Below are 121,896 nucleotides of genomic sequence, written 5' to 3' on the forward strand. Positions count from 1 at the left end.
ATATGATGATGTATACATAAGATTTCTCCTCTTTTCCCATGTACACATTCTAGTTGCTGGAGGCATTCTCACCATGAATTTTTGCACACTGATGGGAAAAGTGGCAGAGTAAAGGAGAATCTGACGATCCTTTGGCAGAAAGCTGATGATATCTTCAATCAGGACTAAAAAGTCCTGAGACAGCAACTTGTCTGCCTGAATAAAAGATTATAGAAATACACAGAAAGTGTACAAAAGGGAAACATTTCTGATTAACTTTATAGATGAACACATTAATAAAAGGAAAAGTTATACTAAAAAAGCAAAACCTACTTCATCCATCACCATCATTTGGACCTTATCCACTTTAGCCACACCCTTCTTCATCAGATCAAGTACTCTGCCTGGAGTGGCAATAATCACGTGGACTGATGGAGACACAAACAACATATCAAAAATCCAAATTTGGCAACCAATGTGTCATTTCTGGAAGTGGCTAATCCTTTGGATTGTTAAATACAATTATCTTACAGATAATACAGGTACAGATAATAAAATGTACAAAACTATTACTTGTTTATCTTCAAAATTAAATCATGTTTTGTTTTTCCATTTTATATACAGTTAAAATTTACCTATTTCATCAAGGCGCAAAATGTCATCTCTTAAGTTGGTTCCACCTGTAGTAGCCATGACCTTGACCCCTCCCAGGTGTTTGCTGAGCTGAATGCTGATCTGGCTCACCTGCAGGGCCAGTTCTCTCGTTGGTATTACCACCATTGCTGGATGGAGACATAAATGGAAGGGGCTGATGAAATGTGAGGGTTGATGAGATGCATGGAAAAAAGTTGTGAATTATATATACACAACTCACAAAAAGTTAGGAAGACAAAAAGTGTTGTTGAATGATGTCAGAATGAACCTAAAATGACCTGTAATCTTTACAGGTGAATTTAATAGACTTTCTCTAAAATTGTCAATGCAAGTGTACAATTGTTCAATGTTTCAGCACTTATTGTACAGCATACCGTTCTATGACAAGGTGATTAATCACAAAAAAAAACCAAACCTCAAATAGAAGTTTCTGAACAATGACTTGACCACTAAATGTTCTGATTCAATTACAGCTTGTACCTAAAGTCCTCTTCATCATCCTCTTCACATTTAGACATCATCAGATGAAGATGACACCAAACACAACGAGTTATTAAGACTTTAACATTTTTATACTGCGGTATACTCACCATTGTTATTTGTTTTTGTTAATAAATTGCTTGAAATGAAGTAATTACCATTACATGATTCTACTTAAATATACTACATTCGTTACATGTCAGTGTAATGTAGCATCAACTTATTACATTTTCTGTCTGTTCCACCTGAAAGAGCGCCAATGTACCAGTCATGCTTCAGAAAATACAGATCAACAAAACAAATGTTCTGTAATTTTTGTACATCACGCAGGTTGCTCCTTCATAGATCTAAATACACCACAGTGCAACAGAAACTCACCCTGTATGTGATCCTTCTTCAGATCTATCCTCTCAAGGAGAGGGATGAGGTAGGCTCCACTTTTTCCTGTACCATTCTTAGCTCGAGCCAAAATATCTCTACCTGACAGAGCAATAGGGATGCTTTCCTCCTTTTGACAGAGATTAATTCCAGTCAGTCTAACAGAAATATTTCATTGGATAAGGCAAGATTATTTGCACAAAGGTCTTACAATCCCAACGACCAAAATGTAACAGAACAGAGCTTTTATGACCCTTTTATAATTACACTAAAAGCTTACAAATCAGGTATGGAAATTCCTCCTATTATTTAAAATTGTCTCCAACAACTACAATCCCTAATGGATGAAGTTTGCTCCTTGACCACAACTTTTCTGTTCCCTTAAAAAGCTATTTTCATATGGAACAAATGTTTCAGGCTGAGACTTTCCTTGTTATATTTACATTTTGATTGAAATAGATTCCACATACAAAATATCAAAGGGTATTTAGTGTGCAGGCAAAATTACTGCAGGAATATTTTATTTTCACAAGAATTTTATTTCTGTTCTGTTCTAACAATTTAAATTTCCTCCTCTATCCACCAAAGAAAGGCTTACGCTTAATTCTTAATGCAGGTGTTTTGACTTTAACTCAAACCATAAACAAACTCAATATTATTACAATATAAATGGCTGAATAGACTGAACATTGTTGTCTAAGCTGCACCACTTCTATCCCAACATTCCTGATATTTGCATTAAATTTGAAGTTCAACGAGGAGTTTTATTCCAATACAAGTGGGAAAGCTAAACATACTGTTATTCTGGAAGAACGTGTTGGAAATTATTAGTTAAATAATTGGTGAAAAAGCAACCCTTAACCCAAACTATGTTTAATCAGTATTTATCCAGAAAATTCAGCTACATCCAAAAATGTGAACTCTTTACTTAACATCTGCATTTGTACAACACTTGTTGGAAAACAGAGGTGACCTGTGCCACAGCACAGTGAAGGGAAAGAAGGATCTGTATTACTGTCTTTAAATTTATTGAATATTTTCATCTAAACTCAACTGAAGAAGAGATGATTTGACTGATTGATCACTTGAATGAGTTGACCTTTTGTCACTGTCACTGATGTTTCTAATAAGTTGTGATGCGTGTTGTAGAATGGATGATCTATCTATATGCCATTGGTGGTTGCATTAACCTTGTAGCTACAGATTCAAACCTTAAAAGGGTCATAACTGCAGATACTACTGTTTTTCAACATACATGCCTTGAGGTTTTCCTTTTTTTTTTTAATCTTTTATTTTGTTTGTTTACATAAAATAAATGGCAAAAGAAGCTATATTAAAAAGTTTTTGTTGTGTTGATCACAGCCAATACAGCTAAATTTTGTTTTCAGTTAGCTGTCTTAACCAGTAGAGTTAAATTACCAGCATGTGGTTATGAAATATTAGAATGGAGGATTGTGAGATTGTGCAGCATGGCTGAGAGAAAAGTATAGAGGGAAGGTAAAGGTGGCCCACACGTTCCCCAACGTAAGGCTAATTTTAGATATTTTCACTAATTTTCTACTAAAATTCACATAGTTTTCTTCATTGGCAGTGGCACATTGTCCACATTTGGAACACAAATAATATTTGACTGTGTTACGTTTTAATGGAGTTTAACAGCTGCAACCATTTTTCCAAACCATGTGATGGTGTTAAGTTTTTTTTTTTTTTTTTAAGAACATTACAGCAGCTTCTCCAAATTCTAACAGCCCAAAGCAAATTCTCTTCACATCACAAATACCTATTTTCTGACCATATTCTGACCATGTTCTAACTTTATTTACCTGAATAGGAGAGGGTTTCTCCCATCCCATTTCAAAGATCCCCATCAGAAGTTCTCGCTTTAGGCAGTAGTCTTCAAATTCATTACCCTTTGTTGATGTAACATCCTTGGAAACATTGTTAATAAGACAAAAATGAATCAATTAAAAAAGCAGTATGAGTAATACACATTTCACAAAGTTACATTACAAATCTGATAAATAATATCTATCATTACCAATAATCATCTTACCGTAGTTTTCATTCTGTTGTCTTTTGGAGGAAGTTCCAGGCTTTTCTTCCAGTCATCACCAAATCTAATATAAAGAGCTTGAATTAACTTTACAGGATCAATAAAATTGCATTATTGAACTTAATTTTTAACCAAGCAGCATTTTTTTAAATTTCCCCACTTAAAAATGATGTTGACACTCATCATTTTCCATTTGATGATTTCATTCCCAATTCTTCCCAATCCCTCAATACCACAGAATTGAAGGAAAAACACAACACAGCCCTTCATAGGCCTTCCATCAGCTTTACTTGCAATTACACCTGTTTTGTCATTTCTTACTGGTAACAGTAAATCACAACAAAACAGTACCCCTGTTAATGTTATGATTTTTACCTTTATCGACGTACACATTGGGAAGTGTATATGTATGTATGTATATATATGTATGTATATATGTATGTATATATATATATATATATATATATATATATATATATATATATATATATATACATATACACACATCTTAATGACTGATAAAGGTAAAAAAAACAAAAAAAAAAAACAATCATAACATTAACAGTGGTATTTTTTGATCAAGATTCTTTGTCAGGATTTTTTTTAAGTATATATATATTAAGATAAAAGATAATATAGAGATAAAAGGTAAGAGACAACACCTAAAATTCCAAGATAAATGGAACATATATCTTACCTGATGCCTCCACTGATCTGTGGAATGCTGGTCCTTTTCTGGGGGTCACCTGGCTGTTGGATAGTTGGCTTGACTTGTCCCCTGAGCTGCCCATTTGCTGGTTTGTTCAGTGCAACCATTGGTGATGGGTTTGCAGTTCTTGCAGTAGCCATGGGTTACAATCTTTACAGAGTGTAATATTTATATTTGGCAGTTTCACTGTTAATTTTAGTTTAATTGCAAGACAACTTATAATTAAGGAATCCTGAGCAAAAATCAAGACATTCAAACTTCTTCAAATTAAGTCTGAGTATGAATTTAATCTATTTACAAGATAACTCTCTGAAAAAAGGAGAGATAAAAGTTCATATAAATATAAAAAGAACTGAATAAATGTTTCTTCCAAAATGTCTGTTTATATATGTGTCCTATTATAATAACCTCTTTTTTATTGTTTACTTTTTAAGATTGAGTCTATCTCTTTATACATTCAAATGGGTAGTGACAAAATATGACCTCCGTTGATGTAAAAGGCCTATACGATTTTTACTTTGACATTGCACTCTAAAGGGTCATCGTTAGAGCTTAATTCTGGCTTGAAAATAAACAGTGGGAAAAAATATGCACACCATATATACCATATATATCCCACCAAGGGTTCACTGGCATAGGAAGCCTAAATTTTTAATTGAGTCCAAGTCCTCAACTGCACGTCTTATCTTGTTCTGCTCCAGCCGGATATGTGCCTTAGGAATTCTTCATAAATAAAAAAAAAAAACCTGTTACCTGCCAAGACAAGAACAATTGTGGGTGGTTAATTATCTATATGCCAAAAAAGGAGAAAAAAAAAAAGCCCATCAGCACATTAAACATATCAACCTAGCATGCAAAGCTTCACGTAAAAACGCTCTACAATAATTTTAATAAAAACTATTAGGAAAAATACCAATTGTGGTCATCATTAATCTTATTCCATTTTAAAACTATTTTTATATAATTTTAATAAGCATAAATATTAAAATAGTGTATTTTCTTCTAACACATGATCAAATCTAAATGATAACATTTTAATAGACTAAATTCAGTGCCGCTCTGCCTTCTCTTTATTTCATTCATTTATATATTTTATTTGGGGAACTTCAGATTCATGTTTTCCTTGATTTATTCTTTTTTTTTTTTTTTTTTTTTTAGAATATAGAAAAAAAACATTGTAATCATCCCCCTTCCAAAAAAGAGATATGTCTACCGTGTCTAGAATTCAATGGTATTTTATTAATAAGCTAACAACGAAAAGAATCACTATTGTTAACTTGAGCTAACATACCAGTAGTTGCAATCACCCGTAACCTCCTCTTAAAAGGGACAAACCCAGGAACGTTAGAAATTCGCTGGTAACAGGAACATTGTCCCTCTTTGAAGCACAAATCGATTAAACAGTTCTAATATTGACAAATGTGTTTATAGGACATTTGGTGGTCATTTGCGTCGCCAAATCTTTTAACAATACGATGAGCGCAACAGATGTGTGGGACGTTAAAACTTCTGGTCTAACAACGTGGCTTTCACCATCCAGCTAGAAGGGGCTTATAACCATCTCTTAAGAAAACTTTTTATCAATCAACTATGCAAACAACGTCATTGAGTGTATGTATAAGTTAGTGTCGACTCACGCTGTATATTATATTTTAGCAAATGATTGAGTTAGCATGCTACAGTGTTTAGCTTGTACTGCTAGTGTTTTGCTCTTTTGGGCTGACATTCATAGCAGCCTAATGTTAAACCTAAGCTTAACAAATGTCTTTTTACTCATTCCACAATTTATATAATGCTTCCTCCACGCAAACACTTACCCGTTGCGTCAAAGCTTAGTCCCCAATCGACAGTTCAGTCAAGTTTTGGGATTTTTTATTTTCGAGAAAAGCACTAACTTGTTTCTTTTGTCTCCTCTTTCAGAATATTGACAATTCAACATGGCCGCGCGCTCGTTTTTTTGATTGGTTCTTTGCTTCTAGGGGATCTCCGGGTGACCAATCGCAGCCCTGCTTTTACATTCTTGAAATTACGAAGCAACAAGACCAGAGGTGAGGTTTCAGACACATTTTATATATAAACTAGTTACAACTTTTCATTGTTATGGAAAAACATAAACATACATGATTATATACACGCTTACAAATCTGAAAGGCACCTTGGACATATTTAAATTATCAAAGAGTGGAAGAAAGGATATCTGTGCAGTCTTTCAAATACAATATTTACAAGAATATTTGAACATTTAATTAGACTTCCACTGTCCACAACTCAAGTGATAAAGACTCTGGCAATGTAAATATCTACATTTTAGGAAAGGCAAGATTTTTTTCTCTCCCTTTTCTCTCCCTTTATCTCTTTCCCTTTTCTTATGAGGTGTTTCTTCTCCTTTCTCTTTCTGTCTTTTGTCTGTCCTCTCTGGTCCAGCAGTACAAACTCTACAATTCAAACAACAATACAAAATAAACATAGAAATAAAATAAAAATTCAGAAAGTCAAGGGGATCATTATATCTATAAAGCTTCCCTTGGCAGAGAAAATTTGCTCAGCAGAACACAGCATCCAGACCATCATTCTGCTTGCCTAAATGCTGGACAAGACAAAAAAAAAAAAAAAAAAGGAAAGGCAAGATGTTTTATTGCATAGTTCCTGTTCTTGTCATTAAGTTTTGATTTGTATGTGCAGGCAATTTCACAAACATGTTTTATTTTTTAGCTTTGTTTTCAAGCAGTTGCACATGCAACTGTTCACACTGATAAACACAAGAAGAAACCCAGTTGATCACTTTTGCTCACAAAATGTTTTCCGGTCAGAAGTGTCCTAAATGCCAGGTATATCAAAGGAGCAGCTGTAGGACTGCTAAGCCATCAAACCCCAAGGAAGGCCACCATCATGACCTTGTTCTGTAATGGAGTTCAGTCATGTCCTGACATCAAAAAGGGCAAACCCTTCCCTGAATGCCCTGGGCATTGATGTTTGATTGGTTCTTCGCTGTGTGGAGGTAGTTGCAAGTTCCACTGATCAGTAACACTGAACTAGTAAGGTTGATAAAAGGCAGGTTGAGTCTTAGGAGACTGGCAAACACTGTGATGAAAGGTGTTTGGCATTGTAGACGGTGAAGATCCAGGACTACGACTAGGAGATGGCGAACCTAAGGAGAAAGCAAAGGGTATGCTAAGTAAGTACTTTTGGTCTTTTTTGGAAGTGTGTGTGGGTTGTATGTTTTATGTATGCTTTGTGATACTGTCTACTTTTGGTCTTGTTTGCATGTTCTCACCATTCTGAGTTGCTCCCATGTGGCGAAACTGACAAAGAGTGTTGATCTTGAACTCTGATCTGTTTGGCGCCTCTCCCTCGTAACACATCTGCTATCTGAAGAATATTTGAAATCCATAAACAATTTCTGAATGACCTAAAGTCAGTTTCATAGCAGCGTATTACAACAAACTTTCAATGAATTATACAGTAAGGTGTAAAAAATCCTGCATCATGAAGATTTGGCCACTAGAGGGAGCATTACACATTATGAATCAAATTCTTGCTCCAACCAATTCATCCTACTGCCATAATCTAAACAAAGGCTGCTAGATTTTGGAAGTCTTTGCAGTTTTTCTTTTGTAACTTAAGTAAAGAGATGGGATTTTTCCTTCATCCATTACAGTGATAGACTGAAAGTTTGGACAATAATAAGTAAATATTCTCTCCTTAAAGTTTATTGCTTTCTTGCACTGAATTTTTCTAGAAGCTACCATATAATACAATATAAAGTGGATGAGACAATAATGCCAGAGAGGGATTTCAGAAAGTTCTATCACATTTTTTTGTCATTTCTGTGACCTCCTCACTCACTTTCTTGTTTTTGGCCACCATCACAGGGGTATCATTGTGGTAGTTTTTGAGACTACTGTCAGCTCCACTCTTTAGCAGCAGTCGCACAGTTTCCACTTGGCCTCGGCCACAGGCAATGTGAAGGGCTGTGTTCCCACTGTATGATTGGCTGTTCACATCACACCTATTCTGTAAGAGAGAAATGGGAGATTGTGATTCACAGAGGAAAACTAAAAAGAGAGAAGATGCAGTTGAGCATTAAAAGCGAAGCCAAAGATATGCGTCATGATGGTGAGTTAATATTAGAAATAGAGGATGAGAGAATGCTGTTAAAGAAGAGGTGATGGAAAGAAGAAAGATGATTCTCCCCATGTGGAGCAAAGCTGCAAATTTCTGATAACTAAAGCACAGTTTCTGTTTTACACCAGTTCTTGAGGGTTTTATCTATAAGCCCGAAAAGGATGATTACTGTGAATTGTAAAGAAAAAAACCAAATAAAGCTGAGTCACACCCTATCTGTGTCCTCTTTACTCCCTGCTACGCAATCTCATTACCTCAATGAGGAAGTGGACCATGTCTGTATTATTGCTCTCCACAGCAAGCATGAGAGGACTCTGGCCGCTCTTGATGTCCTGATTTAAAAAAAGAAAAAAAACAATATGAGAAAAGAATGCAGAGACTAATATTATAAAATTAGTTATGTTTGGAAATATTAAGTACTGAGTGTGCCCAGCATGCACTTACCATGGCATTGATGTTAGCTCCTGCATCTAGCAGCATCTTAGCCAAAGTCTGATGCCCTTGCAGTACAGCCAAATGAAGGGGACTTAAACCTGAGGAAAAACACCGAAATAACACTTTAAAAAGGTTTTTCTAAACATCTTATTCATATATTTAAAAAGTTGGGCAAGATTCTACAATCATCAATCACTTTAAAGTATTTAATTAATTATTTGCTTTAAATCTCAATGTGAGATGAAAAATAACACTGCTCTTTTAAAATCAGGAATGCTGCATTACATGGAGAAAAGATTCAGGAAATCTGGGATAATCTTAGCTTGTATAGACTGGATCTGGAGACCCTATATGGAGACATTATAATAAATGCAACTTTTATCTGTAAAGCGGCATGAGTTTGTATCTAAAATATAATCTCAAACTCTCCATCTATCAGGGCAAAGATGAACAACTTTGCTTAAAATGTTCTTGGAGCACAAGCTCATCTCAGAGGGACAGAATGAGAGTGGACACCTGATTTGTGGTCAGATAAGTTTGAGTATCAACTGTTTTGGGAAAAAAAGCTAAAGTTAGCAAATTTTTTTTTTTAAAGGTATGTATGAATTATTTTCAAATTGTTTTTTGATGTGTTAAGGAACTATTAAGGCAGAGGAATGTATTAGAATATTATATTATCATTTTGCTTGCTTAAATGCTGGACAAGACAAAAAAAAAAAAGAATAGTAGAGAGACTGCTGCCAGCAAGTTGACTAAACTTCTGGTAAGGTCTGTGGTTATTTCAGCAAGAGCCAGGCCTTAGTTTAGAAAAATGATAACGGCAAACCTTCAGTGCAGATGTGTCTCAGAATGAAAAGTTATTATACATCATGAAGGGGTGAATCAGACTAAAGCAATCCACGACTCAAGCAAGGGAAATCTTGTGTTAGGCAAGAGTAGACACAAATTCCTCTCACAAAATTGCAATAAAGTTTAAGGTCAAAGTCAACATTATTATGCCATCTGAGGAAATTCATTTGGTCATTGCACATCTCACAACACAATAACACATACACTATAAAAATAATAAACAATATTTAAAAATAGAATAAATAACCTCTAATATACTTAAAGGAGAAGAAGTAAAAATGTGGTAGGAATTGATCACGGTGTAACATTTATTTCAGGTCTGCTGTTGAATAAGCCAATCGCTGCAGGCACAAAGCCCTTAGAATACCTTACTGCTGAATTCTGCTATTCATCTATCATGAATTTTAGGAAAAGAGTAGGAATTGGGCCACTGAGGACCTGGTCAGTCCTCAGAAGAAAAAATCTGCGCATTCTATAGCTAAGCAGCAGTTTCCCGTTCAACTCTATCATGCCAATATAGTGGTCATGTGTTGCACTTTTTTCTGATCTTGAACATTAACGTTACCAAAAGTACTGATAGACTAAAAGACAGAATACTTTCCAGGAGATCTGCAAAAAACATTTGAAAAAGCAGCTCTGTAATCTTGATTTATACAATTTCCTTAGAAAAACATTGTTTACTGTAGTTTCTTAGTCTTATTTGGTTCACATAACTCAGCCAGTCTGTTGTCAATATTAACCCCAAATATTTCAAAAGTTGAGATCCGCTCTACTACCTTACCATTAATCCCAAAACTTTTGCAGAAATTTCCCGGCTGTTCTGGAAATTATGTTTCTAGTAAAACAGTACAGATGCTCAACTGGGCCCCCTGCAACCCAGACCCATCAATAAATGCATTATTGAACATTATGAAACACCCCGATAAGGGGAACAACTGTTATCTAGCAAGAATATGAAAATATTCTGCTATCAAAACTTCAGAAAAAATACTTTTTGCTTCCCACACATTTAAAAGAACAGATGATTCGGCACATATAACATTCCCATTTAATCTTTTTAAAAACATGCTAATCTAATTCAATTCAATCCAATTCAAAACTGACAGAATTTTTAAATGATCTTTTGGTGCTTTGTGTTTGTGGCTCTGATTGCATTTTTATTTACTGTTAATAAACTAATCACAGTAAAATCACAACAGAGGAAACATTTCTAAATAATTGGCAGGCTTCATTAGTGTCCAGTAAACCAGAACTCACCCTCAAAATTTCTGATCTCCAGGCATGCAGAGGAAGAGGAGAGAAGAGAAGAAAGTACAACAGACAGGCAGTCGCGTTGGTTGTATTCACAGCAGAGATGGAGTGCCGTCTGGCCATGACGGTCTAAGGCAGTGGGGTCAGCTCCGGCTTTCAACAAAACTTCCACTATGTTTGCCTGCTTGGTTATCACGGCCAGATGAAGGGGAGTCTGATGGAGAAAAACAGTGAGAAGAAAAATTTAGACAAGTGTATTTAGGGCCATGAAATAAAGCTGAAGCTGTAAAAACTGAAAAGAACATTGCTTTGGTAAATTAAATTAAATTAAATTAAATTAAATTAAATTATATTATATTAAAAAAATATTTATTAATCCAAGAAGAAAATTGCATGCATGACCTTTTTGCACATAAAGTTGTCATTGTTTTTAAATAACAATATGTGGAGTTATTTTCCTAACTACTAATGGTCATCTCATTGTGGAACCCAGCTAATCCAATTCTGGCACAAGGAAATGCCTTGCTTTGTCTGTAACCTGTTCTACAGGTTAAAGGTCAGCCACACAGTAAAAACAATGAATGCACTGTAAGAACATGACAATGCCTAAAGTAAGCAAACTATGAGCCAAGCCTTAAGAGGTCATAATTTTTAGGCCTATAAGTAGAAAAACAACAACCTGCAGGAAGTCATATTAATTTACAAGTGTATTCTTAAATATACACAAACACACCTAATCTGTAGATGCAATTTGTGGTTGTCAGCAGTCTTTCAAATGAGACCTTTGCACCACATTTCACAGAAGTAAACTCTGCAACAACAGCCCGTACACTGGAGCATGTGATAAATTCAGAATGAGAAGAATTGGATGTGTTTGTAGCACCAGAAAACTTGTTCACAATTTCCCTTGGATTAAATCTACTAATTGTCTCTTTAAGATTGTAGGGTGTTATTCTGGACAAGGTTAGCATTAATCTTCCTGTTGATAATTATATCAAACTTGGTCAAAGATGGTGCAAGAAAAAAAATGAAGCAATTTTCAGTTTATAATTAGGTCACAAAGGGAAGTATTTAATCTGGGCCTTTTAGTTGCTATTCAAGTCACACAAACTGAAGCAATCAGGAACAGATTGGTGTTCCAAGTTTCACTTTTGATGCATAACTGTGTGTGTGTGTGTATGTGTGTGTCTTTACTTGTTCCAGTAAAGACTCTATGAAAAATTTAATTGTCCAGTAAGGGGGAGTGGGGGGGGGGGGGGGGGGGGGGTTGGGGGGTTGGGGGTGGGGGGCATCTTTGTGGAATTCCTCCATTGTGTCAATGAAAGTGTTTAGCTCTTGTTTCTCTGAATCCTGAGTCACCCACACAGGATCATAAATGCACATGCACACACACAATTATACAGTTCCTGGCCAAAAGCAGATAAGTCACCACCTGGATGTAACTAAGCAAACAGTTAAGAACCTCCCACTGGAAAAGTACAGCAATGACAAATGTACCTCAGCTGACAAGTTATTTATTCCTTGCTGCTGTGAGTATCTACTCACTTCTAAAAACACTGATGTCATAAGACAAATGCTGTGGTCATGGAAGCTTTGTTACTTTTTCTTTTCTTTTCATGAAATGTCTAAAACATTTGATTGCGTGAAAGGAAAACCACAACTAAAGACACTGGTGAAATTGTTAAAGCATCACAGAAACCTGGAAGAAGAGCGAACCATCAAGTTCAGAAAAGAAATGTGGTCTGAAGACGGAATCAAATGGTTGTAATCAGAGATCACTTAAAGATTTGGCGAAATCAAATCAAATGAAATCAACAGAATAAATGATGGCATGTTTAATGATGAAAGAACAATTCCACATGCAGAATGCAACAATAACTCCAGGTACTGAGACTAAACAGCTGTGTGCTTCGGGATGGGAATTGACCTGATTGATACCAATGCCATTATCAATTTTGGCTATTGATCCAGGTCTTTCCTGATTATCTTATCAATTCCTGGTCCAATTTTCTAAGAAGAAACAAATATACAACACAGGTTCACAAGGTTAAAAAGATTTCTCTGGCTATCTAAATATCTAAAAACCTGTTAGAACTTAAAAGCCATTAGCAAACGCGTAGGTTACATGAGCAAGATAACTAGCGGTTGGCTTGTAACGCTTGTGAATTCTTTATGAGTTTCTGGCGCAGATTGGGATGTTTTACTGTCCACTAGTGGCCTGGCATGTGTGCTACCGTAATTGTTGGGTTACAAGCTGCTAGGCTAGTTTTTTCACTATTTGAATCTTGCAGCTAAAGCAAGGATGCAGTTAATATTCGGGTTTTACTGGCTAATGAGCCATTTTGCACTTCATGAACACACCATCATCATGGAAAACACAAAAAGAAATCCATATGATGCAGCCTTCAAGTTAAAGGTGATTGATGTGGCTGTTGAAGAAGGAAATACAGCTGCTGCATGCTCGGTGAAGGTGCGGCTTACATTTAGGTGCGGTCTATAACTTGAAAACGATAGTTTCTGGTCTTATTTGTGTTTTCCCCTGCACAGTGGTTGCAGTCATTCTGCTGTTGTGTAACTTTGCACTGGGAACTGATAAAAGACTAGATTCGGATGACTTGAGGAGTCTGGTAGGTTTTTACTGGGTCAAGTGATCCCTGAGCATTATAGACCAGCAACAAAACCCTAAAAACTCTCCTTTGATGGAGTGTAAAGATAATGTAAAGACCTAAGAGCTGGACTGCTTCATTTGTTTGGTCTTAGTGAGGAGACGAGCAGCAGAGTTGTGAATGAACTGCATTTATTTAATTAATTTTTTAGGTACAACTGTAATAACACTGTTACAATAAACAAGCCAACTAAAGATGGAAGCACGGATAAGTTCCTTTACCAATAATAAGGTGATAGTGGCTGACTTTGTGATTCTCTTAATGAGATTTTCATTTAAAACAGAGTCTACTACTACAACCAGTGTTTAGAGTCATTGTCAACTCGGCACAAACATTTTAAAGAAAATTATTCAGTTGAATATTTTCAAACTGATAAGCCAAAACTACAGATCTGGTCAGAAAAGGAAAAAATTATGTAATTAATTATAAAAAACTATTGATGTTCACATGAAGTAAAGCAGAGGTGTCCAGCTCCGGTCCTCGAGGGCCAGAATCCTGCAGGTTTTCTATGTATCCCTGCTCAGACACACCTGATTCAAATTAATTAGTAGTAGAGCTTAATCAGTTGTGCACGTCATTGGCTGTTTGATCCATTTAGTGGAAGCTAGATGTGTTGGAACAGGAATACATGGGAAACCTGCAGGACAGCGGCCCTCGAGGACCGACTTTGGACACCCCTGAAGTAAAGCAAGAACACAGTAAACACAGCATTTTCAACCTCATCCTCTACCATATTTATTTTAATAAATCACCTCACTAAATGACCTATTGTTTTCCTCAGCCTTTAAAAAAGGCTTTAAGCACCTCATTAAGAAAGTCACTTTTACGTCACCTTCTGTTCAAATCTGTAGTGATAAATACATCTAAATGCTGAATCTGTATTTTGTATATTTAGATGTATTTAATACAAAAATTCAGAAAATGGTCATTCTGAGTGTTTTAAAATGTGCACATCCAATAACTTTGTCATATGAAATGAAGCCTTCCTGATCCCTGACTCTACCTAAAACTATGTGAATATAATCAAAACAAGTTTTAATATTAAGTAGGCTATGTAAAGAACAAAGGTTCTGTTTTGGACACACAGTCATTTTGACCACACAGGATTTTGTTTAGATTTCCAACATTGTAGACTACATCACATAGAAAGGCAGTATTCAGACAAGTATCCATGTGTATTGTTCATCATGCTTGACCTTGTAAGAATAAATGTTCACATTATTAAGAAGTGCACCGTGACTCAAACAACTAAACTAGGTTTCTGCAGAGTAATGTCTAGCAGAGTTTATGAAGGGAATCTTCTCAATGCACCATGTCAACCACATGTATGCTGCAACGTGTCATGTGTGACAAGGGACGTGCATCTGGAGAGAAGGCAAGAGTAAATGCCAATCTACACTACTGTGAGGCTAAAAGAACCATTTAGAAGTCCCAGTCGGTGCACATCAGCCCTGCCACACAACTTTCACACACTGCAGGTGTGGGAGGGTTTTTTTCTCAGCTTTGTGCTGCAGCCTACTTCTAGACTTTGTAGACAAAAACAAGACAGTTTAAAACTCATTGGAGTTTTTTTATCGACTGAAACTCTTTTATATCAGCAAAAGGCAACTTTTGTGTCTGTTTTATCTGCTGCTGATCAGTCTGATTGATCAGCTACTGAGTGAAATCTTTATGATTACAGTATTATAGTTAAAAACGAATATAATTTCCTTCAGTGCAAACCTAATAAAAACCTACAACGGAGACCTAAAAGTTCATGGTTCTTCCAGGAAAGCGAGGATGCTGTTGATGATTTGTCAATAACCCTCTGAATGCTCCTCACATAGCGCTGTTTTCCCTAATTATACCAGGACAACGTCACACTTGCCTTTAGACCTTTCTTTTAACAAAGATTTATCTTTATCCTTTATTGAACATCTAAACAGTATGATGTTATTTGTCTTATTTAGTCACGCAACTGCATGTCATGTCTTCTCTGCTTGTGCATGACCCGATGCAAACACAGAAAGCAAGATTGTGTAAGGCAACATACGTCCCTGCCACTGTAGGAGTTTCAACACTTCTCTCAGAATGGAATTTATTTACAATGTGCTTGACTGTATCATACTGAAGTCATTTTCAATTCCCATCCCTATCTGTACCCTTCAAATCAATTGTTATTAGTGAGGTTAGTCACACAAAAAGGCTTCATATCATAGTAAACTGGACTATGGATAATGAACAAAGGTCATTTAGTCTGATAAGTTCAGCATTACTTTGTTACACTGTGGTGAGTTCACTGATGTAGGAAAAGTAGGAAATGAAATGCTATACCCATCATGTACTGTTTAAGCCTGTGGGCACAAGGTTGTAATCTCTGATTGCATCTACTGATTAGACATTATTTGCCAAAAACTGAGGTCATCTGACTAGCTAAATATACTAAGAAAGCTGGTTTCTTAGTATATCTATAGCTTTATTGACATTTTTCCCATCCTTGATTGCACATGTATATCCCAACACGGTTATATGTAAGGAAAATATTGATCATCATAATTTTCTTAACTTTTTAGTCCTTTCAAGGGTCACAAGGAAGCTGGAGCCTATCCCAGCAATCATTGGGCAAGAGGCAGGATACATCCTGGACAGGTTGCCAGTCCATCGCAGGGAGGAAAGGATGCATCAGTTCAAATAGTCTAAGACCAGTTCAAAGACTATGATACACCAATTTCACACATACACTGGCCTCCACAGATTCAAGACCTCAACCGCTTCAGAATAAAAAGACTTTCCACAGTGGTCTTACCCATGATCAATACAAGATCATGGAGAAAATTAATTTAAAATGTGGATATGAACAAATGTTGTAACAGTTTTTACTCAAACAATACCTGATAAAAGCTACAGTCAAAAATTTTTCTTCATTGGAATTTTCCATAATCACCACCAACTGTTGCACAGCATGGTACAAAGCAAGAAAACGATTACTTTGGATTCGTAATGCACAACTGAATCCAAATCAGAACTGACTTAGTGTCTCTGAAGAGCAGATGATAGGAATGTGGAGAAACAGATTTTCCAAAAGGGAAATGTTTCAGTCGTTGTTTAATGCATGTTCTTGCATGAAACTAAAAGATTTGAGTGCTTACACACCTTCTGATGACTAACTGTGCTTGTCTGATTAGGTGTTTTGCAAAAGATACAAAGGATGTGGTAAACTTTTTTTTTTTTTTTTTTTTTACATTTCAATTGAAAAAACTTTTTTTTTTATCTGTCGCAGGTTATGCAGGAAACAAAGTTTCTTAGGAAATCTCTACAGGGAAGGGAGGTGTAGTCACATCTACATGCATCAATTTGATTTCAGTCTGCACATATTTCATATACAGAACACTTGCTACTTTTCTTTCTCCTTTGTTATTTGGCCTTTTTTTTAATTTCTTTATTTTTTGTAAACAACATCCCCTAAGTTTTCTCTGGAGATTTTACTCATGCCTTTCATGGCAATATTAAAGTTATCTGTGTTCGGTCACTCCCAAAACAACATCACTGTTCACGCCTTTTATGGCTTTTAAGATAGACGTCTCAGAATTGTCAAACTTGGGAAAAAGGATTTCAGAGTGAGTACACAAAAATCCAGCACAGATAAGATGAAGGGTGGGAAAGAGAGAAAAGGGGGAATTAGGGTGGGGAAACAGAGGAATGAGGAAAAACGGAAGTAGCAGAGGGTAGGCTGGGGAAAAGACAGGATAACAAGGGAAAATCCCTTCGCTTTCCCCTGAGTCTGTCCTCCATACACTTGCATTCCTGCAAAATTATCTGCTCAACATAAATGAGGTGAAACACTGTGCAGAGAGGTGGTTTATGGGCATGAAAAACAGCCTCTGGCTGTAGGCAGTGCCAAGCATCAAGGAAGGTGGAATGCAACACCAAGAGTCAAAAATCTTTTCTTCTGCAGAGAATACAGGATGGTGACGTCAGTCCTACTTCACAAAACAACATCACACATTCTTACATCAGAGTTACTGGCAGTTATTAAGATAAAAGTCAGTTCATCAGCTTTGCTTAGAACTACAGTTTAAAAAAAAAAAAGTATAGAGAGATTTTAAAAAAAAGAAAGAGAGAGACAATGGGGAGAGAGTTAGACTGACAGTGAAGCACGCGCAGGAAGGGAAAGTCCCTGTAAACTACCCTCTGAACCTCAGCAAAAGGTATGTTGAGAAACAGCTCAGCTCAAGGCAGGGAGGGGAGGGGGTGTCATGTGACTTCTCGGAACGAGGATACTAAAGCACACACAAACACACACAGATATCTTGATTATGCGCGCACACACACACATGTACACACACACACCCACACAGACACACACACACACACTAAAAAATAAATTAACAAAACAGCATACCACCAACATGCCATACACAGCCTGCAAGCAAATAGTATTACATTACTATCTGGATCATAGTTATAGCATGTATACATAGCTGTGTATAATCTAATGCACATGATCATTAGAGCATATTTTAGTGTAGGCGACCCTCAGGGATTATGGTCTTCAAACCCAACTAATGTAAATGCCACATATGACACTGTCAGCAGGCACAGCAGGGACAGAAAGTTGACAGATTTTGTGTGTGCTTTTGTAGCCTCACTGATAGCATGACCAGCGTGGGAGTATCAAACAGCTGTCTTCAAACCATCATAGTGGAAGGCAAATTATGCTCTACATACACTAGCATTGTTATTTAATGACGGTACTGATAGTAACACTCTGTCAAAAAGTTCCACATGCAAAACCACAGAAACTCAGGATTTGTCATCAACATTGGGACAAAAAAACCTGTTTTAATTTCTACGTTCAGGAAGTTGACCGCTGTGACTGTTGCTGGCAAATCATGGCCAGGTTTGTCTGGTAAACCAAAAAATAGAAGTTCCCTGGCTTCATTTAGACAAGTGTTTTGTTTTTTTTATTATTATTATTGCTATTCAGTCAAAACCACACAATCTGGTAGGCAAATGACAGTGATGGGAGCTATGCCTGTAAATCTCCCCACTAGTCAAAATTGCATATTAATTCAAATATACGTGTGTGTGTGTGTGTGTGTGTGCTTGTGTGTGAGAGAGAGGGAGAGAAAAATACAGCTTGTGTGCATCTGTGTGTGTTGCATACATGCAATTTCATACACAGGGCAGACAGGATATAACAAAACCAACGGTGTCAAGCCTCAGCGATAAGGAAACAGAACAACCGATGATAGCACCAGCATTATTTCTGGTAAGCATGGCGGCTGCGTCCTGTGTTGTGTGAAACCCCAGCTATGAGAACTTCGGCTCTACGCAGCTCAGGTGCTTTCTCTGTTAAAATGATGAAAAAGACACAGCTGGCAACATGCAGATAAGGAGGGCACCGAGGTTGAGACAACAAAGGGAGAGGGAGAGAACGTGGAAGTGACGGCTTAAAGCCCATGGTTGGGACAGCCCTGGATTGGGAAACACTCAAAGGCAATTTCTGCTCCACATTCCAGTAAATATACTGTGGCTGGTGTCTCATGTTGAAGCCACTAAACAGGCAGCTTAGTAATAGCATAACTTTTTGTAATTTACTTTTTTTCTCAAGATATTGCGTCAATTCAGATCTAATTGTTGATTTTTATCAGTGCGCAGAGCCAAAACCCCCCTCCATGGAGCCAGGCTCTATATTCAAGATGAAAAGTGGAAAACGTCTGCTCTAATACAAGTTAACCACTTATATCATGGGATTTTTCAACCTCTTCATATTTATCCACTTAAAGGCAAGACATAACTTAAGAGCATAGTGTTCATGAACCACAACAGGAGTCATTCTTAACAGCGCTTAGAAGTCCTCTCTCTCCTCTGAATTGCACAATATGGTAAATCCTGAATACAAACCCTGAAAAATCCCTTGTCATAAGGAAGATGACTACTACAAAACCATACACAAAATAAAACAGAACACTGGAAAGCACACATAACCCTTCCCAGAATGTGCATTGCTTGCTGGCTTGTTGCAAGCACAGGTACAGAAAGCAGCAAAGGTAAATTCCACCAAATGAGCCTCAGGCACCATGACTGTAAGAGTGTGCGATAACATGGTTTACAGCAAGGAGGAAACCAAGGCACTTCCTGTTTCTTTCCCTTCCATGTTACTGTTATCAGGTTTGAAGTAGGAGAATGTGTTGAATGTTGCAGACACTGGAGAAGAAGTCTTCCAATAAATGTTTAATTCACCTTAATAATGCGCTAAAAAACATTTTTTAAAAAAAAACATCTCAGAGAATCAGGAACTGCCAAATCAAAAGGAAGATGTGTTTTAAATAAAATCAGAATGATATACCATATTTGCAAACAACAATCTAAAGATCAGACTTATGACCAGACAAGTCATGTGTTTATCTCACCTGACGGAGATTGTTGTAGATGTCCAGGCCTTTGTGAGCCCACAGCAACATCTGAATGAGTTTGTAGATAATAGTCAGTTCCCCCTGCACCACGGCTATATGAAGAGCTCTGCAATGAACACAAACAAATACACAAAAGTTGTGGTTAAGAAGTGCAAGCTAAATTTTAAAAAAAAGCATCGTAATAAGTGTATAAGCTGTGATCCACTGGTTTTAGTACAAGCCACTGACATCACTGAGTGGTGAGGATTGAAAGAAGTAACTCGGAAAGTAAGGTGACTTTTTAACATGAAACAGTTTTGGGTAGCAGGAATCTCGTAGTCCACATGTCTAAAAGAAGTCTTCGGTCTTTTTGTGTACACGTCTATGAACAATTCTCTGTGTTAGCCTTTAACTCATAAAGTACTCGTAATCGGCTGGTTGTTGCATTAATTTCACATTCCTATCTGCAGTAAGCATATGATGGGGGAAAAAAAGCCTTTGGAAGTATGTCATCCTTTGGGAAACTTCCCAGTACCTATAACCATCAGAGTCTCTACTCCAGATGCCCCAAATGTTCCCACTGAAGGCGATGCACCAAGGTCAGGGATGAAAATGTAACCTGAATCCTGGAAACAGAGTTGTAAAACCTGGTAATGAAGACGTTGTCTATTCCATATCATTTAGTTGCCGGCAGGCGCTGGTGTCGACTTAAAGACCTTTTTAAATTTAAACAGAAATGAATGAATACTAGTTGGTAACAGAGGCAGTCAATTTTATTTGATCTGTCCTACTGGCAGTTGTACGGTGGATGTACAAGCATGACTCACAATGTTCTTATCACACACCCTTATCATGACTAAAGGGGAAACCACTATCTGTGGTCTATACTTGTGGCAAAAGAACAAACACGGGCCAGAGTTCAGGACAGGGAAAGACAGGAAACAGAGCAGGGTGAGGGCATGCTGTAGAAAGCATTTTAGCAGTTCTTTTTTTTCTTTTCTTCACTTTTTTTTTTAAACGTTTTTCTTTCTCATACTATCAAAAGAAGCTACTTCCAGTAAGAACCAGATTTGTTTTATGTCACTTCCTGTTGTTGCTGAAAAAGACAGCATTCTTTCTCCTCTGTCTTGGTGTGTTCTGAAATCTACATTTAAAGCTGCTTGGTTTCTGACAGGGGCTTTCTGCAGGTTTGTGGAGAGGTCATAAACACAGATACAGTGTAATTAAACAACAGGAAACAGAGACACTTCTTGAGAATTAGTTATAAGTCCTCTCATAGAAAATATGAGGTCAGAAAAACAGTTCAAGCACTGACAAATACACATGCAAGACTTCCCTGCAAAGAAGGACTCTATCTATCTATCTATCTATCTATCTATCTATCTAACAATGAAAGCAATTGAGACAATGACAACGACAGTTGTGTACAGTGTAAATAAAGAATAAACGTGTCTAACCTCACTTGGTGATTGAAAGTAATGAACATTTGATATAATGTACAATACTAAAGCCATCAATCACCAGCTTTAGACCTCTTGAAGCAATGTCCTGCAGTTTTTTTTTATGTTTCCCTGCTACATCACACCTTGCTTCCAAAAGCTTGTTGTAAGGTTCTGCACAAGCCTTTTCCCAGCTCGTTCATGTGCTTCAGGTGGGTTGAGAAACATCTAAAACCTGCAGGAGACTGGCTCAAGAGGTCTGGAGTTGGTGATCCCTGTTATACACTGTTGATATACAATCTCTTTACTTCAGACAAATAAAAAAGACTTAACATGTGCATATAAGTTGTGTGTGCATTTCTGTGCAAATGCATCATGATTGTACAAGCTTGAGGACAGACATCAGCTGTGCTGTGCAGCATGAGTATAAAATTAATGTTGCCGTGTCAGTGCAAATTGGAAGTGCAACTGAAAAAAAATGGGAGGATTGGCTTCTGACATCAGACTGAAAAGCAGAACTCTGTCCACTGAGTGAGAATGACGGTTCTTTACTCAGAGGATCCCAGTTTCAGTAACTGAGCTCAGCACTGAAAAAAAAAAATCTGCAAGATTGAAGGCCCAGTTATGTTTACTGTACACGCAAATAATAAACCACATCAAAAAAAAGGAAAAAAAAAATAAGGCAACCTTGTTGGTAGTCTCTCAATACGTGACTGGAGTGACTAGTAATGCCATGAGCTTATCGACACTAAAGTATGGTGACAGGCTGCTCAGGTTTCAGTTGAACGTGGTTTTGTCATCATGAGCCTGGATGGAAATGCTGTGAAAAGATGAACACAAAAACAAAAGCCAACAACAGTTTGCCAAAATAACTATATCTATATCTGCTAATGCACCTTTTTATATCTGTATTCATCACTCTCTTTTCTCTTAAGATGAAACTGTACTGTTTCTTGTTCCTGGAAGTGGTGCAGACCACAGCCAGAGATAACCCTAGCAGCACTGACGCAGGCAGGACTTCCAAACTTGCTGTGTTACAGATAATCCGACTATATGAGTGACAGAGAAAGAAAAAGAGAAGAGCTGAGAGAAAAAGATACAACTGAGAGGCAGCGTGTATGCGGTATCCTGTTTGGTATAGAGGGTGAGGGTGCAGCCACACTGACTGATCAGACTTAAGTCTGACATATCCTGTGGTCTGCAAAACAGCTGAGCAGTGAGGTGATGCCTTTGTGGGAATAGTATACAAAAAGGAAGCTGACATTCCAGTTTACAAGAAATTATGACTATAACCGGTTGTGTACGTCACAAACAATTAGACCATATCCAGAGCAAAAGTTTTTACGTGGGAAAAACATCTGTGTAAACTTGAGTAAGTAAGAAGTTCAGTGATTTGGGGTTAATAGAAATAAAATCTACATTGATGCGCCTAGTTCTGTTGCTCCAGTGGATTTATCATTGTTAACAATAAGGTCGTCTTTGAAGCTCTGCTGTCAAAGCACACATGTTCATGGATGATGTGGCATGATTACCACTAATCTACCTAAATTGTATGTTTACAGTATTTACAGAAAACAGAATTACAATAATTGACATGTAGAATCTCAAAGTCAGAAATAACTTGAAATAATGCTTTAGAAATAATTGTGATCACTCTGATATGATGGTTAAGGATTGGATGATGGTAAACAGGCCAGATGGAGGATATGTTGTGTCACCAGAGATGAGTCTTTTGCACAATAAGGACATACTTTGACAGTAATTACCTTAGCCTTATTGATCATTCGTTGATGGCCTTGCTGATTACAGCAATGCTTTGAATTACCTCTGGTTTTCACCAGTCATTGTCATGACCACTCATCTTGATACGAGTCTGTTCGCGTGAGCATTTGGATTCCTGCTTCAAACTGCTTTTGTATTTATATTTGATTAAAAGTCCTGAGTTTTTCACCTCCTAGCTTCTTGTATTGTTTCATGTGTGGTTTCTGTCATGTCAACCAAGACCAAACTGACTCAGTTGAAGTCAGTTTAACCACTGCTGTTAATGGAAATGAGTGAGGGAGTCTAAATTCAGCACTTTACACACCTTGCAGATAATTCCTCCAAATAACGTTCAAGATTACACCACACAATCGAGTTACTTTTTGTGAATATGTGCAGTCACCTACAGAAGACATTACTGCAGACTGTCTATAAAAGATGGAGCTGGCAGAAGAGATGTGGGTCTGTTTGATAAGACAGAATGTGAGGACACGATGTGGACCAATGTCTCACTCAAATTGGTACCCAGTTAAATTTGTCTCATTTCATCCTTCATTCGGTTATAATTCCTCTGGGAAAACATAATGTTAATACCTTGAAGTCAAAGTACTTAGCAACAAAAAAATCTTTGATGATTACCATCAATGGGTTTGGCCCTTTCTAAAGTTTTACAGTCTGTACGGTTAGATTATGTTTTATTAATTCTGATTTAATAATTCTGAATGAAATAATTCCGAATTAATAGTATTCTCCTACGAGTTTACATGGAAATAATAATTCCAAATGGAGGTTTACATGAAAGACGTCCTTACTTAATTCTGCTTTAGATCCGCGGGTTGGGAAGGGTTCTGATTGGACAGAGGGCAGACGTGATACATTGGCGTCGACCAGAAATAAACAAAGTTCGCTTCCTGCTTCTCGTCTTTTTGGTTGTAACATGGAAAAGTACATAAGTACCAGTTTTGCCCCTATTTTGATTATAATTTTGAAGTACCAGCTCAACACAAGCATACTACTTCATTTTTATCAGCATCTGAAGAGGAGAAGAAAGATAGACTACCAAAGACAGAAGGCAAAACAACGTGCGGAATATGTGCATCATCCGGACTGGACAAGGTAACAAGCATGTCCAGAACAATCTGAATGAACTCAGAGCGGAACGAAGGTTTACATGACAGAGAAACTAATCAGTTCGGATTGAAATTGCGAATAAACCAGACACTAACTTCTGAATTAGGTTTAATTATGAATTGACTTAATTCGTAATAAGGTGTTTACATGGTCATTTTTCATCAGTTTAAAGCGGAATTAACTTTTATTCAAAATTAAAGAGGGATTGAAACTCTAATGTAAACGTGGCCAACGATAGAGCATTGATAATGAAGCAGGAGTGTCAAAGTAGAACAGGGCTAAACTCTTGTGTACACATCGTTTTAAAAGCATCAATACCAGATATGCCCGTGAGGTCTCAGCCTAGATTTATTCCGGCTATTTCATGATGGTTTTGTCTGGGTGTGCTCCTGACTCCCAGATAAATGGTTCGAACAGCATCAGACATCTGATATTCCTGCTATGATAGTCTGAAGGTTGAGAGTTGTGTTGTAGGGTAACACCTTGGGTCAAGACAAGAAGCTACAGAATTTGACTTTGTGCTATCGCAGCCATAAACAAAATGTGTCAGATCTTTCATCTTTGCAAATACGAAAATTAAACACTCTATGGCTGTGTCATAATGTCCACACTACTGCCCTATATAGTGGTCACACCATTTTCTTGGGGTGTCCACAGAGAAAAAAGTACTACACTCAAAGAAGATCTCATGCCTCTTTTCTTGTGGTTCTGGGAGTCTCTGCAAGTAGATGAGAGGCATAGCATTTGTCTATCAGGCCTCCTCCCTTACGGAACCAGCTCTCAGTTTGAGTCAGGGAGGCAGACACCCTTCCAGTACTCACTACTTCCATTTTCATCTCTTGGCTTGTTGTTTTCCATGTATAAATGTTAGACAGTATCATCGCCATTTAATTGCATTTCTCCTCTCTCAGCAGGTCACACTGGCTAAAGCTCGCAGTGCCTGTTGGTCTCTCTTTACCATCCTCTTCACCCCAACAGGTGGAGGTAGCCATCCTCCCTGAGCCGGGTTCTGCCAGAGGTTTTCCTTCCTGTTGATAAGGGAGTTTTTCTCCTTTCCACTGTCGCCCATGCGTGCTGAAGATGTGGGTTTGAATTAAAGTCAAGATTTTTCTTACCGTAGCTGTTATTTATTCTGAATTGGCTTGTATGACTGCGATGGACTGGCGTGCTGTCCAGGGTGTACCCTGCCTTTTGTCCAAAGACTGTTGGGATAGGCTCCAGCTTCCCTGCAACCCTTCATAACCCTAAGTGGTTAGGATAAGGAATGAATGAATGGCTTGTATGAACTGACTGGATGACAATGGATTGGCTTGAATTAAATTGTCTGTAAAGTGGCCTGGGATGTTGTGAATTGGCAAAATACAAATTAAACTGAATTGAATTCACTATTTAGTTGAACTGACAAAAGCCTTGTAATGCTTTTACTGCACTTTTATGGGAAATTCAGTGGCAACAAATGTTAGATATATCTATATCTATCTATCTATCTATCTATACATATACATATATATACATATATATATATATATACATACATATATATATACATATATATATATATATACATACATATATATATACATATATATATATATACATATATATATATACATATATATATACATATATATATATATACATATATATATACATATATATATATATATATATATATACATATATATATACATATATATATATATACATATATATATACATATATATATATATACATATATATATACATATATATATATATATATATATATATACATATATATATATATACATATATATATACATATATATATATATATATATATATATATATATATATATATATATACATATATATATACATATATATATATATATATATATATATATACATATATATATATATATATATATACATATATATATATATATATATATATATATACATATATATATATATATATATATATATATATATATATATATATATATATATATATATTCATGTATATCATATATATATTCATGTATATATACATATAGAAGATGAATTATGACACCATGACTTTAACTACATTACATTTGCAGAAGTTGTCAGTATGGGAAGTTCTGCAGATTTAAAGTAAAAATCCCAAGGCACAGACAGACACACACAAAAAACCATGCTGGGAGTCATACCAGGCCACCCCAACTCATATAATGAAGACATATGCCTACATGCAAGTGCACACGCACACACACAAACACACACACAAACACACACACAGGCTACAAGCCATGAGTCCAGTTCTTTTCTTTCTCCTAGTCTCATCCAAAGATTAAAGCTGGGGTAGATAATCTTGCTCAGAGACATCTTTTTTTTTTAACTCTAGGTGACGTGGTTCCTTGTCCTGATAGTAGTCTATACATTTTGTAATCATGAACAATAAAAAAATATGGAACACAAACAGACAAACAGATAAAGGCTGGTAAAAACATAACCTCCTTGACAGAGGTAATATAAAAGCCTTTGCATCACACAAGCAGCAAAACCAGAGGGGGAGGAGCCAAGACAGGGTGCTACTTTCACATCTTGCTAGCTCCCCAACATTATCTATCCCAGCTTTAAGCAGAAACATAACACCAGGACTCCTATAACTATATCACCATATTATGTTAATATAAACACAATTGTGTCATTGTGCCAGCCAATAATTTAGATGCCAGTTTAACATAAATACAAGGATGCATAAATACAATAAAAACGAGAAGTGTTCAACAGCAAATTCAAAAACAAACATGACGCCCACCTCAAATGGAGTTGTGAACAAAGATCTCAGACATCAATATGTAAACAAGAAGTATAACAGCTGCAATCACATAATTTACAACCAGATAAACAGACTGATGACTGATTAAGTCAAAAGTCACCTCGTCAGCATTAAACCTGATCATAAAACGTTTCTCACTGGTCCAGTTTACAGTTGTTTCTGAGTTAGACAAGGGCAGATTAGGACAAGATATGTGTTCAGAATAGTATAGCCAAGCAGCTCAAGTATTAAATTTGACATCTATCAGTTAACCACAGCATATGATATTAGTTAATATTTAATCTATGATTCCAGGTAAGCCCTTTGTAGGACTTTGTATGTATTTAAGATTGGAAGAACAATTAGCTTTATGTTTGCGCTGATCGTAGATTCAACAGAACAGCAAAGAACCACAACAACGTTCAATGAAGCTTTGACAGCAGGTAATACCAGGGTCATAATAACAGAGCTGGAGAATATCAACAACAATCACCATGTCATGCTCAGATAAAAGTTTACAGCCTGTAAAATACCACCCATCTCTAATGCATCACTCATTTATTAAACAGCAAACTGACGTAGGGACGCTACCCCAGCTGAAAATATCCTAAATTCTCCCACACTTTCTGCCTCCTTCTCAAGATTTTTGCTTTTGATAAGCAAGTCATTCAGTCAGGCCACACAACAGTGGATTTTTAGCTTGAAATCTTTCATACTATTCACTTTGTAGCATTTATTTGACAAAGAAATAGGTAACTAAAACTGGAAAATATATGAAGTGGACCGTTTCCCCTAGAGACGTAGCGATGTGAGTCCACATTGTGGTGTGGTGGTTAGCGTTACCACACAAAAAAAGACATTTCCTGAAATAAACCTTTGCCGGGGCTTTTCTGTGTGAAGTTTACATGTTCTCCCAGCGCACGTGTGGAATCGCAGATCCTCTGACATTCTCGAGGAGAGAACAAAAGTGCATAAAACCCTGAACTGGATTTAGCAGGAATAGGAAATGGATGGATTTAGCAGAGCAGAATGATGACGTAGCATAAAAAAGATAAATTCAAGCACATCTATTAATTTGCATTCATATTCCAGTGCAAGGTTAAGCGGGCCTATCTGCCATTTGCTGAGAGTCAGGATACACATTAGGCAGCTTGCCAGTTCATCACATAACGCACATAGATACACAATTAATTCAAGTACCAATATATCTAAAACTGAACTGGTACAGTAAATGTATTTAGTTACTTCCTGCCTTGGTGTTTGATATCTCTGGGTTGGTTTTGATTTCCTGCTGCTTGAAATCAATCTTCCATTTTTTATAAGCTCGTTAATTTATAGAGCATCTAAACTGTTCAGATTTCTCCATTCAGAGAAAAGAAGCTTGACAAACATTTCGATCCCCGATTCCTGTCAGGCTGGATATGTGCAAAATAAATTCCTGTAGAAAAATTAAGGATAACAGGAAGAGACAGAAAATTCAGCTTTGAAGCTCTGCAAGATGGTCAAGGTTAAGGCCGTTTTTTATCCACTGTCAAGGTAAAGTGAGTTACCACCATAGTATGTTGCATCTCAAATATCACATGCTGTGTGAGCACAGCTGATTCTAGGAGCCACCTTCCAACTCCTCCTCTACAGACAGACTTCGATGGATAGCTTTGAGATGTACTGATAATTCTACAAGTTGAAAGTTGGTAACGGTTCAAAAACACTGCAGGTAATTTATTATTGTTTATAATGTGTTTCTAAATGTAGGTGAGGCTGTCAGAAGTGGTATGAGAGAGAGAGTGTGTGTGTGTGTGTGTGTGTGTGTGTGTGTGTGTGTGTGTGTGTGTGTGTGTGGGTGGGTGGGTGCACACGTATGTGTTGTGTAAACTCATTCTACCTCTGGTGAGTAAATACAACAAGTAACTAAAGTGCCTTTTTCTATAATTGCTGACTGCTTAGAGGAGTACTAAAAACATGCTAAATATACTATGATGGTACAATTAGAAACAGTTAGAAAAATATGTGATTACAACTCGATAAACCGCGAGTTAAGCCAGGATACTTGCACAATTAATCGCGTTTACTTATTGAGCATGACTCACTGATGGCCATCAGTAAAATATGTTTGCAGAAATATTTAGACATTAAATCCTAGGATGATACATGCGGATTACGTTGATCCCTGAAATTCACTGTAGCGATATCATGATTCTACAGTCATTTAGCATGCGGCCAAATTAGTTTAAATTTGGAGTATTACTCTCACTGAATAAGTCAGACTGAAAGCAAAAGATGGAGTTTGCTAGTAAAGTAAATCACCACATTTTCACATTGCAGGTGCAAATTACAATGTGGCACACAACAGAAAAGGAGAAAGAGACGGGGAAAGAGAGCAGAAGCTGATAGAAAGAAAGCAGTAAATGAGGAAGCGGGGAGCGGATGTTTGGGTTTTTTCAGCCCATTCATTTAAAAACACAGAGAAGAAAAGAGAGAGAGAGAGACAGACACCTGAGAAAAACCACAATCATGTTCAAGACCGAGCTCTCACTGGTTTTCCCGAAACTAAAGGGGCTCATTGACGTAAGAGCGGGCGTGAGCGCCATCACTCACATTGTGCTCACACGCACACACAATCGTATGCATACAGTCTGAGAAAAAAGGACAGGGGAATGAGACTCTTTCTGTAGAATTCGTACAAACTTTCATAAAACCACAAAGTAGCAAGTACTGCAGGCACCACACCGCTAGCAAGGGTCCCATTATATATTCACATACACTTTGCTTTAAGTGTTTTACCTCAGTCGTAACCCATAATTATAAGATCATCCAGGGAGAAATAATATTGGGAAATATATTACCAGGTTAAGGAGGAAAAAAAAACATTAACACAACTTTTGCAGGTACAGAAATAAGAACATTATTTGTGTAAAGTCTGTTTAGAAGCCCAGAAAACTGTTTTCTTATTTTCTTGCCACTATGTGATCAGGGCACATGCGTCTTAGGTAAATCTGAGACCATGAACAGCTGTGGCATGTCACGAGACTGACAACTCTGAGAAATGTCAGTCATCACAAGTTTGGTTTGTTTAGAGTGGATGCAAATGATGCTGATACTTTTTGAAACTGCAACATCAAAGTGTCATTTAATTCTTGGACATAGTTTGCTTTCAGTCACATGATTGTCATTTTAGCTAGTGTGTGGGCAGGTGCTGAGCCGAGCTTGCACACAAAGTAAAGTAATCATGCGTTAAAGTTTGATATTTGCATTTATGCTATGTCGAGAATCAATGCCCTGTGAGCAGTATCATTCCCAACACCCTCAGCCTAACACCACGCCTGGAGACTAGTCATATGTTAGCTGTAGACTGTTCAACACATATATAAACACTAGCTATAGATGTAGCATATATTCATTCTGGCAGTGACATATAGCTTTGTAGTAGATTACAATCTCCACTGGAATTTAATAAATCTTTTGTGATTAACACTGAGTGTGTTACCTTTGCTTGACGCAGCAGTAAAATATTTGGCTGTATAGGGTGCAAAAAGGGTGGAAGGTACTTAGTGTGCCTGCTCAACACAGAGAGAGCCAGGTGAGTCACTGAGATCACAACAAATAAACTGAGATGAAAAGTGAACCTTGCTGCAACCAGGTTGTGCAACAGCAAAAGTGTGGTTTATGAGGTCAGATGGTTCTGTGTTGAGTCTAGTTTTGCTTGGGTCCACCTCAGTGAATCACTGGCACTGAATTCTTGGCAGGACCCTTCTAGGTTTTCAGTTTTCATCAGATTTAGACGTACAAGTATGAAGTCTAGAGGCAGTATTGTTTCTGTTCTTAGAAGTTGATATATCTTCTAATTTGCTTCTTTTTTTTTTACGTTGCCATTGGTTTCAGTATGTTGGAACTTGCTGTTCATAATCAAGCCAAAAAGAAAAGAAAAAAAAGCACGAGGCCATCCACAGCTGAGACTTCTAGAAGTAAAAAATAAAGGAGAGCTTTGCCACTATGTGGAAAATGATGGTGCAAAGAAGTCATCATTTTAAGATTAATGTTGTTTTTTATGTACAATTGTGAAGAATTTGGGGATTTCCTTATTTAAAAATATAACATCTTTAAACAATTTAGAGAATCAGGAGAAATATCTAATGAAAAGGGACAGGGGATTTAAGAGCCCATGTGCATGATTTCCCGTGTTTTCTGGCTTATTTGAAGTGTTAAAGCAATTTATTATCACCTTGAACATCAAGTCCAATGTGTTTAGTATCTTAGTGCAGAAAGAATTTAAGTCCAGCAGTCCCCAATCCTTACTTGTGAGACGTTTTTGAACAACCTGGTCAAAACATAGTTCCAAGATTTTTTTGTATGGTCAAATTCCACAGGCAGGGTACTCCAGCTAGACGAGCATGTTATGCACTTCAGCATTAAGCGTATGTATGTATGTATGTATTTGAGTATAAACATAACATGTGCACTCAGCTAAAGACCAGCCAAGGTAAATAATAATACTTTGCAGTGACACATATGTTTAATGTGCAACAGGAAGTAGCCATTTCACTAGAATACTAAAATATACGTAAATAGTGGGGAAGTAAAAGATGGCATAATGTTGCAGGTAATGAGTGTATTTAGCATACAGTGACATACTGGTGTAACCTCTTTTGCAGTTTATCATGCCGTTCACCTTCGTATTCTGGATTTAATTCTGGCTCAGACGTGTACGGCTGGATTTCAAGTCTTGTCCTGCTGTTTCTCAAAAGTTTGTTATTGTTTACGAGTTGCCATAGCTTCCTTATTGCTGTAACACCAAGTCATGCGTGTTTACGATTCAATCGTCTCCTGGGGAAGCCTCCAAGAATCCAACGCATAAGAAGATGCTCTGCCAAATCATCTCATTTTCAGGAGGAAAATTCCCCCAAAAGAAAGCTGGTCCTCATTCTGAGACTATTATAAACCATTTGGCGTTACTATGGGTGCAAAGTTAATTTAGATGTTTCTAATATTAATAAATATTTGACTAAAAATGTCAGAATGACTTAAATCTTTGGACCTTTGAAGAACTCTGCAGTCAAAATTCACCAGGTGATTTTGCAGTTAAAATTGTTGCAATGACTCAGGAAACTGAAAACTATTGTCAATAAACATTAACGTATCTAAAAACTGCAAGTTAAACCTTAAAGTCAAGATATTCAGCTGTCTTTTCGGCTCAGCTGTCTGCTGAGCTGTATGATGGCATGTACTATGCGTGACTGGTGTTGATTATTTCAGCTGCTGGTACCGTATTTGTCTGGCAATTATAAAGGGGTTTTCATCAGGAATCCACAGACACAGCTTCTTATGAGCTGCACGTGTCTTATTAGACTCACATGCACTGTGTTAGTATTTGTTAGTAGTTTCCTTAATGTTGACTGTACCTGTGTTTCCTCCTCTTTGTGGCAATTCCCACAAAGTTCTGCGGAAATCTGCACAGTTCCATTTGTGACTTTTTGCTGTCTCCAAACTTTCCCTGTTGGGTGTAGCTAATAAAAATGGTGACAGCCTTGCCTGTATTTGAGCCATATGAGCAGTTTAATTGACATGACAGACAGTCCCCCACAGGGGGTTGTCTTTCATGTCGTAAGATGTTGCGAAGGCCTATTTGTAAATTGTAAATTGAAGCTATATATTTGTCCTTCAAAGCAACTTAATCTTTAACATTTCCAAAATCTGAAATATAATCCCAGATTCTTTAAATATGACTGATCAGAAACACTCAGGCTTTGTATGCATGTTCAGAAAAATGTATGTGTCAGGATTTTAAATCTATTCGGACGCCAGGTTTTGACTCTCATCACTGCAATCGGAGTGAAATTCTATTATTAGGTAAACTCAAGAGGTGGATGAATCATTGTAACGTTCTAAGTCTACCATAAACACTGTGACTTTGATGTAGATGGATATGAGCACAATAAATGTGCAGTGAACACTCCAAAGTCAAACCATAACTTCCAGTTCAGATTAAATGCAACATACGTGTCTCCATCTTCATCTTGATGTGTAGCCAGCGAGATTTCAGCCCGCGGGTTGTCGGTTTGGTGAACCAGTGGGTAGCAAAGCTCTGAGACTGGAGGCAGGTAGTATACTGGGTAGTGACCTGAGCAGAGAAAGATGCAGAATCAGCAAAGCAGAAAAAAGAACAGAGTGAGAGCAAGAAAAGATAAAAGGACAAGTGATGACGTGTGAGTCTTTTTTTTTTTGCAACAAGGAAGTGGGCTACGCTGAGTGCAGTGTTTGTGTGAGACTGTGTACACTTCAGTTATGAGTTGACCTAGTAAGCTACTTCTGTTTGTTGGGTGAGGACAGGGATGCAGAATAGCTGACTGGACATTTTCTCAGCACCTGCTGCTGCTGCTGCATCATCTCTGACTTAACACACAAGTTAGCAGTTAGTGAGCAAAAAATGCAATCTGCTGTCATTTTAAAAGTCAAAATAGCAATGTGCTTTGATAGCTCATTTCAATAGCACGATAGACTGTGTCATAATACAAAACTGTTATGTTATTATTTTCCCATTATTAAAATTTAAAATAAATATATATATATATATATATATATATATATATATATATATATATATATATATATATATATATATATATATATATATATATATATTGTTTCTTTCTTTTCACGTAAAGAGATTAAAATTAGAACAAGTACTGATTTATATGAGGGAAAAAGCATAATCATATCGACATTTTACTAATGATCCTATTGACCAGCAGCTTACCGTAATGAAGAGGGGGCACTAAGCACCAGGGATAGCTCTCTGGATTCTGCCCTGCTTCTTGGATCTGTCTGGGGGTCACTGGCGCTACTGTTGCGGCTCTCTCCGAACGTCCCGCTAAACTTTCCCGCAATGTGCAGTCCGTGTTTTCTGCGGGAGAGCGGCGTCCTAAGCCCACCGGGGGAGCCGGTGACGGCCTCTGTGTCTCAGGTTCGACGGGAATCGGGCGTTTCCTAAAGGGAAGCTTGGAGGAAGATGTGTCCGCTGACCGTTTGCGAGACGCACTGGTTTCTGCGCCCGGTGCGGTTCTGGCCGAGGGGCAGTGCGGTTCCGAGCTGCCGGTCCCCGTGCTTGCAGGAGGTGCGGGTGAGCCGCCAGTTACACGCGCGTCATTTTTGCAAACATTGTAGTCCGGAGTCCTGGACCCGGCGCTCTTGCGCGTTGTCAAATCCAGCGGCGCACTGGGAGCCGTCTGGTAGTCCCCGTTCATGGTCATGATCCTCGGCATCAATTGAAGAAGTTTCAGGTGAGTACGCGGATGCACAACCTCTCAACGTTCAGGGAAGGTTTAAGCTGAACCTGTCAAAGCAAAGTGACCAACTGTGGGCGATCCCCATATCTGAAATCAAATCAAATCACCATCAAGCTTCAGCAGCTGGAATAATTTAGGATAAGCGTCTAAATTAATAGACTTGTGCAAATGTAGACGTAGAAGAAGCGACAGAGATTTAGTGTACACACATACCTGTGTGTATCCCAGCGCACCTAGCCTATAATGAAGAAGTGCAGCAGCGCCAGCGCGCATCTGTCTTACATGAACGCCAGTTTGACACTTGACGGTACTTTCGTTTTAAACCGAAACAAACTGATCGAAGCACCTAATAACAATGAGGGAGACAGGAAAGAGATTCAACGCTGCGCTCAGTTCTTAGTCTCCTTTTTTTGTGTGCATAACAGACTAATCAGAAATCTATTTTGGATGCAAGTTCAAAATATTCAGCAGAACTTCTTAAGTTTAAATAGTCAGTGAGACAAACGGAGCAGAAAATAGGGGAAACTGCAGCTACTTCTCAGGGATTTTTTTTTTTTTTTTTAAATTGATGTAATACAGGCTATAGACTCACCGTTGACAAATGAAATGAGTGAATAAGTGAATGTAAAAGTATTATATTCTCAGGTAAAATGTCACTGCATTATTTAAAGTGTGAGTTTAGAGTAAGTTTATTCTCCACTTCATGCAAAACTGTTCCACAGCTGCACGCTTTTAAGATAAAATTACTGGCATTCGTGACTTTAAAGCAGTTTGACATGTTATTCTTAGGAAGTAATAGGGACACGTTACAAAAAGCAATAAAGACCCTGAGGTGTCTGCTTTGTGAAAATGTGTAAGACAGTTATAACTGTCTTCTTTTTTTGTTTTTAATTCAACTAGTTTCAGTTCAGATCAAACAGTATTTTCTCAGTGATTGTACATTTTTTTAAACTTAGTTTATTCTGCAGGTTGAACTTATAAAACCCTTTAAATGCCTTCATTTAAACGTTCAAACAAGCCCTTCATTATATAGATTAGTTCTACATATAGACATACAGTGTGTGTCAGGTCTTTGATGTGTTTGTCACTGCTGGTATTAGCATCAGACTCAGAGTTGCAACCACTGGGGATGGAGTTAAACAGTGAGGATGCCTCTGTACTGCATGTGGCTGTGTGGCCTGATAAAGTCTAAGGACAGTCCTGCATGTGCACATAAGCAATCATCATGTCTCATCCCCCGTGTCTTTAATCTTATCCTACACCACCCTCAACAAGGCTCTGATTACCAGGGTCAATTTGGGACTTTCCTCTTTCCACTGAAGTGTGGAGTGGGCAACGGAAAATCAAGCTTAGTGTCTAAAGTCCCTAAAACACCCTCACTCAGCACAAACATGCTCTGCAGCTGTCAGTGCACTCAACCATTATGCGTGTGGGATTATATATCACTGTTTCTCTAAAAATAAGCATTTTCCCCTTTTTTTGTTTTGGATAATAGACTGCATAATTTAAATGAGATATAGTTTAATGCAAAATAAGTTACTGTCTGAGGTTCACTGTTCTCTATATTTATATGTGAACATGTTCATAATGTTTGCATTTGATCACTGCCATTTAAAATGATAAAGATCCTTTAAAAAAAATTACTTCACTCAATATTCAAGACAAAACAATGAAATGAGGCCCCCTTGTGCAAAGCCAGCAAAGCTGCAGCTCGGAGGCTGTCAGACTGTGCTTTTAGATACACATTAATTCTTCACATCACTTTGATTTATCTTATTTTGGGCAGTTTGTTTGTTTTGTTTTGTTTTGTTTTGTTTTGTTTTCTGGCAGAAGTTAGTGGGACCGAAACTGCTGAACATCCAGCTGTATTTTTTTTCCTGAATCAAAATATGTAAAACAGTGTTTTGTTTTGGATATTTTTGTTATTGTCTGGTTTTTTTTTGTTTTTTTTTTTGTTTTTTTTTTTTGTTGTTTTTTTTTTTGTTTTTTTTTTGTTTGTTTTTGTTTTTTCTTTATTGTTTGTTTTATCTGTCCAAATAAAATAGAATGTTATCTCAAACATTAGTGGGTAAAATGTGCAGAATACAGAGATAACTCAACAACATGCTTTTCTTTTTTTATTTGGTGTCTCCATCTTGTGGCTGCAGATGTTAGCAGTGGTTTGCTTTTTTTTTTTTTTTGGGACTTAAAATTGAGTTAGTTTTCCTACGTGAAATACATGATCCTTTCAACCTTTTTCAACACTTGTGTCTTGGACTGAATGATTAATCAGGTCAGTATATAATTTCCTTGTTAAGATGAGTGTGTCTTTGCTGCTCTGTAAAATATCCAAGTTGAGTTTGCTCGCTTGCAAGCTCTCCCTAATTATTAATAAACACAAAGTGCAGCTGAGACTTATGGGCAAATGAAAACCATATGGCCTGACAGAAGTTAAGAAATCACCAAAGATAAAAGAAAATTAAAATAAAAGTGACTCAGCCTGAGGAGGGGTGTGCATTTGCATTAAAGTTCACTCCAAGCCAGTTTAGTATGATAAACAAACACCAAACTAATAACGATGCTAGGAGACAAGTCAGGTGAAGGTATTTCAGTTCTCTTTGGGTATTCCAGCTTCCACCTGCTAGATAGAGACATGCATGTTGTGTTTTCATTCTCCATAGGAGTGATTGTTTGTGTGAATGCTTTGTCTCTCTGTGTTGGCCCAGCGATGGACCGTCTAGGGTGTATCCTGCCACTCGCTTGATACTTCCTGGGATAGGCTCTATCCCACTGCAGCCCTGAACTGAACTAAGTGGTGCAGAAAATGAATGAATGAACAACTAACTAACAATAAAATCTTTAGTTTTTAGGAAGAACTCAGAGTTACTTACCAGTTACTTACCACCACAAATATGGAAACACGGCAGGAACCTGTGAGGCAACCATGCAAAGCACCACACCATGGAGCCCCACAAAGCACAACTTTTCTCATAATTTAAAACAACGTAGCCTTTACTAGGTCTTAACAGTTTATTTAATTGCTTTTTCCATTTTCCTTTTCAGTCCTTATAACGGTATCACCCTAACATCATTGCGCTGGAATATTAACCCTCTCTTCTTTGAAGCATTGCTTCAGACAATGGAGTTTTACAACATTTAAAACATTTGCTCCCCATATTGGGGTGTGTCAACAATAGATAGCCAAACCGTGCCAAAGTGGCCATATTGTAAACCTTGCTTCAGTTGTCAGTTTGTAAACCTGTTTCACTTTATCAAGGTGGGCCGTAGCAGAGATAAAGTTCCCACACTGTACTACAATTATGATTTCCTGCTGCAGCTACAACATTTTAAAGAGGTATTCACATAGGCCTACATCTTTTTCAGGCAAGCCTGAAACTTTTATTAACTTGTGCAATGTGCCATCTCCATTTTTCTTCTTTACCAGTAACATATCCTGACAATTACACATCTTAACAAATCTCTCCTTACTACAACAGACCTTGTGGTTGCACAGATATACTCACAGACATCCTTCTAGGTTCAGGGCTCAAAGTTGAAGATCCTGTTAATGATTTGTTCCAAAAGTGAAAGATTTCTTTGCCGTACCTACTGCTTAATCTTCCCAATTCTTCAGACGTTATTCACACACGCCTCCTAATGGGCTTAATTTTTGCAAAAAATGTAAAGTCTCCGCGCAATATGGGATGTGGTATTGGTCATTTGAGGTCATATTACCTAACTTTACAATATTATGAGGAGCATGGGATTTCTTATGTCCAGGAACATAAATCTTTAGAGTTGAAATGAGATTTTTTTTTTATTCTGTCACATGACTGTGCCCTCTAACTGACATGGTAACAGGTGTTTTTGTTTTACACTGCTTTCATTTCAGCAATCTTTTAATGTCAAGTCCTCACCTCCTTGTTTTCCCCTTCCCTCCCCCTCTCTTTCTACTTGCCTGCCTGAGCAACAGAGCAAAGAAAACAAACCTGTTTGTCTCGCTGCAACCAGGAAACCAATCAAAGGCTGAACCAAGACGATCGTGAGCAGATAGGGTGACATAAACAGGGACTAAAAGCGTTTCAGGCCAGGGCAGAAAGCATGCTTCCACTGTGCTGAGAATGCATATACCGATTCTTTTGTCCTTGGGAATGTAGGAGTTTTATGGTCCTGGAATTAATGCTGGTAAGCAGAGTGTGTTGATAAACTGTGGCTAAATCTGAACAGTGGAGAGAGGAAGGAGAGAAAGAAACAAGATGGCAAAGGTCTGACTTGTTTCAAGAATTAAGTTTCTATCGCAAATTCTGTTTGTGTTTCTCAGCATTTTGCTGTTGTGAATCTTTTTAAAATACAGATACAGAATTGGCTATTTATTTTAGAATTTCTCTGAAAGTATATTCCTGCAAGTGAGGACATATAAATTTTAAAAAATTACCTGGTCTGCTTTAAAGTGTTCAGTATTTTTGAGAGAATATCATGTGTTGTCATCATTTGCTGGATAATGTAAGGCTGCTTAGCCATTAAATGCAATGAGGTTGCTGTTTGAAGAGGATAAGATGCATTCTGTTCAGATTAAGTTGAGGATGCACAGAGGTTACTGTTATGACGAGAGAAGTCAGTGCGAACTCACAAAAACTTGAGCCACTTGACAACAGTTCCATCTATTTTTGAGTATTCGCATTTATTCAAAATTCAACTTTCACACCTCTTCACTGAGCTTTGTCCTTATCGTCACATCCTCCCCACATACTCACAGATTGACCTGTGTGATAGTTTTTGCTTCACTTCACTTTCAAATGCACAACAACGAAATGATGGAGGGAGAAAGTATAGGAGCCTCCAGGAGCCCCATGTTGAGCTCCCAGCTTCCGAGCTGTAGAGATCGGCGACTGGTGGACAAGAGCCTCAAAAGACTGGACAAACTCCATGAGCTGTGCACAAACCCCCTGCTGGGGCTAAGGAAGAGTCCTCCATACCTGCCAGATCTAATAAATGAAACCTCAACCCTGCTGGTGGAAGTTTGGGAGCCCTACCGAGGTGCTAGATCAGCCGGTGTCCAGGTGCCCCGAGGAGATGATGTCAACTACCTGAGAGTTCACATCAGAAACTTGCTCGATAAGACAGAGAGGGCTGTGCTGCTGTTTAAAGATGGACGGGAGAAGATATTTGATGAGACATCAAGCTCCAGGTAAGAAGGCCTCTGGCTTGAGTTTAACCAAGCATTTTAGCACGTGTTGAGCGATAGCTTGGTTTAGGAACTGCTTAAAGATATTGAAAACAGTTTTTAGTTTCTATTCTTAATTACATGATTAACCACGAGTGCGGGTGGAGGGAGGTTGAAAATAATATTCATTATTTACTTCTTCATCATTCGTCTTTGATAGATTTGCTGCTGAGGTGCTTGATTTTCCTCACTTTTGTACAAAACTGTGGTTGTTTTTACTGAATATGAAAATGAGTCATTTTTCATAGTTCTGTGTTGTAATAAATACTATACATTTGTTTTAAAGCATCAAACTCCATTTTTAGCATTCATAAAAAGATTTTTTTTATGCTTATGGACACTTTGTTTACTTTATAAGTAAAAAAACAAACAAAAAAAAAACTTATATACTAATACAGTATTTTAGCCTGAATCTTCATATTTTTGCAGCTTTCAAAAGTCCAGTTCACACACTAACGCATTGAGTTTTGGCACCATTAGACCCGGTTTTAGGATTTTTAGAGGCTTTTCTCCTAAATTAGATGCTTTTAAATGACTTTTACATGTGCATGATTACAGCAACAAATATTAAACATTACTCCACAACTGGGGAGTTACAAGTAATTAATGATGCTGCCTTCAATAATTTCTCGGCCTACAGGGAGATCTCGCCCAGTGATTGCTGGGAAGGGGTTCCAGCTTCCCCACGATCCTTAACTGAAGCAGTTAAGAAAATAAATGAATGAATGAACATTGAGATCTGTTGAATAATGGGGAGACTTGTATGTTTTGTTTGTTTTGTTCTTCTTTTTTTCATACAGGATGATATCATTGAGGCATTTCCAGGAGAAACGTGTCCACAAATACACACAAGTAGTAACAGACACACAATACATACATATAATATTTGTATAACGGTGATAAAAGAAGATTTTAATTATTTAGTTTTTTTCATTGTACTTGTATGTTTTGTTAAATACTCATATTAATTGAAACAAGCTATCTAAGACATCACAGCCCAACATTCTGTATGACCAGATACCATGAGAAGCAATGACTGTCGTCCATCTAGATACACTTAACATTTAATCGCCATGTAGAGGATTGCTGTCAAGCAGACAGCATTCACATATAAAATATGTGGCTTTTTGTTTCATATTATGGTGATTACAGGTTAATTCATGTCTGTGACCAGCCTTCTGTGACTCAGTTAACCTGACTGTTTGACTGCCGGGAGACGTCAAATCTACTTACAGGATTTTCAGACTGATGCTCCTTTTTTTCTTCGTCTTATTATTATTTTTATTTCCCCTCCAAGTACCAGCCACATCCAAACCAACTTCGCATCCAAGATCAGACAAAGCATGCAGCTCTGCTTTCAATATTATCATTATTATTATTATGGTCATGCCTATTTAGCCTTTAAAAAGCTTAGGGAATGCAAATTAAAAATAAAAAGGAATTAAATGGATAATAAGAGAGTCCTGACTTATAAACTGACATTTGAGATTAAAGGTTCAATCTTTCCCTGAACACAAACTGCGCCCTAATAAGTGTGTTTTTACACTACAACCAGAAGCAAAGGAAAAACTGTGTGCTTCCCAGATGTTAATCATACACCTCACTGTGTGCGGATGAAAATAATGGAAATTTTCTGTACGCATGCTGTTTGATGACAGCTGTTTGGTTTTGTTTTTCAAACAGCTAGACAAAGTGATTTTTCTTCATAGAGTCTGAGACACATTCCCTTGTTCCTGTTAGGAATACTAATGACAATAAGAGGAAAAAGGACCAAAACCCACATCTTTGTGATGCTAATACGGGGAAACCAGAAACGGCAACAACATCTTTTTAGTTTGAGCCGCTTGGAAAAGAGAAGGCTGCCTCATCCCAAACAGATCACGGCATATTTTCCTTTCCATGTCTTGATCCAAAAATTATTGTTTTTTTTTATTTTTCTAATGTTCTTTAAAAAAAGAGAAATTCTATTTATATCCTAGAGGAGTTTTTTTCCCCCCTCTGGGATAAATATTATGTCCATTTCAGACAATATATTGAGACAACCAATAAGAGTTAGAGTACACAAAAGTATATATGAGTAGATATGTACGTAAGAGTAAATAGGAAAGAGATTGGTTGTTTTATGTTCATTTCTATGCTGTATACCCAGTGAAAATGATCACCGGGTAAATAAATAACCTGAAAAGTGTCTGTCGATGCCTGTGGCATGCAAGCCTTCTTAACTCAGCATGCAGAGAAAATCAGTTGCTGCTAATTTTATCCCAAAATAAATGGCATCTTTGGAAACTGTGAGAATAAAATGAGATTTTTAACCATTTTTACCTGAACTTTGATGAAACAATTGTTTTGTGTTTATCAACATTTCCTTACTTTACAGATTATTACTTTAAATCAAATACCTTTCAGGTTCCTTGTAGATTTTATTTACAAATATCTTCTGACATGCAACACATTTCTGCAACAATTTTTGCAATAAATTTAGCCATTAATGAACATAAATTGTATTTCATATAAGAGTTTAGCCGTTTCCATACTAAACCATTTCATTGTAAGGAAATTTAAAAGAAAATGGTCAAAACAATGTTTACTCTTGCTCTCGTTTTTTTACTTTAACCTTTAAACACAAAAATTTATACATTGGTTACAGTACTTCATCATTTAAATAGTGATCTTGTCTTTTCCTCTTCCTCATTGTTGGTGGAGCCACTGAGATCTTTCACAGTGTCTGAGCTCAACACAGAAATGTCGATTTCACTCTTTTCTGTACGTGGTCACTGTATGCAAATCCCTAAATATGCCAGATTTTATTATAAAAGAAAAACAGTCTTTCAGCATAATCTGGAAATGAGATTAACCACCTTCATGAATCTTCCTCTTGTACAACAGATGGGCTAGCAGCAAGGTCTGCATGAGCAGTCATGTGGCAAACTTTTATGTCAATTGTTGCACAAATGCCTGGCTCTGAAGTTCTCCCTTAGTAATCGTCAGTGTGGAGCTTCTAAGCAAATTATTAATAAAATTCAACACACGCCAAGTTTCATATATTAATATAATATTCACTCAGAAATCTGTGAAATTACCATCCGGCATTCAGATGAGGCCTCAAACAGAAATGAGATCGAACTGATGCTGAATATAGCAGAAACCAACAGAAGAAGGTGCAGCTAATACAACGGGAGTTTTCTCCACATCTGACAGGAATTTAAAGAACTCAAATGAAAATGTTGTCATGTGTCAGGCATTCGCAAAATAACACAAGAATTCTGCAGTTCATGTCATAGCCTGTATTAAGTATCAGATAAGTTGTTTTTTTATTAAAAATGTTCTTGAAGTATCTACAGTACATTCATTAAGTTACTGTAGTTGTGAGCTGCCATACATGAAACAGATATATTATCACCCTAAAATGTGAGAAAAGTATGAAGAGGTGTGAAAATGGACTTAAATAATGAAAAATGATCTTAATTCAACATTAGTCATTCACCTAAATGCAATTATTGCTGCCGTTCATATGAAAGGGAAAATCTGTGCCTGACTGTCCAGACTGTGCCAATCACCCCCGAACACAGACTTTTAGTAAAATTTGTAGCTCAAAAAGTTGTAGCATCGTTTTAGCAAGCACCGACATTCAGACTCATTAAATACTTAATCTTTAATGCACACAATTGTTTTGGAAGAACTCAGTGGTGGCATGAGGGTCCAAACTTTGAAATTTTAAAGTAAAAATTAGCCTCAAATCGTGACTTCAAATTTATTGTTTTTACCGAACGCTACCTAAATATTAGTATATCAAATATTTCAATTACATAATATAACAAATGCATCTTTGACGTCAGACATCTTTCCAAAAATTAAGTTTAGCACGTTCTCACTCAAATCTTCACCACACTATTTTTTAAGTCTTTTGAAATATATTTTTTTACATGCATGGATCAGGGCCAGAGCAAGAGATGCGGCTTATGCATTTCCTCCCACCTCCGGCTCCGGTACTGCCGCTCTCCTCAACACTCAATGGAGGTTTTATTTAGAACCTTGAGGTAAAAGGTTTGCAGCCGCTTTCCACCGTGTAATTCTTCGCAATATTTTGGGGAAATTTTCCACAGCTGCATCAGCAATGTGTTGTAGAAAAGAGAATATAGTTGAATATCAATTAAAACTGGCATTCATTGATTATTCTGTGGGGTATTGTATAAAACAGAGATGTTTCCTTGTAAGCGTTCCCCACCATATGTAAGTGTTACTGTCATCAAAGCACATCTGACGTAGGCGCTATTGAAGGTGAAACTGACATATGTTGCACTACGTTGCATGCTGGTAAATGTGTTCTGGTAAAGCTGAAGAATAATTTTTACAAACTGAATGTGGACACATGAAACAGGAAAGACTTGTGAGACTGTTTTATATATAAAAAAAAAAGGGGGGGTCTGAAGTGACACACTGGCCACTGGAACATTTTGTGGTATTTACAAACAAGCGTGCAGCAGTCAGCATCCTGTTTGTAAGATGGACTACCTTTTATGTGTCTGCTTGTGCGTGTGTCAATGGAAAGTATCAGCAATGCTTCAGTAATGCTGGTTCTAGCTGGCACAGAGTAGCAGCATACAATGCAAACTGGTTTTATTAACTGGCCGACACACCGTAACTTTGTACAACGTGAAGAAAACGTGTTTTTGATTATCACTCAAATAAAAAAAAGTCATCAGAATAATAATCACAAGGTCAAATAATAAAATAATAGAATATAAAAAGGGGATTGTTTTTTTCTTCTGCAGATACACATGTCCAAAGGTTTTCTTATATGGATTAACATATATGAGAGCACAGGCTGCAAAGAGGACTGAAGATATTTAGACTTTTGAAGAAACCACAGTTACCCTATTTCTGTTTTTGCACCAACCTCAAAAGATTTCTTGACTTTCTTTTTTAGGAGAAACCTGACCAAACTCTCCTTGCTGTTCAGTCATATGCTGTGGGAGCTGAAAGCTATGTTTCCAGGAGGATACTTTCAGGGCGACACCTATAAGCTGACAAAAACTGAGGCAGAAGAGTTTTGGAGGCATTCTTTTGGCAACAAGTAAGTACACGATAAATAATATAAGATCTATTGATGTGTTTTGATCCTCTTTGCCTGAGTTGCATATCTAAGTAAGATAACTGATGTCATCTAGTTGTATAGTGCAGTGGAATACCTTTAAAGAGAAGCTGAGGAGTGTTCATCCATTTGAAGAAGGGATGGAGGTCATGGCTCTGAAATCAACCATTGATCTCACCTGCAATGATCATGTTTCAGTGTTTGAGTTTGACATCTTTACACATCTATTCCAGGTGAGATGACATTTCCAGTACAAATAATAATGTGCTGAGTGATATTTCTTTTATTTCAGATTGGGGTCATGTGACATGTTTATGAGTAATCTGTCTTACCTGCAGTGGATGGCAGTTTAAATAACCAAAACTGAATCTTGAAGGACAAGCCAGGACTAAAGGTTCTCAGAAGAAGCCATGAAGAAACTATTTAAAATATTTCAGACCTTAACAAAATTTGGGAAAAGTTTGAGCAGATCAGAACACAGAGCTGATCCATGGAGCAGTGTTATGCAAAATCAATGCAGTCATTACGTGATCACCTTCTGATTAGCTTTCAGCTTTGCTTGCCTGTTGGGGAACCTTCTGTCTCCAAACTCAGAGTGTGTTTACCTCCACCTTCTGCAGATGAAACATTGACTGATCAAAAGTACTTCGTACAACTCTATACATCCATCCATTTTCTGTACCTGCTTAATCCACTACAGGATTACAGAGGGGCTGGAGGTTATCCCAGCTGCTATCAAGCGGGAGGTGGTGTACACCTTGGTCAGGTTGCCTGTCTTTTACAGGCCTAACACAGAGAGATAATAAAAAAACACTCATATTTACTTTTCTAGGGAGAATTTTAAGACACACATTTATGCAGACTGAGAGTCTGAAAAGACCACAGAGAAAGGCCCAAACTGGTTCAAACCAGGATATTTCCTGTGGTGTGCCAACAGACACACCCATATATGAAACTAAACTAAACAAGCAAACAAAAAAATGCGTTTAAGAAAATGGATTTTAGAACAAATTTTGAGGTACAAAATGACACAATTAGCCAGTTAGTTTAGCAACAGCAGCATCTTCTTTGCAAACATAACTCCTTTGTAAAATGCAAAAGAAAGACAGTCAAGAATGAGACAGACTGTGATATTAGGATCTGCCTAAATACATCTCCCGTTGACAACGAGACAAAATGAAAATGCTGCATCAGATGCAAAAATAAACATTTTGCTAATAATTTTTATTTACCTTCTCTTTTCTTTTAGCCCTGGAGTTCTCTTTTAAGGAACTGGAACCAGCTTGCTGTGACCCATCCAGGTTACATGGCCTTTCTCACCTACGACCAAGTGGTAGCTCGGCTGGAACACTACCTGCACAAACCTGGGAGGTGAACATGAGCACAGCCACAATTTCTGCAGCCATCACAACAAGCTACGCTAATCTACCGAGGGAATAGGAAAAATATGCAACAATCATTCATAACATCATGACAACCCACATGATACTGAGTAGTTCCTCATACTGCAAAAATGTCCTGACCAGTCTGACCAGGACATGGATAAAGAACTGCAGGTTTTCCTGAAGTCTTTGGTTCCAGGATGTTAGCAAAAACTCCTTTCAGCTCTGTTGGACTTTGTGGATTGGGTCCATTTGTCACAGATCCATTAAGATCTAAACATTTTGATATCTCACAAGTTAGAAACCTTGAGCAAAATCTGCAATTTTGTTTTTGTCATGATCATGACATCATAAAAAGATGAACACTGTTATGGTTAGCAGATTGGTGTGTAAACAAGTAAGCACCAAACTAACAAAATTTCAGAAATAATGGTCCTCAAAACAACACTCAAATAATTTGTATGTATATTTACAGTGACAACTGTCTCTACATCTAGTTTTAAATTTCTGCCTTGTTAAGTGTAATTAACAAGGATCTCCTGCTTCCAGCTACATCTTTCGTCTGAGCTGCACGAGAATGGGTCAGTGGGCTATTGGTCATGTGACGAACGAAGGTGACATCATCCAGACCATTCCCCAGATCACACCTCTCCACAAGGCTCTAATGCAGGGCTTCAAGGAGGGATGGTTAGGACATGCACACACGCACCTCGGATTTAACTTTCCTTAAAATAAGTGCCCTCTGTAATTGCTGTGTGTTGCTTTGCTGCAGCTACTTGTACCCGGATGGCCGCGATGTGAACCCTGACCTGACAAGCTTGTGTGAACTCACACAAAAAGGAAAAGTCAAAGTTACAGAAGTGAGCAGATGCAGCGGTTCACACATATATGTTCTAGAATAAACTGCTGGTATAATCTTAAATGTTCAAGCTGTAGATTGTATCTGGAGCTGCTCTTTGCTCTGACTCATCTCACTGGCCAACCTCCATCCTCAACCAACAGGAGCAGTATGAGCTGTACTGTGATATTGGCAGCACCTTCCAGTTGTGTAAGATCTGCACAGAGAGGGATAAGGACACTCAGATTCAGCCTTGTGGGCATCTCCTGTGTCAGCCCTGCCTCAAAGGCTGGCTGGTATGTACCTCCACCACTCACTTATCTGTATCTACAAAATCATAGACAAATCTTTAGCTCCATCGCGTTTGTCTTTGTATGTTGAATGGAAGCAGACAATTACTGTAACAGCGGTGTGGTCAGTGAAGTGAAGTAGTCTGGGTTGACTAATCTGTACTTATTTTTGTAGGTTATGGTCTGCCTGTTGGTTGTTACTTCACCGTGGAGTGACATGTCTGGTTATTTGAATGTGGTTTGGGGTTAGTGTCAAGAATAAGCTTTGTGTCTCCCATGCAAATATTTTATTTGAATACAGAGCAGTAAAAAATAAAAATAGGCTATTCCAGGATGTTAGCAAAAACTCCTTTCAGCTCTGTTGGACTTTGTGGATTGGGTCCATTTGTCACAGATCCATTAAGATCTAAACATTTTGATATCTCACAAGTTAGAAACCTTGAGCAAAATCTGCAATTTTGTTTTTGTCATGATCATGACATCATAAGATGAACACTGTTATGGTTAGCAGATTGGTGTGTAAACAAGTAAGCACCAAACTTTTAATAAAGAAACAGAAAGGAGAACTGGGTATTATTGTAACAGTAACTTCCATTCTACGCATTTTTCTTTCCACTCTTCAACATTACGTTTCATCTTTACAATGCCACTGCCTGTGTAAGATAACATTTCTATCCAACTTTAGCTTTCTCATCATTATTTATTGTCATGTTTGATATCTCACTCGATTATGAATCTTAGATGTGTTGACATAAATTCAAGTTGTATATGAAGTTTAGGTTGGCAACGCTGGTGCAAATACAAAAACTACATACAAAGACTACCTTCATTTTTATTTATTTTCTTTTTTAAGGTTCTAACAATATAGAGATTTGTGCTGTTTTCGATTTAAAAAATGGGATGGAGTAACTTTCCTCATGTTCTTTTATATATTTACTGAGTTGTTTGTTTGTTTTTTTAATTATTTATTGAGATAATCTATTAAGGCAAATATCAGAAATTGTAAAAGTCTTGCAGGAAAAAAAAAAAAAAAGAACAGAAACCAAACAAAACCAACTGAACAGTCATAATCATCATTAGGAATCCCTTCAGCTGATCCAGTCTGGCACCACCCCAGTTTCTTCTGCAATAGGAACCTAACCAGTTTCCTCTGACTGACATGAAAGCCATCCTTTCAGAGTTAATGCGACCACTGTCAAATCATTGCATCGTTCTCTTTCCTGGTTCATTCAGCCTGCCATTGACCTCTGATGTACAGGAATTGTGTAATTCTTTGAAAAGGTGCAGCATGTCCTGACATTTAGCTTAGAACTTCCTGTTTAAACTCAGTTTCACATCCTTCTCAACGGCTGCAGCTACATTCACTTTGAGTAAAAAGTCTGTCAGACAGAAAGAGAGAAGCAACGTGGAAAGAAAATTCGATCAGTTATATGGATGTAACACCACAGTGGAAAGGTTGTGACCTACTCTGCACTGTCATCAAGCAAACTTGATTAACAAAAAGTTTATAAAGCAAAGACATTCGTTCTGGCATTTGCCATCTTGGTTTTTGTCCTTGATCACAAGTTCAACATATTCCACTTAGTTCAATAACATAAAACTTCTGTAAGCTCTTGTGTAGCTCACCACTCAATCCACCACAAGGGGAGAAACATACTGAGGATTTAGCCAACTTCATGACAAAATAAACAACATAGCAAGATGCTACACTTGAAGTGATGGTGACCTTTTAAATGTACATATTCTTTCCATTACTGTACCCTTTGACGGCTTGTTGGTAATAATCTAGCAGAAGTCAGCTGGCCAAACCTGCCCATACTGTCGCTGCGACATCAAAGGAACACAGCCCATCCTCGTTGAGCCTTTTCTGCAGGACAGCAGTCGGTGGGAGGAGGAGGGAGATGATGATGACGAGGATGAGGACCATGAGGACATTGAAGTGGTAGTAAAGGAAATGGCTGCCCTGAAGAAGGTGTGTGAATATACTTCTGTAATGTTCTAATCCATTTTAGCAACAGTAGAAGATAGAAATATGTCTGTTTTGCTTTTTTTTTTTTTTCGGACTAACTCTGCTCGACAGTTCTAGTATGGGTTGCTTTTTTAACTCATTCCAACAGCAGTTTCATGTAGCATGTGTAGCAGATCCGATTCTTCACATATCTAATAAAATATGCTATTATGATCTAATTGCAGGGCTATGCAATTTGATGAAAAACTTTAATGATTTTCAAATGACAAATGTTTCTTTGTCTTTAAATGAAAACCTTCAAAAGCCTTAATTTAGTCATCAAGCCATCATCATACTTTTCTTTAGGTGTCAAATGCCTACAGATGTGTCCAAAGTCGGTCCTAATGAGCCATAAACCTGCAGAATTTCTATGTATCCCTGCTTCAACACACTTGACTCAAATTAAATTACTCTAACAGCCTATGAACTTCAGCACAATGACTTATTTTGTTTCAGGTGTGTTTAAGCAGGGATACATAGAAAACCTGCAGGACTGTGGCACAGAGATGGACACCCTTCCTTTCAGTTAGAAAGCTAATGTGCCAATGATAGTGATAAAAAGGGTTATGCTGTAAATTACACCTGCTAAACCATCTGGAGTTAAGCAATGTCAATATGTTGCTATAGTTACATCAAGCACTGTATAAACTTACAAACTGAGCCCTTAACATGGTTGGAAACATTCGGGATGGTTTATGCTGCTTGTCTCCGTCAGCCATTAACTCTATAGGAAGGGTTGGTCCAAGATTTTACAGGAATTTTAGAGTGTCCTTTTTGCTGGAGGATGAACAAGAAAAAAGTTTTTCCACTGGCATTTAATTAATAAAACCTTTTTCGACAGTTTTCGAGTTTGGGCCAAGTTCCCAGCTCCCACATCAGTGCTCCACCACTGCCTCCTAAAAACCTCCCAGTCCCAAACTGCCCATCTCCCTCCAGCCAACCTCAGATATCTGAAACCAAGACAATGGCCAAACAAAAATGCTCTTACTCGGTAAATTCCATTAAATACTCTGGATGTTTGTACGTTGTTGCAGATTTATGCTTTTTTGCAACTTGATAATTAGATGTGTTGATTTTAGTTGGTCTCTGCTGGTAGTAAACTCACTAATTTTCCATCTTCTCTGCAGGCTCAGGGTGGCAGTGAAACACACAGGCACAGACCACAAACAAACAGGTAAGATGCTGCTCATCGCAGAGCAGAAAGAGGACTGATGTCTGCAGTTGTATTTGAAAGATTTTAAATTACAGGCTACTGCTCAGGTTTACAGTATTATTTTTGTCATTTTCGCTTAATTTGCAAATATTTTGGTAAAATAAGTTTCAGTTTTTTAAGGAAGCTTAAAACTGTACATTTCTGCTTTATCCAGCCACAAAAGACTCAACTTATTTTGCAGAGCAGGCCTGTGCTGTATTGTCTTCATTCCTTTATTTTCATATTACTCTCATTGTGAAAGGGTTTTTTGTACTTCCTGTTTTCTGTTTTTTCATCTTTACTTTATTTATTCAGCTATTTAGTTCATTCATTTACTTAGAAATGTTACTAACAGAGTGCAACGGCTCTTAAAGTATCCAAGTTCCAGCAATCAGAGAAAACTGTATTCTAGAAATGATGAGAAATCGAGTTTCACTGCTTTGATTTTGCTGAACAAGCTGATGCATTAAAGGAAGGATGAATGCTGTTTTACAGCATACATTTTGAGGCAACAAAGAATTCATTTACATAACTGGGCAGAAAAGAAATTAGCTTCACAAAACAGAACTTCTTCACATAATTATACCAGATTGAGACAAATTCCTTTTCTTTCATGTGAGGCCAATTTGCAACCGTCTTTTTTTTCTTTTTTTTTTTTTTTAGTGAACATTGCTTTTAATTCTATTTATAACAGCCATGTGTAAAAACCTACTGCACCTTTCTAGTTTATACACTTTAAACAAGATATCCACATTGATCCATGCTGGCAGCTGGATGGAGTCTCTGGCATTATAATAACTGAATATGTTTTCCTTGTTTGCCAGAGGTGAAGAACAGAACCCTGGTGGCTTCAGGTCACATCTGCTCTCTCACAGGTAATAAATGACTCCTCTGGACCTCACGGTCACATAAAATTATTTTTCAGCTGAATGTGCAGCATGAAGTGTTACTACCAGGAAACAGTACCGGGAAGTTGAGAGTTGCTCATACATAACACACAGTTCATCTGTATTTATATTCCTGTTTGCTATTCTGTGTCAAATAGTGCTGAATTCCTCGGAGAAGCTAATTTTCTTTCCTCTTCTGACACATCTGCTGAATGTAAGTTATGACCTGCTTTGAATCTGATTCCTCTGCAAATATTTTTCCTTAGAATTAAGTGTCAAGTATTGTTCTATTTGAAATTAGTTAAGTTATGAATGTGTAAAGAAAACATTTTGATGTGTAAAATTTCTACAGGAATCTCATAATGAAAGGAGACACATCGAAATGCAGATTTTTGGGAGCCTCTACTATTAGATTCAGTTCCGCAAACGCAAAAGCTTAACATAAATAAACATACAATAAATATTTGTCAGCCTTGCTCATATAATAAAAACTAGAAAATCACACTGCGGCAGTCATAAAATTAGTTCAGGCTCATGACTGTACTGAAGCACAGCAGATAAAAAATAGAAACACTGACATGTTTCTTAGACCGGTAAGATTTTTTTTTATTGGGAAAAATGTCTGTTGCACTTTGGTTTCTGGTCATATTTTTTCCACTTATGACCTCATCTATAACACATAATGGCCTTTTTCCTCCCAGTGGACTTTGAGTTCTCACTGAAGCAGAAGCACAGGTGTATTAATGATAGCCGGTCCAGGTTTACGGCATGCTGGTTCACTTTAATGGCTTACTGGGGTGCGTGATGGAATGAGACACAATTAATTGCACCTGTTCTTTTCCTGCTGTGATAAGTTAAAACGTCTGCTGTGTAAGAAAGGCCCATTATTCTAATGCAGAAAGAAGTTTTCACATTGAGTGTTGTCCTTTTTTCATTTCCAATTTTCACATTTGAGCCACGGTTTAGAGAGATGACTCAATATGAAGGCTGCATTCAGTATTTTGCCAGACTTCTAGACCAATTGCGAGACTTGGGCATCTGGTGACCTCTTTTTGTGGTTGTGTGTAGGTGCAGCAGCCTGGATCGGACCTTCCAACCAATTTAAAGAGAGGAGAGAAAAGGAAATGGAAGGCAGAAGAAAAAGAGAAAGAAAGCAAAGAACTAACCTGGGAGACATAACAAGAACAATGTCATCCTAAAAAATAAGTATCACCTGGAATCCGGTTAAAATTGAAGAAAAAAATGGCAACTGAGATTACTTCATTCAAGAAATGAATCCTCATTGAATGTAATTCTTGTTTTCCGTCTCATGCTTAACTGTGAAGACCACCTGACACATTGCTGATAAGAATTATGGGTGTGACGGGAAGAAAAATTCCCCACTGCGGCCTCCTACTGTTCAGTAATCACACTGCCATTATCAGCACAGGGAACTGAGTACTCATTTCTAAATATAGTCTCACACACCCTCTCCTTTGTAATTAAAGCATTTAATAAGCCTTGGATATGAAAATAAACTAAGAGAAGGGTTGAAAATGAAATTACGAGGACATGAAAGAGGCTAATCACGTTACCAGGATAAACATGAAACTGATGAAAAATGCCGCTTCGTCCCCTAAACCATGTATGTTCTTATGGAGATGCAGGCACCGCTAATGATGGTCTTGGTATCACTTTATCAAGTTATCTTCTATGTACCAAGCAAAAAAACTTGTAACTGATATATTCTTGTACATTTTTCTCTCTTTAATTACAAACAAATTAAATAATTGTAAGAGGTTTTATTTATTGTCTTTATGTTCAGGCAAGTGTTGACTGAAAATGTGTGGGTAAAAACATGTATTGGTACAAGGAAGACTAGGTCCAATTAAGGGTGGCACAAAAAAAGGGTTAGATTGATGGGGTGTGGGGTAATTGTGGCATAAAGGAGTAAATAATGTCATGTAGTGAAAAGTTTAACTCATAAGAGAAGGTGGAGAAAATAGTCATTTCTCAGGGATAGGCTGCCAGAGTGTCTTCAATCCAGAAGAGGAATTCACACACTTTGACATAGACACCAGGGTAGTTGGGCTGAGCACAGCCTTGGCCCCATGACACCAGGCCATGGACTTCTCCAACACACACCAGTGGGCTGCCAGAGTCACCCTGGCAGGCATATAAGGACCAATTATAAACAAGTACTCAAGGAAAATCTTCCACAGATGAAGAACTCTGGGTAATGTTCAGTAAAACTCACATTACAGGCATCTCTGCCTCCATCCATGTACCCAGCACACACCATCCTGCGTGTGATCATGCCAGGATAGGCGTTCTCACAGTCCTCATCGTGTACTATGGGCACGTCCAGGCACTGCAGACGGTAGGGCATATTCACTGCAACAAGTACAACACAGAGGTGCTCATGCAAATGGAGGTTTTTCTGTACACCTGTTTGGTATGTTCTTTCATTTAAATCACCTTCTTCACCATCCATGGCGGTGTTACCCCACCCAGACACAGAACAGGGAAGCCCTCCTATTGGACACCCTGTGGGCAAGGGGATTGGTGCAACTGCTTCAGTCACCTCCACAGGATGGAAGAGCTTGATCAACATGATGTCATAATCCAGGGTTTGGTAGTCATAGCTGGACACAGACATGTGAATAGGATTTGGACTTTAGCTGTTTCTGTACGTAGACTGAATAGATACATTTATCAGAAACTGTATGTTGTTTACAAGTTCATTTTATGCTGGAAGTCTATTAGAATGGGAGACACTCCATTTAAACTTCTGTCCTACTCTGATTGGTCAACATCGAGATGTTTCATCCAGTATATAATTCTGGATCATGTTGCTAATCAAGGCCTTTTGTCAGCGAGTAGCGGTACATGCCAGTTCTGTTGTTTAACACTGGGTGCAAAAGGGGTGTCCGGTGTAAGGTAATTACCATGGCTAAGAGGTAAACTGGTACAGACCTGTAATGCAGGTCTGTACCAGTTTTGCAATATGTTATTGATTCCAAACAAAACACAGTATCGTCACGGCAAAAATAAGATGGCCTCAATTCACCAATATCACTGAATCAGTGGGAGACGGCTGACAGGAGACAGGCGCAGCAGTATATTTCAGTGACTTAAGATAAGGGCTGTTTACTTCATACAGGAACTTGTTTACATTGCTCTCAGGTCCTTCAGACAGCTATCTATTCTATCTCAAAGGGACAAACATGCATTCCTCCAAAAGCAAACAATGCATAGACTGTGGAGATAATGCTAAATGTTGACTGAATGGTGAATGACTGGACAGTAGTTCAAGGTGGCTGTAATTGGGAGAGGCTGGCAACAAGCAATTTCACAATCAAGAGAACAAATTTTCAAAACCTGTTCACATCTGTGTTTACATCGTTGTCTTTCCTAAACAAAAAAGAAAAAGAAAAAAGAAAAATCACACCAACCAAAAACTGTTCCAATTGCAGCTCCAAAGTGGCAACAAAATTAAACATGTAGATGTGCAATTTCTACTGTGGAGAAAACATTAAAGTACTTTTAAAGCTTAACAGTAACTCAGACATGCTAAAAAAAATAAATTTTTACTGAAAAGAAATCAATGCTATTATCATAAACTGCATTATTCAGCCACATCTCATTAGTATCTTTAAAATTTTTCAATTTTAAATATAAAATCATTTGATTTTTCATTATTCTATTAACTCTTTTAATAATGTGGTTTGTAGTTTGCAACTGTGTGTTCCACATGCATCAGACTAACAGTATCTGTAGATAATTGATCCTAAACATCTTACATCAGTTGAGACGAAAATGTTGGTCTTGCTAAACCAACATTGATAAGTCGACATCCTGTGTGAGGGAGGAAAAGGAATCACTGCGCACGCAGCACTTCAATTGATTCAAGATTCATGTCTAACTTTGAGAGAATATCCTCCTGTGGTGGAGAATTCTGAGCTTTGTACATTTTCTCACCCTTGACATGTACAAAAAAGCTCACTGAAGAATCAGGAAAGGCTTAAATAGCATGAAGTGTTCTTTAAACAGTGAAAATGTAAGAGATGAAACAGATGAATCCTTTTATCGCTCACCTGGGGTGCCAGATGACGGTGTCTGTCTTCATGAGCTGCTCTGTTCCCTCAGACACACGTACATCATGTTCTCCCAGCATGATCTGCATTGCATAGGGACTGAAAGGAGTGTAATGTACTAGTTAAACATCAAAGCAGAAGAAAATTTCAAGTGTTTCTCTTAATCACTCAAAGGTGAATAAGTCTTATTCTCCTCTTTGTTTAATTTGTCTGCCATCCTGTAGCTCACAGAAAACTTGTATGAAGTCAAGTCAGACTGATGGTTTCACCGAGAGAAGTTTTCTACATGAAACAAGGCTCACATATTCTGGAAGAAATGAATGATTTTCTTGGTCATTGCATACTTACTTGTACCAACAGTGAGCAACAGAGAGCACCCACTGCTTGTTGATGAGCACTCCCCCACAGTAGTGGTAGCCATAGTTGAGGGAGGCCATGTATGGACGAGAGTGAGGCTCACACTCCTGCCCGCCAATGATCCTGCCATCTTCCCGGGGAACTGCCACTGTCACACAGAAACAGCAAAGATAAATGACTCGGAATAATATGTAACCCAAACTTTATCATGTTTTTTCTAAAACGAGACATCATTATGTAAATGTATAGCTTTGAGTGTATTCACAGTTTTGTATAAGTGTGTGTTCCTGTCTTTACCAGCAGCTCCAACCATCAGCAGCAGAGCCAGCAGTCTCATGGTGTCTTGTGAATGATGAGAAGACACCTGGACACCCCCCCAGCTCATATTTATACCCCACCGACCTGCTGTGCTCAGCCTGTTTCCACTCCTCCCTTTTTTTGTTTTTGTTGATCCCATCTGTGTCTTTTCACCAGGTTATCACCTTAGTAACCCAAAACCCATCTCTTATCCTCCAAATTTTGTATTTGCCAGCTTCAGCCCCGTCACATCACACTCGCTGTGGTTGTGTCATCTGCACCACCTCAAGGTCGTCACACATTAAAAACCTGGCGATGGTTCTCTCATGGGTTACTCATTATTGGCAAGCTACAGCATGAAAAAAAAATGAAAGCACTCTATGCTGCCCTTGTCTAGGCAGGATAAAAGTAGAAAATTACAAAAATAACAGGTATGTAAATATGTATAGGTATATATAGTTATATATGGTCATAGTAACAAAATAGAAAAATGAGATATATGGATGTGATGTTTTTTGCTCTACTTTTCGGTATCCTTGAGCAAAAGCCAAAACATGTGAGAAAGATGCCGTCTGTGGTCCAAAAATAGCTAGAACATGCTATTCTTTTCTGTTTTCGTGTGAGATAACAGTCAATTCAAGCAGGAGCTCCTTGATTAGTTTGTTTCATGACATTATACATTGTATGTGACACATCATGACTGGCAAAGTAGTGATTTTGGGGATTTTTTGGGGATTTTTTTACTCATATTGTATAAAACCTGTAAAGAGTTGAAAATAAAGATGGGGCAGGACAAACAGAAGTTTGGAGGAGGGTGGGGGTGAGAAGGTGGGGAAGAGGAGGGGTGCACGGGAGGCCACAGAGGAGTTACAGTATAAAAGTCATGAGAAGCAGGTCATTCACGTCCACCCTGGTTGTAGGAAGGCTCACGTCAGCTCCATGATGATTGGTCTGATCATATCCATGATCCTGGGTGCTGCAGGTACAGAGCATTTGCTGTATGTACAGATTGTTTAGGATAACCAATGAATTCAAAACATAATCATTAATGAGAAGTTTGCGTGTCTTTGATGCCACAGCTGCAGCTCCCATGGATGACAAGATTGTGGGAGGCTACCAGTGTGAGGCTCACTCTCAGCCCTGGCAGGTGTCCATCAACATCGGTTACCACTTCTGTGGAGGCTCCCTCATCAGCGAGCAATGGATCATCTCTGCAGCCCACTGTTGGCAAAAGTTTGTGCTGCATTGTTTAATTCCAGAAGTCTCAACACATGGTAGAGAAAACCACAGTTAACTTTTCTTTGTGTTATTTTCAGCCCCTTTTCACAGATTGCAATCCTGGGCGACAACCACATCTGGATGCATGAGGGCACTGAGCAGTACATGTCAGTGGATGCCATCTACTGGCATGAGAACTACGATTACAAGACCCTGGACTATGACATCATGCTGATGAAACTAGCACACCCTGTCTCTGTCAACCAGTATGTCAAGCCTGTCCCTCTTCCCAAAGCTTGTCCCACACCAGGGGACATGTGCATAGTGTCTGGATGGGGTAACATCTATACTGATCAAGGTGAGGCATGCCTGATCTCCACTACAGATTAAAGCCCAGAAAACATGTGAAACTCTTTTTGTTGGCATGTACAGAATATAGTGTCAAAGGACATGGTTATATATTAGTCACATTCAGGCATTTTCAGGGCAATTTAAACAAACAAAAATCTGAATATTCACGGTTGTGACAATTTATAAAAATGAGCAAATTGGAACACAAGCTTTAAATAAAAAAAAGAAGAAATACTTTCATTTTCAATTCAATTCAACTTCAATTTTAAACTGTTGTCATGTCTAGGTTTCATAGGTGCTACATTCTTCTGTAGAGAATGAATACATGTATTGACTGCCTGTAAAACTGCATCATTACTTATATATTTTTGCAGTAAATTACAGATGCTTTTAAATTATCATTTCAGTTGCAAGACTGTTGACAATATGACACAAACTGTATATGCGAAGTCATGCAACACTCCTGTGAAAATAACAGGGTTCAGAAACAACAAGCAAACCGTTTCACAGCAAAAGTGAAATGGAGACTCAATACAGCTAAAAGACAAACTGTCTTGTTATTGTAATGAGTAAAACCAGTGATTATCCCACAGTCATACACAGTATCCAGTATACAGGAAATACTGCTCAAATAGGTTACAAATGCTGGGAAATATTACCAGTATACCACTGTTGTCATTATTAAAATCCTTTGCTTTGATGCATCTGTTATTGTGCCTGAAGTTATTCCAGATTCCTCTGCAGAATTGTGTAATTGGTTAAGTTTGAAGACTTACTGAAACCCTTTTATAACTGATAGGCGCACAACATTGTCACCACCACAGTAAGAAACCAATTAAAGCTACAATGAGGGGGTGGCATGTCTTGAAATCGCTATCTCTCTTAAACCATTGTTTTTCTTTCTTGCTCTTAACTGCAGTGTTCAACCCATTTTACCTTCAGTGTGTGGAAGTCCCCATCTTGTCCAACAAGGAGTGTGAAGACTCCTATCCAGGCCAGATCACTGAACGAATGGTTTGTGCTGGATACCTGGAAGGAGGCAAGGATGCTTGTCAGGTATTTATCACACAATTAGGCAGTTTTAAAGAACTGTCTGTACCACTCTGTAATACTGTCTGTATTCATATTTAAGAAATCATAGCTTAATGGGATGACAGTATGAGACAAATCTGCTCTTTGCTAGTTTTCTGCCTTTTCTGTCCTGTACAGGGTGACTCTGGTGGGCCTCTGGTGTGTAACGGAGAGCTGCAGGGAATCGTCTCTTGGGGATATGGCTGTGCTCAGCCTAACTACCCAGGTGTTTACACCAAAGTCTGTTCTCTGATGCCTTGGATCAATGAGACCCTTTCCAGATACAGCTAGGCTGTGATCACCCATCACAGAACTACATGAGAGAAGGGAGAGCAGAGGGAGACTAAAATAGAAGGAGACAGGAGGCAGGTGGTTATGGGTACTGTCAGAAACATAACAGTGGGAGGGCAGCAAAAAGAGAGCCACAGAAAGAGATGGAGAAATAAAAAAATGTAATATTCGAGGGGATGATCAATAAAGTTCATCACTTTTTCTTGCATTGGTGTGCTTATACTTGCTGAGAAATTGGTTATTTAAACCACTAAGTTGTTGCTGTCCCTTTCGGCTTGTCCCTCTGAAGGGGTCGCCAAAGTCAATCATCACACAGAATTGCCACAGGTTTTAAGCTGAATGCCCTTCCTGATGCAACTCTCTGCATTAATCAGGCTTGGGAGCGGCCCTAAGATGACAATTGTGTCCTCCTCGGGGCTGCAGCTATTTAAACCACTTTTAGACTATTCATAATTCTGTATTTAATATCGGTGAGATTTTCACCAAAAAAAATACTAAGCACATGTAGAAAAATCACAGCTGACAAAACTATAATTATGCAAACCAAACACATTATAGATGAATGAGGCTTTTCTTTGTCTTGTATCATCTCACAGTCTCTCCAGTTCCATCCATGCAAGGTAAACAAAACACACAATTTGCAAAAGAACTCAATAAAAAAAGTAAGTCCCAAAACAAAATAATTTCTCTCTGGGTTTATTAATAATTATTATTATTATTATTATTATTATTATTATTATTATTAATAATAATAATAATAATAATAATAATAATACATTTTATATATATATATATATATATATATATATATATATATATATGCAAATCCTGAAAACAGACATTTTACACTGTATTACTTTAAAACGTTTTCTTTTTATCTTTTTCCTTTTTTATTGGAAAAAAAAATAAAGTGCCTCACTTTATTTTTGCTGATGCACGTAAACAAAAGGCCCATTTTGATTTTCTGTCTATTCACTGCAAAATACTGGAGACACCAGAAATGGAAGGACAAATTTGTTGCACCACCTCATTTATCAATGTCAGAGCACAACAAAAGCCTGAAATTCATCCAATGAGTTCTGTCCAGCACTGAAATCGTGGTCACAAGTCCCTCCTTCAACAGAAAATCTGGTGGCAGGGACACTGAAGTAAAAACGCAAAAGCTTTTTCAGTACACAATAAGATTTGCCTTGTTATCTGTGTTATCATTCTGATTTTTATCAGGCTGAAAATAGGATACTTCTTATTGTGACTGCCAAAATTAGTCACTGAGGGGTGATTGCAGAAGTCTATCTGACACGTAAATCCAAACAAAGAGGATCAGGAATCTCTTGCGGTTCAGGTTTTATTTATCCTCTCAGTTAAAGATTACTGCTTGATACATTTTTTACTTAGTATTTGCAAACTGAACTTATGTAAACTATCAAATATGCGGTCAACAGAAAATATCAGCATCCACTTTCACCCTCTCTCTGTGCCAAGCAAAACCAAAATCACAGACAGACTCAGGTGACATCAATTAGGCAATCACTCAGCTGTAGGCACACACACACACACACATACATACATACACAGACACATACATACACAGACACACAATACCCTCTAGTGACAGACTTACTGATTCACATCCTTGCTTCTACACTTCTCTTTTGTGGATTTTCTGAAAAAAAAAGATAGTTTTGATCTGAAAGGTATTTTAAAAGTGCAGTGATGGAAAATCAGTCTCAAAGCCCTGTAAATCTGATAGCTTTTGTCTTAATTTACAGAAGATTTTTTTTAAAGGCAATTCATAGAGCTCAAGCTGCTTTTCAACTTAGTGGTTGATTGATCTCCCAGATATCCCATTAAGATAAACCTCACAATGATTAAAGACTAAAAAAAAATAAAAACACTTTACTTTTCACACTTGCTTTCCAATATTCTTCATAAGGTTGTAAGAGGAGCTGCTGGAGGGGAAAAAAAGCTGTTATCTTGTTTGACATTTTTGATGGATGGACACAGAAATTTTCCTCCCATCTGTTTTCCACAGCAGCAAAGACTGTGGTACACCTGTTGCTCTGCTCAGAAATGCTGATCAACTATCTTCATTCAAACAGTCCTAATTTAAAGTGTAACCAAGTTCTATATCTACTGATGGTGTGAGGATATAATAAAGTGCACCAGCCTAAATCACTATCAGTCAAAACCTAAAACAAATTACATGTGGTAACTGAAAGAACATGATCAAGAATAAAACAATGTTTTATTTAACAAATCATATTTAAAAGCACTTTTAAATAATATAATAGTTCTTTAAAAATATTATTCAATTCTTAACATAAAGCTCCATACAGACCTAGACCAAGTTAACTGTAAACCTAAAAGAAATAACAAAATAACACAACAAACGAAAATCAGTTGCAAAACAAAGCAAAACCAAACAGTAGTAAAGAAATTAAATGGTCCAGTTAACCTTAAAAAAAAAAAGTCCTATACGTGTAATATGACCCCAAAGCAATAATGACAATTGACTAGAAGTTGTAAGCACACAACAATGAAAAAGTAGGAACTATTGAGAACATCAACCATACAGCAGAGGCCACATGTCATTCATTCATTCATTTTCTGAACCGCTTAATCCAATTCAGGGTCGCGGGGGAAGCTGGAGCCTATCCCAGCTGGCTTTGGGAGACAGGCAGGGTACACCCTGAATAGCTCGCCAGTCCGTCGCACTGCAATATAAGTTTTAATTTAGCTACTCACTTCATCAGGACATCATCACCGACCCTTATTCCGCTCTGACACACCGCTGCTTCCAGCAGCCGCAAAACCACATCACCTTCGGTGTGCACACCTTTAGTGCGTCACTAATCACGGGCTGCCAGAAGTAACGGGGAAAGAGCGGGGGTGTCGCCCAAGGTGCATTCACGTACACCAACCGCAGGGCCGGATTAAAAGTGCACAGGCTCCTGGGCCCAGAGTATTCCAGGGGCCCCCTTCCCCACAGCAACGTTGTAAAAATTGTGAATGATACACTGTGACACAGCATTTCTAACATCTTTCAGCCAATGGAACTAATTGCAATACACTATACACTGTGGTGTAATTGTCTGGCTTTTACATTTGTTTTCATATCCAAACTGCTGGTATATGTCCCACATGGGCCCCAAGTGGACGTGGGCCCCTGGGCCTGTGCCCATTATGCCCATTGGAAAATCCGGCCTTGACCACCCCAGTTGGAAATCAGCTCCATATAGAATCCATAACTCGGTTACAAAAGTAAGATATTAAAAAGAAATTATATGATAGAGAAATCCCTTTAGTTGCATCAATAATATACGTTTTCAAAAAATAGTTTCAAATGCCAATACAGTGAAATTTGCTTGAATGACGGCACTCAGATTAAACATCCTTTCTAAATGATATGTGATTCTTATACTGCGACAGTTCCCTACCTGGGGTCCCTAAAGGAGCACAGGGGGTCTGAGACTTTGACTGTTCAGAATCCGTGTGACTGAAATTAAAGTTGTGTCCACACAGACATGAGTTGAGATGTAGCCACTTTAGTATCTTCATGCATGAAGAGAGTCCACGAGGAAAATATGTTGGGACCCACTGTTCTACTGTGCAGGGCAGAGATAGCTGCAAGCCATCTGCAGATCTTTTCAGCCAAACACCTAATTTATTAAAATGTTTTCCCAAAGAAGGAAAAAGGGAAACAGTTTTTTTTTTTTTTTTACACAGTATCAAAATGCTGCAGATGTTGGAGGGGTTTTGACCTTAATGAAAGCTAAGGCAAACTGTAAACACCTTCTGTTAGGGCCCTGCAATGGACTGGGTAGCCTGTCCAGGGTGTACCTTGCCTATTCTCTGCTGATTGCTGGCTCCAGCTTCATTATGTGACCCTGAGTCGGAATAAGCAGTAACAAACAAGCCTGAATGAAGGAATTCTGATTGGGGACTGTGCGTTTCAGTAGCGCTCAGTACCAACATTGTATTGGGCATTACTGTATGTTTTCCTTATAATGTGTGAGTCCTCTACAGGTAAAGCATGGATGCTAGGTTAGTGGGTGTTTCTAAATGATTCCTCTGAGTGTGAGTAGAAATGGTTGTCTGTGTCTCTGTATAGGGCTTGTGAACGGACGTGATGACGTAATGCTTTCTGAGACGTAAATAGTAGACTGGGGCCATTTTCGGAGTCCATTCCTGAGGAATTACATGATAGAGAAATAGATTAGACCAGACGTGTAAAATTTTCAGAAAAAATGTTGAAAGTTCAATGTAAAAAGTGTTTGGTACAGGGACAAACTTCTTCCCGAAGCAAGAAGAAGTTATTTTGAAAAAATTGCAACAATCGGAGATAAGACCCTTATGAAATATTAACAAAAGAGAGGAACCTGGACCCTGACGCCTTACCCCCTCTCATTTCCTCAATTTCCTGATATCGTCACATATCTGGTCTGTGGAGTGAGTGCTTATACTAAGATGCAGTCTTGAAATTACAAATCTCTTGAAGCTCTTGTGCAGTTCCTAAACAACTGGGTCCATGACTTGGAAATATGCAAATTAGGTGCTCCGACAACATCATCATTCGTTCCAAGGTTTGTATATCTTTACCGACACCCTGTGATTAGTGAAACACATTTAGCCGAAATGAATGAATGAATGGACAAATGAATAAATAAATAAATAAATAGTTATTTAAAAAGAATAACTAATTTTCATGTTTTTTCCCGGACCATAAGGCGCACTTTAAATCCTTACATTTTCTCAACTATCAACAGTGTGCTTTTTGATCCGATGTTCCTTGTGTATGAAGCCATCAGGAGACCGGTGGAGAAAGTTTATGTTACAGACTACAGTATGTGGTGCCCAGTCTAGGGCAGGGCTTTTAAATTGGTTTTGCAACTATTACATTTTTGTACATGATACTTTTTATTGATAAGCACCTTGTTCAGAATGTACTCCCCTCTTACCTTGACTTGTAGTGTCCGGCAATCTGCAACGCTGCACTGGAAAAAGGGAATAGATCAATTCTGATTGGCCCACTCAGGAATCCACTCATATTTCTTTTTTATAAAATCAAATGTTTATTCTTGAAAAGGTACTAAATATATCACAGCTGTTTCTGAGGTCACTTCTCAGGCATTTTCCGACACATTCTCTTTATGTGTGCATGTTTCTATGAGACTGGTTTATAATTGTATAAAGCATACTAGGTTTTTAGTAGATCCTTTCATTGCCTTCCAGTATTGTTGCTACATTATTTTCTTTCATTTTCTCAAGGAGAAATTACACTCATTAGGCTTCCGAGCCCGCTCCACAAGGCTATCAAACAGCTTCATTCATCAGGCGGTCAACATGCTGAACTCAATCCACTTGAGGGATCCTCCTAGGACCCTCACACACATAATGCCTGCCACCCCCACCCTGACCCCCTGCCTCCTTCACTGGACCACAACAAAAGCCTTGCACATATGACTTTTGCTTTTATTTATCTTTTTTTTTTTTCTTTTTTTTTTTTTTATCTTACTCTAGGTTATTTATTGTATTTTTACTCTTAGCTTATCAAACACCAGGGAGAGGTATTTCAGTTCATTTGTATGTTTCACACATACAGTGAATTTTGAATCTGTTTTTTTTAAATGTACATTTGCACATCTTCTTGAAGACGTGGAAATTTGACCAGATGTAAAACGCTGTTGTTCCAGATGACGCATTTGTAGAAGTGAGTGTGTTCAGTCCATCCAAACCACCAAGAAACCTCCTTTCATAAGGAAAAGGAGGTTTTAGCTTTGTGATTCTTTCAGGCCTTCACATGAAAGGATTTACAGGATAGAGTTACAAAAACCTGTTTCCTTAACTTGCTGAGATGAACATGCCTGTGTTTGGGTTTATCTCGCTTTAGATGGTTATATTAATTTTCTGTCATATGTTTGAGGTAAAAGAAATTCTGATATAGCTGTATATGGTGTTTGTTTGTTTGTTTGTTTGTTTTAATGAGCCATACACTCATTTCTGAATTAGGAGGAATAAAACTAATACCCATCCATATTTTCTGCAGAATGTCCAGGAAAAAGAAAGAAATGAACCAAAGACTCTGCTTTTAATGATTTATTCCTAATACTGTTCAGTACATCTGATGGAACATTAACAGCAAGTGATGTTGATCTGCTTCATTGAACATCTTTGATTGGATCACTCAGTTGCTGGCCATGGTGCTCTCCAGCCAGTCGTTGAAGATGCAAACCTAAAAATGAAAGAGACCGGCGTTAGAGCAAATAAGCAGTTCATGCAGTCAGAGTTGAGCTTAGGCAGAGACTAATTTTTCTGCAATTATTTCGGTTTCAAAAAGTTACCTTGGCGTAGACACCAGGGTGGTCCCTCTCAGCACATCCGTAGCCCCAGGACACAACACCCTGCAGCTGACCATTGCACACAACGGGGCCACCAGAGTCACCCTGAAAACAAAATATAAGAAAACCAGTGATGATTAAACTTTTTTTTAAATGAATATACATATTGCAGTGTAATTGTGATATTTGCAGTATTATACAATTGCATCTGGTTTAAACAGTAATTACTCTATATTTGACTTCCTTCATACCTGGCAAGAGTCCTTGCCTCCCTCCAGGTATCCAGCGCAGAACATGGAATCAGTGATCATGCCAGGATAGGAGTTGTCACAGTCCCTGTCAGACAGGATGGGGATGTTCAGGCACTGCAGCCTGTCGCCATCAACTGTGATGTTTGAAAGAGAGAATGTATGAAAAGAGTTTATAATAGTGACACCACATAGTAAATAATCCTTTAACTCCAGACTTGGAAAGTGCAGATCTTACTTACCTGAGCTCATGGTGTTACCCCAGCCAGCAACTCTGCACATGGTTCCAGCGGAAGCACAGCTGGAGGGGAGAGCCACGGGCTTCACATACTGGTTGAGGGTGGCGGGCCTGCTCAGCTTGATCAGCATGATGTCATTGTCGATGTTGTAGGAGCTGTATCTAGGGTGGCGGATGACTTTGGAGGAGCTGATGAACTGCTCGGTTCCCTCGTTAATGCTGATGTCGTGCTCTCCCAGACGGACCTCCACACGGCTAAGGGATTAGGGCAAAAACACAAAACAGAGGCATAAAATATTAAAGTACAAACACCTGGCAGGTAAATCAGATCTACAGCTTTGGAAAAACATGAAGAATACACTCACGACTTGTAGCAGTGAGCAGCAGACACAACCCACTGGGCACTGACCAGGGAGCCACCGCAGAAGTGGTAGCCAGAGTTCAGAGACACAATATGTGGCTCAGTGTGGGGCTGGCACTCAAACCCTCCGACGATCTTGTCGTCGTCAAGGGCAACTGAAATCACACAGAAAACTATGCATTAGGTTTGTTTTTCCCAGCCCAACAAGGATAAAACTTGTTATTTTTTAGTTATTAACTGTCAAAGTGTACTTTATTAACACTCACAAGCAGCTCCGATGAGAAGAACAAAGACCAGAGACCTCATGATTCCTGAGTGATCCTGATGATGAGAGTACTTCACCTGCGGTTGGGATTTATACTCACAGAGAAGAGCTGCCCTAACTCTCCAAGCGTCTTCATTGGTCACCAAAAGGCCAATCACTGCAGGAGGGTTTGGAAACAGGTGATCTCTTTCTGAGATTAGATATGAATGGCTAAGTCAGCAATTTCATAAAAAATTATTTGGAAAAGTCTGAATAGGTTTCACTTTTCTTATTCTTTTTTGTCTACATCGTCAGTGCTGGCAAAACAACAATTATCAATTTTCCATAACATACAATGTAGCTGCTATTTAAAAGGATTAAACAGGATCACTGAATATTCGAGTCATGTGAACTTGCATGGCTTGTTTCAATCTATTCAATGCTCATGACTGAATAATTAATTGTAGTCATGTAATATGTATGAACTGTGTTATATTAACAATGTGAAGTATGATAAAACTGTCAAAACCTCAGGAGTTCAACATATACATGGGACTTTTTATACCATCACCTTCAATTGTCATGCTGTTACCAAATTTTATTTTAATGTTTGACTTCATTTCAGCAAAGATGTGAATTCAGTGCTCACATGTTTAAAGCTGTGTTTGGTCAGATTGTGCAGGTACATATCACCTCCATGTTTAGATGTGTTAGAACACAGTATCTTACAACTGTGTGTTTCTCAGCAGCTGTCACCTCCAGATCTTTTTTCCCACATAGATACTGCAGCTATCTAAGAGGGTACATTCTTAATTAAAGTAATAAACAAAAATCTTTTTAAAGAAAAAAAAGTGCAAAACTACAGTGCTAGAAATATTCCACAACACAAATTTTCTGAATGAGGCAGTTTAACTCCTGGCCTGACTGACCTTCATCACTTGTCATTTCTTTCTCTTCTTATGCTTTGCTATCTTTACTATTCTGTGTGTTAAAAGGCAGAAAACGACAAACAATAACATAAATTTACAAGTACAACCTGATTTCAAGATTCAAAAATGTACTATATCCATCTAAAAATTAAAGCAAGATTTATGCAGGAAGGCCTATGGGGTGTTAAAGCTCAGAGTCAGCAAACTGCTAAAGGACCGTGCTCAGTTTTTTTTTTTTGGGGGGGAGACACAACTTGTAACCTTATTTCACTTATTGATTCTATGCAAGTGTCCTTGGACACTTGCCATCATTCAATAATAATTTATTATTCAGGTAATTCACTGAATGTTGGTAAACTGCAGGAAAGTAGAAAAATTCAATATTAGAGTTTAGATGTTATAGAGCATATACAGAGTACATAACTGCATCAGATTTATTTAAGGCCCCTTATTGAGACCTAATAAATGCTAAACAAGAAGCAGTTATTGAGATGTTGCTGAACCTATTAAAGAGGATTCCTCAACCTGGTCAGTGGATTAACTCATTTTAAATATTTTATTATGGGAGTTGTATCTGTGCTGCATTCCTTCAAGCCTTGATGTACATGTGTCAGTTTCAACGCTCATTTCTGCAGGACTCAGAATACTTTTTTAGATAAAGCTTTAAGTTATGATGAGCTGCAAGTGAAAAGAGTCTCATGATAGATCATGCAATGCAAAGACCCTGTTGGTCCACTGAAAATAAGTAGCAATTTGACATTGAAGGGACGAAAAGGTGACTTTAAAAGCCCATCACCCACAAGCGACTGACTGCTAGTTCTTTCTACAAAATGTTTCCACAGTCCTTGCATCCATGTACTTCTATTAATTTTAATTATTTTTCTATTTCACATGGATCCTGTATGGAGGTACTGTGAGGACCCGGAGGTTCAGCCAATAACAAAGGAGCTGTGAACAAAAACCAGTTTATTTGAGGAAAGAAGGATGAGGCTAAGGAGCAAAGGATCAATCCAGGGACATGAGCAGCTGAGAGAGTCCAGGTTATAGGGACAAGGTCAGGAGGGAGGCATGAGGTCAAGATTATATTGTAGATGAAGTACTCAACCAGGACGACAGGCAAGGCTCGGGGGTCTAGAGATAGGTCAAGGATCTGCGTCCAGAAAATCCAAGAGGCAAGAGATGTCCATCATGGTCAAGGCAAGGAGAGGAATCCAGGGACGTGAAGAGGTGGGTCAGCAATAGGAGACAACCCATAGAACCTTGGACAACAACAAGACATTGGTCTGATGATAATCTGGGAGGGGGGAAAAGACTGGAGAGTGTTTAAGTAGGCTGTGAGTCATGACAAAATGGGCAGAAGACCTGGTGAACTGAATGAGACTGATAAGCACAGCGGAGGCAATTAGGAAACCCAAGGTGGACTGAATTCCAGCTGATGATTGTCTGGCAGATCAGGGAAGAAAAACATGACAGAACCACATGTTAACTTGGACAACATTATTATTATTATCATCATTATTTTTATTTTATTATTTTATTTTTACTATCATTATTGTTATTTTTATTATATTCAGTCATTTTCTGAACCGTATGTCCAATTAAGGGGTCACAGGGAAGCTGTAGCCTACCATTGGACAAGAGGCAAGTACACGATGGACAGGTCACCAGTCCATCACAGGGCTAACACAGAGAGATAAACAACCATTCACACTCACACTCACTCCTAGGGACAATTTAGAGTAACCAATTAACATAACATGCATGTCTTATGACAGTAGGAGGAAATCGGAGTACCAGGAGAGAACCCACGCATACACAGGGAATGTGTAACACAATGTTATATTAACATATATCATGCTGTGTTATATTAATCTCATTATATTCATCTTATTAGCTGATAGCTGTCGCTGTCAGACCAACGTAGAGCTTGAGCAATGGAGCTAATAGCTGGCTGTGTGCTGTGCAGCCACACAGTCAGCACACCTGAAAATAGAAAGACATCAGTCAGTTTGTTGCAGTGTCACTCCACTACAAACTGCAGCACTTTTTTTTTCTCTGTTAAATCAGTGAAATGTCACCTTGGCGTATACTCCAGTTATTCTCAGCACCTCCATTGCTCCGGGACACAACACCTTACAGCTCTCTGTTGCGCATAACAGCACCACCAGAGTCAGCCTGACAAAGAATTATTACCCATACACTGAGTCTTTGCAATGCTCTTATTATACTGATCAAAGCACGTTTGAATTTAATTTCGACAGACATTGAAAACAAGAGGACTAGTCTGAATAAGGGATGTTGTAAAAGCAGAGGTACACGTCTGACAGGAATCCTTGCTTCCATAAAGGTTTTTAGATTATAAACACGTTTCTGTCAATCATCCTTTCACTGCCAGCACACAACATGGTGCAGAATATTAAAGATTGCAGGCACATCCTCTGTTAAATGAACAGTTAGAGACAACTTCAGAAGTTTGATTTTGCTTCTTACTGAGGCTTAGTGTTGCAACAGCCAGAGACTTTGCGCATGGTCCCAGCAGGGGCACAGCTGGAGGGCAGAGCCACAGCCTGCTTGTACTGGCTGAGGGTGGTTTGCTCACTAAGCCTGAGCAGCAGGAGCAGTATTTCTCAAGGGTAGACCAATTATACGATTGGTGTTGAATGATGCATTAATGAACTGCTGAACACTTCCAGAGATTCCATTGTTATACTCTCCCAAACAAACCTCAATAGCAACTGTGTGAGAAAATAATGGATGTGTTGTTTCTGCTTTCATATGCATTTTATTTCCAGTCCACATAGATAAGGAAGGCAAAAAGTAAGCCTGACTTTGAGCAAGTGAGCACCAGACCCAGCCTATTTCCAATTAAATGAAATGAGCCAGTAATGAGAGATTTAGAGAAAATAGTCCAACAATCTTGTCATTATTCCCCTGTAGCTGATAACCTTCTCTATAACAATTGTATCACCCAGCCAACAGCTGCAACAAGCAGAATGACAGTCAGAGGCATCATGGATTCTGAGAATTCATCCCAAATTCTTGTTTTATGTTTATTTAAGTGGTAGCCTCCAAAAGGTGGCGGTCATTTGGGGAAAAAAAAACGAAACTTTGTGTTTATCTACCAGAGAGTCACCCTTAACTCCAGGAGTCTAATAATATTCAATATGGCTGGAACAGATAGAGAATTCACAGGGAGGCCGAAGGCCAAGTTACCAAACTGTGTTCATAATAAGCTGCATGCTAACAATAAACTTTACTTTAAAACAACACCTTTTATTTATTAACCTTTCAATGAATTAGTGTCCATCACAGTGGGCATCTATTTAAAGCTGGTTTTTAGTATAAGCATGGGTAAAGATAATACATTTTGCAAATTAGCCTCTTCAGTGGAAATCAGCAAGTCATCCAACACACTGCCACTCACTGAAGAATAAATAGATAAAATGTCATATGTATACATAAATTGTAATTACCAAGTTTTCTCAGTAATAAACAGAAAAAGAAAATGATACAAGTGTGCTTCAATAGAACAGAAATATTATATAAACATGACAGAATCTCATCTTATAAATATTTTTATAGGTTAGCTGAATTGAAATATATAAAAAGTCAAATAAGATTAAAAATCAAATGAAGCATCAGTGTACATGACTGAAGTAAAATATTGTATGTGGTGTTTTGAATGATTCGGGCATTAGCGGGTTAAGGATAGATACATAAACCGGAGATTCATCCAAAAAAATCTTTGTACTGGTTTAAGAACTCTACAATTACTTTTTCATTACCCCAACAAATGTCCAAACTCTCCAGCTAACCTGAATAAACCTGAACTGAGTGGATACTAAATGATATATAATATTTTATTATAATTTATTAAAGGAATCCTGTACCTGCTCTTGTTAACTTAATGTCAAACAATTAATCACTGAGATATTTATGAAACTACATGGATCTAGTTTAACGTCTCAATAGCTGTTCATTTTTTTTTAAATAAACTTTCTTATTATCTGAAAGCTTTTAGATTTTTCTTTTTAGCTTAACTTATTCATCAGTAAATTAATTAAATTTCCCAAGAAGATCATCTTTTTTCATAACTGTTTCATTGTCACCTAAACATTGGACACAACACAATAAACGCAGTAACACAATAAAATTAATCAAATATTCCATTTCCGTTTGACTCGTAGCTTCTTATAAAACCTTTCATTAATGAAAAGTAAGTTAACAGGCGGTCAATTTGAATACTGGGGCTTCATTTTTACATGCATATCAAGACAGCTCAGGTTGGATTTTTACATTTTACATTTATTTCTAGCAAAAAATTGTCATGAAATGTTTTAATTAAAATTCCTCCTCTTTCAAATTAAACCCACTGACTTACTGAATGTGAAAGAGGGCATTTAGTAAGTCAATCGGATCTATTTTCCTGATTCGTTTTTAATAATAAATCAGACATTAATACATTAATTTTCTTTTTAAACTTACTTGGATTTGCAGTATAAATGTATGACTTGGGCTCAACTCAGAATATGTGAAATAATCAATCTGTTGTGCTAAAGTCATGTCATGACTGATGAATGTGACTAAAATATGATTTTCAACACTGAATAACTAATACTGAAAGGATTTTCAGCTTTTCAATTAATGGAAAAGTATTTATAAAATAGAGAAATAATATGTAGTACATGGAGGCACAATGTAATTACAGATCAGTGACACTGTCTCATATGGATAGTCGCTTTTTAGAAGGGTCTAAAAAAAAATACATTTAAGTCTAAGCATACTTTCACACATGTAACTTATCTTCTGGAGGTTTATATGTTATTTGGTTTCACTTCTTAATCCACTGCTTTAGGTCAACCCACAGGCCAGGAAATATTTACTTTTCCATGTTTAGAACATTTTTCCAGGACAGTGATTGGTCAAAGATAACAGGGGGTGGTCCCCTCAGCAGGGAAATTGAGAGCTAGCTTTCAATATAAACCAGGGCTGCAGGTGAAGTTCTCTCATCATCAGGATCACTCAGGAATCATGAGGTCTCTGGTCTTTGTTCTTCTCATCGGAGCTGCTTGTGAGTGTTAATAAAGTACACTTTGACAGTTAATAACTAAAAAATAACAAGTTTTATCCTTGTTGGGCTGGGAAAAACAAACCTAATGCATAGTTTTCTGTGTGATTTCAGTTGCCCTTGACGACGACAAGATCGTCGGAGGGTTTGAGTGCCAGCCCCACACTGAGCCACATATTGTGTCTCTGAACTCTGGCTACCACTTCTGCGGTGGCTCCCTGGTCAGTGCCCAGTGGGTTGTGTCTGCTGCTCACTGCTACAAGTCGTGAGTGTATTCTTCATGTTTTTCCAAAGCTGTAGATCTGATTTACCTGCCAGGTGTTTGTACTTTAATATTTTATGCCTCTGTTTTGTGTTTTTGCCCTAATCCCTTAGCCGTGTGGAGGTCCGTCTGGGAGAGCACGACATCAGCATTAACGAGGGAACCGAGCAGTTCATCAGCTCCTCCAAAGTCATCCGCCACCCTAGATACAGCTCCTACAACATCGACAATGACATCATGCTGATCAAGCTGAGCAGGCCCGCCACCCTCAACCAGTATGTGAAGCCCGTGGCTCTCCCCTCCAGCTGTGCTTCCGCTGGAACCATGTGCAGAGTTGCTGGCTGGGGTAACACCATGAGCTCAGGTAAGTAAGATCTGCACTTTCCAAGTCTGGAGTTAAAGGATTATTTACTATGTGGTGTCACTATTATAAACTCTTTTCATACATTCTCTCTTTCAAACATCACAGTTGATGGCGACAGGCTGCAGTGCCTGAACATCCCCATCCTGTCTGACAGGGACTGTGACAACTCCTATCCTGGCATGATCACTGATTCCATGTTCTGCGCTGGATACCTGGAGGGAGGCAAGGACTCTTGCCAGGTATGAAGGAAGTCAAATATAGAGTAATTACTGTTTAAACCAGATGCAATTGTATAATACTGCAAATATCACAATTACACTGCAATATGTATATTCATTTAAAAAAAAGTTTAATCATCACTGGTTTTCTTATATTTTGTTTTCAGGGTGACTCTGGTGGCCCCGTTGTGTGCAATGGTCGGCTGCAGGGTGTTGTGTCCTGGGGCTACGGATGTGCTGAGAGGGACCACCCTGGTGTCTACGCCAAGGTGAGGCAAAACTATTCAGCAATATCAACTGATTGCATCACAGTGAAAATGTAATCTTATATGCTGCTGTTTGTACTTACCTTGTGGTGTTTATGCCTCTATTCACAGGTCTGCATCTTCAACGACTGGCTGGAGAGCACCATGGCCAGCAACTGAGCCTGATCCTTCAGAAGCCATTTAGCTCTGCTGCATTTCTTCCATCATTTCAACTCTAACTTTTCTTGTGGAGTTCTGAATAATGTGCAGCCAATTTCCATGCAAAATCAATAAAATGTTAAAACTTATACTACATTTGTTTCTTGGTATGTTTAGTTTGTGTATTCTCATATCATACTGTAGTGTCTTCACAGGACTATAAAACTTCAGAGGGACAATACATGCATGTATTGTGGCAGCTACAGTATACATCCAGTCCAAACCAGTGATATCACTAAGTTTCACATTACATCTGAATGTTTTATGGCTGCATACCACATTGATATCAACCAACAACATGAAGTACATGTAACTTTAACATGTAAATTATCTTTTGAATAGTTACATAACATATACTTAAATATGTAAATACACATGCTCACACTTTCTTTTACAAGAATTGTGGGATCATTAAAGCTAAAAATTTCACAACTTCCTTCCTTAAATTACATTTAACTATAATTATCTTTAATGTGTTTTAATAAAAACAGTTTCAAATCGCATCACATATTATAAGCAGGTAGAGAAACAAAAGTTCAAATTTACAACAAAGTCGTTTTATGTCAGTTTGAAGACAAAATTAACTACATTTATTTTTCTTTTAAATGAAATCTTTAATTCCTTGTTTACCATCTTTTATATGTATAGTTCCTGATTTATATCGCATCACCATATGGCAAACACTGCTCTTGCTTGGTATATTTCTCACATATCACAGGGTAATATACTGAACATATATGTTAGTTATGTTTATTATTCAGCCCTGCAATGGACTGGCGAGCTGTCCAGGGTGTACCCTGCCTTTCGCCCAAAGCCAGCTGGGATAGGCTCCAGCTTCCCCGCGACCCTTCATTGGACTAATCGGTTGGGATAATGAATGAATGAATTAATGTTTATTATTCAATGAAGTCAAATGAATTTTCATAATGCTTATAAATCGCCACATTGAGGAAATCCAGCCTAAGAAAAAAAATTATTATTATTTATTGCATTCTCATGACTTATATTGCTGCGTGCTGCAATGGACTGGCGACCTGTCCAGGGTGTGCGTTGCCTCTCACCCAGCGATTGTTGTGATAGACTCCAGCTTCCCTGCAAGCCTTGCTAGACTAAGCAGCTAAGAAAATGGATGAATGGATGACATGTAGTGAGACTTACAGAGCTGAAATCCAACTGTTTAAACCTGAAAGCAGGAGAAAAGAGCTGCTTATATTCACATTTGAAATGGTTGCTCTACACAGGAGAGCTTTTCCTGGAGTCTGTGAGAGAGGCTTCACCTGTCACTGTATCAACTCAAGGACATCTTTACCTATTACAACATGAGCAGAATACACTTTAGATCAGCCAACATTCATATGGTTTCAAGGTGTATTTTAGAGATAAAAATGAGCAGCATTCTCATGCCTATCTTTGAGACTACAAGTTCTTTTTTGGTAGGACGAATAGTAAACATGGTAAAAGGTTTCCCTCTTTGCTTTCTCAAAGGGGATTTTGATTGGCCATTGAATATCATGTTAAGATAAAGCAGTCAATAAAAACCTTGCAATTGTTCAAGCAAAACCTTGCAGTTACATCAGTCATCAAGTAATCATGAGGCTCTTGGTATGTGTTCTGCTCCTCGGGGCTGTATGTAAGTATGAACATTTGAAAACATCAATAATTTTTATACTCGCAGAATATTTTAATATGTGGAATTACTATGACTACTGAACAGAAAATCAATGATCCAGAGAACACCATAACAAAAAAAAAAAAATTATTCTTTTGTAGACGTGGCTCCCTGTTAGTAGATGTACGATACATTTTTTTCAGTTGCCTCAGACGATGATAAAATTGTAGGAGGCCGCGAGTGCACGCCTCATTCTCAGCCCCATCAGGTGTCTCTGAACTCTGGTTATCACTTCTGTGGTGGCTCTCTGGTCAGCGAATACTGGGTTGTGTCTGCTGCTCACTGCTATAAATCGTAAGTATGACCACATTTCTTCCAGAAAATCTTTCCTTCTGCATCTCTCCCATTTCCCATCGCTCTCTCTCAGGAAAATGGACATTGTTCTGGGTGATCACAATCGCTGGTTTATGGATGGCAATGAACAGACTATTTCCGCTGCCCGTGTGATTCCTCATCCAAACTACGAGTCCTGGCTGGTAAACAATGATATCATGCTGATCAAGATGAGCAAACCTGCCACCATCAACCAGTACGTTCGACCTGTGGCTCTGCCCTCAAGCTGTGCCCCTGCTGGCACTGTGTGTACAGTCTCAGGTTGGGGTATGACCATGAGTTCCTGTAAGTATCAACGCGGCCTCAGTGAAGGTATTATATTTTTTTTTTTACTCCTTTACATATTACTTTTCATCTCTGTAGCTGCTGATAGTAACAAACTGCAGTGCTTGGATATTCCCATCTTGTCTGATGACGTTTGTAACAACTCTTACCCTGGCATGATCACTGAGGCCATGTTTTGTGCAGGATTTCTGGAGGGAGGCAAGGACTCCTGCCAGGTCCGAAACTCCATCTTTTAAGTTAAAGGAAACCATTTATTTTTATAAGGTATGCTACAAACTCAGGAGGAGATTTCCTGGTTCCCCATCCCACTGATAGGGTGACTCTGGTGGTCCAGTTGTGTGCAATGGAAAACTGCAGGGTGTTGTGTCCTGGGGTTTTGGATGTGCAGAGAAAAACCATCCAGGTGTTTATGCCAAGGTAGGAAATAGACAACAATTCATTTGCATTTCATAACACAGACATATTCTCATCGCCCAAGCTGACATAGCTCACAGCATGACCCCCCCCCCCCCCCCCCCCCCCCCCCCCCTTCTCTCCTTCTCTCTCTTCATTCAGACATGCATCTTTACAGATTGGCTTCAGAGCACCATGGCTTCCTTCTAAGGACAGAAAAACTCTCGTTTGCTATAGTAATATCAATACTTCCAGATGTTGTGGAAATAAAATTGACATGACACACATTTTTGGCTGGTGCTTTTTATCTTATATAATTTTATTTAGACATGTATTTAATTATTTTCTTATTGTTTGATACATCTACGAAGAGTAGAATAAAGAAAAACAACTTCGGAAACAATCTTTTATGATTGTATGAGTCTCAAATCGGTAGACATGGAACAAATTATAACAGATTAAAAAATGCCAATTAATTAGTGCATTCATTATTATTATTATTATTATTATTATTATTATTATTATTATTATTATTATTATTATTATTATTATTATTATTATTATAATAAGACGCCACAAAGTGGATTTCTGTTTTCAAGATTTCTTTCTTTGTAGGAGCTGGGCGGAACTACAGCTTCCTGGTACCATGCACAAGTCGGATATTTGTTAACGATGCACAACCAATGTCAAAGCTGTCCAACTTAGTGTTCACATAACTGACCTCAAATTGAGTTATTTATCGCGGATTTCCCTATTTTCTATCTACAAATGTTATTGTGAGTAAATTGTATTGTTAGAGTTGTGTGCATTTTGTTTTTTTTTTGCTTGTTTTTCCCCGGGCTCGTATAGGTGACTGAACGTGACAAAATGCGGCTCACATTGCAAATGTTGATCTCTCACGGCCGGATGGCCCGGAGGATGGGTCTGGGCCCGCAGTCCCGAATCAACATGCTGCGAAACATTTTGACAGGACTTGTTCGACATGAGAGGATAGAAACGACGCTGGCCAGAGCGGACGAGGTCCGCTTCTACGCCGAAAAGGTAAGGATGACCTGGGGATGCTGTAAGATAGCTGGAAGTTCATGTTAGATTATGTATTTATGAGACAAAGGAAAAAGAAACGTGACATGAAATGTTATGGTGAAGAAATCGACTAAATGATTCAGACATTTGGTGGAACGGAGATTTGATGTGGCATTCATTATAAGCATTTTAAAATATATTCTACCTTTAAAATGGTGTAATTTTTTAAGTGTATGCTTGTCATAGAGTTGTCTTTGTTTTGTAGGAGTTATTTTCATATTCTTTGTAGAAACGCAAAGCGTGTGTGTGCTGTTCGTTATTATTTTCTGATGTTGTACACAATTTGAGAAAGGGGAAGATAAGAGTACCAATAATATCTTTTCAGATTTACTTTTCTTGTCATTGAGTTGGAAACTGTGGACTGCTTTTTTAGAATTGAGAAAACTTTCTATAAATATCAGAAAATGTAATTATCCTCTTTTTGCAAAAGTTTTGTTTTTCATTATTTTAAAACCTATCAATGGAAATCTAATTGCAGTTCTTAATACTGACAACAAATTTACTAGATTTTTTTACTAGATTTTTTTTAATAAGTTTTTTTTTTTCCTAAAAGGTTATGTAACATTTGTGGCTATAAACTAGTTTTATTTTATTTTGTAAAGGTTGTAGACTCACTCCACACATTGTCATAAAGGGTTATCCAGGTTGGATAGGGAGAATCAGTGCTTTCCCATTTCACCCTTTCTCCAGAGAGCCATCATTTGATTTACTCTGACTGTCAATTTATTGAGGTCAGCGTTAACTTTGATGTCTACTTAAGATTGAAATCATTGCCTCTTCTTGAGATCTTTGAAATCAGTGTTCCTTCTAGACTTTTTTTTTTTTTTTTTTTACTTTGATATGAAGGAATCTTAGAGTCCCTGTTGTTGAATTTCTCCCCACAGAATAACATTGGAGATACCGTGTTTAACTGCAAGGATGGTATTAGTTGGTAATGGGACACAAAGCACGAGATTTATGTTACTGTCTTATGAGATTAGAAGATTTTGCTTCTTGTGGTTTAAAAGTCATTCAGGTGCATTTTGGCATATTCCCATTCCCATTGACTGAGGGAGGGCTGCATCAAAGATCCTTCTGTATGGTTATCCCACCTCCACAAAGGAAAACTGCACATCCCTCATAGTGACATTTCAGTCTTCATATGTGATCTCTGTTCCTTCTGCTTTTAAGTCCAGCTGACATTTATATCCATGCCTAGACATTTTCTGGCTCCTCATGACATTCTATCCGTTGGCAGATCTCTTAATTTTGTAACATATACACACACATATATGTGTATATATATATATATATATATATATATATATATATATATATATATATATATATATACACACACACACACACACACACACTTCCTTGTGGATAGATTTAGTGAAAATAAATAAGGGAGGAGACAGGCATTAAACAGCCCAGATTGGATTTGTGTCTGTCCTGTTGTAAAGAGAGGAGACATATGCTGAAGTGCAGAAGCGCTCCTGATCCCTTGTCACTGCATATTAGTACACAACAACACAGAGTTTGACAGCAGTCATTCAGTTAGTAACTTTTCCTGCCAAAAATAAATCAAATAAGTACCATCAACTTATGAATAAAAATACTGAAATTATTAGAGATAACAGCAGAATATTGGTTTATTGGTTGACACTCTGTGTCATTCATGTGGCGTTTTGTGATTAGTCAAGTCTTTTCTCGTAAATGTTTCAACAGCGCAGAGTGATTGTCATTCTGCAGATCCCGTCAGACTTCCTCCAGGATGCTTCACTGTTCCGGGGCCTACTGTGAAAACCACTATACTACACTGCATGACAGCTTGATATTGCTTTGCTGCTGTGCCCAAAAAGCTTTACTCACTCATTAATTTCACATGGAGAGAGTTAACCATTTACCACTTAGTTTTCCAAAATTATTTGGACTCACAATGCTTCTGTGTTTTTGTTTCATCGTCTCAGCTGGTTGACTATGCCAAAAAGGGAGACACTGATGAGAAGGCGATGAAAATGGCCAGTTTTTGGCTGACGGTATGTATCTGCGGGTCTTTTCATCCTTGTGAAGTTACAAACTGTGCCGCTCTGAGAAAACAGTTGATTTGAAGGTTTTTTTTTTCTTTTTTGGTCTTCTGCTTCTCTCCAGGAAAAAGACCTGGTTCCAAAGCTCTTCAAGGTCCTCGCTCCACGGTTTGAGAGTCAGTCAAGTGGCTACACACGGATGGCACGCATTCCTAACAGAGAAAATCTAGATAGAGCCAAGATGGCCGTCCTTGAGTACAAAGGCAATCCCTTTCCACCTCTCTATCCCGCTAAAAAAGAGAATGAACTGACTCTCATCAACCAGCTGCTCAGGGGTTACAGAGAAGAGAAGGCACAAGAGTTGGCTGCAAATGTGTGATTGATGCCATCACGTTGTTGGATTAATGCTTGCTGGAAGGTGATGAAAGGCCGTTCATGTTGGAGACAAGGTCTTCAAAAGAGACTGAGGTTTTTTCACCAGAAGAACAAAAATCTCCGTTTCAGCTAAAACAGAGGGCAGTTCTGTAAAACAACGATGGACTGATTGTGTGTTAATAAATGGTTTTTCTTTAAAGTAACTGAGTCGTGATTTGGTTCCTTTTAGTTCTGATCAGTGCTATTTTTTATCAGAGCAGAAGTGAAGTTTAAGAGTATCATATCCTGCTAATAATGCAGTTATTAGCATGTTTTATTACCTGCCACCCTTTCTAATGATGTATTTTTGGCAAGAAGCTGCATGGAAATTAAATATGTAAAACACCGTCAGCTCGGATCTGATTTATCAAGGAAGGGGATCGATCTGATTCACCGTTTAGTGTAGCAAACAGCCTTGATGTTAGAAGTTGAGCAGGTATTTGGTGGGATAAATCAGTTGATGCATGGGCAAAATTAGTTGATTTAATAGGCAGGTGTCTCTGTGGGCATCAGAGTGTTGAGTTTAAAAGCATAAATAGTAAAACTCACAAACACACTGGCCATTGGATCAATGACTACTGATGTTACAGATTAGCATCTGTTTATATTGGCCAGCAACTTTACTTCAGTGTTTTACTGTTGTTTCTACACCAGAATGCCACACAGACTATACATCATCACCAGACACTTCTTACTCAGCATCCCACATCTGTAATGCAGCAATTCTACCTAAATAATGAGCCTTAACTCTAGGATGAGCAAGCAGGAATTGTTACAATTTCATTAGCTTTTCTCCATCTTCATTTGTTAAAATTTTCCAGCATGTGACACTGCAGTGGCCAAACAGAAGAGACAAGATGGATGATATTATTGCTTTATATACATGTTTATGTTATTCTTTAAGATCTAGGCCAGCAGTCACAAAGATAAATCATCTAAAACTGGCAGAACAGTTTTGGATACTTCCCTGCTCCAGCATACCTGCTTCAAATAAATGGCTTTATTACACACTGACCCATTATTTAAAGTCAGTGTGTTGAAGGACAGAAACATAAATCGACAGGACAGCCGTTAAAGATCTGAGTTGAAGATTAGAAGCTGTTGCTTCCTTTTGTGCAGCAGTACCTGCTGTTGCGTGTTGGATGCCATCTTTGTGGTTCGTTCAGCAGCTGTTTTTGTCCACAAACCTGCAAAATAATGTATTTTTAATTTAAGGGCTTGAAAATTACAGTTCAGTTGTCAGAGAAGAGAAGATAAAGACGGTTGTGTCCAAAATGTCTCCGTGCTGTTTTAGTGCAACTTGTCACACTTAACGATGGTTTTCCTACTACTGGTAAACACCTGAACAGAAGTCGGTCATTGTTAGAGTTTAATTTCTCCTCCACACACTGCACGGCAGGCCTGCAGGTCTGTTATGGTGCTCTGGACTAACTGGAGATAAAGTAATTATGATAATTATTTCTGGACAAACAGATTGAATTAAAATGAAAGCAGAGAGAGATAAAATGAATCACGACTGTACTGTTCAGGAAAAGTTGATTGTTGTGTGGTTGGAGGAGTCGGATCGGGATACTGCCAATCACTAAAACAATTAGGGCTGGCTACATCAAACTGTGACCAGACTGGAGACTGCCCACAGTTTGTTTTACTTTAATGGACTTATGAGCAGATTTTAAATATAATTTACAGTTATTAGATTTGCTCCTTTGGACTTGTGCCACTGGATGTCTCTAAACAATACAGGAGACAAATAACACACACAGAATGACAAGGCTTTTAATAAAACCATATTTTTTATTATTTTGGCAAAAAGTGTATATATATATACAGCGTATTTAGAATTATTTGCCACCATTAAAATGCATCTGAACGGTGCTTTAGTGATGTGCTCTTAACCAGATCGCTTTGAGAAGCCTAAAAGCTGTGCTGTTCTCTGTCATGCATACATAATCTCTTAGCTTCAAGTTCTCTCTCCAAGTCTGTGTCATTGTAGTAATCAAATGTTGGTATACACAAGGCCGAAGCAGTAATACAATGTCAGTAAGCCTGTCAAGCTCCTCAGTGTCTATTCAGTCAAGTCATGGCAACAGCAGACAAAATGGCAGACATGCCAAATACAAACCCGACACATAATCAGGAATAACAGTAAGTACTCTAATTCAAGTATTGTTCAGTTTCACAAACTAAGTTACACCTCTGACATGTTACATACCATATTCCTAACATCACCTAACATCATCACTCCAGGACAGCAACATTGCCACTGATAAGTCTGTGGGCTATTAGCGAAGTACCACAGTTTGTCTAAGTCAAGATAAAAACGGTGAATTTATCAGTGTACTTTCACCTATTTTTTTTTTTTTCTAGTTCTCAAACTAAGCATAAATCGTTCCCTAAAATGTATAGACAATTGAATGTTCGGTCGGTATTTACAGGTGTGTGCATCAGAAATAGTTTTTCATGAGTGTGTGAATACAGGTTTCAAAGCAGTCTTATATGGTGACATCATTACGAAGAAACAGACTAAAACCAGGAACATTAAAGTGCTCCATGCAGGACAGACAAAATGTACAGTTGTGTTTCTGTTTTCACAGCTCATCTACAAGACTTTTTTTTTTTTTGTCATAGCTGAATATTAGGGAATACAAAACTATTACTATTTGTTCAGCTTTTTGCACAGTATAAATATTCAGGCGCAAAAAGCCAAACAAATAAAATATTCACGTTTCAGGTACAAGACAGGGGTGAGGATAAAGTTACTTGTATTGAAACGGAAAAAGAGACACCCTCCTGCTTGTAAATCATAGATGTGCTGCAGATGTAGAGAGCAAAAAAGAAGATTCGACAAAGGTGTATTGCAGTATTAGAGTAACTTGAAAATCACCCCGGAGCTTGTGCTGTATTGCATCAGTACATTCACCAACGTCTACATACACAGAAATTACAGTTTTGAGCAGGCTTATTCTGCACTCCAGTGAAAATTAAACTAAAATTTGAGCAGTAGAACAATGGTTTTATACTGCGTTTCAGATGGTGCAAAACTGGTTTGATTGGAAAAAAAAAACCAAGGCCAATTCTACAGTCTAAAATGTACTGAAGCCGATTGTATGCATTTAATTTATGGATTTTAATACGCACAATTAGCAAATATTGAATGGTCACATGGAGTACATATATCAGCTTTTTAGACAGGAAATACAATACAAACATGCGTTTTAAGAGTACTGTACTTAGAGGTGCCCACAGTGAATGTGACATTTTACAGTTTCACATCAGCATATCAATCCAGAATAACCAGCTGCAATGAAGGAATATAAGAGTATAAATCAACCCAACAGACTCCATTTAGAGTTAATATACAGTATTTATGTTTATCAAAATGTGTCAAACATAAAAAAATCTTTTTCTTAGATTTGATCATTGTAATGGCAGAATTTTCTATGGTCACAGCACCATCTGGAATGTAATGGTGGAAAACAACATGAAAATATTTTTTTAAAGAATAAACTATATAGAATGATGCTCTCAGTAGGTTTTTTTTTTTTTCTTTTTTCAGCTATTTACATTTTCTTCCAGGCACATCATCAATGCCTCTTGAAATTTTGAATAAATGTATTTCAAAAATGTGTTCGTTTCTGCTTTGTGCACAGCTGTCTTTCCATTGCTCCGGCTACATCCACTTTGTCATCTTTCTCCCTGTGTGTGCCTTCTACTGGTCAACATCAAATATTTATTGCTTCTTTATTCTTTTACAAGTTTAGTACTCGTAGCAGCCATTTCCCTTCTCTTCCTCATATTGGTCGCTTGCATTCACAGGTAAAAAAAGGACCGTTTAAGGATTTCTGGTAATTTCTCTTCTCTTCCATTTTAAACTAAACTTGATTGTTTCTTTGTTTATTTGGCTGACCATTTTGTCTTTAAACAGAAACATCTTGAATTTTGCCAAATGACTGCGTTTTAATTTTGTCATGTCATTCCATCTCCACCTTCACCATTTTCTCCACACAGTCTTATCTTTCTCTCCATCTCATGCTTTTGACCCAAAGCCTCCTCCGCCACCACTCTGCATGCTGAAATATTCTGTGAAGGAAGGGAGTCGAGGTTGCAGTTGAGGGGAGCGCAAGGCGGTGCGTGGAGGTATCGGAGGTGGAGGCGGTGGCAATATGGAGGTCAGGTCAGCTGCAGTGGTGATGATCTTTTGCTCGCGGTTCCTCGGCACATCTTGACCTTTACGAGCCACCGTCTCCTCCACCGTCTTTACTGGATCCTGAAAAGAAAAAACAAGAATTTCATTAATTTATTCATTTTGATTTAAAAGATAAAAAACTAAACGCTTTAAAACAATCAAACAAACAAAAAAAAACCATTTCCTGTGGATCTTCAGTGTTTCGTTTATAAATAACGTTCATCTGAAAACGTCACGAAAGTTTGGATGCACGCTAGAATTAATGGGAAAGTGTTTCCATACTTGTGAATGCTGCTGTACATTTAACAATAACTGGTCGGTACAAAGCAGCTCAACAGCATGGATGCAGTCAAGCTGTATTTTACTGCAAATCCCAGCAGCAAGAAAGATCACGCGACTGAAAAAGGTCCATTTGGCTACCCAGAAATAATTTATTAGTAACATTGTTTATCACTGCCAAGAATCTGCTTTGAGGTACAGCTGGAATTCCCTGACCGGCTAAAACATGACATGGGTCACAAGGAGGTTAGATTGGATAAAAATGATGCTGTTCTTATTCAGAATAGCTGAGAAGAAGCTAACATTTTGACCTCTCTCTGATGAATCTGTGCTGGGATGGCTTTCTGTGAAGACAGACTAAATTAGGAGGGAATAAAACAACAGAGTTTCTGGGAGTGTATAAAAACACACCTCTACTGGGTCCGTTTTCCTGCTATTCTTTTGCTGCTGTAGGTCTGCATTAAATAAACCTGATCAGGCTGAAACTAACAAACAGAGGTTTCTCTTTCTCTGTCAAAATTGTCTCTTAAACAGTGTGGGAAATGGTGCATATTTGCAACAGCAACAATGGCCGAGAAAAAAACATTTTCTAACAGAAAAATAAGGTGCTTACTGGCCTAAATGTTTTGTATACTTTAACAACCACTCCTTCACAGCTTTTTCTATCCTTGTATTTAATTTATTATTCATATTAAACAAATCAGACCAATAGCAGGGTTTTTCCTTGGTCTGGATAATGGTTTAGACTCAAACTGAAGAAATGTGGTATGGCGATCGTGTGAAAGCTGTCACTACTGTAGCTTCTATTTTTGCTCATTTACAGTCAGTATGTGCCCATAGTGAAGATCTGCCGGGTTGGTGAGTTTCTCTGAGTGGCTGGCATGAAAAGATTATAAAAACCATGATTTTCTGGACTACACATAGACAAGAATGAAATATTTTGAAAACAAAGATATATTAGAATAAAAAAAAATGCAAATAATAAACACAAGCTATACCCATGTTAACGTTTAACTGTCTGCAGTGTGATGCAATTGAATAGACGTCATTTGAACTTTGTGTGGCCCAGAATTTCCTCAGCTATGTAAAGCCTACTTTTAGATCAAGTTTATAAGAAGTAGTTAATTTTGGAAAAATACCCATAAATATTAAATGTAACATTACTTCTGGCTCTTTCAATCCAAACTACACATTTTATTATGAAGGTCTGGACTACTGTACCAAAATCTCTGGTCAGCTCAGAAGGTAAAGGTGAGGGAAATATAGAGAGGGTAAATGATACCAGCCAAGTGAAACAATTTTTACTTTTCTCACAGAACACTTGGTTAAGATGAAATGTGTACATTTTTATCTTTTCCAATCCGAACAGCTTTAATCTACACTGAATCTCTACATACAAATTTATTGAACTTCAAACTGCCTTGCAAAACAAAAACATCCACAGAAATAACTCCAAAATATGGATAAAACTATTTAATATGTTCTATAACTCTTTAATGGTATATTATATAACATTTCTGGAATTGATCATTATAATTTTAGTAGTTAGATCATTTTACCTACCAGGCCTAAGCTGATGCAACACTACATCAATATTTTCAAGGCACATTATCACAATTAAAAACAACACTAATAAACATTACAGCAAAAGAACAAAGTCACAATAAAATTAAGGTTTAAATTCTCAAAAGATTTCTAGGTTTTAATTTTTCCAGAAGCTGGCAAATAAAAGGTTTAAGTGGTTTTAAGGTTATTTCCAGATCATTCAGAGCCAAGACTTCAAGCAGTATCTTACAAGGTTAATATTAGGGAAAAGTCAATCTTTCCTAAAACACACTACGTCCTGCTTCAATACTGCAACAGTTACGCTTCTCCATCTAACCACAAGTATCAGTAACTGCCGTCTGCTCTCTCCTCTGGCCTCTCAGTGTGGGGAATGAGATGAGCAGAGTGTGCTGATGAAATATTGAGCAGAGTTTAATTATTTGGGATGTGAGGTGGCTTCTAACTTTTATGACTGGCTTATAGCAAGTTCCAGCTGACTAGAACTGTCACACTGCAAGTAAGACTTTGTTGTAAAAATGGATCTAAAAGGAAAAATAAATGTGTCATGGTCTTTTTTCACATTTCTAAAACTAGAATTCAGTTCACCACATTTGCATAACCAATTTTCTTTCTCCACATGGGTTCGTTCTCCAATACAAATATGCACACAATCTCCTGTAAATGTTATTTTGTGTATAGAACTCCCATTTTGTGTTCAGTACTCCAGAGTTGCTTTGCTTCTGTCAGACCTGGATCAGTGCATATGCATCTCTTAAACTGAGGTCCCTGGTTTCAGCCCACTTTCTAAAGCGTAGGTTGATGTTCAGACCTGTTGGACCATGTGTCAGTAACACTGTATACATATAATCTCAAAGTCAACTCAACACTGGTGTTATGTAGGTTGTGCTGGGTTTCATCATCTCCAGGCTTTAACTGGCTGACTTACTTCACACTCTACAAAGTGCACTTCCTAAAGCCAGACCATAGTGTATTACTGTGTAGTGAGGCCTTATTAGAGAGCCTTTGTGCAGGCCAAAACTGAAAAATGTAATAACATATGATGGACTTTTTTTTGTCAGTGTCAGTAAAAATGAAAAGTTAAGGGGCCAAAAGTTTCCTAAACATTTTATACAGAAGTCTTTCATTGCTTAACTCACATAATTCACAAATAACTGTTAAAAGCAAACAGTGTCAAGGTTACTGAACCACAGGAGCTGAATTGAACCAAGGCTGCTGCCAAACTGTAAAATGAAAAAAAGCCTACTTACTTACTTGATCTAAAATACCCAACAGGAACCAAGTTGTAACTGGAGAGAGATGCTCTTTTTACAACTGCAGTGAAATGCAAGTATAAATTGACTTGATGATGATGTAATAGTGCACTATAAAACTGAGGCCATATACATTTTATCATCTAAAGACAGATTTTCAGCACAGGAAACAAGACACAACACTGTGTAATCAATACTAGTTCAGAATTAGCATAATGGACGTTATTTGATATTATATAAAGATGAAAAGCAGTTTGCAGTATGAAATGAAATGTCTGTTGTGTGTGCTTTTCCTACATTATGTTATGCCAAAGGCTCTTTACTGATCTAATATGTATACCATAATTCAAGTTTCTAACAAGTTTTCAGGTAGTAGGAAATTTTCAGATGTAATGTGGTGAAAAGTTTTGACTGCATTTTAACTCTAATAATTATTTTGTTTTAAAGTCGCTACTAATGTAAAATTACACTTTGTTGTAACCAGTTAAATAAGTCTTTCAGTTAGTTTTTGTTTTGGGTCAACCCTTTATGCTACTCTGTGTCAGCATAAATATAGTTAAAGATTCAGTGCTCTACTTTTGTCACCCCTTTCTGTGTAGAGCAAAACAATTCATCTCAGAGAAACACAGCGCTTAATTAGCTCTTGTCGAAATTTCTGTTCAAGCTTCATTTCATTGTGCTCAAGCTTTTTTTTAATATAAGGGCTTGTGTTACGTTATGCTGTACTAACAGTCATTTTCCCGTCTCCCTTAGGAGGAGATGAAAGAAACAATCCCTAAATACACACCTCAATGCAACACTGATGCTTTCTAATTTGAGGAATCTCTGTAAGATGTGACTGTATTTCATGTCAAGCATGGTTTGAAACAGGAAAGTTTTCACATTTTAAAGCACAAAAAAATGAATAAACCTGAGCACTAATTATATATGGCAAGAGCTGCATGATAAATGGAATCGCTAAGCGGATTTAAACAGAGTACATATGCAATGGTATATTTCTCAGTGAAGTCTTACATGTATTTTACTAGACCTTCTGTCAGTTTTTACAAATGAGATGTAAATAAATGAGTACATCCTTTCTGTTATGAAAATGGATCTTAGCTCATACTTTTTCTTTATACATAGAAATTACAATGGCCTTACCGACTGGATGGAGAACAGTTCAGTAAAGTTGGGTTGAGAGTCTCCAAGGAAGGAGCTATTTCCATATGCGTGATGGGGGAAACTCTCCCCACCTTCACCTCCTTTCGGACTGGACAGCAGGATCCCAATCTGGGATGTCCGAACATGATATGGGAAGTTTTTGTTGGCTGCTGAAGGCCTTGTAATAACCTAAGAGACAAAAAAAACTGAAAAGAACAACTAACCTTTTGCAAATCATCAATGTAGTTGTATGTGGTGGCTAACACATAGTCAGAACATGTGAGACTGAGAGGAAAGGACATGCAAAGCATGCTGGGTGCATGATTATGAAAGAAAATCTGCTGGGCTGCAAGACCTATTAGAAAGGAGCAATATTGTGAAGGTCAGAAAGAGGTAGATAATGATGTGTGGAGGAGATACTCAGAAGGAAACAGTGAGGACTCAAGGATGGTGAATAATGCATGACCAACAGTAGAAATAATGACTTCTGAATAAATGTGAACTATGTAGAAATACAAGGCTCTGCATGAGCATGTGTGTGATGTACGAACAAGAAAGACGATGTGAGCGTAGAGGTGGATGCCGAGCTGAATGCCGTTCACAATCTTCTCACGAGCCCAACGAGGGATTCCAAAGTTGGCAATCAGAGCCATGACGGGCACTGCGAAAAACCTGAAGAAGAGAAGACAGCAGTGAGGAAGAGAACTTATTTTTATGTGGTTTGATGGTGAGAGGCAGAAAACTAGGGGAGGATGTAAAGCTCTGAGAGAGATAAAGATGGAAGGAAAAGTGTAGATAAAAAGGAGAGGGATAGTTGCTGCAGTGTGGGAGAAAGGCGGAGATAACGAGTCTTTGTAATCTACCCTTCATTTCAAGCCTCGGCTATTATGCAGTGTGGATAAAGGGCCAAGATACTAAGCAATGTATGGATAGTTTTTCTCTGGGTTGTTAAAAGCAAATTATTTGCTTTCCAGTACAAATCATGGACAATACATATGGAAGCATAAATTATTCTAATAGATCATCTCTCAGCTGCTGATAAAAATAAATGTTTTCTTCTGGCTACCACTCATTCAAGTGCAGCATACACTAAGTAGAGCATACAGGGTAGACACACAGTGTTGTATATGGGAGGTGTGAAATAAACATTCCTGGACAGCTGAAGAATCAGTTCTCCTGTGGATTTTATTTTAACAGAGCTGCATAGATTATCCAAATTGGACAGACCTCACACAGGGAAATGTGTGTATCTGTACTGCTGCACTCCCCATCTCGAATGTTACCACCCACAGTGAGAGCAGAGTTGGTGGAAAGCTTTGTGGGTCTCACCATAATGTGTATGTGGTGAAAAAAGGTATATAGAAGGGCTGCTTCTCAGGGTAGTGTTTCAGGGACACCAGCACAGCATAGCAGAACCACACATAGGCAACCAGCTGCAGGGCCATCAGACCGTAGCCTGCAGGACTGTCGTAGGCATAAAGCACTTCACCTGGGTCAAAGAACTGGCACAGGGAGATGAAACGCATTAAAAACAGGCAGAACTTCTACACAAAAGAAGAGAAAGAACATCTGCTGGCATGTTGTTGTACTGTGTGTCCTATTTACTAAGATGGATTGCCTTTAGTTCAGCTGATCCAAAGTTCAGCTTGAGGCATTGTGAGAGTTTTTGACACTGACACTTCTCCAGAACTAGGTCATCAGTATGTGTGCTCGCAACTTTGTAGGTCTGTGTTTGGCATGTGTGCTTGCATGTGCAGATACCGGATTGCATTTCACAGTCCAGTGACTGGATAGCCTGGCCCATACAGGGTTACTCTTGCTACATAATGCATAGTTCTGATGGCTCGCTGTGGAGCTTCTTGGGATGCACCCAGCCAACCAAAGCAATGAGGATCCCAGACTGCAGACCCAGAACTAGGAATACTCTTCAAGTCTTTATTTCAGCTCCAGATGTAACCTAGTTTATCTTATTTTTAGCAATACATCCCCTGAGTTTTAAGCTCTCTAATAGCAGGGCCTGTGTAAGAAGGAAGGCTGCTGATAAATCATACAGCTTCACAACTGCATGCTGTGGTGTGAAAGATGGCTGCAGGCTCCAATATGAAATATAACATGGACACTTCCCAAATGGCAGTTCTCTTCTTTGGGTCATTACCAACATGAGTTAAAAAGCTGTAATCCAGTGTCCCCTAAATGCACTAGCTGTACAACTGACTGTGCAGAAGCATCTCCACTCTGCAGAGATATATGTACCTCCTAATGCTCCAGGGAGTTTTATTAATTCATGAGTTCATGTGCTCAACATCATAGCTGGTAAAATATGTTTTCATCTTCTTGTTCAGAACATAGGATAGGCAGTGTAATTAATGACAGCAAAGCAGGCTGGCTAGTAACTTTTCAGGAAGCTTTACAGATAGTAAAAGCCTGTATATTGATGTAAATGACATTTACAGTAACATTAATGGAAGTTTCAGAGTCAAAAATTTGTCTCTTTTTTTTATTGTTTGCTTTGCTTTGCTTCTACAGTCACCTTGATGCATTTTCATAATTAGCAATTGATAAATGTAATGAGTTATTTGACAGCAAAATCCATTACAACCTACGCTGATCTGAGGGGGCTGGGTGGGCATTAGTTTAGAAATATTTGTGAGTCTATTTATAAAAAAACAAAGAAAACAGGATAACACAAGTGAGCATCGACAAATAAAAAAAATCCTGATTCCAGTTATACACAAAAGGACAAGAGAGAGAGGATGTGTTTGTTTTTCGGTATAACTGTTGCACATTTAGCTGTTTCTTTCTATTTCACCATGTTCAATCAAACCAAACCAAAAATTGAACAAAAGACCAAATTGATACTTTGATATTTAATGGTAAAAAGCACTGTGTATTGTAGTAATGTGAAATATTTTACACCTCTTCAGCAACTTTTTCATTTTTATGCATTCAAGCTGTATGTTGGAAAATGTACAAAATTTGGTAGATTTTCTGAATTTAGTGACAATATTTTATTTGTAAAATACAGTTTTGTTTTCCTTTTTAATAATATTCTTCATGACATTAAAATATTCTGGCAAAACAGGCAATAAAACAGCCACACAGCATGATGGAACCTCAGATGTGTTTAACAGCATTTCTCTATGGTCAGTAGTGGTCCAAGCTATTTCACATGGTGTCTCGCTAGGTTCAATATGCAGCATATAGTACAGACTGAAAACAACACACCAGATTGCGTCATGTCAGCCTAAAATCCAGTTATTTTTCCATAATTACAGGATTTTATTTGTTTTGGCAGTTCCTCTGTAGTTCAGCATTTTTATTGGTTATAACTATGTCATATCTGGAAAAACCAGACAGTTCATTGGTCTTAAAACAAATTTGAAGCCTATTCATGCAGGGGAAAAAAATCAAACACACTCACCTTTCAGTACTTTTCCTCTGGGATTACTTACTTACTTACTGAGGATGGTGAGTGTTGCATTGTATCAGGCAACATTCACCAAGTATTAGATAAATAAAATATTTCATAAGATGGTGACGTATTATGAATCATCAGAGGATGACTTATTACATTTCACTGATTAACAAATCAATGCTAAAATGAACTTGCAGCCTGTATGCTGATGTAAGTTGTGCACGGTACCTCTGCCTCATAGATGAAGAGGATGACGTAGGTGATTGTGTAGACTGTCATGTAGATGCTCAGTTTAACAGATCCACTGTGACTGATCCTTGCCCTGACACATATGGACAAACGAGGAGGGTCAGAGGTTGCACAGAGTTGGACGAAGGTACATTCAGAGATACACAAATGGAAAACAGGGTTACAGGTGCGCGCGCGCGCGCGCGCGCACGCACGCACGCACGCACGCACGCACGCACGCACGCACGCACGCACGCACGCACGCACGCACACACACACACACACACACACACACACACACACACACACACACACACACACACACACACACACACACACACACACACACACACACACACACACACACACACACACACACACACAAAGCCATGTATCTGGTTTATGCTCTTACTTAATGTAAAACAGATTTTGAACACACTTTTCCTTTAGTAAAATAGCCGCAGGCTCATAAACTGAGGGAAAGGATAAATTAATTTCTTCTTTGTTTTCAGAAATCAACAAACGTTAGCATTTTCACATTAAGCCCTCATCAGCATTTCAAACATCATTTTGAATACACTAATTAATCATCAGAAAATAAAAGACTTTAGAAATTTGTGGACTAATTTTCTTCAAACTGTCAATAAATTAGGGAACAAGCACTTTTTTTTAGCTTGATTATGATATATTTTTCTTCAGTTTAATGATAAGAGGGTTTAGGAGAGTTCAATAACCCAAATATCACAGAATCCTCTGAACCAGAGGAGGATGTATTCCACTGTCAAAAAGAGAAGCTTACATATCTTGCAAGTCCAGCAGCCATTGAAATTTTTACCAATCATGCAACTGTTTGGTGCTTTTCCCACATCAACTAATGTGAAGAAGACCTGGCAGGCTTTTTTTTCCAGTTTGACAACTGGAATTTAAAACTAAATTTGGAGAACTGGCACGACCAGCGACAGCTGAGCAGGGAGGGAATTTGTCCACTCAGGTGTAAGATAGATACATGCTGATGTTCCAGAGAAGTTGAGCACTCTTAAATAATCTATTATGCAGTGTAACTGCCAGACCTGAGCAAATTTCCACTAAGCCTTGCCAGGGAACAACGAATGAGCAAAAACTGGCCATTTCACTCACATAGTCCCCAGTTTCCTTCAAAGATAAGAAAACACAGTTGTTCACACCATAACAGCATTGGCATGTTGGTTTATCTAAAGTAAGAGCCACCATCCTGACAGGCCTTTTGACTGACACTTGGAATTGTCATGTCATGAGCCTGGGCTACGACTGTGACAGCAAGACATGTCAGTGGGAGATGGTGGAGGCATTAAGCAACGGAAATGTGACAGTAGACAGCATGCATAAACAGTCATACATAGCACACATGACAAGAAATACATGAACATACACATACATGTTAAAAACAATTTAAAAAAGAAAAAAAAAAAAAAAACACCCTCCCCACCTGGTGACTGTGAAACCTTTGCCCAACAATATGAGCATCAGTAGGAACACCAAGAAACTGACGGAGAACAGTAATTTCCCTGGAGACGGACAGAGAGGTGGAGAGAGAAAGAAAATGAAAAAGAGACAGAAGGGGTAATTAGGTTGTGGTTTCCGAAACTGTAATATCAGAGGGGAACAATAAAATCAGGTCATCACACACATACTGCGCACACAGTCACATAAAGTCATGCATGATACTGCCTACGCCCACTAAACCAGTCATTACATTTATTCAAGCGCACACACATCCATCACCGTCCACTCATCCATTCTGCTTGGGCAGTGACTGATTTTCCAGTGCAGAGCCAGTGTCAGTCATTCAGTGAGTGACCAATGCCAAGGGAGGGGGGGACAGACAGACGGACGGACTCACCGAGTATTTTCAGGCTGCCATTGCCAACACCATCTCTAGCATACAGGCCCCAGTAGACACAATGGAACAACAGGCTGAGCACTGCCAAGTAAAAAGAGAAATGGGGAAAAATAAGAGAAAGAAGAAAGGCAGGAGGGATAGAGGTGGAAAGGTAGAGGTGAGCACAGGCGTTGCAGAAGAAGATGGGAGGCAGGAGAGATGTGGGATTAAAGCAAAGGCAGAAAACAGAGGAGAAAGGGAGATGATAATGAGAGGGGAGGAACAGAAGAGGAGAGAAGTGGGGAGTGGAGAAGCAGGAGAGCAAAAAAGAGGAACTGATAAAAGGAGGTTTGAGCGAGATAGGACGAGAGGGTGAAAGAGAATTCAGGGGAAGCAAGAGAATTGAGAGGGGATTTGGAGAGGGGACAAGCAAGCGAAAAAGAAGAAAGCGTGATAAGGGTTAAAAGAAAGACGAGAGGAAAAGATGAGAAGCGTGGGGGGGTTCATCAGTAACAGCATGCTTCACTGAACACTATAGTGCAGCACGTCTGTTTACAATAGTTCCTATTCAGAGGCTAATAAGTGTGATAATATCTCCAGTCTTCAAGTGAGGATGAAGGTATACGATGCTGCAGCAGCGAGAGAGGCTCATTGTCATCCTGACAGTGTGTGTCTGTTTAGGATGGAAGCTCTTACCCTCCACACCTGCTGCCGTCATAAACATTTTGTAGGTTGTGTGAAGAAGCTGTCTTCCCTTCAGATTGTCTGGAGGGAGAAAAAACAAACAAGAGTGAGGTGATAGAGGTGTGTGCATTTCTGTGTATGTGTGTTGTGTGTGGGGGGGGGGGGGGGGGGGGCACAGATAAAAAGAATGGAGATATGCTAACAGATGGTAAAGGAGAGTGAGAGAGGCTGACAGGAGTGGAAGGCAGGAGGAAACACGGGAACAAGAGAATGGGCCAGATAAATGGGAAGAGCCATCATTAGTATGCATCCCTCTTGTGATGCCCATCTCTAGATGAGGCCAATACATTTTCTCGGTTCTCTCCACCTAAACTGAAAGAAAATATTCTTAATGCATATTTAAGCAGGCTATTTTACTTCCAAAACACTTCGGCAAGCAGCAACGGCCTGTGGGGGGACAATGTATAGGGGGAAGAGGAGTCGTTAACACCCACTCATGTAGCTGCTGTGCACAACCACAGACCTGGCCAAGCAAACACTTCCAAACAATCTTCAACTGACTTCTGTCTCTTTTAGCTAAAAGAATACTGTTTAATGTCATTTACTGTACTTTGAGAAAAGTCTTTCTGGGATTTCATCCTGTCACATTTTCCTGTGTAATTTCTTGTCTTGTAATTGGTTTTCAGCTGATTACAGGGAATTCCACTAAAAACTATCTGCTCATTCACAATTCCTTCGAAGCTTGATAAGAGAACAATGTCACATTAGTCATGTGATGAGCATTTCTATAATATGTATGGAAATTAATGGGAAAAATGTTGCATTATCAAAGAAACCAACATTAAATGTAACAAAAGGATGATATTACCACACACTCTTGGCATAGAGGAAGCAAATTTATTTCAATACTGACTAATTAACCAAGTAAAGACATACAAAGAACTGTATGACAGCTTGGGAAAGGATACCATCAAATTTAAAATAGAAATCACCATGACAAAAGTCAATAAAGTCTGTAACCGGAGGGGCTTCAGCTGGTATTATATTTTTTAACACTAAAGGACAAAATCTTTCTGGTAGACCCCCAGTTCAAATGATGGAGATTTTACTGAGCATTATATAGACTCCATAACACATAGACAGCATCTTGTGTTGTACTGCTCAAATACACATCTTCGTTAAAGCAATTTTTGCCAGATGCAAACCTTCATTTCAATTGTTCAAAGTGGATAAGTTGGAATACTCCTACTGTAGATTTAAGTGGAATTGTGGTGGAATTTAAGTGACTCACTCCCCCATTAGTTTAGACAAAGTAAGATATATTACGACGCAACAAAACTTTAAGTGAAGGCAGCCTGGAATAGCACATTTTTATTTAGCTTTAAGCCTCTGTGGATCTGCTGTTCTCAGTCGCTTCAGGCATATTTCTGCTTCCATCTTCTTTAGAAAAAGTTGCTTCAGTGACCTTAAACCTGTAGCTTATTCCTCTACTCAACCAGTCATCTTTACATGATGATTTAGTTCTACTCACCATTTTCTTATACCTGCAGACTCCCAGCCTTGAGAGAAAATAGGTGTATGCTTCACCTTTACTTATATTAAGAAACATGGAAACTTACTCTTAACCCATCAAGAAAACATGCAGATTTTATACTAGAGCTGGGAAAAAGTCCATTTAATGACTGCAGGAAGCGTAGAAAGTCAGAATAAATAGTTATAAGGAGATTCAGCTAAGTAGAAAAAGTAGTACTTACAGGCAAAGTAGCAGGAGAGGAGGAACACCAAGGAGAAGATGACCAGGAATGTGATGTCTGTCTCCAAGATTCCTGTGAAAAACAAGAGGAAATGGAAGATGGGATTAAAATAATAGATGAGGAATGATGGAAACATGATGGAATAGTAGATAGTCAAAAAGATTCAGAACATTTCAAGATGAGGGAAAAAGATGGCAATCTCAAGGGGGAGGGGGCTGATAAGGGTGTTGGATTATCGCAGGAACAGGGAGAGGCAGTTTTAGTAGAAGTCGAGTGTAGGAAAGAGAGGAGAGGGGGGCGTTGAAGATGTAGGAATAATTCATTTAGAAGATTCATGGGCATCTTCTTCTTTTCATCCTCCCGCTCAGTTCATCCATCATCATTAATTCATTCAGCCGTCCCTTCATTATTGCAATTTGTTCAGTGCAGTGTGCTTTATTGGCCATGCTAAGTGGTGTTGGCTCGTGCCATCGGCGATTCCTTCCATAATCTCTCTTTCTGTGTAATCACTCTTACCAAACTCATCTGCAGAGAAATGCTGTGTCCAGAAAGACTGGCCATTGGTCAGCTTCATCTCATACTCCAGCTGCAAGCCATCGCCCTGCAAGAGAGAGCAGAGAACCAGAAGATGGGGGCAGGTTTGATTAAAAATATACTTTTTTTGCTCTGTTATTGGCTTTGCGATCTGTACAAAGTGTGATTAATGCTTTAAGTTGTAGTGGACAGTTCTTGAGGTTGAACTGGCAGTGAGAGGTAATGACTTTTAGATTTATGTTTAAACATTCTCAGGACACTTTGCTTGTTCTCTATGATACTGAAAATTGATATTTATGGGGCCTATTGGGAGAAAAGAATTATGATCTGGACTTAAAAGCAGCACTTTACAGTTAAACTGTAGGAACCTTGGTGCATTGGATCACACAGGCAGCTCAAGTATTTTGAAATTAAAAGCACATTATTTGAAGCAGTGAGTTCCAGATTAAATCAGATATAACAGCATCTCGGTATTAGAAACAACATTAAAACCACTGATGGGTGAAATGAATAACATTGATCGTCTCATTAAGGCATGACAACATCGAGTGTTTACATTGATCAGCCTCAACATTAAGACAATGTGCTGATTATTGGGTAGGTCCCATTTGTGCTGCTGAAATAGCTCTGACATTTTAGGGAATATATCTCTGTGAGAGTCCTGTGGTTTCACGCTAAGGGGTGAGGGCAACCATTGTTTTGGCAGCAGATGACGTCTCCACAGACTGGACTTTTTCCAGCACAAGCTGTGGATGACTGATGGAATTGAGATCTAGACCTTGCAGTCAAAAGAAACATCTTGGAGTGTTATTTGATCTTGTTATCCATGTTGCTGACTGTGTAAATATAATGTTATGCTCACACTCTTACAACATTCCTTTAAGTGATGTTTCTGGTTTTTCCCAAATTGGCTGAATTAATCTTTTCCTGTATCCCAGAGTCAGCACATCATGTTATAATTCTTGTATTCACAAACAGCCCAATGTATCAGAGAACTGCTAAATCATACAGAAACATATCCTCCTTGGCCATTGATACGCAAACATCTAGCTTTTCTGGGTACAATTATATTTTCTCCTGATGTCCATTCTTCACACAAGATTAGCATCTGGTGAAAGGGGTTAAATTGCAGCTTCTGACTTTCTGTTACACCACAATGTTTAAATTGACTCTGATGGGATGGGGATATCAAAGATGAGACTTTAAAAGAATAAAAATCCAAATCTTTTCCAACAGTATCTGTCCAAGGGAGGTGAAAACATCCACATCTTCCTTGGAGAGGAACAGACTGTTGATATATCTGCTGAGTGTAATTGTGTTATGTAGTCAGTAAGTCTCCCAGCTGGACAGGAAGCACCTCTGGATCCCCCAGGTGAGTGGAAGAAGTTAGATGAGAATAGAAAAGGGGAATCTAAGCTGTTCTGCCAGCTGTGCTCCCAATGTGAGTATGACACAGATTAACAGGTAGTATAAATCATAACCATTACAACAGTTTCCCCAGGCTAAATGGTGGTTGCATGCTGTTCCTTTTTTATTTCCTATAATTAACAGAGCGAAAGCCATTACAAGTTAGGCCTATTTGATCTGTGTTGATCTTATTTTGTAGTTCTAGATTTATATGTCCAGAAGGATTTTGCAAAAGGAGAGATGGTTTTGGATATTTCTGAGGAAACCTGGAAGAAATCAATGGCAGCCCCTGTAGTAAACTGTTGCTGAAATAATGTTAATTTTTTGCAGTCACAGAAACAAAAAGCATCAAACTGGAGTGAACTTTGGAGGTGAGAAAAAAGAGGGATGAAGAGCAAAGAACAAGAGAAAGGGCACGGAGATGGGTTAACAATCAGAGCAGAGAGCTCATTTCACACAAGCAAGTTCAAAGCTGATGGAGTTCGCGCTTGTTCGCGTGGACCGAGGGAACAGAGAGAGGGAGGGAAAAAAGACTTTGATTTCATTTGGCAGCCTGAGACTCAAGCTCACTCCCTCTATCAAAAGACACGAGAAGCATGCAGCGCACACTGCCACAAAATCAATACAGACACAAAGAGCAAGGAGACAGAGATAAAGAGAGTGATAGATATAGAGAAAGTTTAAAATACAGATGCAGAGATGAGATGAATGAAGGATAGAGAAGCAAATGCAAAGAAGAGAGGAGAAATGGATACGCTGGAGATGGAATGATGAAGGATGAGGTGGAATTCACAGCAGGGATTGTCTCTGTGGGATGGAGAGTCACAGGATGAGTTCAGCTCTGATGGTTGGTTTTAAGTTTAAAGGGCATCTGATTCACTATCCTGATATATCCACACACTGAAGGTGTGTTCTCACATAAACATCTTCACAGACTCCCACATCACACTGTGCTCCTCTGGGTTTCCTATACCTGCATCTAACAAGGACATCCACGAGTCCTCTGAGACTTGTGAATATGGGTGTTTACAAAAGGCAGGAGCTGAGATATGAATTTTAACTCTACAACAAGTTAACCAAAATTGAAATACTTGATATGGAATCCATCATCACGCTTTTCAAATGCCAAACCTTCATTTTTTACTCGAGCTCTCGCTTAAAAATGTTCAAACCTTCAATGCAGCAATTCTGAATTCAATCTAGCTCAGAAGTGTAAAGTTTAACCTTGAAATGCTAATTTTCAGTCTTCAGCTATTTGGGAAAAATGAAAAAATAAAAATAAAAACATGGCTCTTCCAGGTTTTCTTTGTTCGTTTCTACAAATGGCAAATCCCCATCAACATCAGCTCACTCACCTCAAGCAAAGAACTTAAAAACAAGTCTCCTTTCTAATGTTTTATTAAATCAAGAACAGTAAAGACAGCGTTTACTGTGTAAGCTGCCTTTCCTCCGCTTTTGATATGACGAAAATGATTTTATGCAAGTCTGAGAGCCAAACACTCTACGGTGAATACAGTTACATGCACGAATGATTTAAGACATAGTTCTAGCTCAGCCTGTCAATTTACACCACTTTCCATTTCCCTGAATATGTGCATGGGAGGGCAATTGATTTGCCCAGGACAACATGGCCGCAAACTGGTGGGCCATCGCAATCTATTCACCAAAGGACGTCCAATCCTGTGAAACCGACAAAAGAAGACATTCAACATATTAAGCAGCTTCTAACTTTCCTTGTGTGAGATAATGATCTATGTACAGTAAGTATTGCCAAATTCACTCCTAGGTGTGTCTAAGTTACTTGGGGAGGGATTTTGTCAGATGATGCTGCCATTAGAAAATCTGATTTTACTAAAGCAGTCTGGAAATAGTTTACTTGAAAATGAATTAGTACAAAGGGTTAATGACAGGGTCCCCCCCCCCCCACACACACTTTTTTTTTTTTTTTTTTTTTTTTTTTAAGAAAATCTAGATTTCTGTCTGGCAAAATAAATAAGAAAATGCTCAACTAAAAGCAGTCTTATAAGGACTTTGACTGCAATAATATCCATTTAGTATTTATTTTTTCAAAGGGATGGGTAATCTGTTTGAGTTTACTTCAGTATTTGCAGGAGTTATCTGATTTTCACCTGCATTATCTGGATGAATAACTTACATCTTTAGAGTTTTCATATAATATGATTTCATACAAAAAATATTTAAATGCATTTTGTGGCAGTTTTAGTCAAAACAACTTAATAATTCAGTTTTCTCGCATCATGAGTTTAACAGCAAAGTAATCCAATTTTTTAAAAAATTTGTAAGATATTACACAACTCTGTCCATATCTGTGCAGTCCACTGTCCCTTAATTTGTTGTTATTACAGTCATCTTTCTGAGAAGGCTTTCCACAGGATTTGGGAACCTGGCTGCAGGGAACTGCCCTCCACCCACCAGGAAAGTGTTAGTGATGTCAGGTGATAAAGCTTAGCTCGCTGTTGGTGCTCCAACTCACTCTGAAACTGTTTAAGGTCAGGGCTTTGTGAAGGCTAGTGACAGCCTCAACAAGCTCAAGGAGCTCTGCAGAGGACCAGGTTTTGTGTATAAAGGAATCATCATGATTTGACTATATCATCATCATCATCATCATCAAGTTTAAACTAAGTGAAAACAAGAGCAACTTAATAAATCTTAAAACTGCACAAAAAAAATATTTGAATAAATATACATGTTTTGATTATGCAGGCTTTATGCTTAAAACATGTATGAGTTTTGATCAGTATTACTCACACTAACAACTAGTCAAATTTAGAGTGATCAATTAATCTTCATGTTTGAAGCCATAGTAGCTGGAGAGAATTCATGTATATGGGGGCAGAACCTGTAAAGGCCCAGCTCTCTATGTGGAGTGAAACACCAGAGCTTTGTGACAGACTGCTTCTTAAAGCTGGGGTAGGTAATGTTGGGGAGCTGGCAAAGTGACACCCTGTCTTGGGTCCGCCCCCGCTGGTTTTGCTGCTTGCATGATCCAAGGCTTTTTTCTTACCTACGCCAAGGAGGTTATGCTTTTACCGCCGTTCATCTGTTTGTGTTCAAGATAACTTAAAAACTTATGGACGGATTTGAATTAAATTTTTAGAAGTTTTTTTTTTTAATGTGAAAAAGTAGAACTGATTTAATTTTGGTGGTGATCCAGATCACTGTTTGGATCAAGGTATTTTATTAAAGACTTTGGTGGAGGTTTGTGATCTCAGTGTTTTTCTAGTTTGCAGCTTTTTCAACCAACGTTTTTCTCTTTCTCAGCTGTTTAGCGGGAAGAGGACAATAAACCGAGCCGGGTTGGGAAGTCCTTCCTGCATTTTCTCAGTCATGTTTGCTTTCTGAGTTTCTTCTTCCCTACTTTGTATTGTCATCCTAACACATTATTTATATGCGGGGTGTGGTTATCAAGTGTGCGCTGCGAGAGGGGGAGAGAAGAGCTGGGAGATGATTAAACCCTTAAACCCTAGAGTTTTTACAGATTTAGTTTCTAGATGGGACAATTGCACTGAACTGTACTGAAAGCTTTCAGCAGGTGACTGACTTCCAGATGGAGTGAAAGTGCTGAGCAGGGATGTTACTGGATCATTAGCATAAAAAAAACAAAAAAAAAAAACAAAAAAAAAAAAAAAACAAGAAACATTTTGATCAAGGTGAATGAAGTATAATAAGTTTGAGTACTGGCAGGATCAACCCCTGGGGAACATCTTAGTCACCTCAAGGATCACAGGATCAACACCTTTCAAACAGTATGACCCGAGTCCCAAAACTGAGAAGCCTTTTTGTCAGTAATAAATGATCCACAGTATCAAAAGCTTTAGACAAGTCAATAAAACAGCAGCACAAGACAACTTGTTGTCTACAGAGCCACATATACAATTAATTTTAGAAAGTTGTAAGTATTTAAAAGCCTCTAAAGACATGCGTGTAGGTTAACAGATCTTTCTTGGAATCATTAATGTTTCCCATCAACCAAACCAAAACTTGAAAAGTAGATTCAGACTAGGAAGACACACCACACGCACTGTAGAGCTGAAATATCCAAGGTATTAGTGAATAAACATAATCAAGGTAAGATAACAGATGTTTCCATTTTATATGGTGATACATTTGTATTATTCTGAAACGTAAGAACTTGTATGTGATTACTTTTTACTTTTAAGAGAAACTGTGTAATACAGTGTTGATAGAATAATACAGTGTTGAAAGAATCCTACATTTAAGCTCAAATGCTCACACTGAGCAACACAATCTACAAATCATCGTGTGCTCATTTCCTTGTGGATATGGGTGAATATATATCCCCAAAGGCTCGTAACGTTGCAGTTTTATTTTTTATTTATTACCTTCCAGAAGTGCAGAGTTTCAAGTCAAACAACCCTTATGGGACGGAGAATGAATACTCAGTGTTGCAAGTCTGTGAGAGAAACAACCTGCAGTTTTTTTAAGAGACCAGGACTAAATGCAGCAGCTGTTTCTGCACTCCTTCTCTGATAAGACTTTGCCAACATGGCAACCGCAATTTTTTTGTTTTGTTTCTAAAAGCTGCTTTAATTGCAGTTCTTCTTCGGTCCCTGTTAAGATGGTTTGGTGTCATTAACCCTAGAAAACTAAGGTTGGATGATTTTCACCCATGCTACATTGATTTTCACTAGCAACTAATGCTACGTTAGTGTTCGAGAGTTAAGAGTTCTGCTCAGAATAATAAGGTGGAAATTGATTACAGCCTTTCAAAGGTTTATGAAAAGACCACAAGGTTAAATACTCTGACAACAGTAATGGCAAGAGCTGGAATCAACTTTCAATGTATTCTTTTTTATAAATGAGTGTTTAACTACATGTGTTGACACCGTAACTCATCCAAACATCAACAACAACATCATCTTTGCAAAAAGAATCAACACTACAAAAAGGTGAAATTCAGATTTTTCATCTTCCCAAACAAAATAGGACACAAACCCGCTAATTTGCTAAATTTGGTTACCACCCTGACAACTTTCTTGTCTTAAAGACCATCAACCTGAGTGCCACTTAAGCTGTAATAACTATATTTTTCTATGATGACACAATAGTTATTTGCAGTTTTTTGGTTTTATTCTTTATACAGGTAAATTAAATGGAAAAATCCTTAATTAGCACCACACTTTGCTATTTCGTGCATTATTTTATCATTTTTTATGAATTGAGAGCAAATAGTCATCCTTGGATTTAAAACATTTTGAGTTAGAGCAGATGTGGATTTAGACCCACCGCAGCACAGGTACAGACTGAGAGCGACAGCACATGAAAGAAGAGCTGGATGAGAGAAACAGGAACAAAGAGGAAAATGTGCTGTAGCAGATACAAACGAGGGTGCCAGGGAAAATGCATTAAGTGAGTGAGAGAGGTGAAGAGATGTGACCAATAAGATGGGAGATGGAAAGGAAAAACACAATTAAGAACAGATTGAGAGAGGGGAGCAGGAGACGCAGAGGTAGAAAGATATGAAATAGCATGGAGCGCGTCACAGCTTGGTGACAGTGTGTTGAAAGAGAGCAGGACATTGCCAAAGATTGTGAGCGACAGTGGGAGGAAAGATGAAGAAGTGTGAAAGTGAAACGGAAGCGAGAAGACAAGCAGTGAGCGACGAGGGGTGGAAATTGGCTGCAGGACGCAGCATGCATATGTCCACAGGAGTGGAGACAAGCTTTTATGCTCAAGTCCAACAGCATTAGGCAGCGTGTCTTTCATTGGACGCTGGCATGACACTAAACCACAATCCATGGGAAGCATCCATTCTAATCATCTTCCACCTCTGCTGGTCATAAACAACCCACCAAATATGCTTCTTTTTTTTCTTTAAATCAAGGGCATTAGTGTTAACATGCAATCACACACAGAATCCAGATCATCCCTGTTTGCCGATGAGCAGACACAGTGGAGGATACACTGAGCAGAATTTATGCCTATTTACTATGTCATCCACTTTCATAACAAAAAATAAAAGATCAAAATAACCACACACATCTCTACTCCAAGGATTTACCCTTGACTGAAGCCCTTGGCAAAGGAGCATCTATCATCACTTGGCTATTATTATCCAGGCTTGTGATTTGTACACAAAGGCGCCCCGTCCACATGCAAACCAAAAAATGCATCATAACTGCCAAATTGCTCCTTTCTTCCTGGCACGAAATATTTAATTTAATACTAGCCTACAAATAGTAAAAGTGTAAATTAGCCTTGTGACTAAAGAGATGAACTAGTGTTTTGTCTTTTGTTAAAATAATTGAAAATAAGGAAGAAACTTGGAATTAATGTAAAATCTGTAAACTGTATTGACGTCTGCTCCTCTGAATAGAAGGGGAAAAAAGCTAAACATGTGGGCAGCTTTACATGCAGGCTCTGTCCAGACTATGTGTTTCCACGTCAACCGATTGACAGTAAACTTGCCCTTGTTTAGGAGGAAAAGGCAGTAGTGTCAGGGGTCAGTGCTTACCCCACACTTGCTAAGAGCAATGTACCACCATCTCTCCCTCACTGAGCGGAAACTGCGACCACCCACACAGCTCAGAACCTCCTCGTTGCCATCGCCCTCCACCTGAGAGAGAAGAAATGTGTGAAGGGGGTGGTGCATAGAGGATGTTGTTATTCCAAACAAGCAGCACATTTTACCTCAGAGACACGCTGAGTTGTCACACTAGAGTGGGGGCCTGAGATATCAAGATTCAAGCATATTTCACACCCCAATATAGCTTGAAATATGGCAACAACATCTACTAACAACACAACAACAGAAACACAGGGCAATCACGCCATCTAAATTAATAAACAAGTTGTATTACTAATTATAGGGGGGAAAGGGTTTAAAACAAGATGTTACAGTGAGAAAGGATCTCTTGAAACCTTTCTGATCGATGGGACTGAATCATCAGCAGTGGAAAATGTAGAGTGTTATGAAACACTCTTCAAGCCATTTGCACTTACTCACTGTGTGTGTCTTCGGTTAGTTTTCCTATTTAACATATATCTTTGCTATTTATGCATTACAGAAAACATGCAACAAGAAAAAGGTGAAAATATGTTCAGCTGTGTGCTGATAAAAGGCAACAGTGTGATTCATTTGTAATCCATGCCTTGGCTGTTTATCACTACAAAGCAGAACTCAGTGTAATTAACAAAACAATATCAAAACAGTGGATTATAATTCTTTCTAGAGGCAACATGCTGCTCAGTGAAACTGTGTGCATATGTATAAATCTGTGGGCTCTTACCACGCATCCTGACCAGGTGTAACGTGTGGTGAGATTGATGACTTGGTTGTTTTCAGGCCTGAGCACTGCTTCCTTCTGGTAGCAGTTCTGCCATCAGCAGACACAGAAAAATCACATATAAAAAAAACAGTAAAAATGAATGCAACTACATCTGCAGTGCAGGCAGCCCTGTCAGCGTGGCTGCTGTGGAACAAAGCTTTTAATAACCTATGTACATTTACATTTCTTTACTAAAAAGGGACAAAAAGTGCATTGTATTAAGAATATGGAGAAGAAATTTTTATATTAACAGTGTCAATGCAGACTAGAGAATGTTAAGTGTTAGTCAAATTCACCAGTTTTGTGTCTAATTTCTTGTTGCATTTGAACTGAACTTTAGAACTCAGACTCTCTATATAACTAGCATCTACCGTGATGTCAGTCAAAATGGGGTTTATTCCCACAGGTAGATGTTTACACATTAAGGACTATCAGTGCATAAAATGAAAACTGGTTTTTTGCATCAGCTGGAATTAAATCACAGTTTTTGTCTCTTTTGGGATGGATATGTTTATTTGACTGCTTGATATTAATGCAAAATGGTTAGTAGAGACAAGAGAGCTGAGAAGTTATGTGAGATTCATAAGTGCACTTGAAGTATCTCAATGAGATGTCAGAAAATTAAACCACCAACTAAATTACTTCAGCAAAATCTGCAACATAAAAGGTATTTGGGTCAATATCATTTTCTTTCTTACCATCCAAAATCATTTCAGCATTGATTTTCACTTCTGAAAACCCTAATAATAGTTCAGACAATATTAATCTCAGAAACTCACCCCACTGTAATTAGAAAATAAGCAGTTACAGGCAGCACTTAAAAAATGGTGAATAGAGGGTAATAATGTCTGCATATGATAAATTGATACATTTTCTTATATTCATTGGTTGTGAAGTTATTTAAAGTGGATTTTGTTGAATAAATCATGCTACTTCTCATAGTAATAGCTGACTGTGTTATATGCAGGCTAACATTAAGAATTGATTCATGCTGCTTTTGTAGTTGAGGGACAGGCCAACGGACCAGTTTACATGAATCTACTCTGTCTCTATGCAGGCAAAGATTTCTATCCTCAATCTCAAATTATAGAATCAGACAGAGGTTGACTGACCTCTGCATACTCAAGGGAAATCAGACATTTAGTCAATTTAAGAAATACTCTAAAGGAAGTCAGTCTTTAATGGGTAGCGAGATCCAATACTTTAAAAACTGTTTCTATTAATGGGTTTGCACACAAGATGTTCTAATAAAAGAGCTACCACAAGCCTCAAGGAGTTGACTTTCAACTTCAAGGGTTTTTCGGCATGTTAACAGTGATATTCAGTGTGTTGATTTCCTCTAGTTTTAAAGATTACATGGGAGAAAACATGGTTTTAATTCACACAATGTTGATTTAAATATGATCAAATTAAGATCAAAAGATGCATTTTACCTTGAGAGCATTTGATTTGTTTGATAGTTAATGTGGCTTGATATATTTTTTTCATATAACTTGCCTTTGACTCAGGCAGAATTTTCTGGTGTCTCTATTTGCATTTACAAATCTGCATCATACCATCCTTGATCATTGCATGAATGATCAATAATTCATGATCGCTTGTGAGTGAAATGCTCCATTTTCAAGATTTCAACTTTTAAAACATTGACAGCCTGTGTTTTTGTTTGATCTTTTAGTTCAAGTGAAATTGTGAAAATTAGTGGCACAACTGACATGACACTGTCATGCTGGCATGTAGTTTTATTCTTTTGCTTGCTTGTTTCTTTAAATATCAGTTTGTCATGGTGCAGAGGGTAAAAGTGTCTCACCTTTTCCGGCCTTTTGTACACAGCTGGCCACTGAGAACTGTCGTCAAAGTAGAGCAGTATGTTCTGACAGCAGCGTGACTGCACAGAAGAGAGACAACGATAGAAAAGAGATTGCATTGGGATGTGCATAGATCAGAGAGAGTGAAGAGGTTTAAGATTTATAGGACAAAGCTGTTTTACAAGTCTTCAGGCTCAAAAGTGTATAAGGCAGAAAAGGCATGGCTTAAAAGGAAAAGAACAAAAAGGACTCAGCAAGATATACAATATGAGGGAGAGCTGGTGGATTGGGGGGCAGGAAAAGTCCAAGGAAGGAGGACAGAGAAGTTGCAAAACTGTGGCATCAGTTTAGTGAAAGAGAGAATGACAAAACTGAAGATATTAAAGACAGAATGTATAAAGAGAAAAATTGAAGCACTGTTGCCAGACTACAAAGTGTTGGCAGCTGAACTTAGTTGAAAAAAAAAACATCTGTGTGAAATGCAATTTTAAATCAGAACAAAATTATTTGCAGTTCATTTAAAGTCTGAATTTAACTACAACTGGAACAACAACAACACAATTCATTTTGAATTTGATGTCTTGTGCCTCATAAGAAGACTCTTTTGGAACTGAGACCAGCTGGTGAAGTGAAAGCACTGAACTGCAGAGGCTAAACTCACACCCAGACCCTTTTCTAATGACGTCATTCTGTTTTAATGCAGCAGTAGGACGTTTTTTTTTTTGGCTGATATATGAAGAATCGGCAGAAAATGGATGGATGGATGGATGGATGGATGGATGAAGAATCTGTTCAGAAAAATGCCAGCATGTCAGCATATGTGTATCTGGGTTCATGTGTCATTGCTAATGGTGACATCATGTGCATATCTGTGGTATTTTTTTTCTCTCAAAAACTTTTTCAAGTTTTTGCTTAAACAAAAATGAAAATGAAAAATCAGCATTAATAAATAAATATTCACTGCTTTAAGATCTGACTGAAATCTGATTTTAATACATTTGCATTGGGTTTTTACTTAAACTTTACTATTTCACACAGCATTCCTTTTTTATTACACGATTGTTAATCCACAGCTTACAAAGACAAATATATGATAGAAACATACAAACCTACCTTTGGATAGCGGAATCGGAAATCTAACCGGCCAAAGTCGGTCAGAAAGCAAAAACGGGTGAGGAAAACCCAGTCCTACAGAGACAAAGAGCAAGAAACAAACAGTTACTGTATGCACAGAAAAAAGCAGAGACATGCGTTTACACATGAGTGGTTCTTTGAGCCTGGATGTTAGACCAATGGTGATCTGACAGCATGACGAGACAGCATGGTGGACAGACAACTTTTATAGAATTAATCATCTTTACTTTATGTGCCAACAACTTGTCACAAAGATGTTTTTAGACTCTGTCCAACCCAAAACAAAATTCATTCATTCATTTTCTGAACTGCTTAATCCAATTCAGGGTCATGGGGAAGCTGGAGCCTATCCCAGCTGGCTTTGGGCAACAGGCAGGGTACACCCTGGACAGCTCGCCAGTCCATCACAGGGCCACACAGAGACAAACAACCATTCGCACTCACACTCACTCCTGTGGGTAATTTAGAGTGACCAATTAACCTAGCATGCATGTCTTTGGATGGTGGGAGGAAGCTGGAGAACCCATGAGAACCCACGCATACACGGGGAGAACATGCAAACTCCACACAGAAAGGGCACTGACCAAACCCCAGCCAAGGATTGAACCAGTGACCTTCTTGCTGTGAGGCCACAGTGCTAACCACTGTTCCACCATGCAGCCCCCCAAAATAACAGTTTTAGAAAATAAATAGACAGATTTTAAGTCTTAGAATATTTTGAAAACTGCTTTTTATTCTAGTTATGATCACAATTAGTTATTGTTGTCGTCTTGTGGCTCTGAATTGCAAATAAGTGGCATCAGTTTATTTAATGAAACAATTCTCAATCATTACTGGCTTGGAGAAATTGCACCTCCTCCCTTATGAAGCAACTCGAGTCTCTCGCAACTATTTGCTGCAAAAAGATCTTGGACTGAATGTTTTGGAGAAAAGCTACACTCTAATTTTCTTTGTCAAATGTTTATGTTACTTCAGGCTTCAAAAATGAAATATTATCTAATGGTGAAAAAAAGATGAGTGGTTTGAGGCATTTGTTCAGTCAGTCAGTTGTTTGAGAGAAAAATGCACTCAGAATATCTGCAGCTTGGGCAAACTGCCATAGATAAATCTGGGTGCCCATCTGAAGACTGTTTAATTCCACAAAATCTTTAGTCAAAGTCAGTGAGTGTGCAATCAGCCCCTGATAATTGTGTTAGATGAACAACTAATGCAGATATGTACCAAATCAAATGAAAATCAAATCCTTTTTTCACAATTGCTCTGCATTGGATGAATCGAAAAATCTAATATAAAGAAGCAAATGGAACTAAAAGGTCTATAAAGACAGAGCCGGAGCTGCAGAGGGAAAAGAAAAAAAAGGGTTGGTTAAGACATTGAAATGGCTATAAAGAAGAAAAAGAGTGAGAAAGGGAGTCATAGCTGCAATGAAGAACTCAGGAACCTTAAAGACGAGGTAAAGAATCTGCAATAAAACATGTTAGCGGAAGAAAAAAAAATAACAAAAACTAAAATAGGACCGTGAGTTTAACTTTCTAGAAAAACTAAACAGAGAGGGCATCAAGAGGCCGCTGAGCACATTTATAAGCAAGAAAAAATGCACTGTCCATCCTTGATATTATTCAGCAAACAGCTTGGCAGCAAGACACCAGATAATAGTGCTGATGGTGTACTTCACTGAGATTATGTAAGTCACTGCAGCAGTGTTGGTATGGCAGTTTATTGGTGGTCTCGCTTGATGTGTGTATATATATATATATATATATATATATATATATATATACGCACACACACACACACACACACACACACACACACACACACACACACACACACACATTTATGGGGTCTTTATTCTATCAATGTTTGGCCATTTATAGAATAGACTTTTGGTCTGCTGGTTAAGCTTAGAGCTTAAAAAAAAGTCTGAGAGCTTATATGAAGGCTTGGGGAAACTTGGGTGAGACAAGTTGAAATGTCACAAGGAGATCTGAAGACGAATCTCATGCAAGGCAGTATTTAATAAAAACTAAATATGTCTCAAAAGCAGATGAAGAAATATCAAAGGAGAAGTAAAATTAGAAAATGCAGTGGGATTGCTGAGAGCTTGGCCGACTTGCTTACAGCTGCTGAAACTGGCAACAGCTGCATGTCTCCTGCAGCGCTTGGCGCTTGCCTGCACCTGCAGAATGGACTCTCTGCTCTTTGGAAACTGGCTGTGGTCTGTAGTTTCAACTAGCTGAGCAAGTAACATTTATAAACATGTGCATAGCCAAAATCAAGTTGGAAGATTGTCCCGTAAACACGCTTTACATTTTAGCTTTGGAGGTGTGTTTCTATGGCTGCAAGCATGTAGTAGTTCAGTGCTGTAGAATGTAACAATCTTACCATTTTAGTCAGGTTTCAGCTGGTATAGAGGTTATTTTTTACTGTATTATCCAAGCAGACATTTATTGTTGTTTCCAATGAAAAAACAAATTCCAAGAAAAAAGTCAGAGCTAAACAAAAGAGTTAAACTATGGAAGCAGCAGGAGGAGAGAGGCATCAACAGTTCTTTATCTTACATGAACAGCAGTTTGGCCTCCCTTAAAATGAGTTTGAGTGATATATCTAACTCAGACATCATTTTTCTTCAAACAGCCCCAAAACCTCTGAGGTCCTCCTTAGCTTTTAGGCAAAAGCCATGTGGCATCCAAATACTACTTCCTGTTTGTGAAAAGTTCTGATAATCAATAAATGTTGATTGACTTGTCTGAAACCTCTGCCAGGGTAGTGTAATAAGACGTGTCCTCTCATGTCCTATTTTCTTCATGTGCCTTGTCACTGCCTGTTGTCATTGATATACTGTTGGTTTAAATAAAATAGTATAAAGAATGGGGGTGGGGGGGGCGTAGTCAGGGTACAACCCAGCTCTCAGGTAACCCAGCTCTCAGGTAACACGGTCTTTTTCTGCTTTTTTTTGTTTGTATGTGTGAAATGGAAGTCACATGGAAGACTCGCCATGATGAACTGTGCAATGAAGAGCTGCTTATAACTGAACAACTCCAACTCATTAGCAGGGAAACAGACTTGATTGTTATTGACTTACTATTTATCTAAACACCATTAGCTTAGTTTGCTTTTGCAGACTCTTTTTGCATTTCTGACCAAAACTTCCATGACTGAATAACATAACATGAAATCACCTCAGCAGAAACCTTAAAGAGTTAAGATACCAAATCAATCAATAATGATGGAAAGAGATTCAGAAGAGAGTGTTAGTTTTTTTTTCCATCCAGTGTCATAACTTGCTGCTGGAAATTCCTTTGTTTCTTGTTAATTTATTCAGGAAAGTTGACTTTCAGCTAAGAAAAATTAAAAAAGGCTGCAGAGATAGTTATTAGTAATCTGTAGGCCTGATCAGAAAGGTTGGTTGTATCTTATAATAATTGTTGTTTAAGAGAACAGCACCAAGTCTCATACAGTCTTTCAGACAGTAATACTACTGCACAAACCTGAAGTTAAGTAGGCCTAACTATGATTAATAGTGGGCAATTGAAGCTTTATTTCCAGCTCAGATGACAACCACATTCAGTAACTCAAACAAGTAAGCTTGTTTTCATGTCATCACCAGAAGCAGAAGGCAGATTTCAACACTTCACTGAGTGGTAAAGATAACATCACCAAAGTAACTGTAATTTCTAAAGGAGTGTTAATCCATCTACAGCTAGAGATGGCCAAAGAGAGACCCATATGCAACAACCTCAGCCTTGAATAAGACATTAAGTGTAGAGTATTCCACAAGGATACAGAAACTATAGCTGTTCCGTGGCCGTGGTAGCCATGTTTCATTTAGAAGATTTTGATTTATACATATAGCATTTTTTTTCACAAGAGTAACAACAACTTCTACACTGAATTAGTTGGACATTGAAGCATCAAGAAAAAACAACACGGTAAAATGCCTCAATGCTGCATTCAATGCCATTATAGAAAATTAACATTTGCTATTTCAAGGGATTATATTGTTTGTGCATATTTTGAGAGACCACCTGAAGCAAAACTTTATGTAATGGTGAATGGAGACTCCCTGCACTTACAAAACAACTGCTTATTTGCCACTAAAGTCCCAACCAGAGAACCAACCACAAGATGCTGGAAGTAGTTTAAGTAAGATTTTCCTATTTTCTCTACCATATAGTTGAACATCCCACTTCTAATACTGTATACATAAAAGCCATCACTACTTTGTAGCAAAGAGATAAAGGGCCAAGTCTGAAAGGTAGCACAAACAGTAACAAGGGAAAAGCCACAAGCTTGCCTGAAAGTATCACAACTTTAAAAAAGGTACAATGCTATACCACTTTGTTTGTGTGTTGATTAAGTCTCACAGAATGTTTCAGCTCTAAACAACAAAGCAATCATCCGACATACAACTGCCACAATACTTTTAGATTTAGCTGTTCAGTACATGGGCTGTTTCATTAAAGCCTACAGCTGTTGCTCACGCTTCTGTCAAAGAAAAAAAAAAGGGGTTGCAGGTACACATGAAGAGAAGCACACCACACTGAGCTGATCACACAACAGCTGACAGATGCAAATGAGTATGTAACAGAAAAAGGGACATTCTGTCACTTTTTACTTTGAAGTTCATGACCGGTTTATTATTGTACAACACAAGATTGTAGAACATAGTTCCAGATGTAGTCCTTCTTTGCCACCCATTTAAAAATAGTAAGACATGAATGAATAAATAAACAGTCCTTTAAACAAACAATACTTGTTTCCAGGTGAAGTGTGGGTGGAGGGAAAAAAATGCTCAGAGCTTGAGAAAAGAAAGTCATCTGAAGCCTGGTGGGATGACTGCAAATACTTCTGTATCACTTGCCAGATGGCAGCAGGGTGAACAGGCTATGGATGTGGCGGGTATTGTCTTTTAACATCCTTTAAGCTCTGAACAGACTCCTCATCTAACTGTGATATCCCTGATTATGTGCCAGTCTGTGCAATCCAAACAATCCTGTTCAGCTGCACCTGCATCTGTCCACACGCTAGATCAGCTGGGAGTAAGCTGGAGGAGCAAGGAAATATGGTCTAATAGAGCAAAATAGGATGTAGGAGGGATTTGTAGTTGTTATGAGCACAAGTGTAGTTGAGGATGTTTCTTCCTCTCGTTGGAGAATAAGTAAAGCTGTGTTTCATACTGTTTTACTGTATGAATGCTGTAAGCATGCATGTAATAGAAAATGACCAGATTTGAGAACTATTCATCAATGATGCAAAAACAATTTCCTCAGCGCATCCATGGTAAACTGAAGTTCATGATGATGTTGTTAAAAGAAGTCATGGTTTTAAAAGGACTTTAGCATTTCAAAATGTAAAAAAAAAAAAAAAAAAAAAAAGTATTTGGTAATGACTTGCTACTAATACTCTTCATAAATTGATGCTGTGAGGACATTGTTATACTGATGTATTGCTAATTGCTACAAATGTTGATGTCAAATAGATCCTAAAACAACAATAATAAAAAATAATATTATTATTATTGTTACCGATCGTGCTTTATGCTTTTGTGCTTCTAAACTTGATACAAATGCATCTTGCTTCAGGTGATATCCTGACTTAACATTCGTGCAGTAGGATCTCTTCTTTATTAAAAAAAACAAAAAACAACAGACTTTCAGGTTTGATACTATAAACTTTTGATCTCCGACCAACCAACAAACCCCCCCATGCACCATTATAATGTAATTACCCCTGCCCAGCATTCTCCCTACATAAACAAGCACAGTAATTTCGGTGCTGAGAAATAAAGTGCAGCGTAGCGGGGCCAGCGCTGCTGCCTCCATATATCACAGCAAACAAAACCGCAGCCATATTTCAGCTACTGCCAGCCAGCTTCAGCCCCTGAAGCTTCTGGGTTATAATTCATGGCAAAAGCCAGAGACTCACGCCCACCTCTGTGCAATGTCCTGGGTGATGCTTAAGGCTGTATCTATGACAACGAGGGCAGCAGGGAAAAGCACTGACCCAGAGATGAATCCCTGGCGTGAGCAGAGAGGGGTAGTTGAGGATGAGAATGGGGGGGGGGGGGGTATCATTTAAGCCACCATAGGCTGGACTGTGAAAGCCCTCTTTGTTAGACAACACAGATAGCCACAAACATGAGACACATTTTAACAGCATGCCATCACTGATCTAAGACATGCATGCCACAATCATCCTCACATACCACGTAATGTCCACACTCTGTACAAGACCCCCTGCCACCCCTCCCTCACCTTCATGAGTGCCATAGCAACTACAGCATACCTTCATTTGCAGTCAACCGCCCTGCTGTTACTGAGAAAGCAACAATTTCATAGACAAGTTTGACAATCAAAACATTTCTTTAAGTTTGTTTTCGCAAACATAAATGTCTCCTGTTTCAACCTTGTGAGCAGCATTTTTCACCATTTTCTGAAGACAAAGACCAGGCAATCTAAACAAAAGAAGAAATACATGAATAGATGGTGAAAGTAATTAGAAACTGCAGAATACAAGATGAAAAAAAAGTTTCTGTGTATTGGATGTTTCAGAGGCTTGTTTGTTCAGACAGAGACAGCTACGTCTGAAAAAGCTGCGACAGCATCTGCTAAATTGTAGAGTTTGATCGCTGTTAGCACAATTCACCACAAAGATCCAGCTGTTTCACCACTGTCAGCAACTAAAATAAGCAGCCACTAGTTAGTTTAGTGTGTAAGCATGTGTGTCACTGGAGAGCAGCAACAGTAGATGAGGTGTCTACTTTAATCCCCTTTTAGTCCTCTTTCCCCAAGGCCACTGCATTGTGATGCAGAGTCACTCAGCCACCTCACAAAGTGTGTGCGTGCTTGTAATTGCATATGTGCGTGTGTGTACACCTCATTAATCAAGTGCAATGCTTTGATGCAGTACCTGGTCAATTCAGCATCTCACAGTCTCTCCTCTGCTTTCACTCTTGGTTCAAGCTTGACAGTTGCTGTCCTTTCATCTCTGTGGCTTTCTGGCTTTTTCTTTCTTTTATCCCTTTCTTTCTACCCAGATCCATGTTTGCTTGCTAAGCCTCATTAACAATTAATTACCAATCAGCTAGTCAAGTCACCCCTGGACCGCTGGGCGTCTCAATGATTCATTAGTTAGGCTTACACAACACCGCAATGCATAAACACTCAAGTTCTGTCCCTTTCTGCATGCTGGGAGTTTCACAGTGCACATGCAAATGTTGTAATCACACATACACACAAACACATTAGGGGAAGCATATGGATGCATGGACACACCCCCTCACATGCATGAATCTATCTGCATGTGTGGCACTTGCATCTAATCACAATGTCCTCATTAAAAACACATGAAGGAAAACTGATTGAGTTGTGTTACCCCTGAAAGGTCCTGAAAATGTACTTCAAAGTCAAACTGAAAGACTTTTCAGGAACTTCTAAAGTCATGTTTGGTAAAACTCAAGAGTTCAGAACTTCCATGTTTTACAATGAGTCCTAATAAGTGACTTTTTTGTTCTTTATGATCTTAATAATAACATAAAATCTGTCAAAAACTTTTTATTTAAAATTGTTGCCATTTCAAACTTCACAATATTAGAGCTTTCCCGTGTTGTTGAGTGTTGACTTTAGCAAGAAGAAAAGGTTCAATGAGCTGAAGAACCCTGATGAATATGTGTGCCAATTTTTTAAATTAGAAAGAGCTCTCTTTCAAGGGCATTTGCTCATTTTCATTCATTTTTAAAGGACAAAGTTTCAAAGCCATTTCTTGTCTAATCCACAAATGTTCATTAACTGTCCAGACAAAAGACACTCTAACCCATCTGAAGGTAATTTAAACACCTACCAATCTATTATTCTTCTCCCCATAAGCCCACTATGTCAATGTCAAAACAAGTTTTGACACAATATTATACAAGAAGTCATATGAACTAAGTTTTACCCAGTAACTGTTGCTGATGGATTTACTTAGTTGAAATTTACAATGTCAATTCTGTCAGTCGGCAAAACATCATTAAATTACAGCTTTCTGCTGTTGTGTGGTTTATTAAATCTGCTTGTAGATATCACGTGCAGTAAAAGTAGCAGCTATGACATATGGACTGATGTTTGACCAGCTTTTCTGACTTGTAGGAAGTTTCTCTTGATTTCCTTAAGTTATTACCTTCATTAATTTTTTTCCATTTTAATATAGAAACAAGTTCTTTTTCCTGAGCTTGACTTTTTCCAGTTTACTACTTTATGTACCAACAGTGAATGGCTTCACCTTTCAGCAACAGCTTAGTTTCACCAAATGTAATTTGAAAAAGGCACATAAATCATAAGTTTGATCATGACACAATATTAGATTTATTGAAGGCATAGCTATTTGATGTTTGATGATATAGCAAATGCAGCAAAGATACAATTTTGATTTAGCAACCAGCAATCAATATGAGATACTACATGTTAAATTTAATACAATCACTTCCTCTCATCTATCCATTTGTAATACCTTCTTATGGAGGATTGCAGCGGTGCTGTAGCCGATCTTATCTACTTTAAAAAAGAGAGAGGCATGGTACAACCTGGACAGGTCACCAGTCCATCATCACTGGGCCAGAGGAACACACTCAATCCAAGGAAAACATTAGAAACATCAATGATCATATATGCTTTTTGACTGTGGGAGGAAGCCGGATTGTCCAGAGCAAACCCATACATGCCAAAGGAGAACATACAAACTCCACACAGAAAGGCCTCAAGAACCAGGAACTTTCTTGATGTGAGGTGACAGTGGTAAGGCCATGGTGCTTACCACCACACTGCTATACAGCGCCTTCAGTGTATGGATTCTCAGCCTTGCTCAGAGGCCCTCTGCAGCTGGCTGTGTGATGATGGCAAACTTAGTTAATTTCCTAAACCTTCCCAGCTGGTTTCAAAACTGCGTCCTTCCTCTGCCCTTAAAATCTACCACACCACTGCCCCCTCAAAGGGACATTTTATCAGCTCGTCCATACGCAACAAACCACTTAGGCTAATTGTATACGTCAGCCAGACCAAAGGAAGGGGTTGACAAGTTTCCTGCAACAGTGACTTTGGATAGCTATGTTTGTGTCCAACTATATTTAACTATTCCATAATTTCCACAGTTTTCTTCCTACAGAGGCTAACACTGTTTGCGAATTTCCAACTCTACACCAACTCTCACCTCTGTAGATCAACAGTTAAAGTGTCAGGATTCAATGCACTTTCATGCCACAAATCAGTGTTTGTGTGTGCCTGAGGGAAAAAAAGGGAAGTGGAGTAAGCAATTGAGTTTGGGCCAGGAATGCATAACTGAGGTTAACTAAACATTAAACTACTATCCATTACTATTGTGCGTTTGTGTCCTTACAAAAAGTTTATCTGATCTATATTCCTCATGGCCAAATCCCTCCATTTCTGCATAAGATAGAAGGGTGGGGTGGCCTGAATTTTAGGATCAAGGGGTGGTCTATATATGGCTGTCCAAACAGCCCAACAGACTATTTGGACCACTTCATGACCTTCTATTTAATCTAAAAGAAATGGGGCACCCCTCCCTCGCAGCAGCACTCAAAACTGAGGTTTATAAGCAAGCAAAAGAACTGAATTTAGGCCACATCACACAATTAACCTGAGCTACCATTTGCTTAATCCTAATCTAGTTCTTCCTAGCCTGAAATATGTTTTCACTATTAAATACTGACATCACAAGGACTTTCCATTTGTCTCCATAAGGAAGACATGTCCTCATAATGTGGCTGTATAAAAAGATTTAGGAATTCATATGAGTAATGCCTTGGCTGTGTAAACACACACACACACACACACACACAAAATATCAATATGACAAGTCTGGTGCAGCCTGATGTCAATCATAATGCTCAGTGCAGATTGTGAAATGTTCCTGCCCAGCTCAGGAGGAGAGGGAAAGAAAATCCCATGTTTTCTACAAGAAAAAATGGCAAGTAATGAACTAAAGTGCATGCATACCCCCTTTTGTAAACATCAATTTAAAAATGTGTCTAAAAACAAAGCAAATCTAAAACTTCTACTCACCAATCCATCAACATAGAATCTATCAAATGCTGTTAAATTTCTGAATAGAAATGTCAACATTTACAAGATGGCTGTTGGACATCTGGCCTCTCCTTGCCCCGCAGCATACAAGACATTAAAAAATAAGCAGAAAAACTGCAATAGAGACCTTGCATTGCAGTCCTGCCACCATTTTAGCTTTTGTAAATGGACTATGGGTAGTTTCCTAGACTTTCTCTTACAGCAAAAATGAAAGCCCAATAGGTTGAGGATGGTCAGTGCGAAGTTGGATCATCAGCATGAACCTTTTGTATTGATTCGTTATGTTTTAAATACTTTGCTTTAAAAGATAAAGAGACAGAATTTAGAAGAAAAAAAATGAGTAGATTATTATCTCAGTAGCTCGGATCGTAGACTTAAACATGTAATTTGCCACTTAGAAGGGCTTGCATAAAACCAATTTAGCTTATTAGTTAACAAATCTAGTTCAGATTTATTTGTCCAACTGCTCGTCTGTTTATTTGTCTCACATGCTGTCAGACCAGTAATAATTCCACAGTAAACCAGTTTAAACCGAACTGATGCATGATCACTAAGCAGATCATTTTTTGATATATCACTGATGGAATTATATAGGTACATGTTGTATAATTTTTCTTTTTTTTTTTTTTTGTTTATTTTTTCTTTATGCTCCATTTATAACTAGTGCCATCACATTTTTCTTGTCAGCTCCAACAAGTTTAGAAATCTCATAGAAAATCTGGCAAAAAAAATTCAACTTGAATGAGTCCATACTTTATTTTATTCATGTAGGGCAGCATGCTCAGGTTGTTTAAGTATCTGGGTATTTCAACAATTAAACAAAAAAGTAAATTAAACATTTTCCGACACAAAGTTATTACCAAATTATTATAAAAGAGAAACTAAATCAATTACAATGAATATAATGTGCCCTGTGATGGACTGGCAACCTGCCCAGGGTGTACCCGGCCTCTTGCCTAAAGATTGCTCCACGCTCTAGCTCCCCCACGACCCTTAATCGGACTAAGCGGTTTGGACGGTGAATACATGAATGAATTAATTAATGAATACAATGCTGAAATGTACCAATTTATATTAAACCTCAATTATTCGTAGCCTTACATGTCAAGTTTACAATTTATCTTTTATAGCAAAGTGATAGAAGAGATGGTTGTCCTCCAGGTCAGGAGGTGTACAACACACACACTCTTTTGAAAGTTGCCCAGTACTACCTTTTGCTGCAGAGCCTCAGAGCAGCTCTAGTGGAGCAGGTGCAGATTCAGTGCAGCGTTCAAGGGCATCTAAACCGCTGTGATGGATGAATGAATGCCTCTTGTTCAATTTATCCATTTGGATCCCCATCATCATCCACGGGATTCAAACTGGTGACATCCATCTCACAGTTTGACTATGTGGAAAATTTACTGAAGTCAAGAGGTGAGGGAATGGGAGCACAGCATGTCAATGAGCTATAGAGTGATATTTAAAACACATTCACCTACAGTCTGAGAGCTAAGAAGCAGCGTAGGAGGAATTAGATAGGTGTTTACGATGTTTTGATGATGATTCTGTACATGAATACACCTTTTCACCCCAAATAATGCATTTTCAATTACATAATAGTCTGAGCCAAACAGTATAACATTGGTGCCACAGTTGCTACGTGATTTTTTTTTTTTTTTTTAACTTGTAAGAGGGTGTATGGTCGAAGTATAAACAGTTAGCTGACTAAACAACAGTTGCACAATTGTGTTTTTTTTTTTTACATAATTATACATATTATATACATTTACAGACTTAAAATCCTGCTTTTTTGCAGTTTATACCTTAATTTTCATGCAGAACAATATTTTAAATGCCATCTTGGACCCTGTTTGTGTGTGTGTGTGGTTTTACCTTAAATATATTGTAATATCCCCGATGTCACGTTAACGTATTACTGTTTGAAACTGTTGATCTCCCGGACAAAAGCGAAAATCTGTACTCTGTTGCTGCACTATTTTCTTGCAAAAAAAAATCTCAACATAATGGACCAAACATAACATCTGTACAACCATCAACACATAGATCTAAAGCTTATGGAACAGTGCTCTTATTGGTGCTACTCTGCCGACAGTGGCCTCTATTACTTCGCTTACATTAAAATGGTTGACCACCTTATACTGTACAGCTTATTTATGTCAAACTTGCTTCCAACGAACTCGTGCCAGCCAGAAACATGTCACAGAATCCGGCTTCAGCAGCAAAGGCAGCCAGCTCCAGCAGCTTCAACTCCAATGTCTTGTGATGGTGTCGAACCCAAAAGCCTGACCTGCCCGCCTTCAGAGAGCCCAGTTTCTGAAGGTTCCGCACAAAACCAAAACACTGCGCGCCATCAGCCATATGACGCACACCTGTGACGGGTCACCTAATCAATTCCACGCAACACCACGGCTAATTCCTGAAGGCAAGGAGCGAGAGACTCACGCGCGTTAAGCCGAATATGGATTTCAGATGTGTAAACAGTACTAGAGGTTTAACTGGCAGCCGTGGGCTGAGGGGATGTCGTTTACTGGGAAGAAGATGATGCCAAAGACTGACTGACACTAAAAGCGTGAAATGTACGCCACACTTAATACACACTGAGACGGCGCGCGGATGCTCGGGTGAAAAGAAGAATGTGTTTTTCCCAAGCAGAGATATAAAACAGTGTTGAACAATGCAAGGAAGCAACTCTGCCAGGGAAATGTAGCCCCGTCATCTGTCCGGCTCTGAGGCACCTGGATACGCAGTCAGGTCGCTTCCTCTTTATTCAGTCTGTGGCCGTGTCACCCCGAAAGGGAAACAAATTGGGGTGGAAAAACAAACAGAGCGCTCACCTCTTTAGTGTTGACGATTCCTCTGACGTATTTCCCAATGACAGAATCCAAGCAGAGAAGGCTGGATAGCACAGCCAGGCACAGGAGTCTCTCCCCGACCCTCACCTCCATCTTTCTCTCTCCCCCTCTGCCGCTCGTCTGTTCACCGAGCTCCCCCGAAGCCTGTGTCTCCGCTAGGGAACGCGCACCGGTGAGAAGGGAACAAAGCGCGTTCACGCGGAGTTCCTTCAACACCCCACCTCCCTCCTTCCAGCTGTTCAAGCTGGATTGTGGATGACAATCTGTATGTGTGTTTGCTTGGGTGGTGCGAGATGAGCGCGCGCCCTGTTCCGCTCGTGCTTTGACAATGCGACACGTTCTCACTCAAAAAAAATGCCATCATTGATTGCAATCATGTTTTCAGCAGAGGTCACACACCTCTAATGAAGCAGCAGTGAGACAGATGAGACTTGCCTCTTGGAACAAATGATTCTATTACTAATTAGCAGGATGTGTAGCAGGATCTGAGGAGCAAAGTTTGTGAAAATAACACGAAATATTGTGCATGCAATCGGTATTTAACAATAATTAAAATTACTGGTATAAGCAACATAAAATGTAG

At 38.2% G+C, this 121,896-nt stretch overlaps 10 protein-coding genes across 10 annotated transcripts in view; 5 read left to right on the plus strand and 5 right to left on the minus strand.

The window, feature by feature from the left end:
- The window catches only part of ddx61 (DEAD (Asp-Glu-Ala-Asp) box helicase 61), a gene marked incomplete at its 5' end in the record, with an annotated part of 9,846 nt that extends 5,453 nt beyond the window's left edge, over positions 1 to 4,393 (minus strand). The window contains 7 exons of the mRNA XM_079240712.1: positions 73 to 195; positions 313 to 407; positions 615 to 761; positions 1,492 to 1,621; positions 3,315 to 3,419; positions 3,545 to 3,608; positions 4,242 to 4,393. Coding sequence (XP_079096838.1) covers positions 73 to 195; positions 313 to 407; positions 615 to 761; positions 1,492 to 1,621; positions 3,315 to 3,419; positions 3,545 to 3,608; positions 4,242 to 4,393 — 816 coding nt within the window. The remainder of the gene's footprint in view (positions 1 to 72; positions 196 to 312; positions 408 to 614; positions 762 to 1,491; positions 1,622 to 3,314; positions 3,420 to 3,544; positions 3,609 to 4,241) is intronic.
- A 2,992-nt stretch (positions 4,394 to 7,385) lies between these two features.
- Positions 7,386 to 34,317, minus strand: bcl3 (BCL3 transcription coactivator; the record flags this gene model as incomplete). Its single annotated transcript, XM_079241042.1, has 9 exons — positions 7,386 to 7,401; positions 7,528 to 7,622; positions 8,100 to 8,267; positions 8,633 to 8,710; positions 8,823 to 8,911; positions 10,920 to 11,127; positions 19,975 to 20,083; positions 33,068 to 33,188; positions 33,825 to 34,317. 9 exons carry the CDS (start codon positions 34,315 to 34,317, stop codon positions 7,386 to 7,388), a joined length of 1,377 nt encoding a protein of 458 aa, XP_079097168.1.
- A 4,829-nt stretch (positions 34,318 to 39,146) lies between these two features.
- cblc (Cbl proto-oncogene C, E3 ubiquitin protein ligase) lies at positions 39,147 to 52,350 on the plus strand (the record flags this gene model as incomplete). The annotated part of the gene is made up of 12 exons (XM_079241043.1): positions 39,147 to 39,520; positions 44,484 to 44,630; positions 44,725 to 44,881; positions 45,898 to 46,019; positions 46,580 to 46,717; positions 46,803 to 46,890; positions 47,033 to 47,164; positions 48,951 to 49,130; positions 50,008 to 50,157; positions 50,294 to 50,340; positions 51,183 to 51,233; positions 52,314 to 52,350. The coding sequence occupies 12 exons, from the start codon at positions 39,147 to 39,149 to the stop codon at positions 52,348 to 52,350; spliced, it is 1,623 nt and encodes a 540-aa protein (XP_079097169.1).
- An 887-nt stretch (positions 52,351 to 53,237) lies between these two features.
- On the minus strand, positions 53,238 to 56,015 carry LOC306755903 (trypsin-like; the record flags this gene model as incomplete). The annotated part of the gene is made up of 6 exons (XM_079240475.1): positions 53,238 to 53,390; positions 53,482 to 53,618; positions 53,703 to 53,869; positions 55,322 to 55,420; positions 55,670 to 55,826; positions 55,976 to 56,015. 6 exons carry the CDS (start codon positions 56,013 to 56,015, stop codon positions 53,238 to 53,240), a joined length of 753 nt encoding a protein of 250 aa, XP_079096601.1.
- A 902-nt stretch (positions 56,016 to 56,917) lies between these two features.
- On the plus strand, positions 56,918 to 58,906 carry LOC306755904 (trypsin-2-like; the record flags this gene model as incomplete). The annotated part of the gene is made up of 5 exons (XM_079240476.1): positions 56,918 to 56,957; positions 57,055 to 57,208; positions 57,292 to 57,551; positions 58,464 to 58,600; positions 58,754 to 58,906. 5 exons carry the CDS (start codon positions 56,918 to 56,920, stop codon positions 58,904 to 58,906), a joined length of 744 nt encoding a protein of 247 aa, XP_079096602.1.
- Positions 58,907 to 65,090: 6,184 nt separating this feature from the next.
- Positions 65,091 to 66,418, minus strand: LOC306755905 (trypsin-1-like; the record flags this gene model as incomplete). The annotated part of the gene is made up of 6 exons (XM_079240477.1): positions 66,358 to 66,418; positions 66,096 to 66,246; positions 65,735 to 65,985; positions 65,496 to 65,629; positions 65,248 to 65,349; positions 65,091 to 65,138 (listed from the first exon to the last, which is right to left on the minus strand). The coding sequence occupies exons 1-6, from the start codon at positions 66,395 to 66,397 to the stop codon at positions 65,091 to 65,093; spliced, it is 726 nt and encodes a 241-aa protein (XP_079096603.1). The 5' UTR covers positions 66,398 to 66,418.
- Positions 66,419 to 72,247: 5,829 nt separating this feature from the next.
- Positions 72,248 to 73,601, plus strand: LOC306755911 (trypsin-1-like; the record flags this gene model as incomplete). The annotated part of the gene is made up of 6 exons (XM_079240485.1): positions 72,248 to 72,335; positions 72,447 to 72,597; positions 72,708 to 72,958; positions 73,064 to 73,197; positions 73,344 to 73,445; positions 73,554 to 73,601. Exons 1-6 carry the CDS (start codon positions 72,296 to 72,298, stop codon positions 73,599 to 73,601), a joined length of 726 nt encoding a protein of 241 aa, XP_079096611.1. The 5' UTR covers positions 72,248 to 72,295.
- A 1,629-nt stretch (positions 73,602 to 75,230) lies between these two features.
- Positions 75,231 to 76,530, plus strand: LOC306756317 (trypsin-2-like; the record flags this gene model as incomplete). Its single annotated transcript, XM_079241044.1, has 6 exons — positions 75,231 to 75,270; positions 75,453 to 75,603; positions 75,677 to 75,927; positions 76,006 to 76,142; positions 76,243 to 76,344; positions 76,483 to 76,530. The coding sequence occupies 6 exons, from the start codon at positions 75,231 to 75,233 to the stop codon at positions 76,528 to 76,530; spliced, it is 729 nt and encodes a 242-aa protein (XP_079097170.1).
- Positions 76,531 to 76,999: 469 nt separating this feature from the next.
- mrpl17 (mitochondrial ribosomal protein L17) lies at positions 77,000 to 79,980 on the plus strand. Its single transcript, XM_079240031.1, has 3 exons — positions 77,000 to 77,361; positions 79,356 to 79,424; positions 79,537 to 79,980. The coding sequence occupies exons 1-3, from the start codon at positions 77,188 to 77,190 to the stop codon at positions 79,789 to 79,791; spliced, it is 498 nt and encodes a 165-aa protein (XP_079096157.1). The 5' UTR covers positions 77,000 to 77,187; the 3' UTR covers positions 79,792 to 79,980.
- Positions 79,981 to 83,853: 3,873 nt separating this feature from the next.
- tmem145 (transmembrane protein 145) lies at positions 83,854 to 121,430 on the minus strand (the record flags this gene model as incomplete). Its single annotated transcript, XM_079240484.1, has 15 exons — positions 121,296 to 121,430; positions 108,359 to 108,433; positions 107,248 to 107,325; positions 105,402 to 105,488; positions 104,627 to 104,728; positions 96,706 to 96,790; positions 96,190 to 96,261; positions 94,448 to 94,516; positions 93,773 to 93,853; positions 93,359 to 93,437; positions 91,894 to 91,987; positions 89,580 to 89,752; positions 88,802 to 88,922; positions 88,251 to 88,439; positions 83,854 to 84,093 (listed from the first exon to the last, which is right to left on the minus strand). The coding sequence occupies exons 1-15, from the start codon at positions 121,404 to 121,406 to the stop codon at positions 83,854 to 83,856; spliced, it is 1,656 nt and encodes a 551-aa protein (XP_079096610.1). The 5' UTR covers positions 121,407 to 121,430.
- Between the last annotated feature and the right edge of the window lie 466 nt (positions 121,431 to 121,896).

The sequence above is a fragment of the Telmatherina bonti genome (assembly GCF_933228915.1).
Source record: "Telmatherina bonti genome assembly, chromosome: 5".
NCBI lineage: Eukaryota > Metazoa > Chordata > Actinopteri > Atheriniformes > Telmatherinidae > Telmatherina > Telmatherina bonti.

What these genes read in the sequence shown, in the direction of transcription:
- mrpl17 (XM_079240031.1), top strand. Translation starts at nt 77,188, where the DNA reads ATGCGGCTCACATTGCAAATGTTGATCTCTCACGGCCGGATGGCCCGG. An exon ending in TCCGCTTCTACGCCGAAAAG is followed by an intron (nt 77,362 to 79,355) that starts GTAAGGATGACC and finishes TCATCGTCTCAG; the next exon opens with CTGGTTGACTATGCCAAAAA. An exon ending in TGGCCAGTTTTTGGCTGACG is followed by an intron (nt 79,425 to 79,536) that starts GTATGTATCTGC and finishes GCTTCTCTCCAG; the next exon opens with GAAAAAGACCTGGTTCCAAA.